At 52.4% G+C, this 136,307-nt stretch overlaps 9 protein-coding genes and 1 pseudogene across 17 annotated transcripts in view; 5 read left to right on the plus strand and 5 right to left on the minus strand.

Annotated features, from left to right (window-relative positions):
* Nucleotides 1-1,789: 1,789 nt before the first annotated feature.
* Nucleotides 1,790-1,883, plus strand: LOC124529501 (uncharacterized; annotated as a pseudogene).
* Nucleotides 1,884-8,233: 6,350 nt separating this feature from the next.
* On the plus strand, nucleotides 8,234-21,079 carry AARS2 (alanyl-tRNA synthetase 2, mitochondrial). 3 transcript variants are annotated; one of them, XM_047102635.1, is made up of 22 exons: nucleotides 8,234-8,476; nucleotides 9,733-9,924; nucleotides 10,460-10,605; nucleotides 10,831-10,998; nucleotides 11,558-11,702; nucleotides 13,962-14,107; nucleotides 14,314-14,422; nucleotides 14,763-14,801; nucleotides 14,905-15,016; nucleotides 15,511-15,644; nucleotides 16,078-16,222; nucleotides 16,508-16,680; nucleotides 16,834-16,947; nucleotides 17,037-17,177; nucleotides 17,789-17,926; nucleotides 18,005-18,114; nucleotides 18,265-18,373; nucleotides 18,667-18,789; nucleotides 19,010-19,120; nucleotides 19,695-19,778; nucleotides 19,892-20,002; nucleotides 20,373-21,079. In XM_047102635.1, exons 1-22 carry the CDS (start codon nucleotides 8,234-8,236, stop codon nucleotides 20,535-20,537), a joined length of 2,958 nt encoding a protein of 985 aa, XP_046958591.1. In that variant the 3' UTR covers nucleotides 20,538-21,079. The 3 variants fall into 3 exon arrangements, with proteins under 3 accessions (XP_046958591.1, XP_046958592.1, XP_046958593.1); XM_047102636.1 differs by lacking the exon at nucleotides 19,892-20,002 and having other exon boundaries at nucleotides 8,241-8,476; XM_047102637.1 differs by lacking the exons at nucleotides 19,892-20,002; nucleotides 20,373-21,079 and adding an exon at nucleotides 19,397-19,524 and having other exon boundaries at nucleotides 8,241-8,476; nucleotides 19,695-19,769.
* Nucleotides 21,080-22,576: 1,497 nt separating this feature from the next.
* TCTE1 (t-complex-associated-testis-expressed 1) lies at nucleotides 22,577-38,916 on the plus strand. Its single transcript, XM_047103031.1, has 6 exons — nucleotides 22,577-22,692; nucleotides 22,862-22,874; nucleotides 31,752-32,073; nucleotides 32,917-33,485; nucleotides 36,357-36,806; nucleotides 38,707-38,916. Exons 1-6 carry the CDS (start codon nucleotides 22,577-22,579, stop codon nucleotides 38,914-38,916), a joined length of 1,680 nt encoding a protein of 559 aa, XP_046958987.1.
* A 767-nt stretch (nucleotides 38,917-39,683) lies between these two features.
* Nucleotides 39,684-53,296, minus strand: TMEM151B (transmembrane protein 151B). Its single transcript, XM_047103032.1, has 5 exons — nucleotides 53,069-53,296; nucleotides 48,087-48,211; nucleotides 47,504-47,699; nucleotides 44,900-45,430; nucleotides 39,684-43,717 (listed from the first exon to the last, which is right to left on the minus strand). Exons 1-5 carry the CDS (start codon nucleotides 53,294-53,296, stop codon nucleotides 42,590-42,592), a joined length of 2,208 nt encoding a protein of 735 aa, XP_046958988.1. The 3' UTR covers nucleotides 39,684-42,589.
* Nucleotides 53,094-60,651, plus strand: NFKBIE (NFKB inhibitor epsilon). Its single transcript, XM_047102490.1, has 6 exons — nucleotides 53,094-53,662; nucleotides 56,102-56,204; nucleotides 56,881-57,103; nucleotides 58,176-58,264; nucleotides 58,432-58,671; nucleotides 59,567-60,651. Exons 1-6 carry the CDS (start codon nucleotides 53,295-53,297, stop codon nucleotides 59,630-59,632), a joined length of 1,089 nt encoding a protein of 362 aa, XP_046958446.1. The 5' UTR covers nucleotides 53,094-53,294; the 3' UTR covers nucleotides 59,633-60,651.
* A 647-nt stretch (nucleotides 60,652-61,298) lies between these two features.
* On the plus strand, nucleotides 61,299-64,752 carry SLC35B2 (solute carrier family 35 member B2). Of its 2 annotated transcripts, XM_047102171.1 has the most exons (4): nucleotides 61,299-61,408; nucleotides 61,946-62,139; nucleotides 62,334-62,488; nucleotides 63,199-64,752. In XM_047102171.1, exons 1-4 carry the CDS (start codon nucleotides 61,398-61,400, stop codon nucleotides 64,135-64,137), a joined length of 1,299 nt encoding a protein of 432 aa, XP_046958127.1. In that variant the 5' UTR covers nucleotides 61,299-61,397; the 3' UTR covers nucleotides 64,138-64,752. The 2 variants fall into 2 exon arrangements, with proteins under 2 accessions (XP_046958127.1, XP_046958128.1); XM_047102172.1 differs by lacking the exons at nucleotides 61,299-61,408; nucleotides 62,334-62,488 and having other exon boundaries at nucleotides 62,059-62,139.
* A 251-nt stretch (nucleotides 64,753-65,003) lies between these two features.
* On the minus strand, nucleotides 65,004-70,992 carry HSP90AB1 (heat shock protein 90 alpha family class B member 1). Its single transcript, XM_047102169.1, has 12 exons — nucleotides 70,885-70,992; nucleotides 69,296-69,442; nucleotides 68,650-68,856; nucleotides 68,396-68,555; nucleotides 68,120-68,253; nucleotides 67,703-68,011; nucleotides 67,128-67,293; nucleotides 66,754-66,944; nucleotides 66,502-66,649; nucleotides 66,114-66,382; nucleotides 65,498-65,831; nucleotides 65,004-65,377 (listed from the first exon to the last, which is right to left on the minus strand). The coding sequence occupies exons 2-12, from the start codon at nucleotides 69,440-69,442 to the stop codon at nucleotides 65,268-65,270; spliced, it is 2,175 nt and encodes a 724-aa protein (XP_046958125.1). The 5' UTR covers nucleotides 70,885-70,992; the 3' UTR covers nucleotides 65,004-65,267.
* Nucleotides 70,993-82,838: 11,846 nt separating this feature from the next.
* SLC29A1 (solute carrier family 29 member 1 (Augustine blood group)) lies at nucleotides 82,839-92,816 on the minus strand. 6 transcript variants are annotated; one of them, XM_047102890.1, is made up of 14 exons: nucleotides 92,755-92,805; nucleotides 90,497-90,606; nucleotides 89,223-89,302; nucleotides 87,169-87,250; nucleotides 86,849-87,051; nucleotides 86,597-86,736; nucleotides 86,159-86,293; nucleotides 85,967-86,064; nucleotides 85,738-85,816; nucleotides 85,205-85,302; nucleotides 84,847-84,955; nucleotides 84,514-84,599; nucleotides 83,938-84,137; nucleotides 82,839-83,579 (listed from the first exon to the last, which is right to left on the minus strand). In XM_047102890.1, exons 3-14 carry the CDS (start codon nucleotides 89,249-89,251, stop codon nucleotides 83,468-83,470), a joined length of 1,371 nt encoding a protein of 456 aa, XP_046958846.1. In that variant the 5' UTR covers nucleotides 89,252-89,302; nucleotides 90,497-90,606; nucleotides 92,755-92,805; the 3' UTR covers nucleotides 82,839-83,467. The 6 variants fall into 6 exon arrangements, with proteins under 6 accessions (XP_046958846.1, XP_046958847.1, XP_046958848.1 ...); XM_047102891.1 differs by having other exon boundaries at nucleotides 89,223-89,305; XM_047102892.1 differs by lacking the exon at nucleotides 90,497-90,606 and having other exon boundaries at nucleotides 92,755-92,816.
* A 4,702-nt stretch (nucleotides 92,817-97,518) lies between these two features.
* On the minus strand, nucleotides 97,519-97,773 carry MYMX (myomixer, myoblast fusion factor). Its single transcript, XM_047101775.1, has one exon. The coding sequence runs from the start codon at nucleotides 97,771-97,773 to the stop codon at nucleotides 97,519-97,521; it is 255 nt and encodes an 84-aa protein (XP_046957731.1).
* A 33,514-nt stretch (nucleotides 97,774-131,287) lies between these two features.
* The window catches only part of CAPN11 (calpain 11), an 11,552-nt gene continuing 6,532 nt past the window's right edge, over nucleotides 131,288-136,307 (minus strand). The window contains exons 11-21 of the mRNA XM_047103134.1: nucleotides 134,651-134,662; nucleotides 134,103-134,314; nucleotides 133,774-133,813; nucleotides 133,607-133,675; nucleotides 133,467-133,524; nucleotides 133,265-133,329; nucleotides 132,923-132,991; nucleotides 132,147-132,225; nucleotides 131,934-132,050; nucleotides 131,405-131,463; nucleotides 131,288-131,314 (exon numbers count right to left, since the gene is read on the minus strand). Of these exons, the coding sequence (XP_046959090.1) occupies nucleotides 131,288-131,314; nucleotides 131,405-131,463; nucleotides 131,934-132,050; nucleotides 132,147-132,225; nucleotides 132,923-132,991; nucleotides 133,265-133,329; nucleotides 133,467-133,524; nucleotides 133,607-133,675; nucleotides 133,774-133,813; nucleotides 134,103-134,314; nucleotides 134,651-134,662 (807 nt within the window). The remainder of the gene's footprint in view (nucleotides 131,315-131,404; nucleotides 131,464-131,933; nucleotides 132,051-132,146; nucleotides 132,226-132,922; nucleotides 132,992-133,264; nucleotides 133,330-133,466; nucleotides 133,525-133,606; nucleotides 133,676-133,773; nucleotides 133,814-134,102; nucleotides 134,315-134,650; nucleotides 134,663-136,307) is intronic.

Here is a 136,307-nt window from a genome sequence, read left to right on the forward strand (position 1 = left end):
TTTTCTGCTTGTCGCTGTCCAGTTTTCCCAACACAATTTGCTGAAGAGACTGTCTTTATTCCATTGGATATCCTTTCCTGCTTTGTCGAAGATTAGTTGGCCATACGTTTGTGGGTCATTTCTGGGTTCTCTGTTCTGTTCCACTGATCTATGTGTCTGTTTTCGTGACAGTACCATACTGTCTTATTATTTACAACTTTGCAACACAGCTTGAAGTCTGGCATTGTGATGCCTCCACCTTTGGTTTTCTCCTTCTACATTACTTTGGCTATTCAGGGCCTTTTCTGGTTCCATACAAATTTTAGAATTGTTTGTTCTAGCTCTGTGAAGAATGCTGGTGTTGTTTTGATAGGGATTGAATTGAACGTATAAATTGCTTTGGGTAGTATAGACCTTTTAAAAATATTTGTTCTTCCAATCTATGAGCATGGGATGTTTTTCCATTTCTTTGTATCTTCTTCAATTTCTTTCACAAGCGTTCTATAGTTTTCAGTGTACAGATATTTTACCCCTTTGGTTAGGTTTATTCCTAGGTATTCTATGGTTTTTTGGTGCAATTGTAAGTGGTATCAATTCCTTGATTTCTCTTTCTGTTGCTTCTTTATTGGTACATAGAAATGCAACTGATTTCTGTATGTTGATTTTATATCCTGCGGCTTTGCTGAATTCATGTATCAGTCCTAGCAGTTTTTGGTGGAGTCTTTCGGGTTTTCCACGTCAAGTATGATGCCATCTGCGAAGAGTGAAAGTTTGACTTCTTCCTTGACGATTTAGATGCCTTTTATTTCTTTTTGTTATCTGATTGCTGAGGCTAATGGTGGTAAGAGTGGACATCCTTGTCGTGTTCCTGACCATAGGGGGAAGCTCTCAGTTTTTCCGCATTGAGAATGATAATAGCTGTGGGCCTTTCATATATGGCTTCTATGATCTTGAGGTATGTTCTTTCTATCGCTATTTTCTTAAGGGTTTTTATCAAGAAAGGATGCTGTATTTTGTCAAATGCTTTTCTGCATCTATTAAGAGGGTCATGTGGTTCTTATCCTTTATTTTATTAATGTGATGTATCATGTTGATCGATTTGCAGATATTGGACCACCCCTGCAGCCCAGGAATAAGTCCCACTTGATCATGGTGAATAATTCTTTTAATGCATTGTTGGATTTGATTTGCGAGTATCTTGTTGAGAATTTTTGCATCCATGTTCATCAGGGAAAATCATTCCTGGTCCCTCTGACCCTTTTACTCTTTCCTGTCCCACCCCAGCACAAATGTGCCTCCAGCGTCCTAATTCCAGGCCAGTTAGCCCTCCACAGTTTCCCCCTGAGGCCTCTAAATTGCTGGAAGGGTCCTCTCAGCCTTTCAGGTCCCCATCTGCTAAAGGACCCTCACTCCTTCCCAGCAAACCTTGCACAATACAAATAAAAATTTCCCCCCCAAAAAGATTGTGAAAATTTCAAATACAAAGAACAATTGAATGAATTATACAGTAAGCACTCATATACTCACCACTTAGATTCTACAATTGTTAACATTTGTCTATATTTGCCCTATCCCCTTATCACACATCTATCCCCTCCATCAATGAATCCATTCTATTTTTGGTGAAATTCAGAGTAAGTTGCAAATAGCAGGACAATCCATTCCTTGACACTCTGGCGTGCTTATGATCAACTACACTCTATTTGTTTAGCTCTTTTAAAAATCACTTTCCACCCTCTTTACTCTTGTTATCAAAAATAGTTCAACTTTTCTTGCATACTCAGTGTTGTGTTTTTTAATCATACACTGTGTGCTCACTTCAGTAGCATATGTACTAAAACTAAAGCATAGCATGGCCTCTGCACAAGGATCACATGCAAATTTGAGAAGTGTTCCATAGGTTTTTTTTTTTATTATTATTACATACTGGGGCACCTGGGTGGCTCAGTCAGTTAAGTGTCCAACTTCGGCTCAGGTCATGATCTCACAGTTCACGAATCCAAGCCCCACGTTGGGCTCTGTGCTGACAGCTCAGAGCCTGGAGCCTGCTTCGGATTCTGTGCCTCTCTCTCTCTCTCTCTCTCTGCCCCTCTCCTGCTCCCACTCTGTCTCTCAAAAAATAAGTAAGTGTTAAAAAAATGTTTTTAAATAAAAATAAAAAATAAATGTTTAAAAAAAAGTAAAAAATAAAACATTTCTATCGTCCCAAAATAAAACTCCATATGCATAAAGTAGTAACTCCGTATTCTCCCCTTTCTCTTCGCCTGGTTGCCTTCAATCTAGCTGGCTGTATGGATTTGCCTACTGTGAACACTGCATATAAACAGAATCATACAATATGTGGCCTTTTGTGCTTGGCTTCTTTCAATTAGCATAATGTTTTCCCGGATAATCCACATGGTAGCATGTATCTGTACTTCCTTTTAAGGCAGTCATATTCCATTGTATGTATATCCCACACTTGGTCTCTCCATTTTTCCACTGATGAGCATTTGCATTGTTTTCACCTTTTGGCTCTTGTGAATAGCGTTGCCTGTCCCATTATTCTTGAGTGTTTGCTCTACAGCAGCAATTAACAAGCATTTTGGTTTCAGGATCCCTTTACATCCCTAAAAAGTATTGGAGATCCCCAAAGAGTTTTTATGGAGGAGATATAGAAGCATGCAGATTTATGAAATTAAACTGAAAAATTTTTAAAGATTTAAATATTTTTATGTTAACATAAACAACATGTTTTTATGAAAAATGTATTTTAAAAAATCAGTGAGAAGAGAGGCATTGTTTTCTGTTTTTGCAAATCTCTTTAATGCCTGTCTTAATAAAAGACAGATGGATACTCATACTGACTTTGACATTCAATCTGTTGTGATAGGCTGTTTGGGTTGGCGTATATGAAGAAAATGCAACCTTACTGACATATGTTGTTGGAAAAACGAGGACCTCGCAGGCCTCCTGAATGGTTTTGGGGATTCCCCCGAAGTCTTTCCATCACCCACTTTAAGGACGGCTGCTCTAAGGATTTCAATATATATCCTTAACTATTCAGAGTCCACCTAGAGTGAATATTATTCTACTTCATAAAAACTTTACAACCATATAGGTCCACTACCACGCTCCCTCCTTTATGTTATAACCATATGTGTGACATACATACACAACAAAAAGGACAGGAGCAAGGGGCACTTGGGTGGTTCTGTTGGTTAAACGTCTGACTTTGGCTCAGGTCATGATCTCACAGATTTGTGGGTTCGAGTCCCGTGTCGGGCTCTGTGCTGACAGCTCGGGGCCTGAAGCCTGCTTCAGATTCTGTGTCTCCCTCTCTCTCTCTCTCTCTCTCTCTCTCTGCCCCTCCCCCACTTGCATTCTGTCTCCCTCTCAAAAAGAAATAAACATTTAAAAAAAAAAAAAAAAGGAGGGGCGCCTGGGTGGCTCAGTCGGTTGAGCGTCCGACTTCGGCTCAGGTCACGATCTCACTGTCCGTGGGTTCGAGCCCCGCGTCGGGCTCTGTGCTGACTGCTCAGAGCCTGGAGCCTGTTTCAGATTCTGTGTCTCCCTCTCTCTCTGCCCCTCCCCTGTTCACGCTCTGTCTCTGTCTCAAGAATAAATAAACATTAGAAAACATTTAAAAAAAAAAAAAAAGGAAAGGAGCAATAAACAGAATGATACAATTACAAAATTATTTTGCTTTAGACAGATGTTTTTTAAATAAATTGAGGAAAAAAGATAGCCTTTTATAGAGAATAAATGAAAAAGAGATGATAGAATGTGAATGTCACCATGTTGCACTCTCCAATGAATTAACGGGTAGAGACAGTATGTATATGTGGCTGCTAAGATCATAGAAAGATAACCAGACATCAACATGCCCTCTGGTGAAAGAGCACCCTCTACCATGTAGACTCTCGCCAAAGGGATTCGAACCTGTATCTGATTAAGTTTCTAGATCCAGGTGCTAATTTGATTGAAATAAGAGAGGGCAGAAGAACGTGTTGAATGTGAGTTGAACATTGAATATGAAGTCAGCAAAAACAGACTGTGAAAAAGTCCACACACTGTAAGGAAAAGAAGGAAATTAAGAGGGAATCCACAGATAAAAAGACTTAAAATGCATTTTCAGTAAGGTTTTTAGAATACATCTAAAGGGACACCTGGATGGCTCAGTTGGCTAAGCCTACGACTCTTGTTTTCGCTTCAGTTCATGATCTCAGTCATGATCCCATGGTTCCTGAGCTCAAGGGCTCTGCACTGACAGTGCACTGACAAGGGATTCTGTCTCTCTCCCCCTCTCCCCAGCTAGCTTGCTCACTCTCTGTCTCTCTCTCTGTCTCGATAAAATACATCTAAGGATGTATATTTGGGTGATAAAACTATAAAGACACCCAAAATTGTGATAACTATTAAAGTCAGGGTAGTGGCCAGCTTTGGAAGGAGGAAGATGGCTGGGTAGGTCCAGGTTAGAGTGCCTGGGATCTATTTTGCAAAGTTCTATTTTGCAATCGGGGTGGTGGATACAAAGATGTCTGCCTTCTAATAATAATTAAGCTATTCATTTGGTTTGGTTGACTTTTCTAAGTCTGTGTTTTATTATGTGATTTAGAAAGAAAAAAAAAGATTAAAAACAAAACAAACCTCTTACACAGGAGTTGGCCATTTTTTTTCCCAAAGGGCCAGATAGAAAGTATTTCAGATTTTCCTGGCCAAGAGGCAACTCGAGAATATTACGTTCGTACTTATAACCATTTAAAATGGGACAATTAAAAAAAAAATGCCTAAAGACAAACCCAGGCATTGCAACACTGAGGGTCCACTAAATCGCTGAATTCTGGATCCCAGGAGGCTCCCATCCCTGGAGTCCCAGATCCTGCGTCCCCATGCCCTTTCCCGGCTCCCGTGGGCGCCACCCCCCTCCCATCCCCCCACCGCTGGTCCCCTCAACCTCCTCGTCTCTTAGCAACAGGCAGACGCAGCAGTCACTCTCAGGTGGACGCAGGCTGAAGAGCATGAGAGCGAGCACGCATGCGCAGAGGGAGCTCCGGGCTCCACCAAGCTGCTCCGGGAGAAAGGGGAGAGCCTAGAAGCACCCAAGCCCTAGGACCCCGCCCCAAGCAAAAGTCTGCGTCCCAACTCTTCCCACAAGTCCTCTCCCACACTCTTGTCGCTCAAAGTATGGTCTGGTAGGCAAGGGGCAGCAACAGCATCACCTAGGAGCCTGCTAGAAAGACAGAATTGCAAGCTTACCCAGACCTACTAAGTCTGTGTCTGCAGTTTTAACAAGATCCCGGTAAATCCCTATGCATATAGACATTTGACAAGCGTTGCTTTCACAATCCAGACAGGGCAAAGCCGTAAACAAATACATCAAACTGGGAATACCTCTTACAGGTTGAACTTTTAACCTCGACACTAAAAGATGGCTTTTAGGATGAGGAAGTTCCCAAAGCTGACTTCCCTATGCTCAGTAAGGGTAAAAATTCCCTTGTGTCTCCTCTGACCATCAGTCCAGGACAGAATGCATCACTGACCTCAGGTTCCTGCTCTCAAAGCCAAGGGGGAAATCAGGAGGAACAATTTCCATTCCCAGAGTAAGGGCAGGCGTTGCTTCTCATGAACAAGGTGAAAAGAGAACGCTCAAAGAATGGGTGCCTTGGGCCTGCCAAGATAAGTAAGTCAAACAACACAAGGGCAATCCCAAACCCAGGGAAGGCAGCACCCAAACCCAGCTGAACAGCTCCTAGTAAACAGACTCAGTTTACATTTTATTTTTTATTTATTGACTTATTTATTGTTAAACTTGTTAATGTTTAGAGACAGAGCGTGAGCCGGGGAAGGGCAGAGAGGGAGGGAGACACAGAATCCAAAGCAGGCTCCAGGCTCTGAACTGTCAGCACAGAGCCTGACGCGGGTTCGAACCCACGAGCTGTGAGATCATGACTTGAACCAAAGTCATACACTTAATCGACTGAGCCACCCAGGCGCCCCTCAGTTTGCATTTTAAACCCCAAAATGAAATTCTTACAAATATTAAGATGGATGATGAGTACTCCTGAGAGAAGTTCCCAGGTCAGTAACTTCTCAGTCTGGTGAGTTCTCCCCAGATATATCTGTCTTGGGAAACTGCAGACCTTAAGTTTCACTTCCTCATCAGAGGACTGTGGCAAATCAGAACAGACACATCACAATCCTAAAAGAACCACTTTGCTTCATGCGGGGGGGGGGGGGGGGGGACAGATTTACCAGAGAATACCACACTTAAACAAAAGAAAATGACCATTTTTTAATGGCAGGGACAAAACAGCAAGATAGAGGAAAAACCCTTCCTCCAACAGAAAACAACTCAAAAAAATGCATTTCTAAAACTCCATGATACATGCTATAACATAGATGAACCTTGTCAACATTATGCTAAGTGAAGTTACAAAAGATCATGTATTGTGTGATTCCATTTACATGAAATGTTCAGAATCGGCAAATCTACAGACAGAAAACAGATTAGTAGTTGCCTACCGCTGATGGGGGTGGTTAATAGCTAAAGGGCATGAGGTTTCTTTTGGAGGTGATGAAAATGTTCTGAAAGTAATTATGATTCACAGACGATGATTCTGTGAATGTACTGAAAGCCACTGACTTGTACACTTTAAATGGGTGAACTGTAGGGTATATGAATTATATTTCAATAAAGCTGTTTGAAAACCATAATCCATGGCTCCACACTAGATCCACATTAGTCTAAAAACATGGAGTTCCTACTATAATACAAAAACTTTCTGAGAAAAATCTGAAAATGAAAGAAAGTTGTTGACGTCAGTACTGGTTAGAGGCCCCAGCTAGATTTCTCTAGCAAAACACTCCCATCTCAGTTTGGGGAAGAATTTCACAGTCTTGTCTCAAGATCATCAATCTCACAGAAATCCCCATCTGGCTTTGGGTTCCTGTTCCAAAAACGCTGGAAAAACCAAAACAGGCAAAACACACTTTCAAAACAACACTTTTAATTTACGTGGGCAAGGGGAGAAACAGAGGATCATGGGATAGATGCTATGCTCTGTCAAAATACAAAGTTGAGAATTCACCATTGCTATGGAAACTCGAGTCCAAAAAGACTACACGTTTCCCAAGGAAACCATTTTTCAAAAGTCCCTAAATAACATAACTCATAAAGAATGACCAAAAGAGCCCATGTGGATGGCTGAGGCCTACTAGGGGGCCACACTGATTTCAGCTCTGCTGCTCCACTTTAACCTTCATGAGTTCTCTTCTTCACCTGTTTAATTTCCCAGGCCAAGAGCAGAGGTTATCATGAGAAGCCCCATAAGGGCCCTGGCTGTACCCACAAGGGCCTGTGTTGGCATCATGGTCACAGCTGTCACCATGGAGAAAAAGACAGAAGCGGGAGGTGGAACAGGTACCTCTCTTACCCTAATGCAAAGCACACAAAACCCTAGGGCTTTGGGAAACTTAGAGAGAGAGAAATCTCTGCAGCTATTGGTCAACAGCTTCATCCTGCCCTGACAACCTGGATTCCCTCTAATCCCCAGGCAAATTAAAAGACCAAATGTTATTTAGCAATTAATAAGGAAGCAGATGCTATTTGCTCCTGTTCCAAGGGGCCTGCTTCAATCCCTAAGAACAAAACAGTCATTTCCAATGCCAAGGGCAAAGGGCATTGGCAAGTGCCTAGAACAGTGCCTGGCACATAGTTAATATTCAATATGTTTATTGAATGCTTCTTGAATGGATGCTGATATTACCTCCCTTGGCACTCTGCCTTCTTCCCTCAGCCTGGAAACACACACACACACACACACACACACACACACACGTGTGCACGCGCACACACACGACGTTGAATCCAAGCCTGTTCACTGCAACTCCAGTTGTAACCTTGCAAAATTAATTAATAAACATGACAATTACTACTATGATTTAGATTTCTGGAGAGCACGGATTTTTATTAAAGGATTTTGTTGTGACTAATATACCTTAAGAGCCTAAAACAATGCCTGGCACTAGTAGCTTCTAAATGAATATTTGTGTAATGACGAATGAATTAAGGGCCTACTATGTGCCAGGCAGCTGTGCTAGCTAAGCCTACTGCTGACGTCCCCTTCCCAATCACTTCTACCCGAGCGGCAGAGGCTGCCTTGAGTCCTCCTACCGCCAGGGGCCGCTGTACAAAGAGCGAGGCTTCCTTTCCACGCCACCTTCTATCCCCGCGGTGCCCCTTGACCCCGTGAAGTTACTGCCCCGAGTTAAGATGGCGGCGTCGATGGCAGCTGCAGCTGGGCGACTGCGGCGGGCCTTTCGAAGGTCGCCTCTGTGGGGGGGCCTCAGCCGTAGGCCGTTCTCATCCGAGCCCCCTCCAGCCTCGGCCACGGCCGTTCGGGACGCTTTCCTGAGCTTCTTTCGGGACCGCCACGGCCACCGACTGGTGCCGTCCGCCTCCGTGCGGCCCCGCGGCGACCCCAGTTTGCTTTTCGTCAACGCGGGCATGAACCAGGTGGGGGCTGAGCCACCCTGAGCGGGGGCGGAGTTTGTGATTTTTTTCCGGGGAGAAAGGCGCTGCGGGATTGGGCAAAAGAGGCGAGGGGCGGAGCTCTTGGCTTTGGAGGAAAGGGCCGTTTGTTGTTAGGCTAAGTCGTTGGGGGCACAAGTTAGGGCTTGGGGAGGGCCCGACCTCGGAGCTTGGGTTGGGATTTAGTTTTAGGTCCGAGAATGGAGAGTGTGGAGTTCTCTGGGGGCAGACTGGTGGGGACAGTCTGGCTTCATTTATTCATGCTGTAAATAAAGGTAACTAATTCGTTAAATAAACGTTTGTTGAGCACATTTTATGTGCTAGACTGTATTCTCTAAGCTTTTGACTTTGAGCACCACTTACCCTCTCTAGATTTGTCTTCACCTGTAAAATGAGCAAGGAGGGGGGAATCGGTTAACCGTAGAGACTTTTTTTTTAAGGTTATTTTTATTTTGAGAGAGATAGAGCAAGTGGGGAGGGGCAGAGAGAGAGGGAGACAGAATCCCAAGCAGGCTTGGGGCGCCTGGGTGGCTCAGTCGGTTAAGTGGCCGACTTCGGCTCAGGTCATGATCTCGCAGCCCCGCGTCGGGCTCTGTGCTGACAGCTCAGAGCCTGGAGCCTGCTTCACATTCTGTGTCTCCTTCTCTCTCTGCCCCTTCCCTGCTCATGCTGTGTCTCTCTGTCTCAAAAATAAATAAACATTAAAAAAAATTAAAAAAAAAAAAAAGAATCCCAAGCAGGCTCCATGCTGTCAGCGCAGAGGCTGATGCAGGGCTTGAAGTCACAAACCGTGAGATCATGACCTGAGCTAAAATCAAGAGTCAGAAGCTTAGCCGACTGAGCCACCCAAGCACCCCAAACGTAGAGGCTATTAAATGCTGAGTTTGTGAGGCATGCCCAGTGCCCTGTGGTCTTGGTTTTATACTGAAGTTATTGGGTGTGGTTTAAAGAAGCTGACATGAAGAATGAAGCCATTCAGTGCCCTGTTTCCCGCCACCAACATGGTCCTCCTTCTTTTATGTTGCCTAATTTACTAGCAGCGTATCTCTGTTTCCTGATTTATTTACCTCTTGTCTGCTCCACACACATCAGAGATGGGTGCCTCCAGGCTTCCAGATTGCCCCTTAGCCAAGACCACACTGCACTCTCGGGGGCACAGTCAGCCTTCACTCTGAACACCCCACTCCCCACTTCTCCCGTCTACGGAGGGAGTGAGAACTGGGACCTTCGTGTGTTTCCAGTTCAAGCCAATCTTCCTGGGCACCGTGGATCCACGAAGCGAAATGGCAGGCTTCCGACGTGTGGCCAACAGCCAGAAATGTGTGAGGGCTGGAGGACGCCACAACGACCTGGAGGATGTGGGCCGAGACCTTTCCCATCACACCTTCTTTGAGATGCTTGGCAATTGGGCTTTTGGGGGTGAATATTTTAAGGTGAGTCTCCAGGAAGCCCTAGAGTTAGAAAAAAGGTCAGTGGTCAACCAAGAAGGGGCTCAAGAGGAGTCCTGTCTCCACTCCTAAGCCCTGCTTGGACAGGGCTCATACTACACAGGAAGGCAAAGTGCTAGATGAACAAGTATGATGAGACTGTGTCTTACTTCCCTAATTGGATTGTAAGTGTGAGTGCCAGGACTGTGCCTCCTGCCTAATGGCTGGTTGGTAATTGTTGAATGAATAAATGATCAGACAAATACTAAAATGCAGGAGTTAGAAATCATCCCAGGTTAGGGTGGAAAGACAACTTCATGGAGAGAGTGGGACTTGAAGGAAAGGATCTAAAGGAGGGGTGAAGTTTTCTGGACAGGAAAAAAACTCAAGCAGAAATGGTCATGGTTTGTTCTGGAAACAAGGAGGGCAGTGGAATTTTGTGTTAAGCTGAGGGCTGAACTCATGTGGCTTGATTGGTGCTTCAGCGGGGCCCTCTTCTCACCATTTTCCTCCTCCCACCCCATGTGGGTTTCCCCTGCAGGAGGAGGCTTGCCGCATGGCCTGGGAACTGCTGACTCAGGTCTACGGGATCCCTGAAGACAGGCTCTGGGTCTCCTACTTCGGTGGTGACCCCAAGGCAGGGCTGGACCCAGACCTGGAGAGCAGGGACATCTGGCTCAGCTTAGGGTAAGTCTGCCTCTGCCCCTTGTGTCCACTTCCAGAGGGCAAGAGGACTGGCAAATGGAGAGTACCAGCATCAGTCATCAGAGTCTTAGCATCTGCTCCCAGAACAGATTGGGGTCAGCCCTGTTTCTCCTCTTGCTGAGCTTGGTGGAGAGGCTCTCATGGCAGAGAGGGTTCTGGCTTCCAGGTTTGTCTGTCTCCCTACCACCCGCCTGGCTTTCTTGTCAGGGTGTGTGCCAGTCATGTGCTTTCCTTTGGACCACAAGAGAACTTCTGGGAAATGGGGAACACTGGCCCCTGTGGGCCCTGCACGGAGATCCACTATGACCTGGCTGGGAGAGGGGGAGCCCCCCAGCTGGTGGAGCTGTGGAATCTGGTCTTCATTCAACACAACAGGTAATGGGGTGCTGAAGCAGAAGGAAAATCCCTGGCCAGAAGTGGGCAAGGTGGCATTCAGGAGACTTTGATCCATTTCTTATAAAAAAAAAAAAAAAAAAAAAACACCTAAATGGTGTTTACTGTGTGCCAGGTACATTTCTAAACACTTTTCAGGTAATAACTGATTTAACCCCAGTCTTTGCTCGTGACACTTTCAACTAGTCACTGCTGTCCGCCGGCTTCTGTTCTCTCATCACTGGATGGCACGGAGCCTGGTGGTCTCTAAGATTTTCTCCCAGCCTTGACATGTCTCTTTCTCAGGGCAAAGCATTCTGTCCCAGAAAGGGGATGTGTGGGTCCAGGCAAGGGCCCAAGCAGGGGTGAGGGTGGAGATCACCCTTTATGAGAAAGTACAGGACCCAAGGCCATCACTGTCTGCCTTTGTGGGAGAGGGGTGGATACCGCCTTCCGGTTCCTCCCACTGTCAGCCCCTCCTCGTTCCTCCGCTGCACTTGGGCATCTGCCTCACCCCAGTAATCCCATGTGGGGCCTCACCTTGCACACCTTCCCTGGCCAGAGAGGCAGATGGAAGCCTGCAGCCCCTGCCCCAGCGGCACGTGGACACGGGAATGGGCCTGGAAAGGCTGGTGGCCGTGCTGCAAGGCACGCGCTCCACTTACGACACTGATCTCTTCTCCCCGCTGCTTGACGCCATTCAGCAGGTGAGCCGGCCTCTTCCCTTCCAGAAGCTGGCGCTTTGTTGAGAACTCCGAGTATTCCTGCATGTGGAAACCTTGCCCAGCCAAGGATAGCAGGGTCAAACATGAGGCTGGGATTTGTATTTATTGCCTGATACTGCTCCCAAATCCTTCCTTCCTTCGCATCTTCAAAAAATAGGTGTTTAGTGCCTACTTTGTGTGTAGTCCCTTGTGCTTAGTAGAAAAGATTACATTGTAGCCCAAGAGATAAATAAGTAAGTGTATTAAAGAACAAGACGGCAGATTTGAACCAGATTGCAGATTGTGACCCGGTAGTAAACATGGATGATAGTAACTGTGGTGGGGGTAGGGGGGGCGGTGGAGAGGAATCTTCGATGAAGTGTTTGGGGAAGGCTCACCAAGGAGGTGATCTCTGAGCTGGAACCTGAAAGAGGAGGAGTCAGCCACAAGAAGCTCATTCCAGGCTGAGGGGATGGCAGGTACCAAGGCCCTGAGGCAGGAAAGGAACACAAAGGTGGCCTAGAGCTAGCCAGAGTAGAATCACCTGGGATGTAGCTGGAGAATGTGTGACTGCGCTTTTGTTGTGTAACAAAGCACCTAATACTTTGTAGTTTAAAATAACAACCATTCATTTAGCATATGAGTCTGTGAGCTAGCAATGCTGGCTGGGCTCTGTTGGGTCAACCTTTTGGTCTTCTGTGAGTTCATTCATAACACCTATAGATAGCTGCTAGGCAGCTGTAGTTCGAGGACTGGCTGGCTGGCTGTTTGGGGCAATGGGGGTGACCAGGCTGTGTGTCTGTCAAGCAGCAGGCTAGCTTAGGGTTGTTCCCATCCCAAGGCAGCACAGTTCCAAGAAGGAGAACAGAAGCACACCAGGTCTCTTGAGGCTTAGACTCAGGACAGTGTCCTTTCCACCTCATTCTGTTGGCCAAAGCAAGTCGCAAGGCTAGCCTAGGTTCAAGGGATAGAGAAATAGATTCTATCCTTGGATGGGAAGCAGCTGTGGTCTCGTTGTAAAGTGGCAAGCACACTGAAGAGGGAAGGATTGTGGCCATTTTTGCAAACAATCTACCATAGAAAGGAAGGCAGAAGTCCAACCTTCTGGGCCCTTGAAGTCCAAAGTGGGGCTCCTATTATGCTAAGTGTAGTGAAAAGGGTTCTGCGTGGGGGAGGGGCATGATCTGATTGACACTTTTAAAGGCCCCTCTTGTTGCCGCGTGAAGGATGAGCTGGAGGGAGACCTAGAAGAAGCTAAGAAGCCAATTGGGAGGCTGTTTTGTAGTAAAGGGAGGAGACAGGAGGGCATGGTTGAGGCTGGTAGCTGTGGAAGTGGAGAAAAGTCATTGATTTGAAAGATCTCACAAAGGCAGGACAGGAGCAAAAGTCCCCAGTGACAGACTGGATGAGGAAGGGAAATAAAAATCAAGGCTCGCTCTCTAGTTTTTGACTTGAGCAGTGTGGTGAATGGCAGGACTGTTAACTGAGAGGAGGAAGCTCAGGGAAGAGACAGGTTTAGAGCTGGATGAATCAGCCATCTGCTTTGGAGCACTTACACATAGGCACAGCTTACACCTCCCTCCCTGCCCCCCATAAAGTCTGGAGAAGTGGATGTGGGCAGTGGAGTCAGGCCGGTGCAAATCTCAGATCTGCTCCTGATGCGTTGTGTGGCCTTGTGCCACTCAGCTCCTCAGAGCCTCAGTTTCCTCTTTCTTTTTTTTAATTTTTTTTAATGTTTATTCATTTTTGAGACAGAGAGAGACAGAGCATGAATGGGGGAGGGGCAGAGAGAGAGGGAGACACAGAACCGGAAGCAGGCTCCAGGCTCTGAGCCATCAGCCCAGAGCCTGACGCGGGGCTCGAACTCACGAACCGCGAGATTGTGACCTGAGGTGAAGTCGGACGCTCAACCAACTGAGCCACCCAGGCGCCCTATCAGTTTCCTCATTAAAGCGAGACTAGTAATACCTCCCAGAGCAGGATGTTTTGGATATTAGGCAACGCTTCGTTCAAGCACCCTCCCCGTTCTGATGGTAGAAATTCAGTAAATGATCACAGCTGTGATTGTTGTGAGTGCTGAATGTGGCCCTGGGAGGGCAGGGACTGACTCCCTTTTATGTCTGAAGCTTCTCCAACCAGGTCATTCCAGATGTGATCAGCTTTAGGGGTGAGGGCAGATGCTCTAGAGATGATGAAGGGCACCCCACCTGGACCACATCAGGCAGGACCAGCAGCCATGTCTCCTTGTCTCTCGCTCTCCAGGGTTGCGGGGTGCCCCCTTACTTGGGTCGGGTAGGAGCAGCAGACGAGGGGCGCACAGACATGGCATACCGCGTGGTGGCTGATCACATCCGCACACTCAGCGTCTGCATCGCCGACGGTGTCTGCCCCGGAATGTCGGGTGCCCCGTGAGTCTGGCAGGGGCTACACAGAGAGGCAGGGCTGCGAGGGCAGGGGGTGGGGGGTGTTGCAGGGGAGAGGTGGGTCAGGAGGGGTGGGGGAAGGGAGAGGGCTCTGAGATGAGAGCACCCGCTCTGAACCTCGTCCTCCCCACTGTCCATACTGCTGACCAAGGGTTGCAGGCGGTTCTTATCTGGCTTCTGAACCCCTCTAGGTTGGTGCTTCGTCGGATCCTTCGTCGAGCTGTGCGGTTCTCTACAGAGGTGTTGCGGGCACCACCTGGCTTCCTAGGCAGCCTGGTGCCTGTAGTGGTGGAGACCCTGGTGAGGGCAGAACTTATTCTTCTGGGCTTCCCCGGGTGCTCAAGAAGCTTGCCACTGAGCCTAGACGGTGCCCTCAGCCTAGGCTCCCCACCCTAAATGGCCAGCCCCAGGTCTTGTCAGGCTGAGAAAGCTAAGACTGAATCCAAAAAGCAGGGAGCCTTCAGGAGGCCTCCCTGCCCTGGCTTCTGAGCCTCTGAGTTTGGGACCCCCTTCTGTCCGTATTCCCTGTTTGAGTCTGTCATCCATCAGCCAGAGCTGAGCTTCCAAGGCAGGTGTCCTCAGGGAGGTCCAGGGTGGGGAGGTTGCCTTTCACACCTTCTCAGCCCTCTGCCTCCCCCAGGGAGATGCTTATCCAGAACTGCGGAAGCACTCAGCCCAGGTACTGGCTTTGGATGGGGAGGGAGGGGCCGACAAGAGAGGGGTGGAGAGCGGCTCTCCCTTCCAGGAGGCCCAGCTCCAGTCCCGCCCTGCCCCCTGTTCAGATAGTCAACCTGGTGTCAGAAGACGAGGCAGCCTTCCTGGCCTCCCTGCAGCGGGGTCGGCACATCATCGATCAGACCCTGAGGCGCCTGGGGCCTTCTGATTTGTTCCCTGGTGAGTGAGCGGCCTGGCCAAGGTGTGGGGGGCTCACTCAGGTGAACCAAGGCAGGAAGAGGACAGAGCTCTGAGGCAGGCGTGTGCCTAGCATGCAGACCCTCCTCCCCATGTCCCTCTCCCTGCACTGTCTCCAACACCCACATCTCTCTGTGGCGGGACACCACCCTCCTTCTCCCCACTTCCCTTCTGTCCAGCTGGCCCTGCCATCAGTCTGCTTCCCAAGGCCAGCTTCATCCCGAGAATGAGCTTCCCTTCTCCTCTGAGATGACAGATGACAAGGGAGTCTCCTGGGCTACCCTTGGCTCTGGCCTTTGAGCCTAAAGCCTGACCCTCTCCTGGACCTACCGGGTGTAGGGAGAGGACACTTGTGCTTGGTACCTGGTGGCTGCTGCGTGGTTGGAAAAGCCCTGGCCCTTATTTCTCCCTCACTTCTTCCCCTTCAGTCTATCCTGCCCTCCCCTCTGAACACCCTTTGTCTTCCTTCTTCAAAGCTGAAGTGGCCTGGTCCTTATCGCTGTCCGGGAACCTGGGGCTCCCCCTGGACCTGGTAGAGCTGATGCTGGAGGAGAAGGGGGTGCGGCTGGACTCTGCTGGGCTGGCGCGGCTGGCCCAGGAGGAGGCCCAGGTACACGCTGGGGCACCCCTGTGCAGGCTTCTGTTGGGACAGTCCCTTCCCCAGCCCTGAGTTCCTGGGGGAGGAGCTGCAGCTATTGAGGGAAACAGGAGACAGGGTCTGTCCCCTCACCTCAGGCCCCACCCACAGCCTGTAGAGGAGAACTCTAATACAGTGGACTGAACACAACCAGGAATGGGGAGAGGCCAGCACAGCATCCTAGAGAGGGGAGCGGTGGGTGAAGGGGGCCTCATCCTGAGACCCTGCATGATGGGTGGTTCACCAGCCAGCCCAGGGTCTCTAGCAGCCAGCCAAGCCCCGAGGGTTTATTCCAGAGGGGCTGCAGAGTCTACACAGCTGTGTGGCAGGGGCAGGGCTCTGTGGAGGCTCAGGTCCCACTGCACTGTCCGTGTATCCCTTCCCTATGCATGCGCCCATCCTGCAGCACCGGTCACGGCAGGCCGAGCCAGCTCAGGAGCGGGGACTGCAGCTGAATGTCCACGCACTGGGGGAGCTGCAGCGCCAAGGGGTGCCCCCAACTGACGACAGTCCCAAGTACAACTACTCTCTTCGACCCAGCGGGGGTTATGGTGAGAGGCTGGACTGAGGCTGGTGGCCACAAGCGTCCCTGGCGGTTTCTGGGAGGGACAGAGGGACATCTGTGAGGGTTGCTACCAGCCCTATACATTTCATGGGGGGCGGGGGTGGGGGGGGTGGGGAGGGCGGCGAGGGGGTTATAGCCACCAGGGGTCGCTGTGGCCCCTGAAAGTGCCCCTCCACCAGCTACATGCCCATTGGCTTCAAGTAAGGTACACACCAACGGCCCAGGGCCCACACCCCTGCCCAGCACTGATAACCATTCTTCTTCCTGGCAGAGTTTGGCACCTGCGAGGCGCAGGTGCTCCAGCTATATACAGAGGACGGGACAGCTGTGGCCTCTGTGGGGAAAGGCCAGCGTTGTGGCCTTCTCTTGGACAAAACCAACTTCTACGCTGAACAGGGGGGTCAGGCTTCAGACCGAGGCTACCTGGTGCGGGTGGGGCAGGAGGTGAGCCCCCATGCACAGACACACACACACACACACACACACACACAGACAAGTTAATTTCTGCAGAAGGCAGACCCGACCTGGGAAGGGAGCCAAGGGGAGGGAAAAGCTACAAGCAGTTGCTCCAGTGCCTTGGCCCCTGCCCTTCCCCAGGATGTACTGTTCCCAGTGCCCCGGGCCCAGGTCTGTGGAGGCTTCATCCTGCACGAGGCTGTGGCCCCTGAGGGCCTGAAGGTTGGGGACCAGGTGCAGCTACATGTAGATGAGGTAAGGCCCCAAGCCCTGATATTTAGAATATCCTGCAGCCTCTTGACTCTCCCTACCCCCCAGGATTCTGGGTGACAAAAGTGTTTCAGGCCTGGCGTCTAGGCTGCATGGAGAAGCACACGGCCACCCACCTGTTGAACTGGGCACTCCGGCAGACCCTGGGCCCCGGCACGGAGCAGCGAGGTTCCCATCTCAACCCCGAGCGGCTGCGCTTCGATGTGGCCACCCAGGTGAGGAAGACAGAAAGGCTTAAAAAGAGGTAGTTTGGTGGCTTGCGGGGGGAGGGGGGCGGTGGGAGGGGGAGTTTGGCCAGTCCAAGGACCTAGGCTCCCTGTCGCTCAGTCACTGTGAGGCCGTGAGGGACGTCTTCATCTCGGCATCCTGCACCAGTGAGGGGTCAGGTTAGATAGCCTCTGAAACCTCCGGCCGCCCAGCTTCCTTGTTCCCGCTGTCACCCAAGACATTCTTGCTCAAGCAGAGCTGCCCTCCCTTCTCTGTCACCCTTCCTTCCTCACACATCTAGCTCTGTCCTTGCACCTGCGTCTACCCCATCCTGTGTTTCTCTTCCATTAGGCTGGCCCTTGTGGTGAGCTCCCTCGGTACAGAACAGCATTTTCTGTTACATCAATTTTTAGTGTCTGATGAGAGGCCTGCAATTCCCAACAGCTTTCTAAGGAAAAGAACTGTCTACTCCACAAAGGTTGATTGAGCACCTGCTCGGTGCTAGCCACTGTTTGAGAACCTGAGGAGAGTCAGTGAACACGGACTGCTTCTTACTGCTTTGGTTACAGGCACGCAGCTAACTGCCTGTCGGTCTATCCATTTCCCCCTACCCCACCAGGCTCCACTGACCCCAGAGCAGCTCCGGGCAGTGGAGGGCACGGTGCAGGAGGCCGTGGGGCAGGATGAGGCCGTGTACATGGAGGAGGTGGCCCTGGCACGCACCGCCCACGTCCCTGGCCTGCGCTTTCTGGATGAGGTGAGTTGGGGAGGCCCCTTGGTGAGACTGCCTGCCCCTCACGGGCTGGTGAACAGACTGGTCCCCTCTCCTCCTCAGGTATACCCAGACCCTGTGCGGGTGGTGTCAGTGGGGGTGCCCGTGGCCGAGGCGCTGGACCTCGGCTCCCAGGCTGCGCTGCATACCTCTGTGGAGCTGTGCTGTGGGACGTGAGTCACTCCTTTCGGCCTGCCCCAGCCCGGGGCCTGAGATCCTCACCCTTTGGTCTTTGGAGCCACCAGCCCCCGGGTTGGAGCTTAGGTTGCTCCTTTCCGTCCCACCATGCCCCTTGACTTCCTTCTCCCTCCCTCTGCCTACAGGCACCTGCTGCGCACAGGGGCTGTAGGGGACCTGGTCATCGTTGGGGAGCGCCAGCTCTCCAGGGGCACCACCCGCCTGCTGGCTGTCACCGGGGAGCAGGCCCAGCAGGTTGGCATGCCGGCAGGGTCCAGGAGGCCACCGGATTTGGACGGGGGGTGGGGGGTGGAGGGAGCACACATGGCCGAAACTCTCAGGCCGGGGAATGCCCAGCAGCAGAACCAGTGTTGGTACATGTGCGCTGCCAACAGCTGGCATCTGTTGTGATTATTTGGTGCCTTGACTGGGCCTCATTGTTCAGTATTTCTGTCTTGGCCCTGACTAGCAGTGGGTCGAGAGCCCCCCTGTCCTGGGGAGGTGACAGCAAGCCGAGCAGCTCTGAGCATCCCGTTCCCTCCTGGCAGGCCCGAGAGGTGGGCCAGGCTCTGGCCCAGGAGGTAGGAGCCGCGGCAGAACGGCTGAGTCGGGGCAGCCAGGATGTGGTGGAGGCTCAGCGACTATCCAAGGACATGGGACGACTCACTGATGTGAGGGTCACTGCTGCCGCGGAGCTGTTCCCCACTCTCTCCTGGCCCTCTTCCCCATGCCTCGGTCTCTCCCCCAATTCCTCTGGAACTCCTGCTGGCCTAGATATTTGTTGTTTGTCTGCAGGGTGGGATGTGGTGGGTGTGATCTCTTCCCTTGCTCTGCTGGCTCCTGGCTCCGAGACTGGGAGGGGCGTGGCTGATGTACTGTTTGTGGCCTTAGGCTGTGGACACTGCGGTGATGCCCCAGTGGCAGCGGCGGGAGCTGCAGGCCACGCTGAAGGTGCTGCAGCGACGTGCCAACACTGCCATCCGGAAGCTAGAAACGGGGCAGGTGAGAGGAGGTTCGGCTGTACCCACGGGGGCAGGTACCCAGCACACTTGGCGAGGGGCAGAGGCACTCCAGCATGCACACGGAGAAGCTTCGCGACCTGGCACGGGGCCTGACGCAGGGGGTGGGGTGCAGCTCCTGTCTCTCCTGCCAGCTGGGTGCCACCACCAGGCCATTTCCCCCACTTCTTTCTCTGCCAAACCGTGTCTGTCCTTCAACTCCCAAGTCTGGCTCAGACTCGCCCTCTAGGAAGCTGACTGACTTGATTACGCCTTTCAGCGCCCAGTGCCACTTGACCGTGGATCTGCCTTCCTCCCACCCCCTTTCGTCCATCTGTGCTCCAGCCTTAGTCCTTCACCTTCAGTGGCCTATTTGTAGGGGCCTGGAGCTGTGGTGAAAGGGACGAGGTGAGGGACAAGAGGAAGGACACAGGCCATTTGAGGCAGAGCCCCTGGCACCTCTCCTCCAAGCCAAAGACCTTTGCTGGCGGAGGGGATTTCTGGACGGGGGCTCGGTTCGGAAGTGGGGCCCGGCTGCCTTCCACCCTGATCCCCGTGCCGTCCTTCCTGCCCTGCAGGCTGCACAGAAAACCCAGGAGCTGCTGCGGCGGCATTCAGAGGGGCCCCTGATTGTGGACACAGTCTCCACTGAGTCCCTCTCCGTGAGTGTGGGGGCTGGGGGTGGCCCCAGGGTCTGGGGAGGGGAAGGTCCTGGCTGGGAGGTAGCTGGGAGTCCAGAGAGCTGTGGGCTCACTGTCTGCCCTTCCCTGCCCAGGTGCTGGTGAAGGTGGTACGGCAGCTGTGTGAGCGGGCGCCTCGCACGTCTGTGCTACTGCTCAGCCCCCAGCCGCTGGGGCACGTGCTGTGTGCCTGTCAGGTGGCCCAGGTGAGGGAAGGAGGAGAGCAGCCCCACCCACCCATCCTGGTCCAGCTCTCCAGTTGCACACCTTTGATTCCTCCAAGGCTGGGTAGAGGTGATCTAGGAGGACACCCCAGGACGGGGACAGGGCCGTCTCCTCCCTAACCACAGCCCCCCACCAGAGAAGGCACCGTGGTGGTCCCTAATTATGACCATCCAGGCCACACATCCCTTGCAAACAAGTAGCAGACATTCAGTAACCTCCACACACTTTCCCAGCCCCATGCTCTCCTATCTCCTGACTAATCACTGTGATGCCACTCTCAAGGGGTAGATGGAGTGGGCGCTGGTGGGGAGGGCTGCTCTGCATCACTGCCCCTTCTCTCTTGGTTCCCAGGGTACCACACCAGCCTTCACAGCAGAGGCCTGGGCACTGGCGGTATGCAGCCACATGGGGGGCAAGGCCTGGGGCTCTCAAGTGGTGGCTCAGGGCACCGGAACAACGGCTGACCTGGAAGCTGCCCTCAGGACAGCCCGAGCCTACGCCCTCAACCAGCTCTGAGCCGGGCTCGCCAGGGACTCACATAGACTGGACAGACTGCCGACGGGCCAGTGCCAGGAACCCTTGAAGGAGCCAGCAGAACCTCCCCGGAGGCTGAAGCAAAGGACTAAAGACTGGAGGCCAAGCAGCTGAGCCCTAGGGGGCTGCCTTGGGCCAGGCCCCGTGAGGACACGAGGAGTTGGGGTTCTGGAAGGCAGAAGTGGGCCCAGAGACACACCCCCACTGGATAAATGTGAAGCCATGGACTGTCTTGGCTGTGAGTGCTCATCAACAAGTATTTCACTGCAGCCAGGAAGTTCCAGAAGTTCTTCTGCTTAAAAAAGAACAGCTTTCCCCTCCCAGCAACCTGGTAAGGGTGCTCTATCACCCGGCTGATCCCTCACACTGGATCGAACAGTCACCCATCATCCAAATCAGAACCATCCTCCTCGCCACGGGTGTTTAACAGGTTTTCCGTGCCAGCCTGGGCACCCACAAAGGCCTCGCTGGCCACCAAGATCCAGAACTGTCTTATGAAAGTCATTACAGCAGGGCACACCCTCTCTGGTGTCACTTGTGTCATTAACAGTGACTTCACATTTTAGCGAAGGCCCTGGTGATTTGTTGAGAAAATGCGCAGCAGGCCCTGGTCGGTTGCTGAGAATGTGGTGAGAGCCAAAGGGACAACTTCCTGCACTTGGCGGAGCTTCTGTCTAGTAGCAAGATACGTGATAAAGAGAAGGAAGAGGATGTAAGGCAGTGATGAGGTCTGCAGAGAAAGCAGGACAGGGATCAGGAGGGTGGGGGTGACTGCTGTTTCCCCCAGAGGTGGCATCTGAGAGGAGGGTATGAGCCACGAGGGTCTCTGAGGGAAGAGCGCTCCAGGCTGAGGACTTCAGCCAGTTCAGGGGCCCTGAGGGGGAGCTGAGCAGGCACCATGAGCTGGGAGAGTGGCAGGTGATGGGGTCTGTAGAGAGCAGGGGCCAGAGCACCTGCCCCTGAGCCTGAGCTGAAGCTGAGAACCGGCCGCTCAGAACAGGAGGAAGCCCTGCTTCCCTAACAGAATGAATCCACTCAGGGCCAAGCCAGAGTTCTACCTCTGTTCCCAAATCTCTGCTGCTGGATGAAGGAAAGGACCTCAGGGGGCCCATCTTCAAGTCAAAGGCTCCCTGGTGACTGAGTTCTAGGGCCATTTAGTTAAAATTATTAGCGCAGAGCGCTGCTTCCTGCATGATCTCTCATTCTAATTGCGGCCCTGGTGAGAGGGCTTGCAAAGGACCGGTTCCCGCCCGGGATTCCGGGATTCCGCTGAGCCCTGACCGCTTTCAGCCCTGCGGAGTGGCAAAGCTTTACCTCCGCATCTCGTAGCCACCGTTCGGCGGTGCTCACTGAAGGCCCGGCTGTCTATGCGTGCACATCAGGGTGAGGGAGTCATGGCACGGTTTTATGATGGATTAACTGAGCTTGTAAGATATTAACTTACCCATGGTAACACACTAGGAATCGCGACACCTGAAAGTCAAAGCTAAGCCACCTCCGTGTGAAACTTCCCACCATCCTGGTTGCCTCTCCCCTCCTGAAGGACAGTTTTTCTTACTAGCCAGTCCCCTGAAGTTGGTCATTCCTGCCTATCAGAAGCACCACATCCTGTCACCCAGGGCTGGGGGGGCGGGGAGAGGGGGCGGGTGGCGATATAAAGTTTAGGGCTGCGTGAAGGAGTGCTGTGGAGACCTGGAACCTTACTGTCTGGTGCCCTCCAGTAACCCCTGCTGGCGCCCTTCCACCTCCACATCTTCCAGAAGAGACTGCTGATGCGTTTCCCGAACTGTCTTTCCACTCGCCACCCCGCGCCCCTATTTCCACACAAAAGGTACCAAGAAGGAACAGCACTACGGTTCAGGAGCCCTGCCCCGGCCCCCACGCCTCATCTTCCCCCCAAGAAAAGCCCACCTATTCCTAAACATGTCCCCCAGATCCACAGAGCACGCCCCACTGCCAGAGCGCCCACTACCCACTGTGCACCGCCGAGACTCGGCGCGCGGGCGGGTGTTCTCGCGCACATGCGCACCAGCCCTCGGACCCGCCCCCTGGCGACGCGGGGCGTCCCTAACGACCGGCGCCGGCCGCGCGGGGGGCCGGCAGGGAAGCGAGCACCCGGGCACCGAGAGTGGGTGAGGTGAGCCCCAGAAGAGAGGACGCTCAACCCCGGGTCTCCCTTATGGGGCTGAACTCTCAAGCCAACCCCCACTCCCACCCAGCTGAGGTTGGCTTGACTCCGGGCGGGTCTGTACCCGCAGGAAGCTCCCCACCCATTTGAAGCCTGACCCTTGCCCTCTCCGCTACAGTCACGGTCTGCGAGTAAGGGGGTGCGGGGGTGGGGGTGGGGCACCGCGAGAAGGAGGAAGGGGAAAGTGGGGCATCGGGCAGGCGGTGGAGGAGAGCAGTCCTGAGCTCCAGGCTGCAGTCGTCTCAGAAAGGTTGACCCCCATCCCAGCTCCTGCTGATTGCAGTCCCTCCTGCAGGTCCAGAAACTTCGGCACCTCCCTCCCTCCCTCCCTCCCACAGCATGGCTGGTTTCCCTTGGTTACCAAGGAGCTACCAGGGCCTCTGCACCCCAGGCAGGTTGGGGGAGGGACTCGCTGGCCTTTGGAGCTAAGCTTCCCTGCTGGGGTGTCTGAGCCCCAGGCAAGAGTGAGGGGTGGGGAGCGAATACTCTGGAGTCCTTTTTAAGACCACAGACCCACTGGTCAGGAGTTGGGAGGAGGGCCAGGCCCGGGGATGTGAACAGTGTGCTGTCTCACTGGGGCCAACATCAAGCATGCCGGGCTGGGCTCTGTCAGAGAGACTGTTGTCCCTCTTTCGTGGTTTCACAGACTGGGAATTCCCAAGTGGGAATTTGGGAGTGACCAAACGGGGACAAAAGACATCAGGGGGAGTAAGACAAAGGGCCCATTCAGGGCCTGAGGATAGGTGCCAGGGGAGGGTTCTCCCTGGGGATCCTAAGGTGAAGGAGAAGCTAGCCGAGAAGGTCGGTCGAAGCACGGTGGGGGAGGCGGCTGGAGGGGGCGGGGTGTAGCCCATCAGGCCAAGCCAGCCCAGAGGGTTGTGTCCCTGGGCATAGAGGTGCTTGGCACCTCAGTCGAGAGGAAAGTAGGTGAGAACAAGGACCGGGGATGTGATGAGCAGGAAGGGGTGAGAGCTCCCCCCCAACCTCTTCAACTTTCCCATTTGGGCAATGGGAAGAAGCCTCTGCCCACGGTGATTATATTTAACTGGGGACTTGAGAAGAATGGAGAAGGTCTGAGACCTCTGAGGAGGAAACATGCCAGAGGCTCAGAGTCTGAATCCTACCTAGGTCTGTGACAAGGGCCCTGCACTAGCCATGGGGCAGGAGAGCAGAGCTCCGCGGGATCTTCTGGGGTCCCCAGAAGGCCTCGTGCTGAAGGCCACAGGAGATGCCCCAGGTCTTTGGAAGGGCCCCGTGTCTGGCAATGATTTAGGAGGTGAGGGAGCCTGGGCTGTTTAGGCCAGCATCCAAAGGGTGACCCCGGGCTTCACGCTGGTGACATGACAAGAGATCATGAACTGGAGAAAGCGGGAGGCCCGCTGGAAAAGCGCTGTGAACAACCAAGTTTGGGCGACTTAGGAAGGAACCTAAGTCCTTAGGAAGGACCATTGTTGGTCTGTGCTTTTGTGCCTGGAAGTGACCGACAGCTTTGGACGGAGAGCAGCTCAAACCTTAGCGTCTCCACTTACTAGCTCCGTGACGCTTCGCAGGTTACTTACACTTTGCAAGCCTGTGTCCACATTTGTGCAAGGAGATAATAGTGTAGTAATAACAATAATAATCCTCAATAGTAAGTTTGAAGATTTGCTTTTTACGTTCATTTATTTTGAGAGAGAGAGGGAGAGAGAGATAATCGGGGCTGCACTGTCAGCACAGAGCCCGACGTGGGGCTCCGTCTCGCGAACCGTGAGATCATGACCTGAGCCTAAACCAAAAGTCGAACGTTTAACCAACTGAGCCACCCAGGCACCCCTAAATTTAAAGACCTAATAAACATATGTAGGCAAGGCATGTAACATCTTCATCACAATATCTAACACATATTTTGAATGCTGCCTCTGGGCCCAGCATGACATGCAATGTCTCACCCACATCAGCTCCTTTAATCTTCTGGATAATCCTGTAAGGGGATCCCATTAATTACCACCCCATTTTACAGATAAAGAAATAGGGGGCTTAGTGGGGTGAAATGACTTGCCCAAGGTCTCACAGATGCTAGGGGCCAGAGTGGAGATTGGCCCTAAGGTAACGTAATGCCCGAGTCCTTAGCCAGTTGCTTCCTGCTGGGAGAGCTTTGAGAGGCCCAAACTCAATAAATCATAGCTGTGTGTAGGCAAGGATATAGTTCCCAGAACATTGACCACCAGGCGCAAGCCATCAAAAATGAGGATAAGCTGGCCAAGCTGGAGCATGTTGTCCCTTTATGTTGCTTGTGCCTGGGCGCATAGAGGGTGGGCCCTAACACCTAGCCCTCTGATTCTGGCCTGAATGGGATTTCAGGACCCTGGACCCTGATAGTAAGGACACAGGGTGGGGACGTGGTTGGAAGAGGATTGGCCTTTCTGCAGGGACTGTGGTTCTGTGTTGGGTTAGGGTGATGCTGGCAAAACAGCCCAACAGGCCTGTAAGACAGGTGCCAGGAGATGAAAGGTCGCTGGACATGTTCCCACTTTCCCCAGTCGAGCATAAGGTGTGCCTTAGATAGGGACACCAGGTGGTGGCACAAGAGGTGATCACCCCCTCGCCCCAACCTTCTCTCTGGAATGTCAGAAAAGATTCTTGCCCTGGAGAAGGATCAGACTCTTAAACATGCTTCCAGTCTTCAAACTCTGGGATTCTCTGTTTGCCCTGAAGCTTCCCTAGGGGGACAAAGCTCCAGAAAGGAAAGTGACTGCCACTTCTGGGGCTGCCCTTCTTGGGCCCTTGGGAGCTGTCAGGATACCCCTGGGCCCCTAGCTAATGGGTGTCTATCCACCCCCCGGGCTTCCAGGAAAGATACCCGCAGCTGCAGACTGGTGATGCCTAGGCCAGACTAAGGTCACCCAGTGAGGTAGGTAGACTTGCCTCAGGTCCCCTGACTTACTCTCCTGTGGGCCCCTCCCCACCTTCCCCCCACTCAGTGGTGTGCCCTCCTTGCCCACCTTCCTAACTTGGCATTTTGGATCTGAAACTCGTTCACACTGAGATGTGGGGGATTGATAAGTAGGTCAAGTTGCTGATGCCTGGAGAGATGAGAGGTGAGGCTGGAGGCCAGGGGTGGTCAGGATAGGAAGAGGCCCCAGAAGTTAGATGCCGAGCCCTGTGTATAATAAACCTGGGGCCTCTGGCCCTGATTCTCAGACACCCCATCGAACCATTTCATCTCCTGATTTAGGATTTCTTTCCATTTCATTCACCAAATCGTGGGCCGACCCAAATGGTTGGGACCCTTTGGTCACAAAGGGGCAGAAACCGAACTCAGCTTTAGCAAAAGGGACCTGTTAAAAAGGCTGCCAAAGAGGTCTCAGAACCAGAGGAAGTGCAGTTCTGGGAGCCTCGGGGCCTCAGATTGGGGACTGAAGGTACCGGGTGCTCTGTCCACCTCTCATTCCTGCTGGTCTCTCCCAGGCTTCATCCCCTCCTGCAGCAGGCGGGTTTCCACGTGAAGGCGAATAGCCTCCAGCAGCGGGGGATCAGTAGCCTTCAAGGACATGCGTCCTTGGTCTACCTCCGCTGCTCCAACAAATCCCAAGGACTCTGATTGGCTTGCATCAGGTGGCCACCCCTGAGCCAATCACCCTGGCCAATATGGGGCACTCCTATTGGCCAGGATCTGTTCTCAGAAGGGGGTGGGGCAGCTCAGAACACCAGCTACCTCCTGTAGAGCAGACCCACCACGGGCCAGGGATTAGGAAGAAAAAGGAGTCCAGAACAGTCCCTGCACCTCAAGGAGCTCACAGTCTAGCGTGGGTGTGGGGAGAGGGTGATCAGTCAGGCCACTGAAATGACACCAGCACAAGGTCTGATAGAGGGAGAGGGTACTTGGGGGGTGGGGACCAGAAAGGATGGAAAGCTTCAGAAAGGAAGTGGTAGGGAAAGTCAGGCTCGGAAGATCAAGGACGCTCCGTTCCCCAGGCTGAGACAGTGGGAAAGGCGTTCCAGGCAGAGAGAGAACCGCTGGAGCAAAGGCTGGGCAGCGTGAACTAGCCTGCAGAGCTCCAGATGCAAAGCGAGCTTATTTCCAACAACAAATCTGGTCACGGAGGGCCTTCTCCACTGAGCTGAGGAAGCCGGGCTGTGGCCAGTGGGCAGTGGCCAGCGAGTGGCGGTGGCAGCTGTGGGAAGGCTAGTGGTGAGGCCCGCGCTGGCTGCCATCCCCAGGTGCTGGGCAGTTACCACCGGGATCCAGGCCGGCAGGGAGGCCCCGAGCTAAAGCAACAGCATTCAGGGAGGGGAGGGCCGCGGGGGTGGGAGGTAGAACTGGAGGGCGCCAACGGTAACCAGACATGGAGGGGCGGCGCCCCTGGCCAGGCAGGGAGCCAGGGGAAGGAGAGGCTTGGGGGAGGCTCTGAGTTCTCTGGGTGCAGACTCAGTTGGAGGGAGGTGAGAGGCAGCTGGTAGGCCTGAGTCTGGAACTCAGAGGAAAGGTAAGAGTTGCAACCATCCATAGGAGCCACGCAGGGTCGCAGGGTCGCAGGGAGGTGGGTAAGAGTGAGGGGAGTCTGCAATGGAGACCTCGAGAATGATCGGAGAGGCGGGAGGGGAGCCGAGAGAGTGGCGGCCTCGCAGTGGGGGAGAAGGGCAGGCAGGGGTCAGGTGTACCGCCTGCCAGGGAGGATCCCTGCTTTGTATCATCTTTTTTTTTTTTTTTTTAAGTTTGTATCTAAATTCCAGTTCGCTAATATAGGATGGTTACCAGAGGGGAGGTGGATGGTTTACACAGGCGATGGGGAGCCAGGCGTGCACTGGCTGTGACGAGCACAGGGTGTGGTATGGAAGTGTCCCATCGCCACAGCGGGTACCTGAAGCTAATATTACACTGCGTGTTAATTAACCAGAATTGAAACGAAAACTTCTTCAATAAGAAAAGGGGCGCCTGGGTGGCTCAGTGAGTAGAGCATCTGACTCTTATTTTGGCTCAGGTCATGATCCCAGGGTCGTAGGATTGAGCCTCATGCTAAGCATGGAGCTCAAGATTCTCTCTCTCCCTCTCTCTCTCCCTCTGCCCCTCTCCCCAGCTTGTGCACTTCCTCTCTAAAAAAGAAGAAGAAGAAGAAGAAGAAAGAATCCTCTGTGTCTAGTCATCATTTGCTTCCCCCAAATATTTTTGTAATATCTACCTTTTCAAAAATCAGTTAAGTGAATACGATCAACTCCTACCTTATTGTATGAGGTTAATGGCTTCAACATTTGCCTTACAAATGACACCAGCCCTGGTGGTTTGGAGGTTTCTATGAAGCATCACAGGACAAAAGGGGGTCTTTTTGATACCAGCCCTGTACCTGGGGCACATGGAAGGATGCTTTGCCTCTTCCTTCTGAAGAGGTGGCTCAGGGCGCTGGAACCCACCCTGGGGTGGGTCCTACGGTGTCACGCCCAGAGGTGGCTGCAGGCTCGAAACAGCAGCAAGAAAGATGAGGACCAGACTCAGGAAGAAATGTCAGGGCCTCAGACAGTGAGGCACCAGGCAGTGAAACCAGCGCCAGCCTGGCCCCAGGTGGGGTTTCCCCACATGTGGCCTCCCAGGAGGAAGGAGAGGGAACAGCCTACCTGGATTGTGAGGCCGGCAGTGTCGTGAGAAATACCTAGAGAGTCGGCGCCGGGGCAACACCGGCCAGAAACCCGGGCTCCCCCTGCCCAGGTGGATGCTGCTTTCTTGGGCCTGACCCGCAGGGTGTCTTGGGATTGCATCTGGGACCAAAGGGAATACGGAATGTTTTAGGCCAGAACTCCGGAGGGAACTTTTGGAGGGAGCCCCAGGAACCCAGACGTGGAGCTGGCAGGAGCAGGGCTGGCCTGTTGTCTCTTTTCTCCTTGTCTGCCAGGCCCCTCCATCCTTTCCAGCCCCAAACACCACCACTGCCACCTTGCCCTCCGCCTCTCCCCTGGAGATAGGGAAGGACCTTATCCAAGGATACCGTCTCAGGTCGGCGCTCGAGAGGCAGGGTTCCCCTGTGTCCCCTGCCTAAGACCCTCCCCCTCCATAGTGTCTTCATCCTCCACACGCCAACCCCCCCAAGTACTCTTTTCAAATATTATCTCAGAGGAATCTCCACAACCGCCTGCATAAGGAAAATATCATTATCCTGTTTTACAGATAAGGAAACGGAAACTCAGGTTAAGTATGTTGGCCAAGGTCACACAGCAAGTCACTGGCAAAGCCAGAAATGCAAAGTCATCTGGCACCTCTAAGCAGCATCCCCTCCCAGCCACACCCTCTGAGGGGCTATTAGTCAAATGCACCAGCTGGTTATTCCGCAGATCTGGACACAATCTGTTTGTGAACTTGCATTTGATTTGCATAAGGATTTCACAAATACAAAGATACCTTTCCTATGCTGCCCCTTGCCTCCTTCTCTGTCTCTGTCTCTGTCTGTCTCTCTCTGTCTTTCTCTCTCTCTCTCTCTCTCTCACACACACACACACACACACCCAGGCTCTTCCTCCTCCTTGAGATGCCTGGTGGACTGGGGAGTACCATCTGGTCCCCTCCATCTGTCAAGGACACCTTTGCTGGTTCAGAGTGTTCCTTCCCACTGGCCACGACACAGTACACCCGAGTCAGGGAGCAAATCTGAAGGGAAACAGCCCGGAGGAGGAGCTAGGTGCGAGCAGCCCCATTTCCGCCTGCAGTCTCAGGGCGAGGCCACCTGCAGCAAGGAGGCAGGAATGGACAAACGCGGAGGAGGGTCCCCAGCCCCAGATCCATCCTCTGTCTTCTGTCTTCAGCCCCAGATTTAGCTGCCTTTTCGCCTCCCACGCCTTCCCCGCTGCCGTCTGGAAAGCCGGGAGGCTGGGAGAACTAGGAAGACTGGATCAGGAGGTTGGGGGTGGGGTGTGGAGCCAGAGTCCTCGCAGAAGAAGCAGGGAAGGTACTGGCACCCTGGACAGAGCACGGGTCTGGTTCCCCCTTCCTTCCTCTCAGCCTACACTATCCAAGACAGTAGCCAGTAGCCAGTGTGGCTCTTGAGCCATCAGATTTTGAAGGCTTAGTATGAAAAACACGTGTATAAAATATCTCATTAATAATTGTCATATTGATTACATATTCAGTGATAATATTTCGGACATATTGCGTTAAACATAAAATTAATTTCACCCATTTCTCTTTTTTTTTACAAGTTTATTTATTTATTTTTGAGAGAGAGAGAGAGAGAGAGAGAACAGAGAGGGGCAGAGAGACAGGGAGAGTGAGAACCCCAAGCAGGCTCTGCACTGCCAGAATGAAGCCTGACTCCAGGCTCGAACTCACGACCGTGAGATCATGCCCTGAGCGGAAATCGAGAGTCAGATGCTTAACCGACTGAGCCACCCAGGTGCCGCTCTTTACTTTTTTAACGAGGATGCTAGAAAATTGCAAATAGTGTACGTGAATTTTGACCTGCGTTATATTTCTATCTGCCAGTACTGTTCCCAACCCCATCCCCCTGATCAGGCAGTTGCTTTTCTGTGAAATACTTAACCCCAGGAGCTGTGGGGGTTTTTTTTCAATTTTTTTTCTTAGCGTTTATTTATTTTTGAGAGACAGAGACAGAGAATGAGCAGGGGAGGAACAGAGAGAAAGGGAGACACAGAATCCGAAGCAGGCTCCAGGCTCTGAGCTGTCAGCACAAAGCCTGACACGGGGCTCGAACCCACGCACCGTGAGATCATGACCTGAGCCGAAGTCAGTTGCTTAACTGACTGAGCCACCCAGGCGCCCCAGAGCTGTTTTGAACTAAATGGCTCTTTATTATACCTTGGTCTTTTGGCAATACACACCCCCACCCCCCACCCTCAGACGGACAGTACAATGTAGGGTTAAGAGTATGAACTTGGGGGTGCCTGGGTGGCTCAGTCGGTTGGGCGTCTGACTTCGGCTCAGGTCATGATCTCACGGTCCGTGAGTTCGAGCCCCGCGTCGGGCTCTGTGCTGACTGCTCAGAGCCTGGAGCCTATTTCAGATTCTGTGTCTCCCTCTCTCTGACCCTCCCCCGTTCATGCTCTGTCTCTCTCTGTCTCAAAAATAAATAAAGGTTAAAAAAAAAATTTAAAAAAAAAGAGTATGAACTTGAGGGGTGCTCGGTTGGCTCCATTGGTAGAACATGCAACTCTTGATCTCGGGGTTATGAGTTTGAGCCCCACGTTGGGTGTAGAGATTACTTAAAATAAAATCTTGGGGGGAAAAAAGGGTAGGGGGGCCCCTGGGTGGCTCAGTCAGTTGAGCTTCTGACTTTGGTTCAGGTCATGATTTCATGGTTTGTGAGTTCGAGCCCCACATCAGGCTTGCTGCTCTCGGTGCAGAGCCCTCTTCAGATCCTCTGTCTCCCTCTCTCTGCGCACCCCCCCCCCTCCGCTTGCACTCTCTCAAAAATAAATTAAAACAAATTTTTTTTAAGTATGAACTTGATAGACTGAGTTGAAATCCACCCTTGTTATTTATAAGCTGTGTGACATGGGGCAAGTCAATGAACCTCTCTGTTTCAGGTTCACAGCAGAAAACACAGGAAAAATATGAATGCCTATCCCCAAAAGGCTTTTGTGAGGATCAAATGAGTTAAGATGCCTAAAGAACTTTTTAAAAAAAAGTGTCCAACATATATCAATTGCTTACAATTGTTGTGTAGGTATTATTATCCACAATGAGGGCCTGCTCCTTGCTGCAGAGCTACAGGATACTATGCCTCTTTGGATGCATTATTTTATTCACTTCTCCCCCTCCTCTTCCCGGTGACTGTTATCCTCACTTCATAGAGGAGCCACATGAGACTAAGAGATTCAGTCACTCGCCCAGGGCCACATAGCTAGTCGGCGGGATTTGTGCCTGGTTCTGCTCTACTCCAGAGATGGACCCTTAAGAACCACTCTGTGCTGCCCTCTTGCGAAATGCCCACCGAGGTCCTCCAGAGCTAACACCTCTACCCCTCCCCTCCCTCCAGGTTCCCATGGGCATCGAGGGCCTGCCGGTCTGAGAGCCTCCCCGCCACAAGGCCATCACCAAGGGGCCACCTGCGCCCACGCTGCCAATGCAGAGCATGCAGGCAACTCTAGGCACACCGACCTCGTCGGCCCTCAGCCGGTTCTCCACCTCCACCCAGGACAAGTCCTCCACTGCAGGTCAGACCTCCAGCACAGGCCCACAGCCCTCAAGGCCCTCCATCATCCCACCCCCTAGCAAGTCCAAGGGCTGGGGTACTGGGGCCAGTGGAGGTCGCATGCGAAGGATCATCGCTGAGGATCCTGAGTGGTCGCTGGCCATCGTGCCCCTCCTCACAGAGCTCTGCATTCAGCACATTGTCGAGAACTTCCAGAGTGAGTCTGTCCCTGCAGTTGCGCGGGGAGGGAAAGGCTCCGAGCGGGGAGGGGTGGGTGGGGACCTCCTGGAGGCGAGGCCTGAGCGGCTGGGGCCTGGGGCAGCCCCTGCCCTCCCACACCATGTCCTCATCCCCCACTCAACACTGCCCTTCCTTCCCAGGGCCAGAGCGACCAGATTCCCACCCGCACCATGCCCTCCGTGTCTATGCCGTCCCCTCACCTTTCCCACTCTCTCCAGCAAAACCCAGCCCGAACCATATCTACTGAACTCCTCCTCCAGAAAGCCCTCCCTGGTTGACTATCCTCCACACTCTCCTTCCACAGCGTGTATAGGTTCTTAGTTTGTTCTGTACTCGATGCTCTGTAAATGTTCATCCTTTTTAAAGATGAGTTGCCAGCCTCCCCTACTGGATGGGGAGCCCTCCGAGGACAGGGCCGTCATTCTATCTACAGCACCTATCGCCACCTGACCTACAATATTTTCGCTGGACTCTTTTACTGTCTGCCTCCTCTCCTAAGAGGGGGTGGCTTCCTCTGTTCTGTTCACTCTTGTATCCTCAGCACTTAGAACAGCGTCTGGTGCACAAGACATGCTCAAAAAGTTTTTTGTTTTGAAATGAACGAATCAAATCATTTTGGAGTCTCTGAACTCAGGATTATCTCCTCCGTCAGACTGGGCATCCCTGACAGTAGAGGCTGTCTCCCTTCTCAGACTGGGTCTCCCCGAGGGCCGGGGAGGGTCTTCCGTTTCTTCAGGGCCCCCAGGTAGGCCCAGCCCCAGGGCACCGTGCGGTGGCGTCCCCCACACGGTGACTCCTGCTTTCCTTCCTGTCCCCAAAGACAACCCTATCCTGAAGCAGCTGCTTCCGGAGCACAAGCAGAAGGTCCTGGACCACTTGTCACCCGACCTGCCGCTGGCTGTGACCGCCAACCTGATCGACGACGAGAGCTACTGGCGCCGCTGCTGCACGCAGCGCTGGCCCGTGTGCCACGTGGCCAAGCACGGCGGCAGCTGGAAGCGCATGTTCTTCGAGCGGCACCTGGAGAACCTGCTAAAGCACTTCATCCCCAGCACCACGGACCCCGCGCTGATCCTTGACCTGCTGCCGCTCTGCAGGAACTATGTGCGCAGGCTCCGTGTGGATCAGTTCCTTCCGCCCATGAAGCTCCCGCCCCGACCCCGGAGCGGGGAACTGTCCGAGTCCGGCAGCGAGGCAGAGGTGGAGGAGCCCGCCACTGACCACTACCAACTGGGAGACCTGGTGGCCGGCCTGAGCCATCTGGAGGAGCTGGACCTGGTGTACGGGGTCAAGGACTGCGGCATGAACTTCGAGTGGAACCTCTTCCTCTTCACCTATCGCGACTGCCACTCCCTGGCGGCCACCATCAAGGCATGCCACACCCTCAAGGTACCTCCGGGCCTTCCCCCACCTCCCATTCTCTGCGCCTCTTGGATTCCCTCTCCTCTCCCCGTGTTCCTCCTCCTCCCCCATTGCCATCTTCCCCCTCCCATTTCCTTCTCATTCGCCGACCAAGGGTCCTTTTACGCACCTGCACCAAGCTGCGTTCTGCGGATGCAGAGATGAGCAAGGCACAGTCCTCCCAGCTCACTGGCCATTTATTCATCCGGGGAACAGCTGCACCCCAGGCCCTGTCCTAGGTCCTAAAGATTCGACAGTGAGCAAAATTATGCATCTGTGCCCTCTGGAGCTAACAGTCTGGTGGGATAAAGGGCTCTAATCAGCAATCACGTAAACATACAATTACAACCAGGAGAGGATCGCTAGGTTTAGCAAATAAAAATACAGGACACCTAGTTAAATTTGAAATTCAAATACACAACGAATACTTTTTTAGTAAAGTAGGTCCCAAATATTCTGGTTGCAAGAGGGAAAGCCTGCCAAAAAGTCAGAGAAAGAGGGAAAGGGGGACGTGGCCTTGAGTCGCAGAGACAAGGGAGGGGTGTGTGTCAAGAAAAGGGGCAGGCAGCAATGGGGGGCGGGGATGACGATGAGGACCAGATTTAGCAAACTCGGAGGTCACAGAGCTGGAACTGTCAGTGGAGTGCTAGGAACAGGGGCCAGATCGGAGTGACTTACAGAGAGAGTGGGAAGTGAGGAAACCGGATGGCTGTGATCAGCTTTTTCAAGAACTTGGCTGTGAAGGGGGTGAAGGGGAAATTGGTAATAGATGAAAGGTTTGAGTTTTCCTAAAAAGAAACTTGCTTGCATTTAAAACCAATGTGGGGGGGGGGGTTGGCGCCTGGGTGGCTCAGTCGGTTGGGCGTCTGACTTCAGCTCAGGTCATGATCTCACACTCCGTGAGTTCAAGTCCCACCCACATCGGACGCTGTGCTGACAGCTCAGAGCCTGGAGCCTGCTTCGGATTCTGCGTCTTCCTCTCTCTCTGCCCCTCCCCTGCGCTCGCTCTCTCTCAAAAATAATGAATAAACATTTTTAAAAAATTTAAAAACAAAGAATTTCTAAAATAAAATAAAATAAAATAAAATAGAATAAAATAAAATAAAATAAAATAAAATAAAATAAAACCAATGTGGGGGCACCTGGGTGGCTCAGTCCGTTAAGTGTCTGACTGTTGATTTCAGCTTAGGTCATGATCTCACCATTTGTGAGATCGAGCCCCCCATCGGCTTCTGTGCTGAGCGTGGAGCCTAGTGGAGACTCTCTCTCTCTCTCTCTCTCTCTCTCTCTCTCTCTCTCCCTCTCTCTCTCTCTCTCTTTCTGCCCCTCCCCAACTCGTTGTCTCAAAATAAATAAATAAATAAATAAATAAATAAATAAATAAATAAATAAATAAATCCAACGTAAAGCTCCATCCAATAGCAAGAAAGCAGTTGAGAAAGCCACAGGTTCATTGACCAAGGAAGGTTCATTGACCAAGGAAGGTTCCTGAGAAGGCAAGACGAGTGGAGTCGAGGACCGAGTGGGACGGTTGGCTCTGGGCAGAGGAGAGAGTGGATATGGTGGGTAGCAGTGGATTTGTGTTTGGTATTAGGAAAGCGATGGATTCCCATTCAATGGCTAGGGAGGCAGGGGGAGACTTACCTGTAGAGTGGCCCCCTGAAGGGTGAGGAGGCTGGAGAAGGTTGACATCGTTTTTATAGAGTTCGAGAGAGTGTGTTGTCCGGAGAAACAGGGCTGAATTGGCACACGGCACGGAGGGTCGACTGGTGGCTCCAGCGCTACGAAATCAGTCCTGTCCTGTGACATTTCCACCTTGGCAGCTGCTCGGGCACAGGTACGCAGAAACTAGAGAGTGGGGTTGCTCCACGGTTGGAGCTTTGCCAGATAGGTGCAAGGAAGTGACGAGAGGGACGAGAGGCTCTAAGCTGGCTGAGAGGGATGTAGGGAACGCTGAGGACTGAAGGATGGGGAGAGCGTGAAGAGGGAGGGGCGGGAGGGACTGGTGAGAAGGGGAGGGTTAGGGCCCCCATCTCCAGAATTCCTCATGCTAGTCCAACCTTTTTCTTTCATCTTTTCCTTCCGTTCCCCCATTTCCCGTCTCTCACCCTGGTTCTTACCCTGGCACCTCCTTCCAAGAGTTCCTCTCCTTGCCATGGTAGATCTTAGCCAGCTGAAGCGAGCACGGCGAGGGGCTGGGACATCAAACAGACCTGGATTCAAACCTGCCTCTGGGGCTTGATCGCTGCATGGTTCTGGGCAAATGACGCATCCACCCTAAGCTATCATTTTTTTTAACTATTTTTTTAAATGTTTATTTTTGAGAGAGAGAGAGAGAGAGTGAGACACAGTGTGAGTGGGGGAGGGGCCGAGAGAGAGGGAGACACAGAATCCGAAGCAGGCTCAAGGCTCCGAGCTGTCCGCACAGAGCCCGACGCGGGGCTTGAACTCACGGACCGTGAGCTCGTGACCTGAGCTGAAGTCGGACGCTTAATCAGCGGAGCCACCCAGGCGCCCCTTTCGTTTTCTATCTGTAACGTGGAAAGAACTCATGCTACCAGACTGGGATGCTGAGGGTTAGAGGTGATGGTCATGATACGCTCTACCAGCGTGCACAGCACATGGTGATTTCTCCATAAATGGTCGGCTTTTTTGCTACTGACTGCCACCCATTCTGCATTGCTCTGCCATGCGGGGGAGGCCTGCCCTGCCCAAGAGCCAGTCAGGGGGCCAACATCAGGTGGGCGGAACTTCAGCCCTCCCTGTGCCCCCCCACCCACCCACAGAAGGTAGGTAAGCAGGCAGGAAGGCAGATTATCCCTAACTGCCAGCGGCTGCGTGCCCTCTACCTGCCCACAGATCTTCAGGCTGACCCGGAGCAAGGTGGATGACGACAAGGCACGCGTCCTCATTCGCAGCCTCCTGGATCACCCGGCCCTCGAGGAGCTGGACCTGTCACACAACCTCGTTGGGGACCGGGGCGCGCGTGCCGCGGCCAAGCTGCTGAGCCACAGCCGTTTGCGAGTGCTCAACCTGGCCAACAACCAGGTGCGCGCGCTTGGTGCCCAGTCGCTGGCTCACGCCCTGGCACACAACACCAACCTCATTTCCCTCAACCTGCGCCTCAACTGCATCGAGGATGAGGGCGGCCAGGCGCTCGCGCACGCCTTGCAGACCAACAGGTGCCTCACAACACTGCACCTCGGGGGCAATGAGCTGTCTGAGCCCACCGCCACCCTCCTCTCCCAGGTGCTCGCCGTCAACACCACGCTCACCAGCATCAACCTGTCCTGCAACCACATCGGGCTGGTAAGCTGCACCTTCTGGGGCAGGCGGGGCCCAGGAGAGGCCCTGGGGCCTTGGGGAGGGGGGCTGGGTGTGGCCTCCGACTGCCTCCAGATGCTTCCGGGATAGTTGCTAAGACCACAGACTTTTCCTTGCTTCTAATCCCGGCTCTGCCATTCACTGGGCTAAATTACTTCACCTTTTGGGGCCTCCGTGTCCTCATCTGTAAAATCGGGATAATAATTGTATCTACGAAGTGTTGTTGTTGGGAGGAGTAAATGAGTTATCCTTGTAAAGCAGGTAACATTGCAAAGCCCTGGCTAGGACATCAGTATCGCTAGCTGTTACTATTACTCAGGGTTTTATCCTATGCTAGGCACTGATGTCCTTCAGTGTCCTTTTTTTTTTTTTTTTAATTTTCTTTAACGTTTGTTTATTTTTGAGAGACGGGGTATGAGTGAGGGAGGGGCAGAGAGAGGGGGAGACACAGAATCCGAAGCAGGCTCCAGGCTCTGAGCTGTCAGCACCGAGCCTGACCCGGGGCTCGAACCCAAAAACCGTGAGATCATGACCTGGGTTGAAGTCGGACACTTAACCGGCTGAGCCACCCAGGTGCCCCTATTCTGCCTCATTTTCTAAAAATGCGTCTGTAACCCATTAAATTGACTTTGCAACACACTACTGGGTCACAACCATAGAAGTCTTTCACATAAAAGACCTCTACCAAACCTCTCCAGAAAAGCCTTGTTCACACACGCACTGTTTCCAGATGGGGTGCTTTTGGCTACACGTAATAGAAAGCTGAACCAGGAAGTGGCTTAAACAAGAGGACTGTTGGGGGCGCCTGGGTGGCTCAGTCGGTTAAGCGTCTGGCTCTTGGTTTCAGCTCAGGTCATGATCTCATGGTTTGTGAGTTCAAGCCCCACATCAGACTCTGGGCTGACAGTGTGGAGCCTGCTTGGGATACTCTCTCTCTCTCTCTCTCTCTCTCTCTCTCTCTCTCTCTCTCTCTCCCTCCCTTTCTCTCTGCCCCTCCCCTGCTTGCCCTCTCTCTCAAAATAAATAAATAAACTGAAAAACAAACAAACAAACAAAAGGAACTTTATGTCCCGTAATCAGAAGCCCCAGGGTAGGGGGTTCTGGAGTTGGTAAATTCACTGGCTTAGTGCCATTGTCTGCTCTGCCCATCCTGGCCACATGGCCATGTCCTGTCAGGTGCTTCTCTCATGGTCCCAGGATGGCTGCTGCACCTCACAAAGCGTCATGCTCAGAGACAGAAAAAGGGAGAGCACCCCTCTTGTTCCTTTTTCAGAGCGAGAAGAACCTTCCAGAAGCCACTCCCTCCAAACTTCCTCCTCACATGTCATCAGCCAGATCTGTCTCACATACCCATGGCTGGACCAGAGGAATGGAATTACCATCATTGCCACAGAGCAATGTTTTTCAAACCATTAGGGTTGAAAAATCAATTTACTATGTCTTGAGCACCATTTTTTTTATGGAAGAGAATGGAATAGGTTAGGATAACCTAGGACCGAACACAGTAATGTGGTGCACAAATAGGTTAACCATTGTTTTGTGAAACTCTTATCCTAGTCACATCTTTTTTTGTTTTTTTAATTTTTTTTTTTGAGTTTATTTATTTATTTTGAGAGAAAGAGAGCACAAGCAGGGGAGGGGCAGCAAGAGGGAGAGACAGAATCCCAAGCAGGCTCGGCACCATCAGCACAGAGCCTGATGCGGGGCTCGAACTCATGCACTGTGAGATCGTGACCTGGGCCGAGATCAAGAGTCGGACGCTTACCCGACTGCACCACCCAGGCACCACTCGTCACACCTTTATAGAGAGCGTGTAGGTGTGTGTGCGTGTGCGTGATCCTGGGTAGTAACATGAAATGACCCTTTCCCTGTACTCCTCTCTCAGGATGGCGGGAAGCAGCTCCTGGAAGGCATGTCAGACAACAGGACCCTCCTGGAGTTTGACTTGCGCCTGTCAGATGTAGCCCAGGAGAGCGAGTACCTCATTGGCCAGGCTCTCTGTGCCAACCGGGAAGCAGCCCGCCAGCGGGCCCCGAATCCCAGCTGCTTCCTGTCACCAATCACGGCCAAGGGCCCTGAGAACCCTGCAGGATAAGATGGGGGACAGGGCTGGGGCAGTGGCTGGAGCTGGGTCACTGCCCCAGTCCCATCCTTCATTTCATGCCTCTGTCGTGCCTGCTGTAGAGTGCCACACTGGTCTAGAGGGAGGAGAAAGGGGGAGAGCACGGATATCCTTAGGGTGAGTGATCGAGGGTCATTTGGCTAAAGATGTGAGGAAGAGGAGGGGTCTGGGATAGGGGGAGCGAAGGGGTATGAAGTGGGACCCATCTCCTATACCCAGGGACAGGATACTACCAGATGCCCCGAAATGACCGACTTCTTCCAGGATTAGGGAAGGCAGAGAGGACTCTGAAGGCCTGTGCCAGCCCAGCCTGTCCCATGGAGGTCGCCCATCTCCCCGACCCTTCTCCCAACCATTTTCTTCTCTATTGAACAGATCCTTGACTTCTTGACCTTCAAACATGTCCAAGTGTGCACGCGCACAGTCTCTCTCTCTCTCTCTCTCTCACACACACACACACACACACACACACACACACATTATATTGTCTCTCTCCCCTGGCTACCACAGAGCTTTGCCTGGCTCTTCCACCCTCACCCCTGCAGATGCCGCCTCCCTATTACTCGACCTGCCAAAGTGATCCCATTCTACAGGCCAAGCCATCCACTAATACTACCCTCCCCACACACACACCTCAGAAGGGGGAAACAGAGGTGACAGAAGGGGCTCAGACTCCCTGCCTCCCCTGTGAGCTTCTGCTGGAGGTGCCACACTGGGGAGGGAAGTCGGTGAGTCATCTGCAACTTTATTATCCACCAGTTTGATTTGTACAATCTTTGCGCTTGGAAATCCACGACAGAAAGGCCACAGTGTGATGCACCCAATTGACAGAGACCCGTCTTCTCCCTAGCCAGGCCCAGCCCACCCCACAAGCCCTTGTCCCCGCGCACGTATGGAGCCTTCTGGGTGCCCTCCACGAGTCTGCGACACTCCATGGCTGCCCACAGGAGTCATGTCGACCCACGGGGCCACCAGAGAACCTGAGAGAGTCAGGCTGAGCCCCCATCTCCCATCCTCCTCCCGCCGAGGGGCCCAGAGCCTCCAGCCTCGTGGTCTTTTCCAAAGGGTGGGCCATGGGCTGCAGCCACAGCCTAGGGGTGCCTGCGCGCTCCAGGGACTCCTTCCACCAAGCAGGCGCCAAGCCGAGCACCACAGGGGGCTTGGGAGTGACTGCACTTGTGTGCCTGTCTGGGCAACCTAGAGTCTGTTTGTGCCTGACACCCTCTGACAGTTCTGGAGTGCACACGTGTAGATGTGAGGGTGTGTGTGAGTGTGAGCGTGTGTGTGTGTGTGTGTGTGTGTGTACATAGCCACAGCTGCTAGCAGAGGTTCTAATTAGAGAAACAAGAACATTCAGTGTAAAGTTTAATTTTAGAGATTAATTAATTTTCTGGTTTTCGTTTTCCCTGGCAATCAATAAAGCTACCAAGAAAATAGACCGAAGAATTGGCTTCTCTCTAAGTCTGTGCGTGTGTGGGAGGTGAGGCTGTCTGCGTAAGAAGACCTAGGCAGAAATGGTCAATACAGGCAAAAATAATAACAGTGCCCCCCGCCCCCCCCCAGCTCAGGCTCTGTCTCAGGAACAGGCCTGAGGGAGAAGGAGCTGAGTTCCTTCCGCCTTGGAGCCGAGAAGTGGCCAGGCTGCCCAAGGGTATGACATCCAGGTGCCAAGGACTGGGGCCTGCGGCCACAGCTCCCACCACCTGTACCTCACAGATGTCTGTTCAGAGTAAAGAGGGGTGTTCCAACCTCCAGGCCCCCGAGGAGCACAGACTCAGGGCCCAGGCAGGTTCAGTGCTGGCAGGCAGGTGGCCCCTGCTGCCCAGGGAAACCTAGTGGACAGCTGTTCCCTCCTGCCCAAGCCTCCCCATCTCCTGCCTCCTCTGTCTTCCCACTCAGCCGTCGCTACAGCAAAGTAAAGCTCAACCCCAGTGGGCCACGGGCCGTGGTGTCCCCACAATCTGTACCTCCCAAGTCCCCCAGGGAAAGGGACAGGGGGAGCCAGAGGAGATGTTGCATAGGTGGAGGCCATGTCCTTGGCAGGTGTAGGCCTGGCTAGGCTGGAGGAAGATGGCAGAGGCTGAAGGAGGCGACGGAGGAGCTCTGATGGCTCGGGCAAAGCAAGGAGCATCAGGGGTGAGTGATGGCGGCCGCCCAAGGGTTATCCTCTCCAGCCTGAAACGTGACCTCAATCCCTGGGCACTAAGTCTGCTGGGAAAACTTTGGCAGGAGAGTTGGGAGGGCAGGGGGTTGTACGCAGACATGCACACAGAAGCACATCAGGGAGGGAGTGGTGGCGGAGAGGAGGTGTCACAGCTTTCGGGGAACAGGACGTGGGGCCAGCGCCCTTGGGTGGTGGCAGGATGCCCCTCTGGGCCCCACTGCAGGGCTTCAGCTCATGGGATAGGGGAGGACAGAGGGGTTGGGCAAGATTTAGAGAATTCCTGCCTCTGACCCTGCCACTGGATTTGAGTTCATTTCTCCAGCTGGGGCTTGTGAGGACATCCTCAGTCCTACAGAGGTAATGTGTGGGGACAACCACCCTTTGCACCCCCCCCAAGTCTGGGGAAGCAAGAGTTGCCCCAGACACCCCTTTCAGTCTCCCTCCACTGCCCTCTCCTCTTTGAATCCCACATGCTTTGAGAGTTTGTCACCCAGGTCTGTCTCCCACTCTTCCCACCCACACACGTTGGCCAGCTTTAATGAACACGCCTAGGGGGAGGGTATCCCACCCCCCAACCCCTCCAACTGAAGGGAGAGCCCTCTCAGAACCCAGGTGAGGAGGCTGCTGCTGCCAGGGGGCTGCAGAGTTTAGAGAAAGGACTGAGGTACATGCCCTCCACATTATGCCTCCCTCCTCTCTGGGCAAGTGCTCTTTAGGGCCAGAGAGCCGGAGGGGGGCGGGGGGAGTGACGTGTGCAGTGTGAGCACAGTCCCTCCAGGATCCACACTCCAGGGGCCCAGCGAGATAAACAGCAGTGAAGGGAGTGGCAGAAAGGAAACCCCGATGGTTGGGGCCAGCGCCAAGAAGAGGATAGCAACATTTGCACGGTTTTGAGATGGAGCATCGGGGCTGACATCTGGCCCCGGCTTCAGACCCACTGAATTCATTAGCTGGTTGGAAGCCAGCCCCGCTGTTCGCCAAACCACGGCGACCTCAGTAGAGAGAGGCCCTTGTGGGGCCAGGCAGCGATGGAAGGAAAGCCCCAATTTCCCTTCCCCACGCCTCTAAACCTCCCCAGCTGCACAGCGAGGGGCCTCACACTGGAGACGGGCCCCACGCGGTGCCACAGCACGGCCTCCACTAACAGTCAGAAGATCCGTTGAAAGGCTGGACGGGAAATCTCGAGTGTGTGTAGGGCGGGGAGGTGTCCCCCTAGGACAGGGACGGGGCTGGAAGAGCCGACCGTGCCGGGATTCTCCGGAGCCCCCCACCCCCATCCCCTCCCACCCATCGGTCTCTTTATGTACAGGGAAGGCGGGGGATCCGGACCCCATGGGGTCTGTCCCGCGCACCGTCGCCTCCCCGCTCCCCGCGCCGTGCCCAGCACAGCCTCGGTCACCATCATGACCCCCCTGCTACACGCAAGAAGCTCAGTCCCGCGAGGGGCAGGAGGGAGGGCGACGGGCTGCCCGGGGCCGGAGGTCACAGTGAGGTCTCTACGCAGGAGCCGTGGCGGTGCAGCGGCCGGTGGCTGTGGCCCAGACACCCCTCCTGCCGGTGCACGATGAGGACCGGGAAGTAGAGGGCGTCGTGGTAGGGCGGCGGCGGCCCGGCCTCCTCCTCGTCGTCGTCCTCGTCGTCCCCCATGCTGGCCTGGCTCGACAGCCGCGTCTGCTCGGTGGGACAGCTCGCCTCGTTGACGCTGCCGCTCCGGCTGCGCCACAGGCAGCTGCGCCGGGAGCCGTAGAGGCGGCCGAGCGAGAAGCGGCTGCCCCCGCAGCCCGCCCCGCCTCCGGGCCCGGGCCCGGCCCGCGGGCTGGCGCAGATGCTGAGCGCGCTTCGCGAGAAGATGGACGAGCTGCTGACGGCGCGCTGGCAGTGCTCGCAGCTGCGCCGGTACGGGGCCACGCCCGCCGCGCCCGGGCCGCCCACCCCGCCGTAGCGGCACGTGGGCGCGTAGCCGCCGCCCGCCGCCCCCGCGCAGCGCGCCCCCAGCGCCGCCAGGTCCATGAGCACCGCCTCCGAGTAGCTGGGCACCAGCTGCTGGTTGGAGCGGATGTGCCACTCGAGCTCCGTGCTGTCCACCGTGTTGACCCGCGGCAGGCGGTGCGTGAGCGGCGGCAGCAGCTCGTCGCTGGGGCTCAGGCCGCCGCCCGCGCTGCTCGCCGAGCCGGGACCTTCCAGGCCGAAGAGCTTCTCCACGTGGTAGTGCGCGTAGGCCGTGCGGTACTCGGCCAGCACGCGCAGCGGCCACGACAGCGTGAGCAGCGCCGCGGCCCAGAAGGCGGACGAGCAGGCGTACCACGGCGGCCGGGCCGGGTCCGGGAAGGCCACCATGAACTCGCGGAAGTCCACGTTCTTGAGGTGCATGCCCTCGCGCGCCTCCATGTAGTCGTCCAGGCCCTCGTTCTCGGCGAAGAAGCGCGCGCGCTGGCACAGGTACGCGTTCTCGGCCTCCACGCTGGCGAAGCTGAAGCACTTGGTGAAGCGCAGGCGCGTGGCCGGCGCGCCCTCCAGCCCCACCAGCGCCTTGGACACGTCGCGGACGCCGCAGCGCGCGTAGTCGAACTCGGCCTCCGCCACGTGCGTGTTGACGCGCTCATGGTAGACCTGCGGCGCCGGGGAGGGCGGCGGGAGTCGCCTCTGTCGGCTCATCCTCGTCCGCCCCATCGCCGCTCTTGCTGCCTGCTCAAACCCTAAGCCTGCCCTGCCCTCGGGCCCGCTTGGAGCCGGGTAGGATCTTATCATCTGCTTTATGGAGCCGCGCAGGCCCTCAACGTACTCAACTAGAGAGGAAGACGGGCCGGAGCTCAGACCTGCGGGTGTATTCTAGTTTGACTTAAGCTCTGCTTCGTCATGGGGTCAGGCGCTGGCCACGAACTGCCCCTCGGGCTTGCCTAACCTTTTTGCCGTCTCCCATGTCCCCCGCTGCCCCCTCATGGCCCCAAATGGCCTGCCCTTCCTGTTTACAGATGTGGTCCCTAATGGCCGGAACCAGCTTGGTCTCGGGGCTCCCTGTTCCCACCTTAGCTGTCACCCAGCCCCCTTCCTGATTCTCACAGGCCCCGGGTTTCTGTTTACCCATCCCATAACTGAGACGGGGGTCACCGTTATCTGAGAAAACCTCTTCCTCCAGGGCTGGAATAATGCCTAATCCTGGAGGGTCCAGTAAGTGCTAATTGGCCCCCACTCCATCTCTCTACGAGGCCTCCCATGCCTACCTCCACCTTTTTTGCCAGCAGACTCCTACCTCTGGGAGCCTTGGACTTGGCAAAGGGCCCCTGGCTTAAATCTAGCACTACCACTAAGAAGCTGCAGACCTTGGGCAAGTCATTGAATTTAGGATTCCTTCCCTGTGAAAGAGGCCCTGGTAGCAGCCACCTCACTGAATGGGTGAGAGTATGCCGCGGGACAGTGCCTGTGAGGCCATCTCCAACCATTAAGCACTAAGCAGTATAGACCTTGGAGCCAGACTGCCTGGGTTCAGATCCCAGCTCCACCACGTATTGTTTGACTTTGGCAAGGTACTAACCTCTCCAAGCCTCACTCTCCTCATCTGTAAAAGGTGGATAGTAGTTACCTACCTCATAGGGTTGTTAGGAGGGTTAAATAAATCAATCTGGTATTTGTAATGTATGTAGGGCAGAGCCTTGCTGCTAGTGTTTGCCGTTATTATTATGGTTGCTCTTGCAGCTCACTGCTGCCTGTGCTCCTCCCCCTGGGGACAGTCAGTCAGGGTCCCAGCACCCCCCTCCCCTCTGGACTGGCCTGCGCTCCCCTCCAGCCCCTCACCTGGGTGGTGGTGTAGGCGTCTCCATTGCGGTATCGGGTGACCTGGCGGGTGCGGCGGACATAGTGGTAGCTGATGGCCTTCCACCAGATACAGGGCGTGGCCTGCTGCATGCGGCCCACACGCTCCCGCACGCTGCTCACATCAACACGGTGCTGCAGCTCATGGCGGGCTTGGCAATGCCAACACTCCACCAGGTAGACGGCGTACAGCATGAGCAGGAAGGCCAGGGGGATGTAGACATAGCCGTTGGAGCAGGGGCTGTCGTGGTACATGAGGCTGTTGCCCTGGTAGGCGCTGCTGAAGGTGAGGCGGGTCACCGTGGTTACGTGGCACCAGGCCACGGCCCCCAGACAGCCGTACATGAGCAGCGAGAGCAGCAGGCACTTCCAGTGGGACTCACGGCAGAGGGACTTGGTGAAAGAGGGCTGGATGGGACGCTGCTGCTCAGATGGGCAGGGGAAGGTCCAAGGTGAACAGGGAGTGAGACAGAGTGGCAGGACCCAGCACAGAGATGGATGGAGGGGTGGAAGCCAGCATCAGAGATGACAGGGACGTGGCAAGAAAAGGTAAGACCAAGATGGGAGCCGAGGACCAAAGATAAAAGCAGAAATGACCCAGAGTGAGCCATGGGGACGGGAAGTGAGAACAAAATGCCAATGCAGGGAAGTGTAGAGAGAGACACCCCAAAAGGCAGCGAGGGATCACAGCCAGAGATGGAGGGAGGAGGCCCAGGTGGCAGAGAAGACACAGATGGATAGGATGGTACCCAGAAAAACACAGTCCAAAGACAGACATAAAGATGGCAGTGAAACAGGAGAAGGCGTGGATGGGGAAGACAAGGGAGGACAGATAGGCATCAGGGAAGGCAGGTCCCCAGCCAGGACTCCTTCCAGGTGTTCCAGGAAAGTGGGGAGGGACCCACTGACATCACTTTCCCGCTTAACAGGTGAGGCCCTCGCTTCTTCCAGGTTCTTTGAGTCCTAGGTTCTGGAAGAGCCAGTCCTCTTTGACCCATCCACTTCCCTGTCCCTCACAGACAATTAGTCTCATACCTCCTTTGGGAGGGGGCAGGAAACCCTCAGTTCTGACTCCTTCCCCACGTTCTGAACCTTAGGCCCCCTGTGAGTCCCCTTCCTGGACCCTCACATCCTTTTCCTGTTCTCAGAGGGGAGGGAGAGGACTGGCATCTCTGAGTAGAAGGCAGTCCAGGAGGAGATATCCAGAAGGGCCGAGGCAAGTGGCTGGGGAAAGGGGATGTGGGACTGGGTGGGGAGTAGGGAGGAAGAGGTTTGCAGCCCAGCCATTTGTCAAAAGAAAATGATTCTTGGGGCTGGCTCTCTGGGGGCCTCTTGAAGCACTTGGCCCACTCTGTCCCATGGTTGCCCCAGTGAGTTGTTTACGTGTCTAGACTGAGTGCTCCTGAGGGCAGGGTCTCCGTCTCTGCATCCTGGGTGCCGACCGTGGCACCCAGCACACAGCAGCCACTTAACAGATGAGAATGGAGTTGGAATTCTGGTGGTGGGCTGTGCTTTCAACTCCTCCTCCCTGCTGTCTAGCTTTAGGAACCCCTCCCCCGACACACACCTCCTACTAGATCCTGATTTCCTCCAATTCCCCAGGCCTAACCTGGAGGCTAGCCACGGGAAGGGAGAAGAGGGTGGAAAGGAAGGGCACAGTAACAGGCAGCAGTCCCTGGGCCTGGTGTGAAATGAGAGGAAAGATCTGGAAGTGCAGATAGGTAGGTGGGCTAGGAAATAGCACACAGCGTATACAAACAAGATTAGGGTACAGGGTACCTTTCTGGGAGCCTTGTCCTTGGGGTGTGTACATATGTGCACCTTTGTGTGTCCACCTGAGTGTATCCCACTGAGCGCACATCTGAAAGGGTCTCTACCTGCAGGTCTGCCCCGTCCCATGTGCTTCTGCTCAAGTGCAGTGTGTATACATGTGTGTGCACGAGTGTGCCTGGGGGGGGGGGAGGGGAGCAGTGCTACTGGTACCTTCCTCAGTCTCTTTGTCTCCAGGTTCAGAGGACTGAAGAGTAGGGCTCCAACTAGGGAGATGCTTATTTCCAACACTCTGAAGGATTCCTGGACTCAGGGCCTCCCCCCACCCAGGAATGAGGGAGCTGCAGGGACGTTGGGAGAGAGGTGCACTCACTCCCAGTGACCCCGGGGGTAATCGCCTCTGTACACATTTGACCTTCTTAGGACCACAGCTCAGGTACCACCACCATTTCCTCTTCTGCCTCTGTAACCCCTACAAGTCGCCCTTCCTTGCGTTCAAGATTGCATCCCCTTCGCGAAACAGGAATCCTGCCACCGTCCCCACCCCATTCCGCCCGGGGTCCGCGAGGCTCCGCCCCTAGGCCCCTCCCCCTGCCCGGGACCCCCGAGCCCCGCCCCCGGCGCAGCCCCTTCCCCGCCACCGCGGACAGCTCCGGCCACCGGTGGGGGCATCGGCGCGGGACTGCGGCTGCGGCGGCCGGCTCGGGGTGCGGGGCGCCGGCCGCGCTGCGGCGGAACCGGCGGGGGCCGCGCGCGGCGGGGGATGGGGGACCAGGCTACGGCCGCGCCCGGGGAAGGGGTGCCGCCTGTTCTCACCTCCTCTCGGGCGGGGCCCTCGTCCGCCGCCGCCGCCGCCGTGGGCTCCTCCGGGACCCCGGGGCCGCCACCGCCGCCGCCGCCGCCGGCGCTCTCTCCCGCGGCCGAGCCAGGGGGGGACATGGCGTAGAGGGGGTGCGTCGAGCTCAGGGCTTCCCGGGGGGCTGTCGGGGGCCGAGGGCATCCTGCGCGGGCCCTGGGGAGGGGGCGGGAGGGGGCGGGGCCCTCGCTGCTCCCCACCCCCCGCCGGGGGGAGGGGGCCTGGAAAGGGCACCGGAGGGTAGGGGTCTAGGGGCTGGGGGTGGGGAGGCGGGCTGGGGGGCCGGGCCGGGGGGGCCGGGGCCGGGGGCGGGTGTCACCTTGAGGCCCTCGCGGCGCCGCTCCGCCTCCCGCCCGCTCCCGCCGCCGCCTTTTGTCTGAGCCGAGCTGGAGCCAGCGCGCCCCCCCTCTTCCTCCCAGCGCAGGAGCCCCGCCCCCGGCCCCCCAAACTCCGCCTTCCGCAAGCCTACCTAATAACCACCCCCCAAAGAGGAGAAGCAACAGGGGCTCCCTGCACCCCTTCCCCACTCCCAGCCCTGCTCACCGCACCCCCTCCTCCCGCCCCATCCTGGGAAGATCTGTGCAGCAACACTTCTCTGTCCCTTCATCGTGGAGGGGGCGCCAGCGGTTCAGCCAACATCCTTCCCCATCCTTGGTTCCCGCAAGTTCCTGGGGCAGAGGGTGGGGAGAGGAAATTGAGCCCTGGAACCCTAGGGAAGATCCTTACTCCCAGTTGGGTGGTAACGGGTTAAGGCAGGAGCCAGCCTGCAGACGCCTGACCCAACTGAACAGAGATGGAATAGGGTAAGAATTGAAGCTAGATCTGAGAAAGGACTAACAGAGGGCAGAGGGGAGGACATTGGAACCAGCCTTCCCAAAGCCATTTTCCTTCCTTAGAAGCACAGCCCCAAGGAAGAATGAAGTGTGTACATTACCCTAGGCTGGAGACCAGGAAACCTGAGTTCTAATTTTTAATCCTGGCTCTGCCATTGAGGGGTTGTGTGACCTTGTGCAAGTGCCTTCCGCTCGTCAAGCCACAGTTTCCTCATCTGTGCATCGAAAAAGTTAACTGGACAATCTCTACGGCTTTGACCTTCTTCTGTGGGTGTAGGAGGCATAATCATACCCCAAGCTGGGCTGTGAGTAACCTACCCTTTCCTGCCATCTACCCACACTGCTCTTCTGTACTGCTTAGGACAGGCAGAAAGAAAACTGACATTCATTCATTCCTGGATGCATCCATGCAATAAACAGATATTAGGTCTCTACTGAGTACCCTGTTCAGAAATGAAACATACAATATTCTACCCTCAAAGAATACAAAGTCTAATTGGGGATGGGGACCAACCATTATGATAAAATAGTATAATGGGGGGGGGCACCTGGGTGGCTCAGTCAGTTGAGCATCTGACTCTTGATTTCAGCTCAGGTCATGATCCTAGTGTTGTGGGATTAAGCCCCAAATCAGGCTCTATGCGGAGCATGGAGCCTGTTAAGATTTTGTCTCTCTGGGGCGCCTGGGTGGCTCAGTTGGTTGAGCATCCAACTCTTGATTTCGGCTCAGGTCATGATCTCATGGTTGGTGAGTTTTCCCCCCACATCAGGTTCTGTGCTGACAGCGTGGAGCCTGCTTGGAATTCTCTCTGCCCCTTCCCTGCTGTCTCAAAATAAATAAATAAACAAACATTTTTTTAAAAAGATTCTCTCTCTTCCTCCCTCTGCTCCTCCCCCCCCCACTTCCCCACACTCTCTAAAATAATTTTTTTTTAATCTTCAAAAAAAATAGAATAGGGGTGCCTGAGTGGCCCAGTCGGTTAAGTGTCTGACTCTGGATTTGGGCTCAGGTCATGATCTCCCTGTTTGTGGGTTCAAGCCCCCCATCAGGTTCTGTGCTGACAGCTCAGAGCCTGCTTGGGATTACCTCTCTCTCTCTCTCTCTCTCTCTCTCTCTCTCTCTCTCTCTGCCTCCCCGCCCTCCACTCACTGTCTCTCAAAAAGAATAAACATCAAAAAAGTAGTATAAAGGCTACGCATATTCAATCTGTGTGTGCACAGTCACTGTGGAATCCTACTGCTTGCCATGTGTTACATTAGAGTCTTTGACATATATATATTAACTGTTCCCCCATTTACCCACAAGAAACCAAGGTAGAGGGAGGGTAACTGACTCATTCAAGGTCACCTGCTGGTACTCACAGAGCTAATCCTAGAATCGAGATCTTTCTCATTCCAAAGGCCATGCAGATGTTTGTGAGTAGGAAGTTAGTTTAAGGCAAAGCTTGGGATAATCTGGTCTTTGGGGATAGGGGACAAGCATACTGCTCTGCTGGGATGGTCCTGCCCCTCATCTGAGGCAGGTTAGCCACTGCCTCCACCCCCACATACACCCCCACTCCTGGTCCTGCCTCCATTTTCCTACTCTTCTCTTTCCAGGCAAGGTGAAGGTGGATGGCCGGCTGTCTGCCTCTTGCTTCAGAACTATCCAGCCTGCACGATCCTCCAGCAGTCAGTGAGTCCTTCCTCCCTACCCACACAGAGGAAGGGTGTGGTCCTGAAGAGCCCTCTCACTTGGTGGCTCACTCCAGGGTCTCTCACTCATGCTTTGTGGGAAGTCCTGCCTCACATCTAACTCCAACCCCTCATCTTACCTCAGCCCATTCCACTTAGTTCAGTCCTCACTGCAGACAGAGTGCAGAGTTCCTAACCCTGCCCTTTCCCAACCCAGATGGGATCCTCACACTCTCCACTTAGTTGTTATAATCTTCCTCCTGTTCCCCACCCCTACTGCCTTCCCTTCTCCCCCTCAGGGGGCTTTGGAGGAGAGCTAGCCCAACTCCTTTTGGCCAACCCCAGAGCTCCCAAGTTAAAGCCCCCCAACAACTCCCCTTCTCCATTCACACACATAACCCTTCCTTGGAAGCTCGGGGGGGAAAGAGGGGTGAAGGGAGGGGGTGTGGAAGGAGCCAGCTGACCAGCTGGTCACCATGGCAACTGGGCCTGTTTTCTGAAGATGAGCTTGACTGGGGTGGGTGGAGGCTGGGAGTGGGGCACTACAAAGGGAACCAGAAAAAAACGGCAGAGAGAGAAGAGGACTGGAGGGGCTGAGGAAGCAAAGTCAGGGCCCTGGCCACGTTGAGGCCTGAGTCAGAGTCCTCATGTCATCTTTCCAAATGAAACTGTATGGTCCCTGTCCCCTTTCCTGAAGTGTCCCCCTAAGGGCTTCCTGTCAAAGTGCAGGCTAGGTGCTGGAAGCAGTGCGTGACTCAATGCTGCCCCCACGTGGCTAGAAAAGGGGCAGCTACACACCTGTTCTGGTTCAGAGCGAGACCCGGGACTGAATTGGGATAGGTTTTTCCTTAAATTCAGCCTCCGTATGAATGAAAGGAGCAGTCACTGCATCTTCCTGAGTTTCTGTGTCCTTGCCGAAGGTTCAGATGCCCCAATTCCTTAGACCTTCATAATAAAAGAAAGAAAGTTTCACTGAAAAATTTTTTCAAAGTTTTGGATTAGGGGCAGGAGAACCGTGCTCTGCCTTTTCTGACTGATTTTTGGCAGGTCAACTCACCCCTCTGGGTTTCAGCTTCCCAACTTTAAGATGGGGATGTGATCGTGCCAGATTTTGAGCCCAAGTCGTCTGGGTCTGGAGTTTATGACTGTATTTTTTGCTCCAGCCTTTGAGGAGGAGAGAGGAACATGTCAGGGGAGGAAGTTGAGAACATCTGAAATCACGCTGACCTCAAGGGAAGGAGATGCCTCAATTTCCTTGGGCTTTCCCCTCATGGCGTCTCAGTGCCTCATGCTCAGCACATCCTCTCCACTCTGGTCCTCCACAGGGAGGAAGAGCAGTGGGTCATCTCCTCCTGTCTGTCCATCCACTCTCTTCTGTTTACTCACTGCCCCCCCTCCAAGCACACACACTAGGTACTTCTCTTCTCCCCAGCCCTCTTCCCTTCCCATTTCCAGGTCAGATGAAACCCTCCCTTCCCCTCACCCCACTGTGTAGTTGACCCCACTCCATGGCCCCACAGCACCCTGTGCTCACTCCTGTCTTAGCACAATCAGTCTGTATTGTAATTGTCAGGGAGATTTGTGAAGGCTAGGGCCATGGGACATTTTGGGGTGAGGTGAGGTTAGTGGTTGTTGGTTATTACTGTTACTATTGATACTTGCTTTTGCTTCCAGCAGAAAAACCAATGTCAGGGGCGCCTGGATGGCTCAGTCGGTTAAGCATCTGACTCTTGATTTCAGCTCAGGGCATGATCATTCTCTAAATAAATAAATAAATAAATAAGCTTTAAAAATAAATTAAAAAAAAAAAAAGAAATACCAGTGTCAGGCATATAGGAGAAGCCCCATACATGTCTGTCAGATAGATGGTTAAAATGCTGTTGCACGGAGGAGGGCAGTAGGAGAGCTGGTTAGTAGCTGTCTACACTCACTCCAGCTTCCTTCCACCAATGCTAGAGATGGAATAGGGAGATGTTCCCTTGGGGATGATCTAAAGTCACTGCTGCCCTAGGTTTTGGCACTTGGGGTAGGGGATGAATCATGGGGCACTAGTTTGGGGCTCACTGTGTGGGTGGAGTATGCCTACAACCTCCCTAGGCCCTTTAGACCCAGGGAAAGCAGGGACAGGGAAGGAGGAAAGATGTGCTGGCATTAGGGCTGTGGCTGTGGTGGGGACCTCAGCAGAGCATGGCCCAGCATGTCTGGGGCCTCCCCATCCTGGCCCCACCAGGAGGAACTAAACTTCCCTGCCTGCTGGGGGTAACCAGATGTTGTAACTACCCGGAGCCAGTGTTTCATCCCTGTGAAGAATGACCACTCTGCTTTTTTAGACAACAAACAAAAAACATGACCACTCTGCCTTTTTTTTTTTTTTTTTTTTTTTTAGACAAGGGCCTGCCTGGGAAAACCTACTTTCAAAAAAGAACAAAAATTAAAAATCGGTCCTCATGCCCAGTTCTATGTGATCTGGAAGTTTGACACAGGAGACCCTCTATCCAGGACCCAAAGGGAAAACTGCTTCTTTACAGACAATAGGTATCTTACCTTTCCCTACCCAAACTCCTGGGCACTGATAGATGAGAAAAACAGAGAAATTGAGAGAAATGGGCAGGAGATAGGAAGCAATGGCTCCCCGTCCCATCACCTACGTGCTTTCCCTGCAAGACGCTCAGCTCAGCCTGTGCAGACGGTTAATAAATATTCCTTTAAAAACAAACGAATGAATGAATGAACGGAAAAAGTGAAGAAATGGAAGAAGGGAAGGAAGGAAAGAAAATGCATGGAATTAATGAATGGAAAAAAGAAGGACGGGGGGAAATGTGAATGGATGGAAGGATGGATGGGTGAATGAATGAATGAATGGGTGAATTAACGCACGAGTGACTCAGGACCGGGTAACCCCTGACTCGGAGCCAACGCAGAAGGCGGGGTAAGGGGGATTCCGGAGGGCGGGGCCTCGGTCCGGAAGCGTCTGTCGGGGGCGGGGCAGGAGGGGCGGGGCGAGAGAGCGCGTCCGACTGGGCAGTCCAGCTGCTCGGAGTAGCCGCTGCCTTGGAACCCGCCAGCGCTCCGAGCCTCGCCCGCGCTTCTCGCCGACCCCTCGGGCCCCCGCAGCCCGGGAAGAACGCCACTCCGGGCCGGGCGCCAGCTCCGCAAGGCGGACCTGCATCCCGGAAAGGCGGCGCGGCGGAGCCCGGAGCCGGATCCTGCTCGGACCTGGCCCCCGTGGGCCGGCACCGCGGGCATGTCGGAGGCGCGCAAGGGGCCGGACGAGACGGATGAGAGCCAGTACGACTCGGGCATCGAGTCTCTGCGTTCTCTGCGCTCCCTGCCCGAGCCCACCCCGGCCCCGGCCTCCGGACCTTCGGACAGTGGCGGCCCCCAGCCTTGGACCCATCCTCCGGGAACAGCCAAGGAGCCACAGGAGAAGGAAGATACAGATGGGGAGCGAGCTGACTCCACCTATGGCTCCTCGTCGCTCACTGAGCCCCTGCCCTTGTTGGGAGGCACGGAGACCGAGGACCCAGCCCCACGCTCTCCGCTCCCCGCAGCGGGAGCGCTGAGCCCTCAGCAGCTGGAAGCACTCACTTACATCTCGGAGGATGGAGACACGTGAGTCTGGGGACTAAGCTGAGACAGGGACCCCTTCCAATCGATGCCAACTCTGGGCCTGCCAGGAGCCTCAACAGGCCGGGAACCCACTCTGTGAGGATCCCTCAAGACACCCGCGCTGGAAGGGGCCGTCCCCACTCTTCCAAACTCCAGACTTCACTCTTAGCCCACTTTTTAGCTCTGGAGGGGCCCAGACCAGAGGCCCCAGCATCATTTCTCTGCACTCCCTTTGGGAGGTGGGCAGAGCTGGTAGGGCCCTTACCAGACACCTGGAACCCAGCTAGCAGCTCGGAAAGCTACCAATAACCCACCCCTTGGAAGAGAAAATTCCCCTGACCAGTCCAGATTTTTAGGTTTTTTTTTTTTTTCCTTGCTGGGGAAGAGGGTAGGTATCCTTGTTTGCTCAATATCTGGGATTCCCAGCCCCTGACCTCAGAATGCCCCGTCTCGGGGAACAAAAGATGCCAGTTACAGGTTGCCAGGAGGGGTCAGGAAGCTAAGGATGGAGGTGCTGGCAGGGTGCAGAGCTGAGGCTAGCCCTGAGGAAGAGGGGGTGAGCCAGGCTGGAGCACTCTTGCCCCATCAGACAGACAGGCGGCTGGCTGCCCAGCTTACTTCCTTCTCTGCTGTGAAAGGGGAAGTGAGGGCTGGAGTCAGCTTTACCGGCACCCTCTACCTCCTGAGCCCTCCAAGTCCCCCTCACTGTCCTGTCTGACCCCTTTACTTTACCCTTCCTGCCCCAGGCCCAGGTGGAGCTTGGTGGGGACTGGGCTGGGGGGGGGGGGCAGGCAGTTGAAGTAAGAAGTAGTTTGGGTGGGAGGGACTGGCCAGTTGAGGATTTGTCCCTTAGGAAGAAGAAACACTGTCAAGAGAGGGGGTGGCTGGGATTTGTGGATGAGGAGCAGAGTGGAGTGGGCTGGGGTCCCAGACTGGGTATGCTGGAATGAATGGGGGTGGGGAGGCTAGAGGAGGCAGCAGGTGTCTGTCTTGACCTGCTTTTTGGAGGAGATGGGAGGGTCCTAATCCTGGGTGGCCTTTGACAAAGATAGCGTTTGGACCCAGGGAGTGGGAGAGGAATGACCTCAGGCCTTTTTGTATCCCGCCCAGATCACCAACCCTCAGGCCCAGAATCAAGAATTTGGGGGTTCCATGTGGAATACCTCTGGCTGACCTTTGACCTAGGGAGTGGTGACTTCTGGCACTGCCGTCCTTTGTCAGCCTCTCAGCAGAAGCCTTTACCCGGCTCTAGTTAAAGACAGGTGTCGTGTCTAGACTGTGGGGTTAGGGGCGGTGGAGAAGCGGTGTCAGGACTCCCCAGGAGGTCCTTAGAGAGGAGGGGGCACTGTCTTCCCTCAGAGGTGTCTGGCTTATAGGACTTATGGAAGTGGGGAGAGGAAGTGGGAGGAGGGGAGACAGGGAGAGAGGGAGGTGGCTGCAGGAATGTGACCTAGAGAACAGGCCCTGGCCGAGGGGATTTCCAGAGCGGTTCCTCCCTCCCTCCCTCAGTCACTCTCTCCTGGGCCTCTCCTGCCGCCCCGCCACTGAGCCTGCCCCCCCTTCTGCCTGAGCAGCCCCCTCCCCAGCCCAGACAGGCCTTTACCCAAACTACCCCCCCAAGGCACTTCATGCCCCAAGGCAGCTGTCATGGCCTAGACCTTCCAGCTCTGGCTTTCATTTTCCCCACCTGATGTGGGGAAACCCCAGGACTGGAACTTCCCCTCCCAACTGCCCCCTCCCACCTGAGCAAGAGATTAAGGCTCTTTGGCCCCCAACAAACACACACTTTCTGCACTGCACAGACCTCCCCTTGGAAGTGTCCTCAGAGTGGAGGGCCTCTGGTCAGGCCCCACCCAGTCTGTGCTGTCTGAAGAGTGACCCTCTTGATCCCCCTGTGAAAGGGCAGCAGGACAGGATGCCGTGCTGTCTCCTCTTCCACGAGCTTCTGTGTTCTCTCCGTTGGAATGTGTACCACTGAGTTGCCCCGAGTGGGGGTGACCCCGCTCCTGCCCTCTCAGTCCTCCCTGTTGGGGTTGGCAGACGTGGGGAGCTCAGCCCCGGAAACCACCTCTGTGCTACCCCGGCAGCTTTCAGTTTGGCTTTGAGCTGCAGCCAGCCCCGGTGGGGCCCTGGGGCCAGAGGGGAGTGGGGTGTGGGCAGGCTGCACAGGAAGGACCTTGTCCCATCAGCACCCTGCCCACGCTTCCACTCAGCCAAGGCCCCCCTGAAGGCCAGAGATGGGAACTTGGAACTCCCACCCGCCAGATCCTGGCTTCCCTCACCAACCCTCACTTCCTGGCCCAAACTCTCACTTCCTACACCGACCCTATGTGTGTCTTCTTAGAGATTGATGTGTTCTTCCTTCTAACCCCAGGACCCTAGCTCACTGTCTCTGGCCTGAGCCCTAACACTTAAACCCTGTTCCTGGTCTCCCTCTCCCAGGCTGGTCCACTTGGCGGTGATTCACGAGGCCCCAGCCGTGCTGCTCTGTTGCCTGGCTTTGCTGCCCCAGGAGGTCCTGGACATTCAGAACAACCTTTACCAGGTGGGTGGGGGGAGAGGCTGGGCTATGCCCAGATACCTATATCTGCCCCGACAGCCATTCCCAGCAGCCACACGAGGGTACTTGGGCTGTGCACTCAGGAAACCATATCCCAGACCCTGGGACAGAAGCTGATGCTACACGCAAGTAAGACACGCCTCTGCCCACAAGGTGCTGGAGCCTGGGCTAGGGGACTCCTGTCAACCCCTGATTTCATAGCATGGTGACCAGAGTTGTGACCCCAGCTGCTGTGGGACGCAGCGTCTGTGGGGAGCATTAATACAGGAGGCAGCATCTGCATGGAGCCTTAAAAGAGGAGTATGCCAGGTTGAGACTGCCTGCCTGGTGCCTCTGTCTTTCCTCCCTCCAGCCCGTCCTTGTCACTTGGCCCCCAAGGATAACAGAGGTCTTCCCTGCCCCCAACTGTCCTTTCTCCAGGGGCTGAGGGGGACCTCTAAGAAGAGCAGGGCCCCACTTTCCTCACCCTGCCTCCAGAACTGGGGTGGTGGGCAGTGACAGAGGGAAGGGTTTGGTCGCGTTTCCTTGGAAGACCAGGGCCATAGCCTTTATAAGCTGCCCTCAAAAAAGGTGCTGGCGGCTGGTAATTCCTGTGTCCACCCTAGCACGTCCCCAGAGGTGGGAGTATGCTACAGTAGCCCTGGACCCTTTGTGCCTACAGACAGCACTCCATCTGGCTGTACATCTGGACCAGCCGGGTGCAGTTCGGGCCCTGGTGCTGAAGGGGGCCAGTCGGGTGCTACAGGATAGACACGGTGACACGGCCCTGCATGTGGCCTGCCAGCGCCAGCACTTGGCCTGTGCCCGCTGCCTGCTGGAGGGGCGGCCAGAGCCGGGCCGAGGACCACCTCACTCCCTGGACCTCCAGCTGCAAAACTGGCAAGGTATGGGCAGCCTCAGGGCCTGTGGGATGAGGAGGGGACAAGAGATGGACCCCACTGTCAGGAAAAGGAGGTTCATAGCTTGTCTGTCAATGCACCTCCGGTTTTAAGTCAGCAGGTACTCAGTACCTTTTTGCTGAAGGAACGAATGAACGAATGAATGAATGAACTTGATTTAGAATTTAATGAGAGCCTACTGTGAGCTAAACAGAGAGCTAAACCTTGCCCTCAAGATATTTAGTTTAACAGAGATTAGACGAACTCGTTAATTCATGCAACAAAAATGTACTGGGGGCCTTCTGTGTGCCAGACATTATTCCAGGAGCTGGAGAGCGATCGAGGCAGACACTAAATATAAGAAGTGAGTTCTCTAGTAGGTTACCAAGCTGTAAGTGCTGTGGGAAAAGTAGAGCAGAGTGAGAACTAGAATGTGAGGGATGGGGCGGGTGTGACTTTTAAAGAGAGTGACCAGGGAAACCCTCAAGGAGCAGCAGCCTTTGAGCAGAGACTTGAAGGAGGTGAGGGATGTCACTTTGAATCAAGTTCTGTAGGCGGGGGTGGGGGTGGGGGGAGTGGTTCCACGCCAGAAAGCCGGGTAGCAAGAAGGCTAGGGAAGCACAGGGCAGGACTGGGCCCCCCCCCCCCCCGGGGCGGGTGGGGGGGGAGGGGTGGCTGGGGCCTGAGGATCCTGGAGAGCTCTGAAGAAGGTGGCTTTTGGATGGGGCTTCAAGGCAGGTAGAGTTAGAGATGGGGGGGGGGGCGGGCGGGGAGAGGGGGAAGGGGGAGGGGAATGTGTGCTGGGGGAGGGCGCACCTATGTGGGGTGTCACTCAGCAACCTGACCCCTGAAGCATGAAAGTTTCAATAACATGACTCTGAAAAGGTGGAAACTTTGAGTTCCTTTCCCCTCAGACTTTTGAGGGGGTTTTTGGGTTTGTGTTTTAACACTCCTGTGATCAGAGGCATTGAGTGGGCAGTGAGTCCCTTGGGGCTGAGGGGTAGGGAGGTCCCTGAAGAGAGGGAGGGAGAGAGTTGGTGGATGCTGATTAGCAGCCCCCACCCTCACCCCATCCCAGGTCTGGCCTGTCTCCACATCGCCACCCTGCAGAGGAACCGACCACTCATGGAACTGCTGCTGCAGAACGGAGCTGACATTGACACACAGGTGAGAGGGCCAATCAGGGCCCGGTCCAGGGCCTGCCCCACCGCCTGATCCAGCCCCAAGTCCCCTGCCTAGCAGTCAGCAGTGGTGGCACTCACCTCCTTATCCAGGGCCCAGGCTCAGCACGATTCTTCTCGAGGGCCTTGGCTGACATCCTTCTTCTCCTCCAGGAGGGCACCAGTGGGAAAACAGCCCTGCACCTGGCTGTGGAGACCCAGGAGCGGGGTCTGGTGCAGTTCCTGCTCCAGGCTGGCGCACGGGTAGACGCCCGCATGCTCAACGGGTGCACACCCCTGCACCTTGCGGCAGGTCGGGGCCTCAGCAGCATCTCATCCACTCTGTGCGAGGCAGGTGCCGACTCCCTGCTGCGGAACGTGGAAGACGAGACTCCCCAGGACCTGGCTGAGGATGTAAGAGGCATAGGCTCAGCTCTGCTCTCCAGGACCTCCCGCACCTAGAGCAGAGACAGGCACCATAATGGCTGAAAGGGCCAAAGAGTCAGGATCCCCGGGAGTAATCCACGACTCTGCCACTCACCAGCTGTGGGACCTTGGGCAAGCCTCTGCCCCTCTGTTTTTTTAGTTGGTCAAGACCAGGGAGCCCAAACTTGGACTCTAACAGGAGCCCTGCAGCTACAGTGGATGGGTGAGACAGGATAGGTGTAAGGCAAGGTGACGGGGCCTGTGAGAGACCAGAGTCAATGCCCAAGGGTCACTCTACTCAGCTTCAGCAGATAGTTGCAGAGGAAGAATGTGGGCCCAGTGTTGCCAGGTCTTGGAATTTTTTGAAGAAAGATGGAACCTAGATTTCCTGTAGTGTCTTTCCCATTTTAAAATGTTCAAAGTAAAAACTACTCTGGGGCTCCTGGCTGGCTCAGTCCGTAGAGCATACAACTCTTGATCTCAGGGTTGTGGGTTCAAGCCCCACACTGGGCCTACAGCTTACTTAAAAAAATATTCAAAATGTTTTCTAAGTACCCCCCCCCCCCGCGCCCCTGCCCCCCACCCCCCGCCAAAAAATTTAAAAAAACAAACAAAACCAGACACATGGGCTAGATCACCTCCAGGGTGGGAGCTCTGATATTCTGATATCTTAGAGAGTCAGGGCTTGCCTAAGGCTTCAGGGCTCTGCCTAGCCCAGAGGGGCTGCTATGCTGGGGATTAGTGGGAAGATTTGTTCCCCAATGTCCTTGAGTTGTCATTTGGTGGAGGAGAAATGGTCCAATCTGTCTCCCCAGCTCCCTTCCTCCACTGCCGCTTTTTCCCCATGGGCCCTGATTTTGCTTCTCTCCATTCTCTTTCTCAGCCCTTGGCTCTTTTGCCCTTTGATGACCTGAAGATCTCTGGGAAGCCACTGCTGTGTGCCGACTGAAGCCAGGGCAGAGTCTGGGCCCCGGAGACTCCACCTCTTCACATCCGGAAGCCGGAGCTACAGCTGCTAAAGTCTGGGCCCTGACAATGTGCCCTTCTGGTGTCCTGGGGACTGCTGAGGCCACAGCCTGGGGCCAGTACGGTCCTGAGCGGAGAGGAGGGATCACAAGTGAGAGAAGGCAAGTCTGGAAGGAAGACTTTCCCAGGTGGATGGAGATTCTTGAAGACTCCCAAAGCCCCAGGTATCCTGGGCAAAGCCTGTTTGCCTCTAGAAGACGGCAGGGGCTCTTGTTTCTACCCACGTTGGGTCAGCCTGAAACTGCCAATCAGTAGGAAGACATGGACTCTCCTGAGTGAGGAGAGAAACTGAAATCAGCAAGCAGGACCCTGAGGGGTTCCATCTCACTGCTGTTGAGGACTCTTAAAAAGACTGTTGTTTAAAGACTTCACACAGAAGGCCCTGAACTGACCCTCTGGGGAAGGGGAAGTTTCAATAACATGACACTAAAACAGCAGAGACCTTTATAAAGATCCCCCCCTACAGTTGTTTTGCGCACGTGTATGTCTGCGTGCATTGGGGATTTTTAGATAGGCCTGCCTTGTGACCTTATGGTGGAGACAGAGAGAAGGAAATTGCCACTTGAGCAGGGTAGGACTCTGCTAGGTAGGGAGTGCGTGTTGGGGGGGGGGGGGGGAGGGGGGTACCATCCTCAGGCCTCTCTATCCAGCACAAACCCTTGCCCTGAATGAGAAGACCCCCCCCCCAGGTGGGAGGCATCACCACTGCCCTGGAGGTGGCCATCTGGAGGACCCTGGAGAGAAAGGCCAGCCTGTAGAGGGTGGCTTTGTGTGTTTTTCCTTTCATTCCACACACGTTTGAAGTCCCTGTGAGGTGAACATGGCCAATATGGATACAGGGGGATAAACCAATGACACAATCTCTGGCCACTTGGATCTTACAGTCTAGTGAGTGAGACAGCCATTAAAATCACAAACGCCCCAATAAATATGTAATTACAAGCTGCAGTGGATTCTGTGAGGGGGAAAAAAAGAGTGGGGTGGAGAACACGCGTTGGTGGAGGGCCACACTTTGGGCGGTCAGGGGAGGTCTGTGAGGACTGTCATCTCCACCTGGACACGAGGACGAGTAAGGGATGTGGGGGAGAGCGTTCAGGCGAAGGCCTTTGGTGAATTAGAGGAACGGAGAGCAGGCCAGTGGGACTCTGCAGAGGGTGGGTGAGTGGGCGAGGTAGACGGGCCAGGTCATGCCAAGCCTGAAGGTCTTGGGGAGTTGGGACAGAACTGCAGCCCATTGGGGAAAGGAAGGAGGTATCTTCCCGTCAGAAAACGGGGAAGGGGTGGCGCAAGAGGAAGTGCTTGGGACACACAACGTCAGTGTCCCTGTTCCAAGAGGGCAGGGGCACCACTACCTCCCGGGTTGGTTGTGTGGACTTAGGGCGATGACGAAGCGGGGTGCGGGTGTAGGGCCTGGGGGCTCCCCGCCCTGGGCGGCCCAGCTCCCGGATACCGGGCCGCGTCTCCCTCCGGGCCGCGCGGGGGCGCTGTGGCCCGCCGGCGGCCCGGGGCGCTGCCTGGTCGCGGCTGGGGGCGGAGGGGCGGCCGCGGGGAGGGAGGCGGGAAGAGCGCGGCACTTCCGCTAGCCGCTCGCTCGCCGGCCGCTCCTGGAGGCGGCAGCGGGAGCGGAGGGAGCGCGCGGCCCGGGGACCGCATTCCCCGGCCCCCCTCCGCCCCACGCGGCCCGGACCATGGACGCCAGGTGGGGGGGCTAGGGGAGCGGCGGGCCCACGTGACCGAGCCCCCGGGCCACGTGACTGCCGCTGCTGGGCACGGAGGGGCCGGGTGGGGTCCCAGCTGCCCGGCGGCAGGCCCGCATAGCGGAGCCCGGGGCCGGCGGGGGGGGGGGGGTGGGCGCGGCGTGGACTGGACTTGTCCTCCTTGCGAGGGTCCGGGAGTGTCGGGCGGAGGACTTGGGAACCCTGGCGCTCCGGGATCCTGGAGGGCGGGGTGGGAGGAGGGGGCGCCGCCTGTAGCCCGAACGGCCGGCCAGCGCTGGAGGGAACGGAGGGAACAGAGGGAACCTGTGTGGCCAGAGGGGCGGGTCCGCCCCCGAGGAGGGAGGGAGCCCCGCCTGGCCCGCGCCGGCCCCCCCAGGAGAGAGAGAGGCTCTTTGTCCGGGCTGGGCTGCAGCTGAGGGGGGCGGGGAGACTCCGGGCCCTTCTCCAGTGTAGTCCCCTCTGGAGGGCCGAGTGGATGAGGAACGGCACCCTAATCCTTACGTCCGCTGTCCCCGCAGGTGGTGGGCAGTGGTGGTGCTGGCTGCGCTCCCCTCCCTGGGGGCAGGTGGGGAGACCCCCGAAGCCCCTCCAGAGTCATGGACGCAGCTGTGGTTTTTCCGCTTTTTGGTGAATGCTGCTGGCTATGCCAGCTTTATGGTACCTGGCTACCTGCTGGTGCAGTACTTCAAGCGGAAGAACTACCTGGAGACAGGTGTGTGTGCCGAAAGGGTGGGGAAGCGTGCCAGGTCCCTGTTACGAGTGCTGACCAGCAGTCCAGATTGGGATGTGGCTTGGGAAGGGAGGGAGGGATGCCCGCAGGCCTGACAGCAGGGCCGCTGGCTGCTCTGGGCAAGAGGAGGTGCTGGGGAGAATACTGGCTCTTGACCTTGTGTGCCTGTTTTTTAGGCAGGGGTCTCTGCTTTCCCCTGGTGAAAACTTGTGTGTTTGGCCATGAGCCCAAGGCCTCTGACGAGGTTCCTCTGGCTTCCCGGACCGAGCCGGCAGAGACCACTCCCACTTGGCAGGCCCTGAAGCTGCTCTTCTGTGCTGCGGGGCTCCAGGTAGGTAGGCAGGCTCTGTCTCTCTTCCTGGGTTGGGCCCCAGGACAGGTACGGTGCGGAACCAAAGTTTTCACCCTGCCAGCCCCCCGCGGTTTGCTGGCTGTGTTAACATGGCCCCCTCTTCCAGGGGGCGCATGGTACCACCATCTTAGAGGTGGTCGGGATAACCACTGTCTTGTCTTTCCCCCTTCCTCTTGCCCTCTTGTGTGATTTCTCCTCTGCCGTTACTACCCTTCCCCCGGCGTATACTGCTAACCCACTGATCAAATTTTGGGGAAGCCACGCAGCCCTCCCCCCACTACTGCATGTGACAGGGAGTGAAGATACAGAGTTCTTGGCACTTTGGAGCGGGCACTACTAGTCCTACACGTGCCGCACAGGTGTCCAGTCTTACTCCCCGAATCCACTGAGGATAGACAGGAGGATACATGGGATGGAGTCTGCTTTAACGTACCCTCCTGTGGGGCAGACAGGGTCTGGGCATGCCTAAAGCCTCGGTCATCGTTTCACACACACTCGATCCTTCCAAGGTGAATCCAGGTTTTGGAGGAGAGAGGAAACTTCTGGTTATTACAGAGGGACCAACATACGTATGCTGTCCTTTGAATCACCTAGACCTTTTCTGAGGAAGAGGGAGGTCGAAATCTTTCGGGCCACCTTCTCCTCCTCTTACCTTCTCGGTCCTCGTTCCTCCCCGCCCCTCCCTCCAGGTGTCCTACCTGACATGGGGAGTGCTGCAGGAGAGAGTGATGACCCGCAGCTATGGGGCTACTGCCACCTCGCCAGGTGAGCGCTTCACAGACTCCCAGTTCCTGGTGCTGATGAACCGGGTGCTGGCCCTGCTGGTGGCTGGCCTCTGCTGCATCCTCTGTAAGCAGCCCCGGCACGGGGCACCCATGTACCGGTACTCCTTTGCCAGCCTGTCAAACGTGCTCAGCAGCTGGTGTCAGTATGAAGCTCTCAAGTTCGTCAGCTTTCCCACCCAGGTGCTGGCCAAGGCCTCTAAGGTGATCCCTGTCATGCTGATGGGAAAGTTGGTGTCTCGGCGCAGCTACGAACACTGGGAATACCTGACGGCCGGCCTCATCTCCATCGGGGTCAGCATGTTCCTGCTGTCCAGCGGACCGGAGCCCCGCAGCTCCCCGGCCACCACCCTGTCCGGCCTCATCCTGCTGGCAGGCTACATCGCCTTTGACAGCTTCACCTCAAACTGGCAGGATGCCCTGTTTGCCTATAAGATGTCTTCGGTGCAGATGATGTTTGGGGTCAATTTCTTCTCCTGCCTCTTCACGGTGGGCTCCCTGCTAGAGCAGGGGGCCCTCCTGGAGGGGACCCGCTTCATGGGGCGACACAGTGAATTTGCTGCGCATGCCCTTCTGCTCTCAGTCTGCTCTGCATGCGGCCAGCTCTTTATCTTCTACACCATCGGGCAGTTCGGGGCCGCCGTCTTCACCATCATCATGACCCTCCGCCAGGCCTTTGCCATCCTCCTCTCCTGCCTCCTCTACGGCCACACAGTCACTGTGGTGGGGGGTCTGGGGGTGGCTGTGGTCTTTGCTGCCCTCCTCCTCAGAGTCTATGCCCGGGGCCGACTAAAGCAACGGGGAAAGAAGGCTGTGCCTGTCGAGTCCCCTGTGCAGAAAGTTTGAGGGGCCTGAGAGATGAAGTCCAACAAGAACCTCACCATACCAGTTTTCCTCTCCTACTGTAACTTTTGAGGCGGCTGGCTCAAGGTCAGAATGCAGGCTTTTAGTATCACAAACCAGCTCTGCAGGTTGGGGTTGAGTCCAGGAGTCAGCCTTCCCCTTTGCCTTAAGTCACCCGTCCTCCAGTAGGGATTCTTCTGAGCCCCAAGGTAGAGGACCTTCCTCAATGGGTGGGAGGGGCTTGCTGAGAAGGCAGAAGCACCTTCTAAGGCCCCTCAAAATTCCCTGAAGTCTTGCCCTGTGGGCTCTGCCACCGACACACACCTGTGCTTGTCCCCTCCCTTGAATGGCCCACCCGTGCAGACTCCCTCCCAGAGACCCATGGAACTTACTCTGGTGAGAAAAGCACAAGTGTTGTAGGCTCCAAGTGCTGCTTTCCCGGGAGTCCCTGAAAGACGGTGCTGTGCTGGGGGAGGACAGGAGGGCCCTACCCAGCACCACCACCCTCTGCTCCTGGATCCCCAGGCTCTGCTCCAAGAGCCCATTGCAGGTTTTGGTACTTTGGAAATGTTAACTTTTTGCTCTAATTTTATTTTATTAAATTAAATTGCTGCAATGGTCTCGAGTCCCGTGTTTTCGTTGACTGAAGTATGTGCTTTAGGAAGGGGACAGAGTATTACATGCTGGTTTGTGGCCACCCTTTAGAGTCAATGTTGGGGGACTTCAGGACTGCTAGATGGTTACAAGTGACTTTAGCTTTCAATGTACCAGAGTAACCGATTACCAGGATGAAAGCAGGTACAACTTGGAATAGGAAAGCAAAGGAAACTCAAAAGGCACCAGATCCACTTTACAAGGGAAAGCAGAACTGTATAAAACTGTATTTTCTTTATTTTGCATACTTTAACTTCAGAACAAAATAAACAAAAAACCACAGTACACATCCAAACCCCTCGTCAAATATAGGAAGGGATAGGCCTGAGGCCCTTGTATCCTGCCTCAGACAAAGACAGGAGGGGGAAAAAAACAAAACACTAGACATCAGCAGAAGGAACCAGGTGAACTGAGGCCACTCAGGGCTGCTGGGAAGCCATGGGGACACTATACAGAGGGCACAGGTCTGCAGGTAGAAACTAATCTACTTCTTCCATGCGGGACGCATCCTCATCACCCTCAAGGGGAGGGATCTCATCAGGAACAGCAGCACTGGGTTCCTCTGCAGTTACTTCGTCTTCGTCAATACCTGTTAAGCAGGAAAGAACGCCACGTGAATGTCAATCCGAATACCATTAAGTCAAATTTGTCCCTCAGAGACTAGTTTACCCAACTCCTAGCCACACTCTGGTGTAACAAAGATACTCACCCAGGCCTAGCTTGATCATGCGGTAAATTCGGTTGGAGTGGGTCTGGGGATCCTCCAGTGAGAAGCCAGAGGAGAGCAGTGCAGTTTCAAACAGAAGCACCACCAGGTCCTTGACAGCCTTGTCATTCTTGTCCGCCTCTGCCTTCTGCCGTAGTGTCTCCACAATGGGGTGGTCAGGATTAATCTCCAGGTGCTTTTTGGCCATCATATAACCCATTGTAGAGTTGTCCCGAAGTGCCTGGGCTTTCATGATCCGCTCCATGTTGGCCGTCCAGCCGTAGGTGCTCGTCACAATGCAGCAGGGTGAAGACACTAGCCTGTTTGAGATGGTCACCTGTGGATAATGACAAAAACTTATGTTTACGTTAAATCTGATTACCATTTCCAAGCTAAGATGATGGTATGTTAAGTTCTACTCTCAGAACAAACACTTCATCGTTCCCAAATATTCATAAAAATACCAACCTTAAACCTGCCTGGTAAAAGCAGCGAAAGGGGAAAGAAGCTCTGCACAAATTAGGCGACCTAAAACTACTAATTGTGTAGCACCACAAGATTCTGAGGGAAACAGCTCTAAAGCATTTACAAACTACATCCTAGTCCCAGAACTGCTTACCTTCTCAACCTTCTTATCCAGTATTTCTTTCATAAGTTTGCAGAGGTTCTCAAACTTGGCCTTGCTCTCTTCCATTTTCTTTTTCTCCTCTTCATCCTCGGGTAGCTCCAGGCCCTCCTTGGTAACGGAGACGAGACTCTTCCCATCAAACTCCTTGAGCTGCTGCACGCAGTACTCATCGATAGGCTCAGTCATATACACTACCTCGAAGCCCCGCTTCCGCACCCGCTCCACAAAAGCGGAGTTGGCAACCTGCTCTTTGCTCTCGCCTGCAGGGTTGAGACAGACTCAGGGATCAGAATGCTGCCTCCCAGTTCCCAGGTATTCCCAAATGTCCTATTTCCTTATACCCCCATGAGGCTTTGATCAGACCCAGGCTCCAACATACCAGTGATGTAATAGATGGACTTCTGGGTCTCCTTCATGCGAGAGACATACTCCGAAAGAGAAGTCATCTCATCTCCAGACTGGGAGGTGTGATAACGCAGCAGCTCAGAAAGACGGCGCCGATTAGTGGAGTCCTCATGGATTCCAAGCTTCAAAGGTGGAAAGAAAACGATCTTACTTGTAAATAATCTGTTACTCTCTAGGTGAATGAAAAAACCCATCCATCTTAAGTAAGCATTTGCTGCTTCCGTACCTTCAGGTTTTTAGAGAATGCCTCATAGAATTTCTTATAGTTCTCCTTGTCTTCTGCCAGTTCAGAGAAGAGCTCAAGGCACTTCTTTACGATGTTTTTGCGAATGACCTTCAAGATTTTGCTCTGCTGGAGCATTTCTCGGGAGATGTTTAGGGGCAAGTCCTCAGAGTCCACCACACCACGGATGAAATCTGCAACCAGGGAGAAAATGGGAGTTAACGTAGACAGGGTCATCTAAGTTCAATGGGATCCACTTTCTCACTGAACCTGATTTCAAAAAAAAAAAAAAAAAAAAAAAAAGACAAAACCTCCGTTTCCTGAGAGCACTATAGGACTTTACCCAACCAACTACATTCGGCCAAAAGGACACTCACTGAGATACTCCGGTATCAACTCATCACAGCTGTCCATGATAAACACACGGCGGACATAGAGCTTAATGTTGTTCTTTTTCTTCTTGTTCTCAAAAAGGTCAAAAGGAGCCCGACGGGGGATGAACAGCAATGCCCTGAATTCCAGCTGACCTTCCACAGAGAAGTGCTGAAAGAAATTCAAAGTAAGCTAGTAGTGTATTTCAAGATACACCTTTAAGTCCCAACATCACATCATTCATTGAATTGTCTGGAACAGAGATCTTCCCTAAGCACTGATGACAGACATCATAGGACCTCTTTTGAAAAAATTAAACTCCTATGCCCCAAACTGATCCACAATGGTACTGCTATGTATAATCCTGGGATTAATGAGTTAACAGGAACCTGCCACAGAGACAAAGTGATGTCACGGAGATGTCCGTTCTTTACCCTAAAAGGGTCATCAACAAGTGAAAGGACATGGATCCATGGCATTCAGTTCCCACCACCAAACAGTTGGGCAAGTTCCATGGTCTACTACCAGCAACCCTGTTCTGCCTGCTCTTCCTATTCAATCAACATGCAAGGCTTCTCACCTTGACTGCCAAGTGGTCTTCCCAGTCATTCGTAAGGCTCTTGTAAAACTCTCCATATTCCTCCTGGGTGATGTCGTCAGGGTTTCTGGTCCAAATGGGCTTGGTCTTGTTCAGTTCTTCCTGATCAATGTACTTCTCCTTAATCTTCTTTGTTTTCTTCTTCTTGTCCTTCCCACTATCATCCTCCTCATCTGAGCCCACATCTTCAATCTTGGGCTTCTCCTCATCATCTTTATCTTCCTCTTCTTTCTCACCTTTCTCCTCCTCTGCCTCATCATCACTGATTTCTTTCTCTCGTTCCTTCTCCAGCTGAAAGTACAAAAGACAGTAGTTCCAGACTTCAGAAACCAAAACCGGGGACCTTGGAACTCTCCGAAAGAGCAGACATACACGTGAGGAGTACCAGTCCATACTCACATAAAGAGTGATGGGATAGCCTATGAACTGTGAGTGCTTCTTCACCACTTCTTTGACACGTCTCTCCTCTAAATATTCTGTCTGGTCTTCTTTAAGATGGAGGATCACTTTGGTGCCCCGGCCAATGGGCTCACCTAGGAGTTAATCACAGAGTATAAAAAATGAAGCTAAATGCAGACCTGTCATCAACGACTCCACAGGTAACACCCTCAAGATCTCCATTACAGGTTTCCCCAGAATTCTAACCCAGACAACCTAATAGGAAAGCCGTCTTACCATGGTCTGCACGTACAGTGAAGGAGCCCCCAGCAGAAGACTCCCAGGCATACTGCTCATCATCGTTGTGCTTTGTGATAACAACCACTTTCTCTGCCACCAGGTAAGCAGAATAAAAGCCAACACCAAATTGTCCAATCATGGAGATATCTGCACCAGCCTGCCAGAAAATTTTACAAACAAGTTTAAAACAAAACAGCAAACCAAACATCCACAAAAATGGATAGTGTGCACCTAGCTGAAATACCACATACCTGGAGAGCCTCCATGAATGCTTTAGTGCCCGACTTGGCAATGGTTCCCAAATTATTTATGAGATCGGCTTTGGTCATGCCAATGCCTGTGTCCACTAGAGTCAGAGTGCGTTCCTGGGGGTTGGGGATGATGTCAATTTTGAGCTCTTTACCACTGTCCAACTTGGAAGGGTCTGTCAGGCTCTCATACCGAATCTTGTCCAAGGCCTGAAAACACAAATCTCATTTTTACAATTCTGCTTCCTAAAAGCCCAGCTCTTCGTCCGAAAGAAAACTACTTTTTATTCCCAAATAGCATCAATTTTGATTACCCACTCCCAAACTTGGCGTGTTAAGAGCCACATACAGTTGGGGCACCTGACTCGATTTTGGCTCAGGTCATGATCTCAGTTTGTGGGTTCAAGCCCCGTGTGTTGGGCTCCATGCTGATCGCTCAGAGCCTGCTCGGGATTCTCCCTCTCTCTGCCCCTCCCTCACTCTCAAAATAAAACTTAGAACACAAAAAGAACCATTTACAGTTACAATAGCCCATCTATCCACATCAACGTTTTTAGAATAGCAGCCCCACAAAATACCAAACCGCCCTTCTCTCTTTTCCGGAGTGCTGAAAACAAAAACCACAAATAAAGCTGCCCACAGCACTCACATCAGAAGCGTTACTGATCAACTCCCGAAGGAAAATTTCCTTGTTGGAATAAAAGGTATTGATGATGAGGGACATGAGTTGGGCAATTTCTGCCTGGAAGGCAAATGTCTCCACCTCCTCCTCTCCATGGTGCACTTCCTCAGGCATCTAAAATGAGAACAATCGAGAATTAGAAAAGAACCGGATGGCTCCACATTTAACACTTCAAGTTCACCCCGTCACAGCTGAAGACTCAAAGAGACTTAGTCCAAGCTGTTTTAATCCAGGTAATGAACATATTCCTCAAAAACCGTAGCGCCTTTTCTTTAAAGACTTCTCTTAGTGGGAATCCAACTTAGAAAGAAAAATAAAAAGCTGCTTCAACACAATACACAAGGTCAAGCTTTTTGACAAGGTGTTTTGAAACCAAACTGCTCTTAACTGATCCGTGGGACCCAAAACCTCAGCATCACCTGGTAGGCTGTTCAAAATACAGATACTGGGCCCAACCCAGGAATAGGAATAACAACTCCAGGTAATCCAAACTCAGGTGAAGGAGAAAACCACCTACTACGTTTCCACCACCTTTTTTGTTACAAAATCCAGTAGCCCAAGATGAGCGGTTTTATGTTAAATGGCCAGTAATCCGGAATTGGCTCTCTTCAATTGAGAATCTCCCACATCAAAAGCTCACGTGGGATTGCTGCCTCACAGGATAGAAGATAACCCGAGAGACCGGTGAATACCCGCCCAAGAGGCTAAGACAAAGAACGGATAAAGCACCCCTCAACACATGTGGCTACAATATAGAACGAAACCAAACACAACTAAGATGGTGGCCGTAGACGGCTGGGCAGACCCTCGTCACTGCCGGACATGCGTTGGCCAGGGCCACGCGAGGAGGGGGCGCCACCGCGCAGCCTCCCTTCGCCCCAGCATCCGGGCACCAGGGCGGGGCGCTGGGCTCCAGAAGCTTCCAGAACAATCTCAGCTCTCTGGGAGGGGCGGGGGAGGAAAGGGCCCATGAATCTTCCAGAGCCTGCCCCCTCCTCTCCCCTCCCCCTCACCGGGACTGCAGATAAGCTCTGGAAAGAAAGAACGGCAGGCCAGAGCCGGCCGTAATCGTTCCTTGCAGAAGAACCTCACATAAAGGGATAGAAAGCCCTGGAAAAATGCGTCCCACGGAAGAGATGGCAAAGCCAGGCCAGCACCAGGCTGTGCTGAGTCACGTCCAGCGCGCACACCCACCACCCTTGGGGACCCTCCGGCGCCCCGTAGCCGCGTCCGGAAGTGGAGGGGCAAACATGGCAGCGTCCCGGGCCGGCGCGGACACCACGTGCAGCTGCCCACTACCCCAAGCCCACGCCGCGGCCCACCTCCCCCCACGGCTAGTTGCCGTCTGAGGCAAACCCCGCACCAAAGCACGGACGAAAAAACTAGCCCAACTCTCGAGAGCCCTGTCCCATCCACACCCCCAAAAATTCTGAGTTGACCTATCCCAAGACCGCTCCAACACGACAAAATCTAGGCTTTGAAAAGGAAACGATGGACGAAAGCAACACGTAAGGACAATCCAATCAGAAACACCTGAAAAAAACCAATGACCTTACCTTCAAGGAGAAGAGCTGTAAGCACGACAGACCACGGTGAGCAGGGACTAAGTCCGGCTCAAAATCCGCAACAAGGCTGCGCGGGGGTGACTCAAGAGAGCGGCTGTTCGCCCCCAGTGGCCCTATATACGGCGAAGCACAGACCAGCTGCCCGTCCCCGAATCCCTCCGCCTTAAAGGAAGATGCGGGTCAGCCCGGCACCTGCCGCTGCCCGCCCACCTTGACGTCATGGTCCAAAATAGGGGAGGGGGCGGGGAAGGGCGGAAGCAACCGGTCTGAGTCTCCGCCCTGAGAGCACGCGCAAGTACCGCTTTTCGTGGCCGCATCTCCGCACTGCCAAGGCTCGACCACCGTCCAAGAACTAGAGATTGAGAATGCTCACGTGACATAAACGAGGGATCTAGCGGCAAGGATCCCACTGACCTCCCTATAAACCTCTAATACAGGCGCCTCCACACATAAGTGTCCTGGCCAAGAGGAACACCAAAAAACGTGGATAGAAAGGCCAACCACTCCGACCTCGACTCCCAGGTTCGACTTCCTTGCTAGAATCTGCCCTACACATGCCTACAGCCCTATAAGGGAAAAGGGCTTTCCTTAGGGACAGTGCAGAATTCGAGATCTAACTTCACGCAGCCCCGGGAGCCCGGTCCTCCCTCGGGGAGGAGAAAGAGCCAGCGCTTTGCAGCGGGGCGTGGCTCCTGGTGGGGGGGAAGGGCGCCGGCTCGGGCTAGCAGTGGGACTCTTTGCCCGCGCCCGGCGGAAGGAGCGACGACGGCGGTACTGCGATTACTTCCAGCAGTTTCCAGACCCGCCTTGGCGGTACCGCCCCCACCCCGCCCCTTTCCTCCAGGCTCCGCCCCGCCCTCTGCGGCCTGGTCCTGTCTCTGCAGCTGCTTGTGTTACCCCCGAGGAATCGGCCGGGGTCCCCGGGGAGCAGGGGGTGGGCTGTCCCAATCCTATTTACCGTCTAAAGCCGCTGGCGGGACCCTATTATCCACCTGCCAGGCCCAGCTAGCTCGGCACTCCCTCGGGAGTGGGATGGAGCAAAAAGGGAGTGATTGACCTTCCGCCAATCCCTTCCCCATCAATCACATAGCACAGGGCTGTTGGGGCGGCTGTGCTGACGCGCCTTCAGCGAGCGGAGACTGGGGACGACTTGGCCACCGGGGGGACCCTCCCCAACTCCTGCAGTCGCCCACGTGTGTAGAACACAGAGACTTGCGTCTCCCCAGCGTGAGCATATCGAGCTGTTTTCTCAATCTGGTTTCGGTTTTGGCCCTCTTCGCTCCTGCAGCTGCCAGACCGGAGGAGCAGAGGGTCTCCAGGGACCCCTGCAGGGTGGCAGGGGCTCCTGGAGGGCGCTTGAAGACGCTTCCCAGAGAGCAGCCGGTTGAAGGCTGCCAGAAATTGTTCCTCTTCAGATGTGGCGCCGGAGCTCCCAAGCCGTTAGCCGGCCCAGGGAGCTGTGGGACGCCATGCTTCGCTTGGCTCTACCCCTTTTGTGTGCCCTTCAGATGGAAAGCTGTCCTTGTCTATCCAAGGCCTCATCTTGGAATCCTGTTGGGCCCACAGCCCCTCCGGAAGAGAATGGCCACTTCCTGCTCTGCGACACTGTAGGTGTCCATCAACTGCTTTTTTGGCCCACTGTGTCCGCCACTGGAATGCTGGGGAGGGGTTCCTCCCCTACCTCACCCCCACCCCCACAGCCCTCCCTCATCAGCCCTGGTGCCCCATCTTCCTTCCTTTGTATTTTCTTTATGTGTTGAATTCCGAAGAATAAAGGGTCCTTGCTTTCCTCATCCTTGCCCCAGGCTTAGCACCACCCCAATTGTATTTTTCCTCGCTCTTCTTTCCTTCCTTGTGGTGTGTGAGAAGCCGGTGGCTGGGAGAAGTTAATGGGTTTGGGAAGGGGTGTGGGTGCTGCTCCCAGAAATGCCCCAGGATTCTCTGTTCCTGATCTAAATCTCAAACCAAGAGTGTCCTCCCTCAATATACCTTCTTTTCCTCTGGGCAGAAGGGCTCTAGCTAATGAAACATCTCCCTAGTTGACAAAAAGCATTCACACCATTTCACCATCCTGTGAAGAGGTAAAAGCGAGTCTCCACATTCTATGAACTGGGGAAGCAAGGCTTCAATGAGGACAGTGAACTCAGAGCCTTTGTTGCACTAACCCTTGCTCCCTGCTCCAGGAATGGAGTGGGGATGCTGTCTCCCCTCCCAGGACCCAAGTCCAAAGCAGAGCAGAAATCACGTGCTGATCAGAATTAGGACCAGAGACTCCTCGCGGGTCTCCTAATGGGAAGATCTCAAATCTTGCACTAGCACAGAATTTCTGGAAGGCTTCTCTTCTGGAAGCCTTCTCCTACTCAGTGACACTAAAGCTCCCACAGCGAGTGCCTGGGGATGCAAAAATGCATAAACAAGATGGGGGTTTCAGTCCAAAGGGCTCTGTGGCAGGCACCTCAGCCTGGGGAAGGGACAGGCTTAGGGCCAAGGCTAGTCAGCCCATGACACAGGTCTATTCCCGGAAGAGGGAAAAGCATGGAAAGGCACAGCCCTGACAGAAGGACCATAGCCTAGGAGCCCCTGAAGGAGGCGGAAGAGCTAAAAGTAGCCCTGCAGGCAGGGTTCAGGTCACAGAGGGCCACGAATGCCATGTTAAGATGCTCTGACCTTGGGGCGCCTGGGTGGCGCAGTCGGTTAAGCGTCCGACTTCAGCCAGGTCACGATCTCGCGGTCCGTGAGTTCAAGCCCCGCGTCAGGCTCTGGGCTGATGGCTCAGAGCCTGGAGCCTGTTTCCGATTCTGTGTCTCCCTCTCTCTCTGCCCCTCCCCCGTTCATGCTCTGTCTCTCTCTGTCCCAAAATAAATAAAAAACGTTGAAAAAAAAATTAAAAAAAAAAAAAAAGATGCTCTGACCTTAACTTAGACTGGAGGAAGCCATGGAGGCTGTCAAAGCTTAAAATCCTCTAGATCTCCGGAGTCCTATTCCCAGGAGCACTTGCAATGCCTATTGCTTCCAAGATACCCTTTATTCCTGACCAGGCCTCAAAGACCCAGCCCAACCTTCTGTCGTTGGAGGGTAGCCAGTTGAAGCAAGAGTTGACCAACTGTAGCCTGCAGCTGGTGGGCCTGTTGCTTGCTTTTAGATGGCTTATGGGTGAGAATGGTTTTTACATTTTTTTAATTGTGGAAAAAACCAACAGAAAGATACTGTTTTGGCCCGTGAAAAGTACGTGAAATTCGGATGTGTGTTCATAAAGTTTTACTGAAACATAGCCACCCTTGTTTGCATGTTGTCTTTGGCTGCATTTATGCTGCAGTGGCAGAGTTGGTGTGGCAGAGACCATAGAGCATGCGAAGTCTAAAACATTTACTCTCTTACCTTTTACAGAGAAGACTTACAGACCCCTAATCTAGCTAAAGCGAAGTGGGGTCTTGGAGGATGCACAGAGACTTAGCTGCTGCTCAGACTAGGAATTCTCCCAATTAGGCTGTGCCACTGGCCTTTCAGGGGGATCAGGGAGGCCAGTGAGGGGAGCTAAGAGGCAGTAGATGAATCAAGCAACCAAAGGCATCGGGACATCAGAGGTTGTATACGAGTGAGGGGTAGCTCTGGATCCTTAACTCCCAGAACAAACTGGCTTCCCGAACTCAGTGGCTGCCAGATGTGTCCTGTCAGTTCTGGTTCTTCCCAGTTCCATGACGCTTATAATCTCTGAACTCTGGCGGGGGTGGGGGGGAGTGGGGAATACCCTAAACTGATATCCTCACAGGCCAATGGACCTGATGTTTAGAGATGTGGGACAATTGAGCCAGTCTGCATGACCAGCCTGGGCCCCACCTCTTTGCCTCAGTTTCCACATCCTGTTGGGACATGAGCAATCTCACAACTCTCACCCACTTGATTGTTGGTACTATGCTGTTTGTTTTTTTGTTTTTTGTTTTTGATGCAATGGCAATGGAAAATTTCCTTCATTTTGTTTCCTGAAGAGTTTGAAAAGCAATTGACTTTTGTTTATTGGTCCTACAACTTGGTAAACTACCTTATTAATTCTTAATTTGTCTGGGTTTTTTTTTTAATTTATTTATTCATTTTGAGAGGGGGGAGGGACAGAGAGAGAGAGAGAGAGAGAGAACACCAAGCAGGCTCTGCACTGTCAGCACAGAACCCGACATGGGGCTTGAACTCACAATCTGTGAGATCATGACCTGAGCAGAAACCAAGAGCCAGAATCTTAACCGACTGAGCCACCCAGGCGCCCCTGTTATTTGTTTTTTAAGTACAACCCTATCTATCATCTGAGAACAATGACAGTTTGGAATCTCCCTTTCTAATCCTTGTATCTCTTATTTCTTGTTATACTGCACCAGCTAAAACCTGCAAGACAATGATGAGTGGAAACAGTGATTCTGGGCATCCCTATCTCATTTCTGATCAGGAAAGGAATGCTTTTAATGTTTCACCATTGGCCACAATACTCTTTCTATTCCTAAGTTGTTACAACTTTTAATTGGAACAAGTATCTGAATTATTTTCCTGCATCTATTGAGACCATTGTTTTAAAAAATTCCCTTTGCACGGGGTGCCTGGGTGGCTCGGTTGGTTGGGTGTCTGATTCTTTTTTTTTTTTTTTTTTTAATTTTTTTTTTCAACGTTTATTTATTTTTTTGGGACAGAGAGAGACAGAGCATGAACGGGGGAGGGGCAGAGAGAGAGGGAGACACAGAATCGGAAACAGGCTCCAGGCTCTGAGCCATCAGCCCAGAGCCCGACGCGGGGCTCGAACTCACGGACCGTGAGATCGTGACCTGGCTGAAGTCGGACGCTTAACCGACTGCGCCACCCAGGCGCCCCATGGGTGTCTGATTCTTGATCTTAGCTCATGGTCTTACAGTTCGTGGGTTCAAGACCCACCCTGAGCACACACGCCGGCAGTGTGTATTCTCCTTGGGGTTCCAATCTCTCTCTGACTCTCCCCTGCTCTCTCTTTCAAAATAAATAAATAAACTTGAAGAAAATTCCCTATGGGGTGGTGCCTGGGTGGCTCAGTCGGTTAAGTGTCTGACTCTTGATATGGGCTCAGGTCATGATCTTACGGGTTTGTGGGACTGAGCCCCGCTCGGGCTCTGTGCTGACAGTATGGAGCCTGCTTGGGATTCTCTCTTCTCCTTCTCTGCCCTTCCCCTTGCTTGCATTCCCTTGCTCTCTCTCAAAATAAATAAACACTTAAACATTTTTTAAAAAATTAAAAATTCCCTGTATTTACATGTTTAATTAATTAACAGACTCAGTAATATTAAACAGAATTAGTCTATTTATTTAAAATTTTGATGAACTCACCTATAAAATAGCCTGAGTCTATTGTTTTCTGTATGGAAACATTTTTTTTTGTAATGGACAAACTATTTTTTTAATGTTTATTTTTGAGAGACAGAGAAACAGAGTAAGAGCAGGGGTAGGGCAGAGAGAGAGGGAGACACAGAATCTGAGGTGTCAGCACAAAGTCCGATGTGGGGCTGGAACTCACAAACCACAAGATCATGACCTGAGCTGAAGTCAGACACTTAACCAACTAAGCCACCCTGGTGCCCCTGTATGGAACCATTTTAACTAAGGACTCAACTTTTTTTTAAAAGATTTTACTTTATTATTGTTTCTCTAAGATTTCATTTTGATGTAATCCCTGCACCCAATGTGGGGCTGGAACTCACGACCCCGAGATCAAGAGTCATATGCTACATTGACTAAGCCAGTGGCACCCCTCAATTTAAATGATATAGGACTATTCAGGTTTTCTACCTCTCTTTGAGTCAATTTTTCTAGATGTTTCTTGAAAGCTTTATTATGGCATACTCTTTTCTTTGATGATCTTTTCGATCTCTATTCTATCTAAAGTATGTCTTCTTTTTTATCCCTAAAATTGTTTCTCATGTCTTATCCCTTTTTTCTCATGATGAGTTTCACTAGAGATTTGTCTATTTTATTTATATTAATGTTCATATATTTGTTTTCTGTTTCTTCAGTTTCTTTACTTTCTTTCTTAAATTTCCACTAAATTTTTTATTATTTCTTTCTTTGGTTTGGTTTTGTTCTTTTTGTATTAGCTTTAATATTTAGCACATTAAATTACAGACTTTCCTCTTTTTTGACATAAGAATTTAAGGCTACAGATTTATCTTCAAGTACCATTTTAGCTATATCCCATGTTTCCGTATATAGTATTTTTATTATAATTCAGTTTTAAGCATTTTCTGACTCCCCTTATGGTATCTTCATTGATCAGCTTAAAAGCATTTAACATACTCTTTTGTATTTGAGATTTCTTTTGAAATGTGGTTAATATGTGTAAAAGTCCCATGTATGCTTGAAAAAAATATATGTTATCTGGTTGTTGGATAAAAGTCTACATATGTTAAATCTATTAAGTCAAGCCAGTTAATTGTGCTGCTCAAAGCAAACAAACAAACAAACAAAAACACTTGGAGACTCCCCAGGACGTAGTTTGGAGAAGGCAGAAGTCAAAAGTGGGGAGATCATACAAGGGTAGGGAAAAGGCAAGGTGTTCGCATTTTCCGAGGTAGAATGATGGAATATGGGGGCTGAAGGCACAGGAGGAAGACCACTCTGGATAGAAGGGGGTCAAGAATCTGTTTTAGGCATGGTATGGGGCACCAATGAGAGAATGTCCAGGAGACAGAGGCTGATTGATGGTTGAAGTCATGGGCAAGAACAAAATTTCTCAGGGGAGTGTGGTGAAAAAGGCCAGAAGTTATGATCTAAGCCAGTCTGAAATAGTAAATAGGGCATTTTTGGTAACCTACCCTATTAATACACATATGCGTGTGTCTTGTCTCTCTGAGGGCCTAGTATTGGTGACCTGAGGGGTGTGACTGAGTCCTGCCTATCTTTGTTAACCCCGAATTGTCTGTAGTCCTCCTGATGCCCACCAGGTGTCCCTTTTTGTCTTGGGTGTTGTTCAGTGTTCCCAGGTCCCTTTGAATAAGAGGGTAAGACTTGGGGTGCCTCGGTGGCTCAGTCGGTTAAGCATCGGTTAATCATCTCAGTTTGTAAGATCGAGCCCCTCGTCCAGCTCCATGCTGACAGTGCAGAGCCTGCTTGGGATTCTCTGCTTCTCTCTCTCTCTCTCTCTCTCTGCCACTCCTGGCCTTCCCCTCCCCCGCCCGCTGCTCAAGCACGCGCGCGCGCGCGCACACACACACACACATTGTCTCTTTCTCTCAAAATAAATAAACATTAAAAAAAAATAAAAAAGTAAAACTTAACCCTGAATCAAGAGTAGATTTCAGGCCAGGGAAGGTGAGGGGGCGGGGTCCACCACAAACAACCCTGACCTACTTAACTGTTTTGCCTGCCACCTGTCCTGCCCCAGGCACAAGGCACTCTCCAAGAGGCAGTTCTCACCTGACTGGATTTCTGGGCCTGGTGCCTGCACCAGGTAAGGGATTGGCAGGGCTGTGGTAGTGCGACTGGGTGATGAAGAACTCATAAACAGGAGAGACTGAGAGGAGACACCAGGACTTTGCTGCTTTCACCTGCGGAGGGTTACATGGGAGTTCCAGATCCTAGGAGGCTTGGGATCCTTGGCGATGTGAAAAGAGAACTGTCTGGAAAATTTTTTTGAAGGCAGGGGAGAAAGGTATGCCAGGCCTGCATTTTAGTGCCACACTATCACTGGAGGCCTGGCATGTCACCTCCTTCAATGTCTGGAAATTCTTCCGTCTCTCCATTCTGTCTGCATATCTGATACGTGGACAGAGACAGAGATTTGCGTATACCCAGTGCTTTGGCGGTTTACAAAATATTTTTCCACCCTTTAACCATTTCAGCTTCGGAAACCATTCCAGCGTTTCTGGACTACAATGGGCACAGCAGTAGGCAGAACACGGGGTTATTGGGAGATGGTTAGGTGACTACACATCTAAGACGTGAGCGGAGTAGTGGGTGAAAGCAAGAGTTGTTACGATCTCCAAGTTTAATGGCCCAGAGAGAGGCAATGCCAAGTGTGACTACCTTTGCTTCACAGACGAGCAGCTTCGCAAAGAAAAATGCCTGGCTCAAGGTCACCCGGGCTTACCGGTCAGTGGAGCTGGCCTCAAGATGACCAATCTGGTCTCCCACCCGCCACGGTGCATGTGTGAAGGGCCGCAGGTCCAGGCAGCACGCGGAACGGGTGACATCACCGCGCCCCCTCCCCCGCCCCTGGGCGGGGCTGAGCTGACTCCCGCTTCTGCGTTCCGCCCCCTGCGTCCGGTCCCGGTCCCGCCCCGGCCCAGCAGTTCTTGGGCCTTGCTAGGCAGGGGCCCATGGGGCGTTTCTCCCTGGGAATACCTAGTGTGGGGGGAAATGAGGTTCGGCTCACAAGGCTCCGGGGGCTGAAGGTGAGGCGAGGAACAGCGAGCCGCTTAGATGGGGGCGGGGAGCGCACCATACTGAGGCTCGTCCTAATGTTTCTTGGTGCCACGTGTCTCACCACGTGTCTCCAGGGTCCTCATATCTTGCATCCAGGTTCTCTCACAGACTCCCTAAATCACCTTAGCGAGTCCATATATATATATATATATATACACACACACACACACACATATATATATATATATATATAGGTCACCCCGTCTTAGGAACAAAGATCTGGGCCCTGGGGGATGAGTGATTTGTCCTGGGTCACACAGGACAGGCAGGCCCTCTTTGGCAGGCCCAAAATGAATTCTAGGCTCTGAATCGGAACCAACCCCACTGAAAGCCACCCCCGGCCCTTTGTGGGGTCCTAGTGACTCATTTAGCATTTGCCCTGCAGTCTGGGGCCAGAATGCCAACCGGCTCATTGATGGAGCACCACGACTGCCAAGGCTATGGAGAGCTCTGGGCGAGCACCTCCTCTCTCAGAGGGGACCAGCGCAGGAAGCCTGGTCATTCGGAGATTAGCTAGAGGAGCCCAGCTAGGACACCTACCATTATGGGTTGGAGAGGGGGGACGTGGGTTGTGTTCACATGAGGTGTCCATCTCTACACTCACTGCCAACTTGCCCTAGAAACCAGATGGGCCTCACTGCCAGCCTGTCCTCCCTGGGGGACCACAATGGCTGGCTGACTTCCCTCAGGCTGACACTCTTCCTGCATGTCAAGACTCAGGTTTCAGGCAGGGCCTGCTGCCCAGAGAACAGGGCTCTTCGAAGTGATTCTGCATTTCTCTGCTCATATCCACTCTGAATCATAAGCGTCGTTTAACATTCTGATTATTTGTCTTCCCAATAGCTGGAATTTTCCCTTCAACCCCTCACCCATGATACTCCCTCACCACGCTCTTTCCAGATTAACCTCAAAGAATAGATACACAGATATATTCTAGTTTGTCAGCTATACCAGAGGCTTGACTTCTATTTTTTAAGGATCGCCGCCGATTTTACTGGGGTTCTTCGCTTTTCCAGAGTTTAGAGCCCCAATTCATCACAGGTTAAACAAAAGGGGAATTCCGATTTTGCAGTGGCAGCTACCCCAGGGTGGCCAGCAGCTAAATACAGACTGATACTTGAGGCAGAAAGGGCAGATGGAAGGAAGATGGTAACGAGCAAGTCCTGGGACAGCCAGGGACACCCGGCTGATTCTCATGGTCAGCCCTTCCCCATCTCACAGGAAGCAAGTGCTAGAGGGAAAGTGGTGAAGTCTCATAGCAGAGGCCTGCCTCTCGAGGCGGTGGTGCCTTCAGAGCGCCTACTGCGGCCAGGAGCCATCACTGCAGAGGGCTAGGCGAGAGACCTGGGAGTTGTATCTTCTAACCCTCACCTCTCCAGTCTTCAGGTGAGGTCAGGAGAACGGAAACAAGTGAGACTGCAAATTCCTGGCATTTGCATTAGAAAACATTTTTTGAAAAAAATACTCTAGTGATTTGCTTCAACATCAATCTGAGTACAGAAGGAAGGGAAGTGAGATGATCTGAACGTTTTTTTCCTCCTTCAAATCATGGACGGGGTTGAGAGAAAACCACTTCACGCCCATCTCTATCCCATGAGCACAGGCAATGAAGTGAGTGCCACCGCACAGCTGAAGACAGGCATGTGAAGACTGTGTGGCAAGGGACAAGCAGATGCAGTGAAGGAAACAGCTTTTTTTTTTTTTTTAGGAAACAGCTTTTGAGGACCTCTGGGAGCCAAGGAAAGCACTTGTAGCTTGAAGAGTGAAAACATAAATAGAATGTGACCCTAACTTGAAAAACATGAATTCGATCGCTTCTCAGCCTTTTGGCTAAGATCAAGTGAAAAACACGAATTCTGTCTAGTAGCTGGAGTAAGTGAGGTAAGAGCATGACAGAAGTCAAGTCACAAAAGTTCCCAAAGCTCTGAGGTACAGAAGGGGAAGGAACTGCATGAACTGGCTGTCACTGCTGGCGGCGGTGGAGGACCAGGAAATGCTCAGCATGTTCCAGGGAGAGAGACTAACGTAACATTAAGTCTGGTTTGGGATCATTCTGTGGCCATGCATGGGATGGTCTGAAGGACACCTGGGCTGGAGTCCGGAGACAGCAGGCAGAAGGTAGTGAAGAGACCCAAGGAAGAAACGCAGGGTTCTTGAGGGGCTGTTGGTGCCAGGGAAGGAGCGCAATAGGCCTCTCAGTCTGGGGTACAATGGGGCGGTCAAGGACTGAGAGATGGGGTGCCTTGGTGGCTCACTCGGTTGAGTATCCAATTCTTGATTTTGGCTCAGGTCATGATCCCGGGTCATGGGATCAAGTCCCACATCAGGCTCTACGCTGAGCGTGAAGCCTGCTTGGGATTCTTTTTCTCCCTCTCGAATTAAAAAAAAAAAAAAAAAAAAAAAGAACTGAGGGAGAAAAGAGGAAGAGTGCAGATTTATTTATTTATTTCAGCTTCTTTGCCAAAGGGCATTGCAAAGATGAGAGAATACTCAGGGAACCCCTGCTTTTGAATCGGATAGGGAAGGAATACCTTGTTTTCCACCAGCCTCAGATACATACTCTGGTTTGGCATGTACCCCTGGAATACATGGACTCTAGCTCTCCATGTAATGATATACTTAACTATCCTATTAGAACTTCAAAGCTCATCAAATAGTCTTAAAAATGTGCTAAGAGCCCTTAATGAGGCCTGAAGCCTTCAATTAAATTAAACTGAGAAACAGAAGCCCTGACAGAGGTGCCAATTTGTAACTATCTGCTGGTCAGGGATTAGTGAACAGTCTGGACTATAGCCAGGGTCGGTAGGTGTGTGTGTGTATGTGTGTCCACAGTAGCCAGAGCTCTGGCCCCACTTCCAGTCCAGAAGAGTAATTTTTAAGAAGGGGGACCCAGTGGTATGGCTCCCTCCACGGAGTGAGTCCCATACCATCCCACCCCTAGGTGAGTTTAAGAAAAGGGGAGGGCCCAGTTTTAATGCAAGGACACATAGGCCCCTTGTTCCCCAAGAAGACTTAGCTTTGATGTCAGGGCAGAGTGCCAGGTAGAGGAGAACCCTTGGGCTGCAGCCTCTTCTTGCCTGGAGGTGTGGGAGGGCAGCCAGGGGAGGGGATGTTACTCAAGGGAGGAGTGCTGACCAGTTTTGCAGGTTCATTCCTGAGGCTGGGTGGTGAGGACAGGTGGAAAAGGTGGCAGTGAAGACCAAAAAAAAAAGGTGAAGCACTGGCTCCGTCCCCAGTCCTACGAAAGAAGGAACTGAGCAGCAAAGATAAATGGCCTTTCTCAGTCTCAGCCGGCAGCCTGGACATCCCAGCTCCAGACTTGTCCCTTCTCCGTGGCCCCACCAGGGGGCACTGCAGCCTCTCTGAGGCTAAGAGGACCAACTGTTCCCCCCCACCTTTGGACCCACGCCCAGCCCAGCGCTGGCAAGGCTCAGCTGGGTCATGCTCATCCCCCAGATTCGGGCTGCCATCCTGCTGCCCTCTCTAGGGCATGAAGCTGTGGCTGGAGGACACAGGGAGCCATGGAGAAAAAAAAAAAGTTTTATTTTATCTGAGAGCCTCTGAAGGCACCTGGTTTCTGTTGAATATAAAAAAAGGCATAAAATGGCAACTGTACAAGGTGCATGATGGGTAACAACAAGGCAGGGGGAGGAGGGGAGGGACACGGAGATGTGAGGGGAGGAGGCACATAGGGAGAAGGGGGATGGAAATGTCAGACTGGACTTTAGAACAGACAGTCCTGCCCCCTAGCCACCCCTGGTATAGGCAGATGAACACACACACACACACACACACACACACACACACACACATATATATACTCTGAGCCCAGGAGTCTCTGCTTCCCCTGCTCAAGCAAGGATCAGTCAGAACCAAGGTGGGGGTGGGGGGGCAGCCCTTGAGCAGATGCAGAGACTCTAAAGACAGTATCCCTTCCTTTGATTCTGACCCTCAGGCTCACAATGTCCCCACTGTCCATCCACAGAGGTTCCCTCCTCAGGGCCTGGACACCCGGGCCCAGAACAGGCCGTGAGAAAGAAGAAGCTGGCTAGCTAGAAGAGAAAACCTCCAAACTCCTGCCCGTCCCTGAAGGAGAAGAAAGGGGGCAGGAGCAGGTGGCCACTGCAGTCCTTCTATCCATCCATGGTCACACAATTGACCGGAACAGGAAGGAGAAGACAGCCCCCAGTGCCAGGCCCAGAGACAGAAAGAAGGCCATGATGGCTCCAGCTGTCTCTGCCTCAGCCGGCTTCACTTTCCTAAAGGCGGGAGGGCAAGGCTTCCTTAGAATGGCCCCTACCCCAGCCCCACCCAGAGCCTCTGGGGTGGGGAGACTTGCCTGAGCACAGAATTCTGCTGCCAAGCATCTTACTTTCCCACCCCCAATGGCTTTTCCCTCTTGGGGGAATGTGTACTGGGGTCTGTCTCCCACCTACCCACGTCTCCACCTAGGTACCCTGGGTGTCCCACCGCCCACCACCCACCACTACCCCTTCACCTACGTGCCTTACATGCCCCTCCAGGATCAGGGAGTCTCCTGTTGCCCTCTCTCCCTTCACTGAGCATCCACTGCTGCAGCTCTAGACCCTGCCTGATGCCACCAAGGTCCCCACTCACTTGGGCCCGAAGCACATGCAGAGACTGGCGAGGTAGCCATTGGAGAAGGCGAAGGCAGCCATGAAGATGATGAACCAGGCGTCGTGCTCGAAGACCACAGCCAGGTACCGGCGGGGCTGGACATTGCACAGCAGCAGCAGGGGCACAAACAATATCCGGGCCAGCACCAGGCTTGGCAGCCAGTGGCTGTCCTTCCCAGGCTGCGGAGGAGCAGGTGGTACCTCAGCTGGGGCTGGCCCACAGCCTCCACTGGGGGCCCCTTAGGATCTGGATTGAATCTGGTTACCCTTAGGGCATAGTGATTGGGAGGGAGCATGGTTGAGCCTTCTGGAGTGCTGGCAATGTTCTACATTTGACCTGGGTGGTGATTATTCAGAGATGCATGCATGTTTACGTGTGTGTGTATTCATTAAGCTGTCCGCTTAAGACCTGTACAACTTACTATACATAATGTCTTGGTTTTAAAAAAAAAAAAAGCATGCTCCCCTTACCACCACACTATCTTGGTTCCCTTTCTGCATCTCAGGCTGGACTCTTCCCTCTCACAGAGGCTGGGTGCCACCTTCTACCACTTACCCATGTAAATATAGCTGTGAGGCTCCGGCCCAGCCAGTCGAAGACATTGAAAGTCAAGAAACAAGACACAGGAATGAAGTAGGCTCCTGGAAGAGGAAAAGTAGATTCAGGGATGGTTATTAGGTCCAGAGAGACAGATTTAGCCTCACTGGGGCTCAGTTTCCCCAGCTGCCCAGCTGTAAAACAGAGAAGATGCTTCCAGCCCAGGGAAGGGCAAATGGGCCAAGAAGAGTCTAGTTGGGGAGACAACAGCCTAGGATCCCCCACTCCCTCACCCCCAATCCTGCTCTAGCTCCTGTCTGTCCCCATCCTGGGAACCCATGGTGTCCTCACCCCAGGCACTGTTGCCCGCAATGCTGGATTGGACCTCAGCAGTCACAGCGGGAAACATCCCAATGGTGACGGTGAAGATGAAGCAGACGGAGAGAGCCGGGACTAAGATCTAGAGGAAAGGGACCGAGGCCCGTGTCTTCATGGCGTTGTGCATTCAAAGAACCCAGAATCCCCACCCCCTGACATACACACACACACACACACACACACACACACACACACACACACACAGGAGAATCCAGGAGAGTGGCCAGTATCGGGTGGGAAAGGGAGCGGATGGACAGTGTGCAGGTTGGGAGGGGCAAAAGGAGAGAATGAGGGTAAAGGGCAGAGGGCAGAACACCCATGCCCCACATACGTTTCTGAGGATGGCTCGGATAGAGTGGCCTTGGTTGGTGGACTCAGAGTTGGGGGCTGGAACTCTGGAGTCCTCTTTGTTTGCTTTTAGGTCCTCTCCTAGGGGGTGACAGGTTGTGGAAGCATCAAATTATAGGTAGGACAGGACAACAGGAGATGACACAAAAGGGGGTGGACACTCCTTACCAGTGCACAGCCACACCCTAACACCTAGCCCAGACCTCCTGTAAATCCCACAGCATGGGTCCAGCGGTCCTGACCTCTCCCAGGAGACTCAGGTCATGTTACAAGAAACTGAAATCGCTTCCCATTGCTCTCAGACATTCAAGGTCATCCGGAGTCTCCCCCCCCCCCCCCCACTTTATTTTTCCCAGTTTTTATTTCCCGTTGTTTTCCTCATCCCAGCCCTGGTCCATCTGGCCTCTGGCTTGTCACTGCCAGCAAAAACAGTATACTCATTCTTGCCCTCTGTGCCCATGCTGCTCCCTCCAGGGCAGGCCACCCTCCACCCCAGCTTCTGTGGGCTATTCTGACCTTTACTAATGAGATCCAACTTGGTCTCCTGCTCTCCAGGCCCTTCAAGCTTGAGCTGCTGGTAGTAGCGGTAGAATTCCTACCAAGAGAGGGAGACAGTGGAGGTGGATTCAGTGGTGGAAGCTCCAGAATTCCTGCCTCGCCCAGGTCTAGGTCTCAGAACACCATTGGTCTGAAGCCCTGGACCTCCCACCCCAGACCTCAAATCTGGCTTTCTCCATTTGCTTACCAGTCGGGGCAGGCCTAGGTAACAGATGATGGCCAAAACGATAACCCCACAGGCCGTGATAAAATAGCCAAAGGCACTTTCTGACAGCTCCGAGCCACCTGGGTGGAGGGTGTGCAGAAATCAAAGACCAGCCGCACCCCTGTCCCTTTCCCCCAGCAACTAGGCCAACGGGCAGATAGTAGGAAGACTTACTGGCGATGGCGCAGATCATGGCCACCGAGGCGAAGAAGCCTGCCAGGCCCTGGCCACTCATGATGGGGGCAGTGTAGCTGGTGGGCAGGAGGCCAGCCAGACCAAACAGGCTGCCCTGCAGGATGGCACCGAATGCTGGGGGCACAAGGTGGGCATCAGCAGGGGAGGGGAGAGCAAGGTGAGACCTGCTTCCGCTGGAGGTGGCTGGGGGCCCATAGGAACACAGGTCCCAGTGAGTCTTAACACCAAATGACCCTCTCTGCCCCTACTCCCAGCCCTGGTCCATGTCAGCTCTGGCCTCTTGAATCATTGACTACCCACGGCATCCATTTCCTCCAGCGGGAGGAATGGGCTCCTTCCTGGCTGACTGTGCTTCTGAAAGAAGGGTGGGGGATCCAGGAAGATCTCTGCCCTAGGCCTGCTCCCAGCCCTGCTTACAGTTAATGAGCATGATCTTGATCATGGTGATGACGAAGAAGGGCATGGCATCCAGATCCACCTTTACCAGGACAGCAGTGATCAAGAACACCAACAGGATGGCTATCAGGCTGCCCAGGATCCGAACAGACTGGGGGATCCTAGGCCGAGGCAGCAGAGGGACAAGAGGTGAGGCCGCGGGCTCAGCACAGGGAGAACAAGAGGCAGCAGGGGGTGGAGGGGGCTGGTCAGGCCAGGGGCCTGGACACTCACCTCTGATGCAGGAAAGAGTTAAGGCAGGTGAAAAACAGCAAGGGCAACATGGCACATAAGGTCATGACATTGTTGAAGAGGGCACTGAGATAATTCCGCTCTGGGGAGGGTACTGTGGGGGTGGCTGAGGGCTGGAAGCGCTTGCTGTTTTCAGCAGTGACCAAGGACATATTCTGGGTCTCGTCCAGGCGGTTTGTGAAATACTGTGTGGGTTGTAGAGAGAAGCGGTGAGACTTCTCTCCCAGGGCCCCCAAGAACAGATCCATGCCCTACATGCCCAGTGGACATGTGCCCCTGGAGCCCAGTCCCCCCAGTCTCACCCTAGTGGCTGTCATGAAAAAATTCCACGGGAGCAGCGTCCCCAGACCCAGCATGAAGAAGATAAGCCAGACGGCTTTGTACCTGAGGACAGGAGAGGAAAGAGGGGCCTAGTGACCCACTACTCCACCCTCCTTCGCAGATCAAACTTAAGAGCTCCTCCCTCCCCAACGTTCAGTCTCTCCAACTGTCCCAGGGCACAGGCATCTGTGCCCATGTGCACAAGTCCACCTATGGGTTTACGTAGAAGGGGAAGTGTCCAAGGGTAGGGAAAAGGGCACAGATATGTCCACAGGGAGAGTAGGGTCAGGGACACAGGACTGAAAGGCATGGCCAACAGGACCTTGGTTCTCAGCCCTGAAGACTCGGGGGACCCTGCAGGCTTGGGAAACAGTGTGACCCACACATCCGGAGGTGGTTTTGGAAATCTTGCTGAAGGCTGGGGGTAGGCGGGTGAGGGAGAAAGCAAACAGCAAGTGTCTCCCACCCCCACTGGGCAGGCTGGAAGTGATTATGCTGTCTGGGTAGGGACTGTGTGGTTCCCCAAAGAGGATTCTGAGGTCAAGAAACTCCCAGACCATTCTGGAACTAGTGGGACAGGAGGGCGGGGTGACTTGGGGTGGCTGGGAAGCGAGGGAGCTGTTTTTTCCCTGGCCCAGACAAAACCAGCTTTGTAGGTCACACCACATAGGGTAGGCCAGGAGGTATCAGGCCACTGGACGTCATCTGGGCCCCAAATAGTAAATAAGTGCCGCCCTAGCTTCGGCCAGGGCATTGCCCCAAGCCCTACACTTCAGGGCCTGTCTGGGATGGCCAGCCTTCCCCAGGGAGCCCTAAACCCTCCTACTGTGGTTTCCAGATGTGTCTGTCATATCTTCCCCACAGCTAATGCCCGCTTTCTTCACAGAGATGGCAGGGACAAAGTCCAAGGCAGGGAAGAAACAGGTCCAGTTAGAGTACAGGGCCCGGCCTCACACAGGAAAGGCCTGGGTGAGTGCCCCAAGTGGGGAGGTCTGAGCCACTGCAAATGCAGCCTCCCTCCGCCCCGACTCCCTTTTATCCTCCGGACCTTGAAGAACACAGCTAAAAGGCTCGACTCAGAGGTCCCGAATGAAGGGAGAAGCTCCCAGACATGGCTGTGCAGAATACATGGTCAGAGCGGGGCTGGGGGAGGGTGCCAATACATGGAGATGGGAGAGGGGTTCACAGAACTGCTACCAATGGTGAGACTCTGATAGGACAGGCAGCCTGGAAATGGAGGAGACAGGGACGGAACCAACCTGGGGCCTGTACTTACTATGTCTCCTTAAATCCCCTCCCATTCAAATAAACCCTACCTCAATTTTACAGGTGGGAACAGTCCCAGAGAGATTAAGCTAAGTACCTGAGGTCCCACAGCCAGAAGTGGCCTACTTCTGTGGCCTCTGGCACACGAGGGAGACCGGATTGGCAGCAGAGAGGGGATGAGGTTGGGGGGCCTGGGCTGAAGGAGTTTTGGACCACAGGCATGGCTTCATCGACTCTCTTGGGTCCTAGACTCCTTGGAGGGCTTAAACCGGGCTACAGCCTCTCCCCCCCGCAAATACGTATGCATGATCACCATTGTGGGTCTAACTGAAAGGAGCCTATAGGCTCCAGAGGCGGGGAAATGAGAGGAAGGTCAGTTCAAGGACCAGGGTGGGCCAGGGTCATCTGAGGCAGGGCCAGGCCTGAGGGAGAGGGCAGTTCTGCCAGATGTGCTCCGGAACTAGGGGTGCCGCCAATGATTTCCCCAGAGTGATGGGAGGAGGAGCTGGAAGCTGCTGGCTGGCTGGAGAGCAACAGTGGAAACACTGAGAGGCCAGGGAGGGGCTGCCGCCCACCCATCCTGGCCCTCCCCACAGGCCCCCCGGCTAAGACATGCATGGTCCCCACCCCTCACGCAGGCCTGACTCATAGCTACTTTGCTGGAAGACCAGGCAGCAGTGGAAACCCCAAATTCCAAAGGACACCACACCCAGCCCCCTGGAGACCCATTTCCACTCCCCTGGATCCCCTGGCCCAGGTCCCCCAGTACCTGTCCTGAGGCTCGTGACCGGTTGTCATGGTGACGGCGTTCTCAGTTTTGCCTGGCCGATAGCTCCCTCCTCCTGGCGTCTGCTGGGGGCAGAAGCAGTGTGAGGCCACGTCTTGGCCCTGCTTCCCCATAGGCCTCTTTAGACTCTTGTGGGGTAGGCGGCAGGCAGGGTTCACAGAGCAGGCAAGCCGGAGAGTCCACAAGGACCCCCTCCTGGCCCTGCCCCTGAGGACTGCTCAATCTGACCCCTCTGACCAGCCCCGTCGGGCCCCCTGCCTGCTCAGGCTCTACCTGGCTCCCGGCCTGGCCACCGCTATTTTTATCCAGCAGCTGAAGCAGTTTGTAAGCTGGGAAACGGGAGAGTGGCGGGCAGGAGAGGAGGAGGAGGAAGTATGAGGGAGAGGGAGGGAAAGACTGGCAAAGAAGGCAAGGAAGAGGATGAGAGCAGTCAGGGACAACGACAACAGACAACAAAGATAATGGAAGGAGCGACAGGAGGAGGGAAGCAGGAGTCAAAGCAAAGAGGGCAAGGGGAGGGAAGGGGAGGAGGGAGGGCACAAAACAAACCGATACGCAGCAGCAGCAGCAGCAGCAGCAGCAGCAGCAGCAAGAGCCACAGGGAAGAGGACAGAAGCCAGGCCAGAGATGCCTCCCCCGCACCAGGCCCGTCTCTGCAGGTCTGACCTTCACACCCTCTGGGGGAGCCCCTGCGCTCACAGCAGGAGTGGGCTCTGGAGGGCCTGCGCCCTGCTGGAGGCACCCCAGACTCCAGCCTCTCTGCTGGCAGCCCTTGAACCTTCCTTTCCAGTCACTGCCCAGGGGCTTCCTAGTTCCTGGCCAGTTTTCTAGGAAAATACTTCACCATGCATGTGGGGACACAGCCCTTCCCACAACCACCCTGGCCCCTCCCCGATGCCCAGTCCTGTCCCCAGGGTTACCCCATCCCCCCTCGGTTCCTCTTTGACTCACTCCCAGGTCCCTATCCTCTTCCCCTTTCAGAGAGCAAACTTGAAAGGAAGACTGGGGGAGCAGGGACACAGGCCCGACTGACCACATTGTCCCAAAGCTCCTAGCCCACCCCCTCACGATCCCCCTCCCGCTTCCCGCTCGTGCAGGGCAGGCGCCCTGGCACCAGATCAGACAGCTTTCCCTTTGGATGGCAAGGAAAGCCAGGCAGGCGTGTGCTGGCACATCCCCCACGTGCAGGCCCAGCTCTGGAGCCAGGTCTGCTGTTTGGGGTGAGGACCCGGGCCTGAGCTAGGGCGAGCACTCACCGGATGCCCAGGCTTGCCAGCAGAAGGGTCAGAGCAGAGGGGGCCTGGGCAGTCCCTGGGAAGTGGTCCTAGCTCAGGCTCTGGCGGCAGGCCTTGTCCATGGGCGCCCCCTGGGTAAGGGTCCAGAATGAAGAAAGTGGCACAGGGCATATGGGGAGAGAACCCCCCAGGCCTTGCCATGGGAGTTCTGGTACCCTGGGCCCCATTCTGAGAAGCCTCTCACACACACACAAAACCAGGAGATAAAAACTGCTCCTGTAGCTAGCTTGGGAGATAAGAAACCTAGCAGTCTAAGTAGGGGAGCTGGGGGTGGGGGGGCGGGGGGGAGAAATCCCAGGTACAGCCAGTTCCCAGCCTGAGACAGACAGATACCGACAAATAGTTACTTCCAGGGACCCTGAAATCTTCAACCAGCTTTTCTATCCCTCCTGTTACTGCTCTCAACCCCTCCGTGGGTGAACTCCAGACTCTCCCAAGGCCTTCCTTAGCGCCCGCACCCCTGTGTTGTAGAACAGGGACAGGAGGAGCAGACCCACACACCTCCCAGATGGGAGGCAGAGGTCTTCTTTTATTCATTTTCTGAACAAATATTTACTGAGGACCTCTGCATGCTCTCCAGGCACTGTTCTAGGCTCTGGGGACAGAGCGGTGAACAACACTGTTCATGTTTCCAAGAGGGATGGGGGCAAGAGGGCTCCACCCTGGAGGGTGGGGAGAGAAGGCTCAGGACTCAGATTTTCTATTAGGTAGCAAGGAGGGGAACCCCCAGCTTCACACCTCAGCACACCCCATGCTCCACCCCCCCACCCCCACAGGTAAGATTCCTGGCAGTAAAGAACTGGGAGGTGGGGTGGGGAGAATAGAGTATCTCCCCTTTCTTAGTAAAATCTGCCTTAGGCTCAGAGAAGTATTCATTTCTGTCCTCTCCCCCCCAGCTGTGCTCCCATCCTGCCCACATCGTAACAGTCAGCTGGCCAGCCCAGGTGTTTTGTTCTTGCCTGCCTTTGCCCAGCAGCAACCAGGGATTTGACACCAGCTCAGCATCTGGTGTCCCTCCAGCCACGCCCTGGCCTGCCGGGATGGAGTTCTGAAAGCAGTCACGAAACTGAGCACGTCCCCTCCTTTTATACCTATCTCCGCCCCCCTCCAGACCCCCAGTGCCTCTCATGCACCCCAGCTTCCAGACACATCTTTGCAGTAGCATCATATTCTCTACTCCCATGGAGTTGCATATGGGGCCAGCCACTACCTGCCCTCACAACCACCCCTAAGCTAGCACTAATCTCTCTCCATTGAACAGATGGGGGAGGCTGAGGTTCAGAGAGGTTGAGTCACTTGCCTAAGGTCACAGAGCTAGTGAACGGGTGAGCTGGAATTCAAAGTCAATGTGCAGCTCATCCTAGCCTCCTTCTGGGGCCGGGAGGTAGGTATAAAGGCTGCTTCTCAGCTAGCCCTTTAAACTGGGACATGCGGGGAGGGGGGGGGTAGGTGCGGGCGGCATCTCCAGCCTGACAGGAGCCTCAGGTGTAAGGCAACCCCCCTCCAATTACACACACATCCTGGCACCGAGAGCTCAACAGGCAGAAGGACAAGTGGGAGGTTACCGCGAGGAGTGGGCAAAGGGGCCGCCCCAAGAAGGCTGAAGGGCTGGGATCAGCCCTCACCCAGGCTGCTCTCCCCCCCGCGGACGGAAACCCGCGGTGTGTGTCCCTGTCCTTTCTAAGATAAGGAAGGGTCCTCTCAGGGAGTAAATAAGGACGTGCCCAGGAAGGGGAGGCCAGGAACATGAATTCGGCCAATAAAAGGCAGAGGTTAAAGAGACAGCTCCTTCACCTCCAAGGCACGCGCCCTGCCCTCATCCCCATTCCCATTCCCACCCCCACCCCTCCCAACACAGTTACCGGCGCGGCTCCTCTCCTGTACCAACTAGACTGATCGAGATTACCCATCTACTCGCCCGCCCCTTGCGGAGGTCAGTTCGGCGACAGCCGGTTTCAGGCCCAGGAACCAGGCCGCCCACGCTCCGCTCGGGTCGCGATCGCCTCAGAGTCCCCACGCGCCCTGGCCCTTGCGCGCCACGTGCAGCGCGGCTCCGCACGCTCCACGCCGGGGAAGCGGGGCCCCCACCCGGCGTCCCCTCCGCGCGCCGCGCAGCTGCCAGGCCCAGCCTCCCTGCCCCCGTGGCGGCGGGAAGAGACGCCTCCCGCCCCGGCGGTGCCCGGCTCCCCGCTATCCCGGGCCCCCGGCCCGAGAAGCACCTGCTAGCTAGGAAGGAGTCCTACCGCGCCGAGATCCGCGCGCCCTCTCAGTAGCTTCCCGCGCCCGCGGCAGCACATTGAAACCCGCCCTCCGCTGGGCCCGCCCCGGCCCACGTCCGCAGCCGCAGCCCGCCCCCCCTCCGCCCTCGCCGCCGCGGCCCCGCCCCAGCTCCCCCACCCCAGCAGCTTGGGACGTGAGCCTCGCCCCCCCCCCCCCTTTCTCGCCCAGCTACGCCCAGCCGGGGCTGCATGGCCCATACCTCGAGCTATTTCTGAAGATGGGACCTGTGGGCCCTGCTACACCAAACTCTGCCCCGTTATGAAGCACCCGGGGCCGGAGAATACAGCCCCACGCTGGGTACCCCTAGTCTCCTCCGCGCTGCCGCTCCAGAAACTCCTACAGAACCCGCGTCCGGACGCTCCTTGCAGCAGACCTTCGGCTCAGACCCGTCCGGACGCCTTCACGTCCATACTCCATCCCAGATGTTCCGGTATAACTCCCCGAACCCCTCCCACGCCACTTTCTCCTACACTGCACTTTTTTCCTTTTCTGCGCGGGCCTCTTCCCTTCTCAGTGCCACTTTCTTCCTTTCCTTTGCTCCCCCAACCCCCATGCCGGAGGGATCCCTCTGCATAATCAGTATATAATCAGTGACCTGAGTGGTGGGTTTTCCCACCTCTAACACACAGACCCGAACACCCCCACACAAACACTATACCACTGTGTGGTGATAAGGAGGGGGATGTGTGTCTCTGTGGGGGTTGCGGGGGAAAGGGTAGTGGCATAGGTCTGTAGGCCCCTCGAGGTTCACTTTTTCTAAATCCAGAACTTTGGAAACGCTGAGGAACAGTTGGAGATGGTAAGAGAAAAAGCCCAGAATAGCCTTACATCCTGCATGAATCCTATGGCCCCGATACTGAGAGGCGGAGGAAGGGGGTGGGCATGCTGGGTGGTCAGTCCTTCTTGTACCTCCAAGGGAGGCGGAATGATTCTCTCCCATTTTGCTGGTCAGTAAATTTGGGGGAAGGAGAATACGGCCCCTATAGCTGCCCTCAGTGCTCGAGAGGTGTGAAGACAGAAAATCCAGTCCAGCATACCCCACCCTCCTCAACTACCCAAGAGACTCATCCCCTGAAGAAGCTTTGGACACTAATTAACAATTAGCATACTACCATCATAAGAATAAGGTAGAGTCACCTTCTTGCCAGGGAACAGACTGGGCCCTGAGAGGAGGGGTAGCTTTTCTACTTAGGATCAGTGACCTGTCCCCAAGCTACTCCAGAAGGAGTGTTCTCAGCCTCCTGGCTCTGTGCCTCACAGAGACATAACACACCATCATCCCCCAGCCTTAACCAAACAGAGGGCAGGAAGATGGGTAGGGTGGTATTTTTTTAGGCACTGCCCCACGGCTTGAGGGCAGCTTCATGTCTGGGTCTACCCACCCCCATTCCCATCCTGTGTTTGTCCAGTCTCTCGCTCTTCCTCTCCCAGCCCTCCTCTCCCCTCTTCCTTGGCCCCTGTCTCTCTCCCACCTTCATTTCCCATCTTTGGGCCTGTGGGGGTGGCAGGCCTTAGTGGTCAGACAGATCCTCCAGGCATGGCCAGGCTGGTAGCCAGTGGCTGGAGTTGTGTGCAGAGGGGGCTGGAAGTGGAAAGAAACTGGAGGGAAGTGGTGAGGGTCCCAGGCCAGACAGTGGAAGGCTGTTTCCTCTCCCCACCCCCGCTGAGGCCTGGCCTGCTCACTAGATGGCAACAGCCAGGGCTGTTATTGCTGGAGAGAAGCCCATCTGGCAATCACCCTGCCTGGGCCCCCAGCCAGCATCCACGCCCCTTCGGAGCTACTTCCCTGGCCAGAGATGGTTGCTGGGTGCCAGGGCCCTCTGCTGGACATCCTCAGGGCCCCAACTCACACCGGTCAGTACTGGGAGTTTTTCTGGTCAGGCCCAGCCAGTCCTGTCGCCTTCTGCCCAGGCTTAGGGCTTTCTCCCTCCCTGAGTTCCCTCAGGTCACTGGCACAGAAGTAGGGTAGGAAGGGCTGAGTCAGCTGCACCCCCACCCCCACCCTATACTCCACTCTAGTTGAGACTGTCCGTAGCTCCAGACTCCATCCAGGCCTCCCATTCCAGGCCCCAAGCCTGCCCCACCATCTCACACACAGCCCTCTTTTCCCCAGCCCTGTGTCCATCTGTGTTTGCTGGAAGTGTGTTTGCTTGGCTTGGCTATTTGTCACCAGCACCTGTCTCATGACTGTGCGTTCTCAGTTGTTGTTTGTGACTCTCTGTCCCTGCCCTTGTGGCAGGGTTGGGACTAGAGAGAGGCCAATGAGGCACTTGACTGCAAATTTTAAGGGACTTGACTCCAAAAAATTCAGGAATCAAGATAAATAATATTTTACTGTAGTCTTTAAAAAAATCAAAGTTAATGCAAAAAAATCTATGATGAACCAAACATCAACATTTAAAATACAGGAGCTCCTGGGTGGCTCAGTGGGTTAAGTGTCTACCTTCAGCTCAGGTCATGATCTCCTGGTTGGTGGGTTTGAGCCCTACCACTGGCTCTCTGCTGTCCGCGGGGAGCCCTCTTCAGATCCTCTGTCCCCCTCTCTCTCTGCCCCTACCCCCCACAAAAAATAAAAACTTAAACAAACAAACAAACAAACATTTAAGATACAGAATCCAGCCCTCTCACTTCCCTCGCCTTCCTAGTGGGTGTGTGTACTCCAGGATGGGAACGAGGGTCAGGGTTTAAGATTTGAGGTTCACTAGGTCTGGGCTTGGTCGTCTCAGACTAATTTCTCGGGCCTCTCCCCCTACCCTTTGCTCTGGGCAGGTCTCTGACCTTGGGGGCATCTGTATACGGTTAGGGCGGCAGGGGTGGGGAGGAAGAGTCGTGGGGGGGGGGGAGGGTGGCCTTCCAAGTCTGATTAAAGGCTCCCCTGTACCGGAAACCGCAGATTCCTACACGGTTGATATCCCCCAACTAGGGCCGCACCAGCACCTGTCTCTGCCCTGGCGGCGTGGCGCGTGGGAACCTCGCAGACCCCGCCCCACTGCGCTGGAGGCCCGCCTCCGCTCCCCGCAGTCCTGCCGGTTGGGAGCGGGGGGGGGGGGGGGGGGGGACGGAAATCCCTCGGCCCGGGTCCCCCTCGTGGCCTCCTTACTTCGGGGCTGGGGCCGTGGCCGTAGCTCGCGGCCCGCGCCGGGTCACACCGGCCTCTTGCCGGGCGGGAGACGGGCTGCAACGGGCTACCCCGGCGGCTTACCGCCCCGCACTCCGCGGCCTGCTCCGTCCCTCCTCGCGCCGCGCCACTCCGCCACTCCGGGGCGAACGAGGCCGGCCGCAGGGAAGGCCGGGAGCAGGCGAGAGAAAAGGTGCCCGTGACCCCAGAGGGGAGCGAGGTTAGGGGACCACGGGCTGAAGCCCCCTTCCCCCAGGTCGCCTTCCCGAGAGGGGCGAGCACGTGCTCTGATTTTGAGGCCGCCAAGAGGAAGCAGATGGTGCCGAGAGGGGTGGGGAGGCGGGGGTCTGGCGGAAGGTCCCGCGGGGCTGGAGTGGGGGCGCACAGCTCTGGCGTCACTTCTTCCCAGGGGCCGAACTTCAGACTGGTGTGGGGACCGTATGGGGATCCTGAGAGGGGCCCGCATCCCTCACTATCTCCCCACCCCCCAACCTAGAGCCTAAGACTCGCGGAGGGAGGGAGGTGGGAGGGAGGACTGTTGCTTGGGAACAATAAGCAAATTACCCGGAGGCTGAAAGCAAATGAATCGGACACCTCTGATCTGACCCCTTAGGGGCTGCTCTTTGGGGAGGAGGAAATAATGAGGTGAATGCCCATGGTCACCTCCACCCCCAACCGCCCAGATCTCTTAAAAGGCACAGTGCCCCTCAGGGGAAGCATTTTTGCTCTGCTCCCCTGGGTGGCTGCCGGCAGGGCCCCTTAGCAAACAAATCTCCCTCTTCCCACGCCGCTAGGTGAGCAGTCTCGGACCTGGCCCGAGGAAGTTTTCCTTCTTACCTTGAGCTGGCCGGCCAGACCTCTAAATCGGACCCAGGACTGCTGGGTCACGGGGTGACATACTGAAGTTACGCAAGAGAAACGATCTCCAGGAGATGAGGACTGCAGGACAATGGAATAGGAAGCAAAAGGGAGCCGGGAGTGGTTTTCCCCCTTCCACCCCCTGGCCACGTTAGACTGTTTTTCAGTGTAGGAGCATGGGTGACACAATTTTCAATGGTATCCCACGAATTCAAATGAGCAGATATTTATTGAGCAACTGCTGCGTGCTGAGCTTTGGGGCAAGACTGACCAAATCAAGGTTCTATTATTTGAAGGAAAATCCTGAGTCTGAAGGACAGACTGTCTGGGTTAAAATCTCCCCTCTCAGATAAGTTGTCAGTTATCCATGGGTGAGGACTGTCCCTCACTGGAACTCAGGTTCCCATTTGCCCGGGATGGGGGTGGGGGAGCAGAGTCACTCCCCTCATCCCCCTCCCTTCCCTTCCCAGCCCGGATGCGATTAGGAAAGGTGTCTTGGAAGGAGGAGTGCAGGGTCGCGTAAGATCAGTTTTCTGCTAGATGCTGGGTATCCTTCCAGTCATTCCTGTTGGGAGTGGGGAGGCATTCCTGGTCAGCCCCTCTTTGTGCTCAGTCCCCCACCGCGTCTTCTGCACAGTGGGTAGGCTGTGCTCAGTGGTGGTGCCAGGACTGTCTTGCTCCAAAAGAATGGCTTTTGATGACACAGCCAATATCAGGGATCGCAGCCTCATTTTGGGGGAGCTAGCCTCTCCCTCCTCTCCTGGCCAGCCACTCTGGAGACCTCCTCAGCATCGGGCGGGCGGCTCTGGCTGAGGATGAACAACAGACAGCCCAGCAAAGCTTCTCGAACATCCTGCGAGCCCAGGCGGCGGGCCAGTCGGCGCAGGAGGGGCAGGAGGTGCCGGCGGGCCAGGCGGGTGGCAGGCAACAGCAAGCGGGACATCAGGGTTCGAAGCAGCAGTGGGAGCAGTGGAGCGGGCATGGCTGGGTCAGCGACTGCGAAAGCAATCCAGACTCTAAGCTTGCCCCTTTCCTGCTCCCTCCTCACCTGGCAAAAACTGGGGTGGGCAGGTGTCCCCCCACTCCAGTGTATACCCGCATGCTCCCCCCACTTCAATTCCTGGGCCATTTTTGCTTCCCAGAAGCCCTTTCTCTTGGCAAGGTAGCTGGGGCAGGAAGGTTCTTACCACAGTGCAGATGGAGACATTGAACCAAGGCAAGAGCAAAACTGAGGCTAGGACCCGCAATTTGCCCTTCCCAGTCTCCAGGGGCTCCTCTAGTTCCCTAGACACACACGCACACACACCCCCCCCCCCCAGTCAGTTCCACCCCTCCTCAAGCACATCCTCAGTCTCAACCCAGCAGGAGTTCTTCCCTAGGCAATTGTAAATTTTCCTCCGAGGCCCCTTGATCCACCCAGACCTGACACTTCCTACCTTCCCAATCCCCCCCAACCCCACCGGGCAGCAGCTCTCACCAGTCAGAACTGTTGCTCAGAATCAGTCTCTGGCTGAATTTGCCTGCAGGGGCACAGCCTCCCTGGACCCTACACGGCGGCCCCACCCAGTTCAGCCCCACCCTAGGACCGCTTGCCTGGGTGGGGGGATTAACGAAGAGACAGCTGTGTTCTGGCACCTGGTATGTTGAGGGCAGGGGGCAGCTGGCTCGGAAGAAGTAGAAGGAGCACATGCAGGAATTTTTCCTGCTGGGTGTAGACTTCAGAGTTGGAACCCAGACTGTGCTTTCTAAGGGTGTGACTGTCGGCGCATTGATTTTTCTGGTCTCTAGTCCCCTCCACTGTTGTCTCAGTAACTGGGAGTACCTGGAATGGAAAGATGTAAGAGACCCATTTGCCCAAACCTCAGAAGTGGGAAGGCTGCAGCCCAGACACGCCAGGCATGCTATAGCAGGGAGTGACCGAAACAGGGAGAACAGGATGGCAGGACGTGGGCAAGCACCGGGGGTAGAGGAGTGAGGTCACAGTCCATCTGACAGTTGGACACAGCTAGGTGGCACTCCCACCCACTTTAGGACCCTCTTCACTCACTTTTGCCCAAGATGAAATGAAGTTTCATGAGCTAGCGAAATACAGAGACAACGTGGGTTTGTTTTGTTTTTGAATACCACATCCTCCTACTTCATAAAATGGGTACACGTTTTGCCTTTCTGGACCCAGAAGAGATAATGGCCATGAAAGCATTTTGTAAACTTCACAGCTTTGGGAACAGTTATCGTCATTCCATCACCAGCCTCCATTAGCATCATCACCATCTCTAAAACCACCGAAGGCCTTGAAGAAAGAAAACCTCAATGTCAGAAAGGCCCTCCCACTTCTGCCCGGAGGAAGCAGGGAGAGGAGCTCGAGTTCAGATTTATGGTTCAGTCTTCCTCTCCTTCCAGTTGCTGCCTGAGGAGATGTGCTGGTCATGTGTCATCCTTGGGCCATGGGCCGACACATGTGCCAATCCTGTGAGCTCATGACCTCACTCACTTCTTACTGCCATTATCTGGAGGCTGCTTTTAGACAAACAGGCTTGAGCAATGGAATGCAGAAAAGGGCCACAGTGAGGGGCACCTGGGTGGCTCAGTCGGTCAAGCATCCAACTCCTGGTCAAGTCACGGTCTCATGGTTGGTGAGTTCGAGCCCCACGTGGGGCTCCACACTGAGCGTGCAGAGCCTGCTTGAGATTCTCTCCTTCTCTCTCTGCACCCCTCCCTGCCCCAAATAAATAAATAAACTTAAAACAAAAGGGCCACAGCGACCACTTGGCTGAATACAGACAGGTCTATCAGGCCACCCACCCTGAAATATCCATAGGCCCTAACTGACCCATAACAACTAGGCACAGGTACCAAAACAGGGAAAACTCCCTGTCACCATACCTCCTCACTTTCCCTCCCACTGCCTTGTTGTAGATAGCCCCTCCTCTGCTGTCCGGCCAGATGCTCCCTTGCGGTGTGTTCACTAAACTTCTCTCCCCTTCGTTCTGCCTCAGGTGAGTTATTTCACTGCCTGCACCACCGGCTTCCACCCAATCATCACTCCACATTTGGGGGCCTCCGTCTGATCAAGAGACACCCCATTTAGGCACCACACACTCTGCAGGAGAGCTATTATAACCATTGTACAGATGAAGAAACCGAGGTTCAGAGTGGTTCCCTTAGCCAGAGTCCTACCACAGATAAATGGCCTGATCTCCCCCCAAACCTGCCCCTCCTTCAGGCTTGCCCATCCCTGTAAGTGACAACTGCAACTTTCTAGTTCCTCTGGCCGAAATCTTGGACGTTATCTTGACTTCTCTCTTCCCGTCACAGTTCACTACCCATATTAGTAAATTCTGGCACCTCTACTTTCAAAATATCCAGAATCTCACCACCTCTCACTGATGTCACCATGACTACCCTTATCTGAGCATTCATCATTTCTCACCTGAATTACTGCAGTCGCCTCCTAACTGGTGGTTCCTGCTTCTCTTTTCCACACAGTGACCAGGAAGATTTTTATGAAATATGGCTCAGGGGTGCGTGGGTGGCCCAGTTGGTTAAGCATCCACCTCTTGATCTCAGCTTAGGTCTTGATCTCAGGGTCATGGGTTCAAGCCCCGCACGGGCTTTGCGCTGTTTTAAGTACATTTGTGCTTGAAACGAAACAAAAAAAACCCCATAAATCAGATCCTGTCTTCTTTCTGCACAAACGGTCCAGTGGCTCCCATCTCAGAGTTAAAGCCAAAGTCTTTAATCGCAACCTACAAAGCCTTGGGTGGTCTGACCTCACCTAACTTCCTGACTCAACTTCTATCCTTGTTTCTCTCATTCTGCTCCAGCCACACTGGCCTCCTTGCTGCTCCTTAACTGTGCCAGATATGGTTCTGCCTCAGGCCCTTTGCACCCACTCTTCTCCTTCCCACAAGGCTCTTTCTCCAGGTATCCACATGGGGCTCTAGCTCACTTCTTTCAAGTTTTTGCCCATATGGCACCTATCCATCCTGTTTAAAATTACACCCCTTTCATCCCATCTCCTCTGTCCCCTCTCTATCCAAATCTCTGTTTTACTTGTCTCCACAGCAAATCATTTTCTGACCTGCTATATATTTTATTTTACTTCCTTATCTTACTGATTATCTGCTGCCCCCCACCCCCACCCCAGAGAACGTAGGGACTTACATCTGTTTTGTCTGCTGGTGGTCCCCAGTGCTTGGCAATAAACTTTCAATGTAAAGAATGAATCAGTGAACGTTCTGTGATGGGTCCCAAACTCAGACCTGCTTGTCCAGAGCCTGTGCTGCTGAGCCCCAGAGCTCCTTCGATCTGCATACACTCTTAGGATGTGAGACCCTGTTTGCCACGGAAGCTGGAGAGAGCCTTTCAGAGAGGCGAACCAATCACATGAACCCAAGGGAAAGGAGTCAGACCTGATGGTTCCCTCTGGGAACCTTCGAAGTATGCAATTTTGAGGGAACCATGAGTCCCAACCAAGCACTGACCTGCATAAGCAGAAATTGATGACCTCAAGTAAGTCACACTTCCCCTCCAACCTCAGTTGCTACAGCTGTGAGATCCTTGGACCTTGGACCTGGAGTCAGATGTGTGTCCCATCCCTGTCCCATCCCTCATCCTTGTCCTCGTCCCTTACCCTATCTCCCCGCTCCCTTCTCCGCCCCCCCTCCCCCAGCATAGTGAGGGACTCTTGGACCTAGACCAGTGAGGCAAGTAAGGGAAACAGGATGTTGTCTCTGGTAACAATGGGGAACCTCAGAGGTGGGGGGGGGCGGTGAAAAGGGAGGTGGGGGAGGGGCAGCAGCTGCCAGGACCTGGGTCTAGTCTTAGTTTACTCTCTACTCCCTAACCCCCTGGGATTAACTCCCCTGTCCACCTCCTTCCCACCTTCACCTGGATTAATCCTTCCCTATGCCCATCAGCCTGCCCCAGACATTTTCTCCAAGGCAGAAAAGGAGGGGTGCTGCTAAGGATTTCCTCAGCCTTTCCTGGAAAGATAACCATCCTCTCTGGCAACGGAGCTACTACAGAGCAATTCCTCCCAGTTCCTGATTTAGCCTTGTGTAATGGATCCTGCCTGCACCACCCTCACCTCTGCCCCCCACCCTCTGCCGTTGGGAAGAGGCCAGAAACTTTGAGGAAACTGGCCAAACCTCCTGTTCCTTAAAGTCAATTAAAAAAAACAAAACAGGATCTGAGGGCCAACTTGTGAAGTTTGTGACCCCTGGAGTCCTCCTCCCTGGTCTTCTTCCCAGAGCCTCGGGGGTCTCTAGAATGCTTTTGGGTAATTGGGGCCATTCGTGTCAACCACAAGCACCGAAGTGCCAGTGACCGTGTGCGAGGCCTGTGTCAGTTGCCGCCGAGTACACGGGACAGATCCACGGAGAGTCAGCAGATAGTGTGAGACAAGCATCTGGGTAGACCGGGCGGGGGTGGGGGGGCAGTGAGAGTTGCAATATAGTTTTTTTTTTAAGTAATCTCTACACCCAACATGGGGCTTGAACTCACAACCCCGAGATCAAGAGTCTCACGCTTCACCGACTGAGCCAGCCAGGCACCCCATAATAGCTAATGGGTTCTTGGGAGACCAGGGACCGCGGGGCCTTCCGTTCTTCCCACCCCTTTCCGCTTGTCCCCATGCAGGGGTCCACAGCACTCCACTACATGACCTCGTCTGCCACGGCCTGCACAGAGAGGTGAAGAATGGATTTACATGCTGGCTCTGGGACCCTCTGTCAGGGCCTCTGGGGACGCCTGAGCGGACTGTGCACTGCACAAGTGGGGATGGGGATAACACCGTCTGGAGCTGTGCTGTGTGGTGGCCCCCTTCTCTAACACGGGAATTGTCACCACTCCTGCCTCTGACAGGATGGAGACATGGGAGAACATGGTCCAGAACTGGCTCTCATGGTCCGGTAAACAAGAGTTTCCTTCCTTTCATCATTTGGGTTTTACCTCCCAGTACACCCTATGTCTGAGGCCAGGGCAGCTGGCTGCTTCTTGAAGGTCTGCTAGGGGGCACCCTGATGTTCACGACCAGCCACTGAGAGTGGGTGCTGGGCCTCAGTTAAAGCTTGAAAAATCGATGGAGTTTTCAAGTCTCCTTCGGGCCCCGGCCCCTGGCTCTGTCATCTTTCACTGTCCTGTTGCCCCTCTGGGGGATCAGCACTGGCCTGGAGCCTCCCCATTTGTGGGAAGTTGAAGGCAGTGCCCACCCCCAAACAGGTGTTCTAAAGAGAAGCCAGGGGCGCCTCATCAAGGGCAGGGGTGCTGAGGGTGCAGGTGCTGAAGAGCAGGTGTGGAGGCCAGTCAGGGGTGGGGAGTGTCGGGGTTGGTGGGGGGGAAGGGCAGAGCACCAGCCTGGCACTGGGAGTTCGGCCCTGTTACTTAGCACAGCTCCTCTTGGCTTGTGACAATAGTCACTCAGCTGTCTGAGTGGGGCCGTTGTGAGGATCTGAGGCCTGGGAGAAAGTTTCGGGTACTTGCAGCACCACTGAGGTAAGAGATTATGCACTTGGGAGGGGACAGTCCCACGACCCATGACCCATGACCACCGTCCGTTCTTCTGCCCACCAATTCCAGGCCAGGATAGGCTCATGACCAGGCAGCCAGGTAGGAGGACACATACTAGACATGCTTCTCAGGCATGGAGAAATGGGTCAGGGAGTTGAGCGTTGCCGGAAAGAGTAGAGCTGACAGGTGGGACCCTACCCTATCCGCAAGAACAGTTGCTGTGGCCAGGGGGAAGGCGGCCCAGAGAGGAGCCTGTACAGAATGCGGCCCATTGTCCCCACTGAAACAACTGTCACTCTCCCCAGACTCAGCTGACAGGACCTAAGGTGGGGGGTGTGAGCTGCACCCCTCTGGTAACGCCTCACAGGGAAGTCAGCTGTTGGCACAGGACAGCTGCTCCCTGGGCAGCAGGAAGGAGGGGTGGGCACCAAGAGGCAGGAGTAGGAGGTAGGGAAGGACATGCCTGACATATTTGATGGGTGGAGGGACAGCAGCAAAACCCACAAACCCCAGGCATAAGTCTAACAAAGACTGAGTGAGACCCTAACGGTGAAAGCAAGCACCATTTTTACAGAGGGACCAAAAAAAGAAGACCTGAACATACGGATTAACGTGCCCGGTAACAATGGTCAGGAGAGCATCAGGTTACACAAATGTTAGTTCTCCCCCAAATTAATCTGGAAATTCAGTGTGATTCCAATTAAGATCCCAACAGTGTTGGTTGCTTCCCTTTCTGGAATTGAGTAAGCTGATCAAAAAATGTATATGGAAGGGGTGCCTGGGGGGCTCAGTCTCTGAAGCATCTGACTTCAGCTCAGGTCATGATCTCACAGTTTATGGGCTTGAGCCCCACGTCGGGCTTTGTGCTGACAGCTCGGAGCCTGGAGCCTGCTTCGGATTCTGTGTCTCCCCCTCTCGCTGCTCCTCCCCCTGCTTGCACTCTGTCTCAGTCTCTCAAAAATGAATAAAAGTTAAAAAAATTTTCTTAAATGCATGTGGAAGAAAAAAGGACCAAGGAGAAAAAGAAGAAAGGATACCAATCTGGCCCTACACATACTACTCTGGCCAATCTAATAATATGGGAATTAAAACAGTGTGGCAAAATGCAAACATAGACACAGTGGCTAAGGAACAGAATAGAGAATTTAGAAACAGACCCCAGAGTATATGGGGCAGAGGGGGAGTTTCTGCTCAGAGGAGAAGGGACAGGGTTGGGGCCCAGGGTCGGAAATGGGGCTGGGACAGTTGGCCCTCTGTGAGGGAAAGATAAGTGTTGACCTGTCGGTGTACCAACTACAGAAATATATCCCAGTAGCATCAGAGATCTGAATGTGGAAAGTACAACTATATAATATAGGAGCTGATCTTTAGGAATTTGGGATAGTAGACGCTTATTTGTGTCATAGATTTTTATAAACTTTTTGTGTTGTCTTCACAATTATACAAAAGTAGAGATAATAGTATGACGAACTCCCACGTATCAGTCACCCAGCTTCAATAATAATTCAAAAACTTTCAATTAACACAAGACACTCACAACAAAATGACAAGACCGTCCCTCCCAGACTGGGAGAAGACATTTGCAACCCACATACCTGGAAACGATTTGGTGTCCATCATAAACAAAATACTTCTATAATCAATAAGAAAACAGCACCAACAACAAGGAAACAGCAATAACAACAAGGAAAATGAACAAAGGTCATGAGCAGGTCATTTCCTGGAAAGGAGACACAAGTGACCCATACGTGTGAAAAGTTACTTATCTACACCAGCATAGGGGGAACTGCAAACGGTATCTGAAAGGGTTACCGTTCTGCATCTCTGAGAAGTAGATGAAGAGAGAGCTAATAGGCACATTTTATTTTATTTATTTTTTATTAAAATTTTTTTTTAATTTTTTTTTAACATTTATTTATTTTTGAGACAGAGAGAGACAGAGCATGAACGGGGGAGGGGCAGAGAGAGAGTGAGGCACAGAATTGGAAGCAGGCTCCAGGCTCTGAGCCATCAGCCCAGAGCCTGACGCGGGGCTTGAACCCACGGAGCGTGAGATCGTGACCTGAGCTGAAGTCGGATGCTCAACCGACTGAGCCACCCAGGCGCCCCTAAAATTTTTTTTTAAATGTTTATTTTTGAGAAAGAAAGAGAGAGACAGAGACAGAGAGTGAGTCGGGAAGGGCAGAGGGAGAGGGAGACACAGAATCCGAAGCAGAATCCAGGCTCCGAGCTGTCATCACAGAGCCCGACGAGGGGCTCGGACCCACGAACTGCGAGATCATGACCCGAACTGAAGTCGGACGCTCAACCGACTGAGCCACGCAGGCGCCCTGGCACCATCATTTTAGAAGGCACTTTGGCAATATCTGGTGAAGCTGGAAACGCACATTTCCCTGGAATCCAGCAGTCCTACTTCCAGGTGAAACTCTAGAGAAATGTCCAGAAATGTGCACAGGGAGATGTGTGCAAGGATATCCGTTGATGCTTTTTGCAACAACAACAACAACAAAACACACAGAAACAACCAATGTCCACCAATAGGAGAACAGAAAAGTCAACTTTGGAGCACCTGGCTGGCTGGCTGGCCCAGTCAGTGGAACATGGGACCCTTGATCTTGGGGTTATGAGTTCGTGCCCCACATCGGGTGTAGAGATTACCTGAAATCTTTCAGGGGCCCTGGGGCGGCTCAAGAGCTGGATGCTCTTGCTTTCCTCTCGGGTCACGATCTCACAGTTTGTGAGATTGAGCCCCATGTCTGGCTCTGCACACGTGGCGTGGAGCCTATTTGGGATTCTCTCTCTCCCTCTCTCTCTGCCCCTACGCCCCTCTCTCTTTCTCTCTCTAAAAAAAAAAAAAAAAAAGTAAAAAAATCTCTTTTTTAATATTTATTTTATTTTGGGGGGAGGGGAGGGGCAGAGAGAGAGGGAGACACAGAATCCAAAGCAGGCTCCAGGCTCTGAGTTGTCAACACAGAGCCTGATGCGGGGCTCGAACCCATGAACCTTGAGATCGTGACCTGAGCTGAAGTCTGACGCTTAACCAACTGAGCCACCCAGGTGCCCGAAATCTTTGTTTTTTTTTTAAAAAAAGAAAAGAAAAATCACCTTCATCATAAAATGGAATACCATACAACAGATACAATGAGTGCACTAACTCTCATGTATCAACAGGGATAAGTGTCAAAACATGATGTTGAATAAGATAAAGCCAAGTGGAAAAATGTTATGAGCCAAATTATATAATTTATGTAAATATTTTATTTTATTTTATTTTATTTTATTTTAAATGTTTATGTATTTTGAGAGAGAGAAATAGAGCAGGGGAGGGGGCAGAGAGAGAGGGACACACATACACAATCCCAAGCAGGCTCCACGATGTCAGTGCGGAACCTGATGTGGGGCTCGATCCCATGAACCGTGAGATCATGACCTGAGCTGAAGTTGGACACTTAACTGACTGAGCCACCCAGGTGCCCTGAAGTTTGGAAGGATTTGATTCCAACCCTCGTGGAAGGGGTTCGAGACTTTGGAGAGAAGGAAGTAGCTGTGGATGTGGTGGAAAGAACAAGAGAACTAGAATCAGAAGTGGAGCCTGAACACGGGACCGAATTGCTACAAGCTCATGTCAGAACATGAACAAACGAGGAGCTGCTTCTGATGGATGAGCACAGAAAGTGTTGTTGTTTTTTTTTTAAGTTTATTTATATTTGAGAGAGAGAGAGAGAGTGTGTGGGGGAGGAGCAGAGAGAGAGGGAGAGAGAGAATCCAAAGCAGGCTCCACATTGTCAGCACAGAGCCCGACGTGGGGCTTGAACTCAGGAACCATGAGATCATGACCTGAGCCAAAGCCAGACATTTAACCAACTCAGCCACCCGGGCGCCCCTGAAGAAAGTGGTTTCTTGAGACAGAAGCTGCTCCTGGTGGAGAGGCTGTGAAGACTGATGAACTGACAACAGAAGTTTTAGAATTTTATGTAAATATAATTGATAAAGCCACGGCAGGATGTGAGAGGACCGACTCCAGTTTTGAAAGAAGCTCTACCGCGGGGAAAATGCTATCACACAGCAGCACATGCTGCAATCATTCGTGAAAGGAAGAGTCAATGGATGTGGCAAACTTGACCGTTGTCTTATTTTAAGAAACTGCCACAGCCACCATAACCCTCAAGCCTCCAGCACCCTGATCAGTCAGCAGCCGTCAGCAAGGAAGCAGGACCCTCCACCGGCAGAAAGATTGATTTGCTGAAAGCTCAGATGAAGGTTAGCATTCCTTTTTAGCGATAAATTAGGGTTTTTTTTTAAATTTTTTAAACATTTATTCATTTTTGAGAGACAAAGAGAGACAGAGCATGAGTGGGGAAGGGGCAGAGGGAGGGAGACACAGAATCCGAAGCAGGCTCCGGGCTCTGAGCTGTCAGCACAGAGCCTGACGTGGGGCTTGAACTCACAGACCGCTAGATCGTGACCTGAGCCAAAGTTAGATGCTCAACCGACTGAGCCATCCAGGCGCCCCAGCAATAAATTAGTTTTTAATTAAGATATGCACATTGTAGGGTGCCTGGGTGGCTATGTCGGTTTAGCGTCCGACTCTTGGTTTTGGCTCAGGTCCTGATCTCACCGTTTGTGTGTTTGAGCCCCACGTCGGGCTCTGCGATGACAGTGCAGAGCCTGCTTGGGATTCTCTCTCTCTCTCTCTCTCTCTCTCTCTCTCTCTCTCTCTCTCTCAATAAATAAATAAATAAACTTCATTTTTTAAATTAAAAAGATTTATTTTAGACATAATGCTATTGCACACTTATGAGACTACAGTATAGTGCAAACCTAACTTTTATACGCACTGGGAAACCAAAAAATTCATTTCACTCACTTTATTGCAATACTTGCTTTGTTGTAGTGTTTGGAACTGAACCCACACTATCTCTAAGGTACGCCTGAGTTGGTCTCTCCAACCTCTTAGGCTTTTTCTCTGGATTTCCCTAACTCTCTTCACCTTTCTCTCCCTCTTTTTTTAAGTTTATTTATTTATTTTGAGAGAGACAGATAGAGTGTGAGCAGGGGAGAGGCAGAAAGAGAGGGAGAGAGGGAGAATCCCAAGCAGGGTCTGTCGGCAGAGGCCGACATGGGGTTCGAACCCATGAACCTGTGAGATCATGACCTGAGATTAAATCAAGAGTCGGAAGTTTAACCAAAGGAACCACCCAGGCCCCCAGCATTTTTTTCCCTCTCTTTCTCTCCCTGCCTCCCCACAAGTTTCTGGACGCCAAGAAGTAAAGGCAGTGTGGGCTGGCGGCAGGGAGCATGGTGCTGGGAGTGCCTCTTGCTTCTGGCTGTTCTCCGGGGGTGTCCTTCTTTCTACACTCAGTCTCTCCTTGGGTGTCCAGAAATGGCCCCTTCTGCCCTCCCTTCCTTCTCTGGCTCCCTTAGACAGGAATTGGTGCTTTGTGCCAGGGATGAGGCTGGCATCAGGGACGCAGCAATAGGACAGGCACAGGAGACAGGTCAGGGGAACCCAACAACGTGGAGGTGACCTTGCCACGCCCCCCCATGGCATTCCAGGGGAGCAAAGCCTGTGCCCTGAGCCACAGACCCAGAGGGCCACCAGACCTCTCTTTATCTCCTCCTGTCCTCTGTGAATCCAAGAGGAGAGCCCCACCCACTTCCTTCCTCTCCCTTGCACCCACCTCTCTCAGTGAGGGAATTCTGAAAATATGAGGGAAGGCACTGGAAACCCAGCCTAAAGGTTCTTGGAAGACCTGGAAGGCTGGGTTTGGGGAATGCACATCTCCAATACCACTGAAGGTAAATCCACGTGAGTTATGGCAAAATAGATGTAGTGAAACTCTGTGTCATTCAACCGAAGGGTTGATTCTGTTTGAATCTGATAACACAAATGTCAAAGAACAGAAAATATGGGCATGGTTCTTTTGTAAAGAGCTACATTTTAAACACGTTTCCATCCTTGAGATAGATAAATAGATATCTACACAAAAATCCACCTACAGAATTCCCATTAGAGTTAGAATCATTTCAGGAGAGGATGGTTGTGTGATTGGGTCAGTTTTATTCGAAGAGGGGAGCTTTGAGACCGAGTGATACTAATATATATTATTTAATAGGGACACAATATGGGGTGGTGGTTAAGCAAATAGGCTCCACTCAGGGTTCGAATCCCAGCCCTTCTGCCTCCATTGTGGAATCTTAGGCAAATAAGTCATTAACGGCTCCGGGCCTCAGTTTACCTTTCTGTGAAATGGAGCCAATTTAGAATGAAAAGGCTTTTACTACTGGTTAGATATTAGAACAGCGCCTGGTATAGAGAACATGCTCAGTGAATGGTAGCACTCTTGTTTTTTTAATAATGTACCCACATCTCATATTCATTGGTCCTTATAATTTTCCCTGGAGTGTTCTCTTCCCTAGACAGATGAAAAAAACTGAGGTTCAGCGAGGACCTCGGTGACAGTCGGAAGAGGGTGCGGGGAAGACAGTCGAGGTAGAGAAGTTTGCACCTCAGACCCAGGAGGGTTCTAATTCCCCGCACGGCCAGGTTGGCCCCACAGGAGGCGTCCTTGGTGGAGAGCTTTGGACGTTCGAAATAGGGAGTGAGCACGTTAGCTAGGACACCCATTCATTTCCCTCCTCAACAAACAAAGTTAGTGTTCCTGCGAAGGCACTTGAAATACCTTGAAATAAGTCAGTGAAAGACAGCCCTGCCACCGGCTGTCAGTAAGGCACCCAGAGGAGTAAACAGGAAATTACAACAAGGAGAGACGATTGTGCTGCCAGGGAAAAGCGCCTGGCGCCTGAGGAGTCCAGGGCGCCTGGCCAGCGTGGCCTGGGGAGCAGGCGTGGAAGCTCTCTTAGAAGGCCTCCCACAAGACTGGCCGAGCTTGAAGCCAGCTGAGGTCTAGGCGAGGGCGGGGGTTCGGAGAGGAAACAGGAAGAGAAGGCAGAGGCCGAAGGTGCGCTGGGGGCAGAGGGCGACCCTGCTGCAGGGAGGAGGAACAGAATCCAGATGAGGAAGAGCCTGAGCCAAGATGGAGGTCAAACAGCGGGGTGAATTCAGGAAATGTCCGGTGCGCGCGAGGCGGGGGCTGGAAACAGTGCTTGGGCGAGTCTGGGTGGTTCTGACTAGCTGGTGCCACTAAGGGAAAGAGGGACAGCAGACTCACTCTGGGGGACGGGTTGAGGAAGCCAAGTTTCCAACAAGGCGAAGGTGCCTCTGCAAGACCCACGGGACCTGGAGGCTCACGTCTCTGGCAGGAGCGTGTGCAGCGGTTAACCTCGGGCAGCGTGGGAGAAATGTGGCGCATTGGGCGAGAGAATGAGGCTGCAGAGGCGACGGGCAGGAGGGGCACCTCCGGCGGACCTGCCTGTGGAGACAGAATAAACGCAAGGAGAAATGCGAGGGGTGTGAAAGTGCAGCGATAGACTCCCAAAAGGGAGATTTAACAAATTGCAAAAAAAAAAAAAAAAAAAAAAAAATTTATTTTGTAAATAAATGCACCCACAGATACAAACACACAAAGGCATTGAGAAACAGGAAGTGGTTATCCTGGGAAGTAGGCTGAAAGGTGAATTTTGGTTTTCTTCTGTGTGCTTTTCTCTATTTTCCATGTTCTAATGAGAATATGTAATCCTGGGGGGCGTCTGGATGGCTCAGTCGGTTAAGCATCCACCTTCTGCTCAGGTACCAATCTCTTGGTTGGAGCCCCAACCCTGGCTTCGCACTGATAGCTCAGAGCTTGTTGGGATTCTCTCTCTCTCTCTCTCTCTCTCTCTCTCTCAATGTCTCTCCTAAACACGCATGCTCTTTCTCTCAAAAATAAACAAACATTAAAAAAAAAAAAGAATATGTAATCCCAGAAGTCAAAGGACACAATAAATGTTATTTACAATAAGAAAAGTCTTTATGGGGCGCCTGGGTGGCGCAGTCGGCTAAGCGTCCGACTTCAGCCAGGTCACGATCTCGCGGTCCGGGAGTTCGAGCCCCGCGTCGGGCTCTGGGCTGATGGCTCAGAGCCTGGAGCCTGTTTCCGATTCTGTGTCTCCCTCTCTCTCTGCCCCTCCCCCGTTCATGCTCTGTCTCTCTCTGTCCCAAAAATAAATAAACGTTGAAGAAAAAAAAAAAAAAGAAGAGTCTTTATAGAGCCAGATGTCACCAAGAGGTCAAATGTCACCAGGACGAATGAGGAACTAGAGGGGTTTGGGGACGTGGCTCTGAGAGGGGACAGGTGGCCTGAGGAAAGCAGTTCTGCTGGAGTGAAAGGGAGGAGTGGGGTCCGTGTGGCAGGCATTAAAACCCAGTGGAGGGGTGCCTGGGTGGCTCAGTCAGTTAAGCGTCCGAATTCAGCTCAGGTTATGATCTTGTGGTTCACAAATTCAAGCTCTGGGTCGGGCTCTGTACTGACAGCTCAGAGCCTGGAGTTGCTTTCGATTCTGTGTCTCTGGCTCTCTCTGCCCCTCTGCCTCTCACACTCTGTCTCTCTGTCTGTCTGTCTGTCTCTCTCTCTCAAAGGTAAATAAATAAACATTAGGGGAAAAAAAAACAGTGGAAAGACAAATGACAAACAAAGGGAAATATTCGCAGCCCCTATGGCAGAACAAAGACAAATCTTCCTAAAATAGAAATAGCTCCTAGACTTGTATAAGGAAAAACACAAAAGCCTAGTATAAAAATGGACAAAGAATATACAGAGGTAACTCACAGAAAATGAAATGCTAGCAAAACGGGAGTCTTAGCTCAGTTTCAACTTGCAATAAGAAAAATGCAAATTATGAGGACACTGAGAAACAATTTTGTTTCTACCAGATTAGAGATATGTAAAAGTTTTACCACATACCGTGTTGATGTGGGGAGATACACACTCTCTTATATTGCTGGTGGCAGTATAAATTCCCCCGATATGGAGGGAGCTTAATATATATAATGAATTACTGATGTATATGCTTTTTTTAAATTTTGCTTTTAAGATTTATTCATTTTTCAGAGACAGACAAAGCATGAATGGGGAAGGGGTAGAGAGAGAGGGAGACACAGAATCCAAAGCAGGCTCCAGGGTCTGAGCCATCAGCACAGAGCCCGAAGCGGGGCTCGAAATCACGGACCTCCAGATCATGACCTGAGCTGAAGTCGAATGCTTAACCAACTGAGCCACCCAGGCGCCCCTGATGTATATACTTTTTAACTTAATATCCCACTTTTAGAAACGTATCTTCTAGAAATATCTGCCTTATATGAAACGCCATGTGTGGTGTCATTCATTGTAGCATTGGTTATAATAGTTGAAGATTGGGAACAACTGTCAGGAAAGAACAGACAAGTCAATGTCAAGACTTCACTACATAGTGAGATCCTATGCCACTTTAAAAAAGTCATACGGAAGCTCTCTGTGCACCAATAGAAAAATACCTCCAAGGTATCTATTTTAATTACTTTAAAAAATAAACTATTTTTTAAAGTTTATTTTAGGGGCGCCTGGGTGGCGCAGTCGGTTAAGCGGCCGACTTCAGCCAGGTCACGATCTCGCGGTCCGTGAGTTCGAGCCCCGCGTCGGGCTCTGGGCTGATGGCTCAGAGCCTGGAGCCTGTTTCCGATTCTGTGTCTCCCTCTCTCTCTGCCCCTCTCCCGTTCATGCTCTGTCTCTCTCTGTCCCCAAAATAAATAAACGTTGAAAAAAAAAAATTTAAAAAAAAAAAAAAAATAAAGTTTATTTTATTATTTATCTCTAAGGGGGAGGGGCAGAGAGAGAGGGAGACAGAGGATCTGGGCTCTGCGTTGACAGCAGCGAGCTTGATGTGGGGCTTGATTCACGAACAGTGAGATCATGACTTGAGCCGAAGTCGGACACTTAACTGACTGAGCCACTCAGGCGCCCCACCTATTTATTTGAGAATAGTTTTACATTTACAGAGAAATTGTGAAGATACTACAGACTATTTCTGTATCCCCCACACTCAATTCCCCCTATAATTAGCATCTGACCTTAGGATAGTACGTTCGGTACAATTAAGGAACTGATATTGATACATTAGTATTAACTGAAACCCATACTTTATTCAGATTTCCCTAGCTTTTACCCAGTGTCCCTTTTCTGTGCCAGGGTCCCATCCAGGAGACCACATGACACTTAGTTGTCTTTTTCTCCTTAGGTTCCTCCTGGCTCTGTGTCTCAGACTTTCCTTGTTTTGGTGACCTTGACAGTTTTGAGGAATCCCGGGCAGGTGTTTTGCAAAATGTCCCTCAGGTGAGATTTGTCTGTTTTTCTCATGATTAGACTGGGGTTTTGGGGTTAGGGGGAAAGAAACCAAAGAAGTAAAAAGCCATTCCTGTTGACACTGACCTTGACCAGCTGCCTGAAGTTGTGTTTGTCAGGTTTCTCTACCATAAAGTTACTCTTTCCTCCCACTTTTCATACTGCCCTCCTTGGAAGGAAGTCACTAGGTGCTGCCCACACTTAAGGGCTGGGCAATCACACTCCACCTTTGACGTACTCTCATCGTTGTGTTCTTTGTTTTTGCTATTATTTTGAGCATTTCCTTACTTTCTGGCACAAGACGCGTTGGGCTCATCTTATACCTTTCCTGCACCAGCCCTAGAATCAGACATTTCTCCCACAAGCCCCAGTTCTGTTTATTGGTGAATGGTATTAGAAACCAAGTACTGGGCACTTGGTGTGCTCATTGCTACTGGAGTGTTGTTGCTTTGGGCCCTCTCAGCCTGCAGAGGAAGGAAATGCGTGTGTGTATACTGACCCCAGTATACACACGTATCTATAAATATATTGTATGTAATCATCTGTATCTATGTTAAGCTAAACATGAATTCATATTGATATCTCCAAGTCTGATCTATGACCACATGGATCATCTAGCCTCTTTTCCTGGCTTATCTGTAATATTCCCAGGACAATAATTTTTTTTTTTTTTAAGAAAAAAAGGAGGGTGCAGGGGCACTTGGGTGACTCAGTCAGTTGAGCGTCCGACTTCAGCTCAGGTCATGATCTCGAGGTCTCTGAGTTTGGGCTCCGCGTCGGGCTCCGTGCTGACAGCTCAGAGCCTGGAGCCTGCTTTGGATTCTGGGTCTCCCTCGTTCTCTGCCCCTCCCCCACTCATGCTCTGTCTCTCTGTCAAAAATAAATAAACATTAAAAAAAATTTTAAGAAAAAAAGGAGGGTGCAGACTGATGAGTATACCAGGCTACCTTTTGTGCAAAGAGGGTAGAAAAATAAAATATGTTTGGGGGCACCTGGGTGGCTCAGTCAGTTAAACATCCGACTCTTGGTTTCCGCTCAGGTCATGATCTCAACGGTTTGTGAGTTCGAGCCCCACATCTGGCTCCGTGCTTACGGCTCAGAGTCTGGAGCCTGCTTCGGATCCTATGTCTCCCTCTCTCTCTGTCCCACCCCTGCTCGTGTTCTGTCTCTCTTCGTCTTTCAAAATTGAATACGTGTTTAAAAAAAAAATTTTTTTTTTAATGGTTAAGACGGGAAAGTTTATATTCTGTTGAAACCATCATTTAAAAAATGTACAAAAAAGTTACCGTGTTCATTTTGCTTTACTGTTTTCCACTCAGCATATTTTCAGAATCTTATAGCCGTGGCTGTGTGGTGTCCAGTCCACTGCTCCTGTTATGTGGTAGTGCATAGTTTTTCTAGCACATTCTATTTTTTAAATTCAGAAATAATTGACATGTGACATTATATTATATTAGTTTATATACATTATAAACATGATATTAGTTTACATACAAATATGATTCCATTTTTTTTTTCTTGTGTTGAGAACTTTTAAGAACTCTTTGGGCAGGGCACCTGGATGGTTCAGCAAATGCAACATCTGACTTTTGATCTTAGTGTTGTGACTTCACCCCACGTTGGGTGTAGAGAGTACTTAAAAATGAAATCTTAAAAAAAAAAAAAAAAGAACTATTCTCCTAACAACTTTCAAACATACAACCGTATTATTAACTATAGTCACAAAGCTGTACATAACTGGAAATTTATACCTTTTGACCCTCTTCACCCATTTTGCACACACCCCCATCCCCACCAATCTGTTCTTTATATGTATGAGTTAGATTTTTTGCTTTTGGCTTTGTTTTTGTTGTTTTTTTTTTTTTAAGATTCTACACATAAGTGAGATCATACATATTTGTCTGTCTTTGTCTGACTTATTTTACTCAGTATAATGCCCTCAAAGCCCATCCATGTTGTTGCAAACGGCAAGATTTCTGGCCCACTTTAGACTCCGCTTTCTCAGAAACCAGAAGACAAAGCTATGGTGCTATTCTGAGGGACTGGAGAAGTCGGGCTGAGGGGGTTCCTCTGATGTGGCCTCATCCTTGCAGAAAAACTGGAAGCCGTGGAGGGGTGCCTGAAGGAAATGAGGGCAGCAGCTGCAGAGAATGGCAGTTAGTCATCAAGATGTGAAATCTAGATTGCCACATGGCCTCGATCAAGGTCACCCAGCCTGAGCTGTGCAGGTTGCAGGCAGCACGGGCCAGGGCCCTTCCCCAGCCAAACCCTACCACCCCGTTCCGTGCACAGAGGAAGCTAGCCACACTGAAGGCCAGGGGAGAAGAACAGAAAGTGTAGTTACAGATCCTTGAGAGACAGCAAGGACAAAGTGGGAATGACCTTCCAGGGCATTAGGCTGAGAGAGCAGGCAAATGAAGTTGAGCTGGGATCAAGTCCAAAGGGACTGGAGAAACAGGGGGCGGGATGCAGATTTGGCAGGGGGCAGGCCAGACAGGCCTGGCTGTAGCTGGGGGGGGGCACTTCTGTTTCAGAGTCTGGATGTGGGAGAATGTGATGCATGCACGCTTGCGTATGTGTTAGATGCGTGTGTTCATTAGATGCATTTATCACATGTATGCTAATTCATTTCACTTCTCGAATGCTAGGCAGCCGCCATGTGGTGCAACTCTGGGCGTGCATCACACCATCTAGGTGAATGACACTCCCTCTGATTGGTCGGCACACAAACTACATGTGGGGCTCCTTCATCTAAAAGTGATGATGATGATGAGTTTACCACCCGGGGAGCGCTCACTGCTCACCAAGCACTGAGCACACTTTGATCTCTGTTGTCCACCCGACACCCCCTGAGAGGTAGCCAGGGGCACCCCTGTTAAAAAGGAAACCACGGGCCCCTCATGGAGTCACTTATGTTAAGGCCCCACATCAGCAAACCAAGACTAATACCTGACTTAACTGCAGTTTCAACCCCTCCCAGGAATGTGACCTTTAATCAGTCAACCTGGAATTTCTTGGGCAGCGCTAGGAAATGTACAGACTGCTTCCGTTCCCTTTGCCTGAAACAATACACTGCTAATAATTTCCCTTTCCCGCTTCCTCTCTGCCTTTGCAAACCTTTCTTTTTCTACAGCTGGACGGAGCTTTTTTCTGTTTGCTGGGTGGGACGCTGCCTGATTCATGAATTATTCAATAAAGCCAGTTCGATCTTTCCAACCACTCAGTTGAATTTTGGTTGTTTAACAGATTTGGCGGCCGCGGCAGACCCCGAAGAAGACTGTGGATAGGCGCGGTAGCTGTGAACCCCTTTTTGAGTTCACTGTCTTTCTCACCGTTTCCCAGGGCTGTGGGTAAGTCCCTCTCAGTTGGGAACCGGGCTTTCTTTGCGATGAGTTCCTGATCTAACTGGCTTCCCGGTCCAGGGCTTAGTGGGTCAGTTTGAGTTGGCAAGCTGAGGCTGTAGCCCTTGGTTCAGTCTTCAGTTCCCCAGTGGTTTGGAACTGCTCGCCCCAGATGGAGACTGAGGTCTGCCTGTGGAGTCCACACTGGAATTGCTGGCAGTGTGCAGAGTCTTCTATGGGCTGGTCCGCAGTGACTTCTAAACCCTTGTTCTTGGTTCTGTCCTCAGATTCCACGCGGGGAGCTGCTGGTGGCAGCTGTGTTTCTCCATTTGTATGGAATCAGTCTGCAGTCCCCATTCTTTGAGGTCGGGTTGTCCTTTCCCCGCCCCCTAGTTCTTTGGGTACTGCTGCGGCCATGGTCGGTTTCCTTGGTTTCTGTGGCTTTCTGTTAGTGTACCCACAAGGTAAGGTGTAATTGCTGATGGGGATCTTGGAAGCCAAAAAGCCACAAAAATTGGTGGGCATGGGTCAAGCATTTAAGAGTTGTTAGAGTGCGAAGAGTGCCACCTGACCCAAAGACGCCCGTGTTAGGATAAGTTGGCCACAGAATGGGTTAGATTGACACTAAGTCATCTACCAACCTCAAGAAAATTTTCGCGCGGGGCATCTGGGTGGCTCCGTCTGTTAAGTGTCCGACTTTGGCTCAGGTCACAATCTCAGGGTTCGTGAGTTTGAGTCCCGCGTCAGCCTCTCTGCTGTCAGCACAGAGCCTGCTTCAGATCCTCTCCCGCCCCCACTCCCCCCCCCCATCTCTCTCTCAAAAATAAATAAACATTTAGGGCGCCTGAGTGGCTCAGTCAGTTAAGCATCCAGCTCTTGATTTTGTCTCCAGTCATGATCTCATGGTTTGTGGGTTCGAGTCCCGCAGTGGGCTCCGTGCTGATGCGTGGCGTCGGCTGGAGATTCTCTCTCTCTCCTCTCTCTCTCTGCCCCTCCCCAACTCTCTATCTCAAAATAAATAATAAATAAACAAGTAAATAAACGTTTAAAAAAAGAGACAATTTCTGTGCAATGAGGTGAAACACTGAAACACCACACAAACCCAATTCCATGTGCATCTTTCTTAGGTATTAATCTGGCTTCGAGAAACCCAGAAGCTTAATGAAAAAAGCAAACAAACAATAAAAATAAGTAAATAAATAATAAAGATGGGATCCTTAATTTTTACAGAGTCAGGTGTACCACCTTCCAGCGCACCTGCTTATTTTATGTCTAAGAACTTAGGTTCTGGAAGCTATAGATATTTTCACAAATGGCAAAATCTTACTAAGCTTGATTTGCGTTCTGAGGAACTTGGCTTCATAACCCTCAGGTGGCGATCCCCAAAATAAGGCCAAAGTGAGTTGTATTTCATTTACAGCTAGATTTGGCTGGACAGAAATGTAGGTTAAACTCCTTTACCAGCCCTCAGGGGAATTACAGTGGCCATTAGGAAGAATGTTCCAATCAGATAAGATCATTTAAGAAGTACACGTAAAAACAAAGGCTTCAAAATTGCAAAACCAGCTTTATTGAAACTTTCGGTGCAAAAAAGCTGATAAAAAATTACGAAGACACAGAAGTAATACAAATGACAGTAAGACTGTCCTAATTCTTACTGCCTCCCCCTCCCTCTATCCTTTACTCAAAGATTCCTTCTAGTTATCCTCTGTCTGAATTGCCTTTACACTACATGACTGGAGACAAAAGTCCACCGGTTTAATCACTTTACAGATACCACCATATCTGTTCTCAAAGGAGCCCCCCCCTACTGCCCCTTGAGCCTCTCCCAGAGCTGATGCGACTCTGTGGAAATCTTCTGGTAAACTGTTACATTGTTCCCTGAGACAGCCAAAGGAAAACTAAAATTAAAAGCCAAACAAAGCCTTGCCAAATTCTAGTAAATATCAGAGCTATACTCTCTCCACTTTAAGCCCCACTCAGAACCTTAGGATGGGATCCTGGAAAAACTGATGGAAGCTGGCTAGAAGGCTGTTTCCTGTCAGTGAAATGTACCCACGAAGAAAGAAACTAACAAACATTTCACCGTAGGTGGGTGGATATGTCAGTCCTCCACATTCAGGCTACAGCCCGGTTCTTCAGAAGAGGGATTAAAGGCAACTGTCCTTATCTTACAAATCTTTACAAAACTAGACTTGCAGCTCTAAAGGCAATTCAAAGTTCACCTATTTCTTTACTAATTCCCAAACCTCCCCTATCTCAAGCGGCTTGCAAATGATTGACTTTACAAAGCCAAAGTCCTTCTTGGAGGAATTTGCATTCTCTTCCTGGGACTTTGAGATAAAAATATTAAAAGTACAAACCTCAGGGAAGCCATTCTTTCCCCCTCTTTAAAAAAAATGTTTAGGGGCGCCTGGGTGGCGCAGTCGGTTAAGCGTCCGACTTCAGCCAGGTCACGATCTCGCGGTCCGTGAGTTCGAGCCCCGCGTCAGGCTCTGGGCTGATGGCTCAGAGCCTGGAGCCTGTTTCCGATTCTGTGTCTCCCTCTGTCTCTGCCCCTCCCCCGTTCATGCTCTGTCTCTCTCTGTCCCAAAAATAAATAAACGTTGAAAAAAAAAATTAAAAAAAAAAGTTTAATAATGTCCTGGGGTGCCTAGGTGGCTCAGTCGGTTAAGCATCCGACTTCAGCTCAGGTCATGATCTCGCAGTTTGTGGGTTCGAGCCCCACGTTGGGCTCTGTGCTGACAGCTCAGAGCCTGGAGCCTGCTTCCAATTCTGTGTCTCCCTCTCTCTGTGTCCCTCCCCTGCTCATATTCTGTCTCTGTCTCTCAATAATAAATAAACATTAAAAAAAATTTTTTTAGAAATTAATAATGTCTTAATTCTAGAAGTCTGTATGGCTTAATTCCCTTCACTTATTTTGCCCAAAGTAATTCTTACCAGAAGTAGAATGAAAGGGAGAAAGGCAATTAGAAGTTTTTTAGTTTAATTAAAAAAACTTTTTTATTTGAGAGACAGCCATCTGGAGAGAGAGAGAGAGAGAGAGAGAGAGGGAGAGAGAGAGAGAGAGAGAGAGAGAGAGAGAGAGAGAGAGAATCTTAAGCAGGTTCCATAGTCAGCTTGGAGCCTGATGAGGGGCTTGATCCCACAACCATAAGATCACGACCTGAGCCAAAATCAAGAGTCAGAAGCTCAACTGACTGAGCCACCCAGGCACCACAGGCCATTTGAAATTTACATGAATGGGGGCGCTTGGGTGGTTCAGTCAGTTAAATGTCTGACTTCGGCTCAGGTCATGATCTCGCAGTTTGTGGGTTCGAGCCCCGCATTGGGCTCTCTGCTGTCAGCACAGAGCCCGCTTCAGATCCTCTGTCTCCCTCTTTCTCTGCCCCTCCCCGTTGTTGCTCTGTCTCTCTCTCTCAAAAATAAATGTGAAAAAAAAAGAAACTTAGACGAATGAAAAGTCATGTGTTTTCTTCCACAAATATTAGTAGAAAAATCTTTAGCAATCTGAGCAAGCCACCTGAACTTATTTCATCTGCCAGAAAAAGTTTGGATCTAACTGTTCTTTTATAAACTAGTGGGTTTTGTATTTTCATGCCTGTCTCGTGGCTAAAAATTTTAAAACAATAATTGTAAAGTCTCTGTTTATATGTTTATTGTAGATAGGTGACATTTTCTACTTCTGTATGGAATTGCTAGAATTAATTTGCGAGGGCTTCTATTTAACTGGCTTAAAAATAAACACTTATAAATGAAATATTTCTAAATTTCAGAAGTATAATGGAAGCTAATCCAAGTGCTTTTCAGGTTCACATGCTCTGGGAAGATATTTTAGTATTAAAGCTAGTTTAAGGTTGTTAGTTTAATTAAAATAAACATGTCTTTGAAGTTATTAGCATTAAATATAATACTTTTATCCTACCCTGGTTTGCTAATCGAGTAAGGTCACGTTATCTCTGTTACAAAATTTGTCAACAAGAAAAATACCTTGGGACAATAGTTGATTTTATCTAATGTCTCATGAAGTTTTTGTGGGTAATCTAAACATAATTGTTAAGAAAAAATAAATTGAGTAGATATAAATAAGATAAAAAAATCTTAGGTAAACTTTTAAAATAATTTCCTCATGGGGCGCCTGGCTGGCTCTGTCGGAAGAGCATGTGACTCTTGATCTCAGGGTTGTGAGTTCGAGCCCCACATTGGGAGAAGAGATTACTTAAAAAAAAAAAAAAAATTCCTGAAATCTTTTAAACATCTTTTTTGTTTTGTTTTCAAAGTAGGCTCCACACCCAGCTTGGGGCTTGACTCTGAGAACAAGATTTGCATAGCCTACCGACTGAGCCAGGCAGACACCCCTTCCTCAAGTCTTTTTGGTAACCTGAAATCTTAAAGTTTTGCTAAGTGATGAGTTAAGTTAAATTCAAAGAATATCTAGATCATTTCCAAATAAGACAAAATGCTGAAACATTAATTACTGAACACAGGCTTCTCCTTTTTTTTTTTTTTTGCTTCCTTTTATAGACAAGCTAAAAATAATTGCCTCTATTAATAAACATGGTTTATGCCATGGTGAGAAATTTTCTATAAAAAAGCATATTCTGAGGCTCCCAGGTGGCTCGGTCGGTTAAGTGTTCAACTTCGGCTGAAGTCATGATCTTGCGGTCTGTGAGTTGGAGCCCTGCATCGGGCTCTGGGCTGACAGCTGGGAGCCTGGAGCCTCCTTCAGATTCTGTGTCTCCCTCTCTCTCTGCCCCTCCCCTGTTCATTCCCTGTCTCTCTCTCAAAAATAAAGATTAAAAAAAAAATTTTTTTTAAAGCATGTTCTTAGAAATCACATTAAGTATTTATAAGTCTGACAATTCGCAGTATGCTAATATAAAAGACAGTTCACAATTATTTACTTCTTAGCTAAGGTCCCTAAGGGTTAAGAATTCAAATTAATACGTGTGATTACAGCTACCAGAAGTAATGCAAGAACAGGATGTGTGCTTTCAGTAAAAGAAGTTAATGGAAATGCATTTTTGTAGACAGAAATATAGTAATTTTGTTCTAAAATAGGGGTACTTAAAGAGGAAAATAGAGGACAAATCTGAATGTAAAACAAAAAGAGTTGTAGAAGATTTGTGGAAAAGGAAATTTTCAAAAGGAATTTTAATATGTGATCAAGTTGGCTCAGATTAAAATGAACTTACTTAAAAATGAGATTTAGGGGTGCCTGGGTGGCTCAGGTGGTTAAGCACCTGACTTCAGCTCAGGTCATGATCTCACGGTTCGTGAGTTCAAGCCCCGAATCAGGCTTTCTGCTGTCAGCACAGAGCCCATTCTGGATCCTCTGTCTCCCTCTCTCTGACCCTCCCCCTGCTCTCTCTCTCTCTCTCTCTCTCTGAAAAATAAATAAACATTTAAAAAAATGAGCTTTAGTATCAAAAGTAAACAGCTGCAAAATTAGAAGTTAGCTTTTCTTGCTGTCAAAAGGACAAAGTTTTCTCAGGGCATCTGTTCAGCTCAGTGGGAAGAGCATGTGACTCTTGATCTTGGGGTCATGGGTTTAAGCCCCACATTGGATGTAGAGATTACTTAAATATATATATATATATATATATATACATATATATATACATATATATGTATATATATTTTTTTATATGTGTGTGTGTATATATATATATAAACTTAAAATATATATATATATATAAACTTAAAAAAAGAATATTTTTTCTAGATTATTGACCTGTTCTTAAGAAGACATTATAAACAAAGGTTTTTCTTCACCTTTAATGTAATCTGGCTAGAAACGCAAAGATTGTATGCTTGCCTTTATTGAGTCTCTGATTACTTAGGAAAAAAAAAAAACCTTGAATCTTTTTAATGCTAAAAGTTAAAATTTTTAATAACTGTTTTAACTTTCTGTATTTGCTTGCAAAGTCTTTACTTCTTGCTTTGGTTAAATGGATAACTAAGTATTGTGAAAGTGACCTATGATTCTATTTGCCCAAGTGTTTTAAAACCTTTTTGATTGATTGATTTTGAGAGAGAAAGTGGGTGAGCATGAGAGGAGGAGGGACAGAGGGAGGGAGAGAATCTGAAGCAGGCTCTACGCTCAGGACCGCGAGATCATGACCTGAGCCGCAATCAAGAGTCGGATGCCTAACTGACTGAGCCACCCAGGTGCCCCAACCTTTTTGATATTTTTGATGAGCTTCCCCCAAATCAAATCCTAAATAGTCTTTTTGACCTTGAACTACCTTTGAGTTATTCCAGATGTTTCCCGGAACATCTCAAAGGATTTGTTCTCTCTCCTTATAAAAAGGGAGATATCAAACTTAATTAGGCTTATCTGGTACATTAAATTACACAGGGAGCATTGTCAAATAAGAAATAATACTGATGTGGGAAACAAAAGCAAAAGGAAACGCAGATAAAATTCAGTTTCCTTATAACCAGCTGCCCAATGACAAATACTTGAGGCAGGCAGAGAATAACATTCTTCCAGGAACTCCCAACTATCTTATTGTTAATGCTTTGCCAGAGGGAAAAACAACCTTAGCTTGACAATAGCTAGGCCTCCAGGATCTTGTGGGTCTTCTTAGCACATGAAAGTCCTTTTGGAAACTTCCCCTTGCTTTTACCTCCCCAGCTCCCAACTATCGAATTAGTCACTCCTCACAATCCCAGTGCAACTCTTTCTGCCCAGAGGTCCTGTCCCTGTGCTTTAAGAAAGCCACCCTTTTGCACCAAAGACTTCTCAAGAATTCTTTCTTGGGGCGCCTGGGTGGCTCAGTAGGTTAAGTGTCCAACTTTGGCGCAGGTCACGATCTCATGGTTCACAAGCTCGAGCCCCGTACCGCTTTGGATCCTCTGTCCCTCTCTGTCCCTGCTCCTCTCCCCGCTTCTCCAAAGTAAATAAACATTTGGGCACAGAGGTTAAGTGTCCAACTCTAGATCTCGGCTCAGGTCATGATCTCATGTGTCATGAGTTCAAGCCCCACATCAGGCTCTACAAGGACAGTGCAGACCCTGCTTGGGATTCTCTCTCCCCTCTCTCTCTGCCCCTACTGGGCTCATACTCTCTCAATCTCTCTCTCCCTCTCAATAAATAAACGTTTAAAACAAACAAACAAACAAACAAACAAACAAACATTAACGAAAAGAATTCTTTCTTGGCCATTGGCTTCGAACCCCAACACGTCAAACTGCATTGGTACTAAGCCTTCTTTATATTATGCCTATATATGTTATGCCCAGAATTCGCGATCCCCAAAGACCACCAGGGAGCCGGGTCCGATGCAAAAGCAAAGAGCCTTTATTCGAGCTAGCTCCAGCTCAATCCCCAACCTGTACCGACGCAGCGGTGAGATGCCGGAGAGAGCCAGCGAGTTTCAAAAGCACAAAGGTTTTATAGGAGTCTAGGGGCAGTTGGTGAGGTAATGGTTGTGGCCTTAGCTGATTGGCTGGGGAAGGGTCGTGGCCTCAGCCAATTGGCTGGGAAAGGGTCGGAGTCCCATTAGACAGGTTGCTGGGCAGGTTTTGATCAGGAAGTTTGAATGGGTGAGCGGGAGATTACTCAAGGGGAGGAGGCGTGGTCTGAGGTTTCTGCGATTTTCCCAGAAAGGGGGCCATGTTGGGGACATAGTCACTGAAGGTGGAGGACACAGAACAAAATGGAGTCGGCCGGCGTAGGTCCGCTCTTTCATATACATGTTCTGGAAAACTTGTAAAATTCCTGGCAATCTGATGTGTCCTAATATAATGTCGGCACTTGTAATTCTAATTACTGTCTTAAAATGTATGTCGCAAGAATACCCAAGTTTCTTTGTCAATTGCATTACAATGAACTCTCATCAGATCTTTTTACCCAGGTCATGTTTAAGTCCTTTATCATTTACAGGCAGTTATTGTTTTACTCAGATACTTTTATAGAACCTTCCTGTAAGCGAGTTTCATCTTCAGAGAAATTCATGGATAGGAGTCTGCCAAGTACCATCGAACTCACGCATTGTGAGATCACGAGCTGAGCCGAAATCAAGAGTCACATGCTCAACCGTCTGAGCCACACTGGAGCCCGTAGAATACAGATTTCTGGTAACTTTCAGATCATACAACTGGACTGGTAAGAACAAAGCCTGCTCTTGAATCTCCTTGGAAGGGACTATAGCAGGCCCTCCTCACTAGTCAGATGGCAGCCAAACCACAGGGGCTTAAACCTTGGATGAGCACCTTGGAGCTGGAGAAGGCTCCCCCTGGCATCTGGTCCTGTGCAAGTGCTGGAGACATCCAAGAGGCCAGGTCGTGAGACTTCACACTTTAACTGATATGAAACCCTTTCTTTTTTCTTTCTTTCACAATGGCACTGGCCTGGAAAGATGACCCCCCTCATTGGTGTGAAGGGGGATAACCTTTGCCTTTCAGCCTGCTGGATTCGTCATCCCAAACTCCTATCTGTCCACATTCACAGCGCCACCTTAGTGGAAGTGGTTTGTGACCGGATGGGGTTTGTCCCTTGTCTTTGGTGGTCATCACTCTCCTTGGGTCTACAAATGTCTAGAGAGCTGGTGCAAGGTATGATTTGAAGTGGGGTTCGGGAACTAACGGTCAAGAAAGAATTCTTGAGATGGTTTTGATGCAAAAAAAAAAAAAAAAGTGGTTTTTATTAAAGCCCAGAGACAGGATCTGTGGGCAGAAAGAGCTGCACCAGGATTGTGAGGAGTGACTCACAATACATTTTAAGTGGGGTTAAGTGGGGTTAAGTGGGGAGGGGCAGAAGAAACAAAGGAAGTTTCCAGAAGGATTTTCTTTTTTCTTTTCTTTTCTTTTTTTTTTTTTAAATTAAATCTGCTCTTGCTTTATTTTATATATTTAGAGTATAACACAATGCCTGGTATATACTGTTGCATTTTTTTTTCAATATATGAAGTTTATTGTCAAATTGGTTTCCATACAACACCCAGGGCTCATCCCAAAAGGTGCCCTCCTCAATACCCATCACCCACCCTCCCCTCCCTCCCACCCCCCATCAACCCTCAGTTTGTTCTCAGTTTTTAAGAGTCTCTTATGCTTTGGCTCTCTTCCACTCTAACCTCTTTTTTTTTTTTTCCCTTCCCCTCCCCCATGGGTTTCTGTTAAATTTCTCAGGATCCACATAAGAGTGAAAATATATGGTATCTGTCTTTCTCTGTATGACTTATTTCACTTAGCATCACACTCTCCAGTTCCATCCACGTTGCTACAAAGGGCCATATTTCATTCTTTCTCATTGCCACGTAGTACTCCATTGTGTATATAAACCACAATTTCTTTATCCATTCATCAGTTGATGGACATTTAGGCTCTTTCCATAATTTGGCAATTGTTGAAAGTGCTGCTATAAACATTGGGGTACAAGTGCCCCTATGCATCAGCACTCCTGTATCCCTTGGGTAAATTCCTAGCAGTGCTACTGCTGGGTCATAGGGTAGATCTATTTTTAATTTTTTGAGGAACCTCCACATCCAGAAGGATTTTCTTATGTTAAAGAAGCCTCACAGGATCCTGGAGGCCTAGCTATTGTCGGCTAAGTCCGTTTTTCCCTCTAGCAAGGCATTAGCGTTAAGACAGTGGTGGGGGCGCCTGATTGGCTCAGTGGGTGGAGAGGTGTCATTCCACTCTCCATCTCGGGGTTGTGAGTTCAAACACCACATTGGATGTAGAGATTACTTCAAAATAAAATCTTTTTAAAAAATATAACAAGACATTCCTGGAGGAATGTCACACTCTGCCAGCCTCAAGTATTTGTCAATGGGCTGCAGGATATAAGGAAATTGAATTTTATCTTCATTTCCTTTGGTCTTTGTTCTCCCCATCAGTGCACAGCCGGGCAATGCTTCTTAGGTTATCTCACTGTGTCCCCAACTTGTCACAAGTGAAATCAGACATCTCACTGGTTGACTCCCCTGGATTTATATCATTGAGTTAGTTAGAAAAGACACCCTACCGGGGGTGCCTGGGTGGCTCAGTCAGTTGAGCGTCCAACTCTTTTTTTTTTTTTAATGTTTTTATTTATGTATTTATGTATTTTTTTCTTTTTTTTAAATTTTATTTTTTTCAAGTTTATTTATTTATCTTGAGAGCGAGACCATGGGAGAGGGGCAGAGAGAGGGAGAGAGAGAGAACCCCAAGCAGGCTCCGCACTGTCAGTGCAGAGCCTGATGCAGGGCTCAAACTCACGAACTGCGAGATCATGACCTGAATCGAAGTTGGACGCTCAACCGACTGAGCCACCCAGGTGCCCCTGTTTTTATTTATTTTTTGAGACAGAGATAGAGAAGAGCATGTGCAGGGGAAGGGCAGAGAGAGAGGGAGACACAGAATCTGAAGCAGGCTCCAGGTTCCGAGCTGTCAGCCCAGAGCCCGACGCAGGGCTCGAACTTGTGAACCACAAGATCATGACCTGGGCCGAAGTCAGACACCCAACTGACTGAGTCACGTAGGCATCCTGTGCATCTGACTCTTGATTTCAGCTCAGATCATGATCCCTGGATCGTGGGATGGAGCCCTGCATCAGGTTCTGTGCTGAGTGCTGAGCGTAGACCCTGCTTGAGATCGTCTCTCTCTCTCTCTCTCTCTCTTCCTCTGCCCCTTTCCCCCGCCCACTTTCTCTCTAAAATAAAAAAATTAAAAGAAAGAAAGAAAGAAAGAAGGAAAGAAAGAGAAGGAAAGAAAGAAAGAAAGAAGGAGAGAGAAGGAAAGAAAGAAAGAAAAGAAAGAGACAAAGAAAGAAAGAAAGAAAAAGGAAGAAAAGGAAGAAAGAATAGAAAGAAAGGAAGAAAAAAAAGACCTATCAGGAGGGATTCACAACTCAGGGTTTGCTTCCTTTAGCAGAGCCATACTTACCTGGTTAGGAGGAAATATAGATAAGAATATGATCAGAAACCTCTCCTTAACTCTTAAAGATATTGTAGAATCTGTCACTCAGACAATAGCTGCCCAACAAAGATCCTTAAACTCTGCAGTAAAGCTGTCCTCGATAACAGGATAGCCCCTGATTATCTTTTAGCTGAGCAAGGAGGTGTCTGTGCTGTGGCCAATGCCATCCGCTGTACCTGGATTAACACTTCTGGGGAGGCTGAAACTCAGTTGCACGAGCTCGCTGCCCTAGCCACAGGGCTTAAAACAGTGACTCCTTCGGCAGAGTCTTACTTTGACTTATTTGGTTTTGACTGGTTTGGGTCTTGGAGACCATGGCTCTGAAGTGCGAGGCAGACATTGGGGATTATCCCGTTTGTGCTCATCACGATAATCTCCGTGGTGCCTTGTACTCTCTCAAAAGCTTTAAATGCGTGTTCACAGCTGTACTTCACCAAGTGCACGATCTCCCGAAGACTGGACCGTCAGAAAAAGAGCAAAGAGGACGAACTGACTTAAAAATGGTGAACCTTGGGGCTCCTGGCAGGCGTGGTATCCATGCCATGGAACATGCAACTGTTGATGTCAGGGTTGTGAGTTTGAACCCCACGTTGGGTATCGAGATGACTTTATTTTTAAAAATTTTTTTCAATGTTTATTTATTTTTGAGAGACAGAGAGAGAGTGTGAGTAGGGAAGGGGCAGAGAGAGAGGGAGACACAGAATCCAAAGCAGGCTCCAGGCTCTGAGCTGTCAGCACAGAGCCCGACGTGGGGCATGAACCCCCCAACCGTGAGATCATGACCTGGGCTGAAGTCGGATGTCCAACCGACTGAGCCACCCAGGTGCCCCTGGAGATGGCTTTAAAAAAAAAACCCCGTGAACCTGAAGTTGTAACTTGTGACTACCTTAGTCACGGAATGTCTTAAATTTCGATCACGTCTCTCAGTTAAGCTTAGAATCGAATCAAAAGGGAGAAATGTCTAAAAAGAGGGGCACTGGGGTGGCTTAGTAGGTTGAGGATCTGACTCTTGATTTCAGCTCGGGTTATGATCCCAGGGTCGTGGGATCGAGCCCCAAGCTGGGCTCCACGCTCAGCATGGAACCTGCTTAAGATTCTCTCTGTCAGTCAATCCCTCTCTCTCTCTCTCTCTCCCTCTGCCCTTCTCCTCTGCTTGTGCACTCTTTCCCTTTCTTAAAAAAAAAAAAAAAAAAAAAAAGAAAGAAAAGAAAAAAAAAAAGAAATTGCTAAAAAGGAAAGAAAATCCCCAGGCCCCACATGGATCATGGAGTCACTTATGTCAAGGCCCCATATCAGGAAACCAAGACTTCATACCTAACCTAACTGTAGTTTTAACCCTCCCAGGGATGTGACCCTTAACCAGTCAACCTGGGATTACCTGCAACACTAGAACATTTACGGATAGACTCCTTCTGTTCCCCCTTAGGGAGGTGACCTTACCTAAAACAATACACTCTTTGCTAATAATTTCCTTCCGCTACCCCACCCCCTGCCCTTACAAACCTGTTTCTACAGCTGGACAGAGCTTTTTTCTGTTCGCTAAGTGGGATGCTGCCCGATTCATGAATTGTTCAGTCAAGCCAATTTGATATTTTCAGTTACTCAGATAAATTTTTGTTATTTCACATCCCTAACCCACAGGTGAGAAAAAGGGACTTCCAGAGAAGTAAAATAACTTTCCCTGAAGCCACCCAGACAGAAGTTGGCGGCATCTCGCGCCAGGGCAAGGAACAACAGGTGGGGTCAGCGTCTTGCCGGGCTTCCCAGAACCCAGTGGGACTGCCCAGGGCCTCTCAAAAGCTCAAAGGACCTGCTAGTTTTGGGGCTTCCCCGAATGATCCCTGCCCTGCCCCCCAGGAACCTTAGAGAGCAGCTCTGTGGAAAAAAGGAGGCAGAAAGTGGTGTGGAGGAACTACTGGTCTTTAAGAGGTTCTTCAAGAGAGTGTGACTTTCTCTTAGACAAGACTTGCAGAGGGCAGGAGGAGGAAGAGGGAGGTGGCTGGCGGAAATGATTCCTGGGAAGAGCGGGGGCGGCAGAGGAGGGAGAGGGCGGCTTACTTAGTTTAGTCTTTGAGGCCACAAAGGAGACAGGCGGCAGGGGAGATTGGAAATCCAGCCCCCCACTAAGCATAAGAGGGGTGGGTGGGTGTCGTGCAAATGGAAGGAAGCCACCACGGACCACTGCTGTAGGAGGGAACTTGAAATCAGCCACCAGCCGGGAAGACAGGACGAAAGGGCACACAGACACAAGAAGGATCTAGACGCATGTAAGGTGGACAGGTCCCTAAGCTAAAGGGATTTGGAGGCTGCCTCTGTCCAAGAGGTTAAAGAGCTCACATGCACAGGCCCGGGTGTCCAGCCCAGAGAGACCAGAGGGGAAGCCAGGGAAAGATCTGGAAGGATGGGCGATGTGCAGCTGAGGGGCTGCTGCAGATGGTCTGGACTTCTCGCTGCAGCAAGAGGCTGGAGACTGGGGGAGAGGGCACCTGGGGCAGAGACTCCAAGGTCAAGAACAGGTCAAGGGTCCCTTGATCCTTCCTGTGAGGGCAGTGGCTCAGCAGTAACAAGTGTCTAACGACACAAATGATTTGAATCAGAGCACGTTTCACGCAGGAAGGAGCTCATCTGTTGCCACAATCTTCAGCCCTCCCCGCCTCGCACCCAGGAGGGTCACTTCATTTCTATGACCGGCTGGCTCACGTGGGTGCCAGAGTTTTGGCCTTTGAGACACCTGCAATGCCACCTTTGGAGACCCCAGGTTGGGGGAGGGGACGAGAGAGGAGGCTGGCGTCCCAAGGGCCCCTAACTTTGCCCAATGCCCTCTCCTCAGATGCTGCTCCTTGGTACCACGTCTGTACGGGTCCTCGGGGAGGGACTGTTGTGCCTTTAGCGTCTCTGGTACTGCCCATAAATGTCAACAGCGCCCTCTAGTTTTTGTAACAGTCACACATGCCTCCCTGGAAGTAGGGGTGAGATCACTCTAACTGAGAGCTCCTGGAGCCCCTCTTTGGTGCTGGGGAAGTGACTTCCACCCCTGCCAGAATTTTCTCGGCATAGAAGCACGGAGACACAGAAGCCAGTGGCAATGGCTGTTTATTATAACAATGCCCCCAAGTGAGGGAGAGAAGGGAGGGTCCAAGCTTGGAGAGGTAGGCAGTAGGTACGTGTGAGCAGGAAAGTGTGGAGAGCCTCCACAGCCACTGGGGAAGTGGCACTTAATCTTCAGTAGAATATACTCAGAGAGGGAGAGAGACTGGGGGAAATCCAGCCACCAGAAGCTGGCTGGGGAAAAAGAGAAACACTTTGGGCTGGGGGGGGGGTGGGCAATGGACGGCCTGGTGCTGGAGTTAAGGGGCCCAGGTGCCACTACCTGGAGCCCGTTCCATTGGCAGGGAATGCAGAGCCGAGAGCAGTAAGGAGTGCCCTGCCCCTGAGCCCGGAGCCCCGCAGTGGTGGTGGTGGGAGCCGGGCTCTTGGGGCTCCCCTATCCCCACATGGTTGTCTGCAGCCACTGTGGGGAGGAGAGAAGCAGATCCAAGGACGGCAGGGAGGGTGGGGCAGGATGGCTGGGGGAGCAGAGGGCAGGGGGAGCCGTGAGTACCTGGTTCAGATTCAAGCGAATATAGCCAGTGTTCTTGGGGTCCATGGATAGAAAGTATGCTGTTTGGGAGAGGAGGCAAGGGAAGGGGCTTGAGAGCCGAGTCTGGGGTCTGCAAGACCCAATCCCAAAGAAGCAGGAGGTCAGAAAGGGCATCAGAAGCTGTCCCTTGCTGCTTCCAGGCTAACCCTCAGCCCAGGAAGGAATTAATGATAAGAACTCCAAGCCTCGCCATGAGCCACACACAGAGCGTCGCCATGCGTGAAACTCATATGTTCTGTGGCTCCGTCCTATGAGGGCAATACTGTTACTGCTCACATTTTATAGATGAGAACAGAGGACGGAGGCACAGAGAGATAAAGCGACTTGCTCAAGGCACACAGCCAACAAGTGGTGGGGCTGGGATTTGAACCCAGATCGTCTGTGCCCTAAAGAGGGGGATGGTTTGGGAGCAGGGCTCCTCATGTGGGCGTGTGGGAGGCGGCCAGTGGTCCCCGACCCACGGTGGGGAGTGGGCAGATGACTGACTCACTGAACATGGCCTTGAGCCTCAGGAAGCAGCTGATGAAGCTGTCAAAATCCACGATCATGTTATCGTTTGCATACCTGGCCACCAGCACCTGCATCACCTTGTTATTCAGCTTGATGCCTGGGAGAGAGAGGAGTGCGGAGGGGGAGTCCAGCCCCCTGGCCACCGCGTCCTCCCTCGCTGCCCCCAGACCCTCTCCCCTGACCCCCTGCTAACCTGCTTTCTCAATTGCCAAGCGCATCTCGTAGGAGTTCAAGCTGCCTGAGTTGTCCTCGTCACACTCTCGGAAGATGTCCTGAAGGGATAGGCAGAGGGGGTGTGCATAGCACGGTGGTGGAAATAATGAAATACTTCAGTATAGTTAACCTACAAGGACTACCCAAGACCCCAGCACTGCCTACCCTGGCCCCCGCCCTGAGCGCCCAATATTCCTGTCATCTAGTGACTGTAGGGGGCCTCTGGCAAGGGGAGGGGGCTAAGACGGGAGTCAGGGGTCTGAAAGACCCACTCCCAACTGGGCCCTCTGCACCAGTCCTTTATTTTTTTTTTTAATTTTTTTTCAACGTTTATTTATTTTTGGGACAGAGAGAGACAGAGCATGAATGGGCGAGGGGCAGAGAGAGGGAGACACAGAATCGGAAACAGGCTCCAGGCTCCGAGCCATCAGCCCAGAGCCCGACGCGGGGCTCGAACTCACGGACCGCGAGATCGTGACCTGGCTGAAGTCGGACGCTTAACCGACTGCGCCACCCAGGCGCCCCTGCACCAGTCCTTTAAACTGGTGATGCCTGGACTACACTGGTTGTTAATCTGACTAGCTAATGCACCAACACTCCAACAGATCCTGTCCTCTGTGTGTGTGTGTGTGTGTGTGTGTGTATGTGTGTGTCTAGTCAGGGGCTCCAGGTTCTAGCATCGTCCTTACTAATCCCCCTCACTCTTGAGGACCTCCCTTTCTCCCCGCCATAAACTGCCCCTTCAGTGTTCTTTACCGTCCATTTCTTGATTTTTTTCCACAGGATCTGGAACTCCAGAAGCCCCAGTTTGCCAGAGCCATCTTTCTGGGGAGGGGGTGGCCGTCAAGGATGCCAGAAGAGGGAGTGAAGAGGGCATCTTGGGGCCAGGGAAGCAGAGGGGCTCGCTGAGTGGGAGACATGAGACCCGGGGATCTTGTGTGGTCACTATGGTAACAGCCAGAAAAACTGGTGTCTTTTGCTACCTCAGAGCCTAATCCCCAGCAGGAAGGAGGGCATGACTGGCCAGAGCGATGGTCACCGGGGGGCCAGGCTTGGGGGTAGGGGTGAGGGGCGGGAGAGCACTGGACAAGAAGATACATCCATGAGGTTGACCATACAGCGGCACACATCCAGGCCGAAGCCCTGGGTCCTGAAGTTTCTGACTGTGAGGGAGAGAAGGGGCAGGAAGAGAGAAGGAGTGAGTGGGGCATCGCAGGGGATGCAGGGAGCGGCCCAGGGGGGGTGCAAGCTGTGGGAGAAGGGTTGTGAGTGGCAGGGTGGGGGGGGGTGGGAGACTCACGTTTGGTGACCACCTTGTTGAGCAGCTTCTGTAGCTCATACATGCCTATCTCCTTGTCCTAGGAAGGGCGACCATAAATCCCAGCTCTGGCACGTTCCCCCCATCCACCTGCTTTGGGTGCCCAGCCCTCGGCCTCACACCTCTCCTCCTGCCACTATCCCAAACAAATGTATGAAGTCCTGGTCTACGTCATTCTCACAGAACTTCTCCTGGAGGGAAAGGAGTGGGAAAGGGACCCAGTCAAGAAAGTTCCTTCACACTCCTCAGATGCTTCCTCTGGTCCCTCGACCCCACAGCCTCCCCTCACCTCCTGGAGTAGCTCAGCACAGTTGGCTTCATCCAGTTCCCTGCGCAAAAGTGAAGGAAGGTTCATGGTTATGCGGGATCAGGGAGACAGGGAATTTAGTGGGGTGCTTGTGGGGAGATCATGTCGTGTATCTGAAGCAGCGTGGAACAGGTTCCATGGGATCTGGGTTCTGACTCTGGCTTGCTACTGAGACTCCCCTTCCGTGTGCCTCAGTTTCCCTGATTTAAACTAGGGACAGAGTTGGGGAGGACCAGATGACGGCCCCCTGAGCTTGACATCCTACAGCTCTTGGGCAGGTGGTCTTGGAGCGGTGAGGTAGGGCTCCTCACCAGGACTCGCTGTGCTTTTCTGTGAAGACCCGTAGCAGGAAGTCGGCATCTCTGTGTGGCTCAAAGGTGGAGGGAATGATGACATATTCCCCCGGAGGCAGCCGGAGATGACTGCTCACCTCCCGCGAGTTAGTGAAGATCTCTGAGAAGCCATGGTCCTGATACTTCATGAAGAAGTCCTTCTTCAAGCGAGTATCCTGGATGTTCTGAAACTATATGTGCCTTGGAGGTGGGTACAGGGCTGGCATGTGAGTATAGGCAGAGAGAGGGACCCCAAAAGTGAAGCTTACTTGGGCAAGTCTCCGGGGGAGGCATTACCACAAACTGACCAGTCCTGGATACCACCCAGCCGGCAGGTAACCAAAGTATCCCCTGCCCGACTCCCTACTCCTTGATCTCCTGCCCTGACTCCCATCCGGGGCCCCAACGCAGTAGAATCCTAACCCAGTAGCCCTGAGAGCCCTTGGCTGAATTCTACCCCTTGCCCATCCACACGCAGCCAGAGGTGGGGCAGTGCCTGCCCAGAATCAAGCCCATGTCTTCTGTACCTCCTTTGGGACCTAGGAAGAGAAGAGAGAGGAAGGCCAAACTCCCAGGATGGTGAAAGGGCTCAGGCCTGTAGAAGTCAGGCAGTGTGTGTGTGTGTGTGTGTGTGTGCATGCGTGCACATGTGTGTGTGTTGGGGGTGTTACAGCGGGACACTGGTGGTGGTGGGGGGGCATGGGTTCTGACAGCCAAAAGTTCTAACGTTAACATTAATAATCCCTCAGTTTTGGACAACAAAGCATAGTTTACACAAAGTTTTGCCAGGGGGAGGTTTTTACCCCTGCAGGTTAAGGATAGGAAACCGAATCCCAAGAGGTGAGGTAACGTGCCCAATTTCACACTGCTAAAAAGTGAAAGAGCTAGGATGAAAGTAGAGGAGAGCGTTTTCCAGAACACGAGCGTTTTCCATGGAACACTTGTATCCTGCAGTAGTTAACAGGTGATTATTGAAACTGGCCATTGAACACAAATATGTTTGTAAAAAGGTGAGTTAAACCAAGATAAGTAGGTTGTAAGGGATCCTGGGTAGCTCAGTCAGTTGAATGCCCGGCTCCTGACTTCGGCTGAGGTCACGATCTCACGGTTCGTGAGTTCGAGCCCCACACTGGGCTCTGCACTGGCAGCATGGGGCTTGCTTGGGATTCTCTATCTCCTGTCTCTCTCTTTCTCTCTCTCTGTCTCTCCCCTGCTGTCTCTCTCTCTGTCTCAAAAATAAATAAAATAAACAAAAAAGATTAAGTGGGTTGTTGCCCTGTAGGGATGACGAAAACCCATAGCTGATGCCCTGTAGAGCCCCAGGTGGGAGGTAGAGTATATACCTTTCCTGAAGGACCACAGCTAACCTTGGAAATATATATATTTTTTAAATGTCTTGAGTGTTTCTTTATTCTTTAGAGAGAGAGAGAGAGAGAGTGAACGGGGAAGGGGCAGAGAGAGAAGGAGACACAGAATCTGAAGCAGGCTCCAGGCTCCGAGCCGTCAGCACAGAGCCCGATGCAGGGCTCAAACTCATGAACTACAAGATCATGACCTGAGCTCAATTCAGACGCTTAACCAACCGAGCCACCAGGCACCCCTAACCTTGGAAATATCTTCAGGCATGTCTGGTGTCTGTTAACCTGGTGGGCTCCCAGCCTAGGAGGAGGGCAAGGCTTGTGTCTCTCTCTCTTTTTTTTTTTTTTAAGATGAAGTATCTTACAATTTTTAAAATGTTTTTATTTATTTTTGAGACAGAGAGAGACAGAGCATAAGCAGGAGAGGGACACACAGAATCCAAAGGAGGCTCCAGGCTCTGAGCTGTCAGCACAGAGCCCAATGCGGGGCTCGAACTCGTGAACTGTGAGATCGTGACCTGAGCCAAAGTTGGACGCCCAACTGACTGAGCCACCCAGGCGCCCCTTGTGTCTCTTTTTGTTCACTATTGGACCAGTGGAGATTGGACTGGTGGCTGGCATACATAGGTGCTCCGTAACTATTCGAACAAATTGTCATTTATAGGATTTCACAAAGCACAATTTCAGAAATGTGGTCAGGGATATCTCTTGGCTGCTGGAGTCAACGCTCTGGGTGGTGTGTCTGGGCGGGTGTGTGTGGGGGGGACACCTGGGGACAATGTGAAGTCTCAGAACATCTGGGAATCAGGACATAATCTGCTTTTGA

This window comes from Lynx rufus, unplaced genomic scaffold (assembly GCF_022079265.1).
Source record: "Lynx rufus isolate CCGP_SWC_20201006 ecotype Redwood Valley unplaced genomic scaffold, mLynRuf1.p SCAF_6, whole genome shotgun sequence".
Classification (NCBI taxonomy): Eukaryota; Metazoa; Chordata; class Mammalia; order Carnivora; family Felidae; genus Lynx; species Lynx rufus.

Excerpts from the sequence above, each read along its gene's own strand:
- HSP90AB1 (XM_047102169.1), bottom strand. The coding sequence starts at position 69,442 with ATGCCTGAGGAAGTGCACCATGGAGAGGAGGAGGTGGAGACATTTGCC. Across the intron at positions 67,294-67,702 it reads AAGACCACTTGGCAGTCAAG|CACTTCTCTGTGGAAGGTCA; the intron begins GTGAGAAGCCTT and ends AATTTCTTTCAG. Across the intron at positions 66,383-66,501 it reads GTCCATCTATTACATCACTG|GCGAGAGCAAAGAGCAGGTT; the intron begins GTATGTTGGAGC and ends TCAACCCTGCAG.
- NFKBIE (XM_047102490.1), top strand. The coding sequence starts at position 53,295 with ATGTCGGAGGCGCGCAAGGGGCCGGACGAGACGGATGAGAGCCAGTAC. Across the intron at positions 58,265-58,431 it reads GAGCTGACATTGACACACAG|GAGGGCACCAGTGGGAAAAC; the intron begins GTGAGAGGGCCA and ends CTTCTCCTCCAG. Across the intron at positions 58,672-59,566 it reads CCCAGGACCTGGCTGAGGAT|CCCTTGGCTCTTTTGCCCTT; the intron begins GTAAGAGGCATA and ends TCTCTTTCTCAG.
- SLC35B2 (XM_047102171.1), top strand. Across the intron at positions 62,140-62,333 it reads GAAGAACTACCTGGAGACAG|GCAGGGGTCTCTGCTTTCCC; the intron begins GTGTGTGTGCCG and ends CCTGTTTTTTAG. Across the intron at positions 62,489-63,198 it reads TCTGTGCTGCGGGGCTCCAG|GTGTCCTACCTGACATGGGG; the intron begins GTAGGTAGGCAG and ends CCCTCCCTCCAG.
- SLC29A1 (XM_047102892.1), bottom strand. The coding sequence starts at position 89,251 with ATGACAACCGGTCACGAGCCTCAGGACAG. Across the intron at positions 87,251-89,222 it reads GGTCACGAGCCTCAGGACAG|GTACAAAGCCGTCTGGCTTA; the intron begins GTACTGGGGGAC and ends TCCTGTCCTCAG. Across the intron at positions 86,065-86,158 it reads CATGATCTGCGCCATCGCCA|GTGGCTCGGAGCTGTCAGAA; the intron begins GTAAGTCTTCCT and ends CCCTCCACCCAG.
- TMEM151B (XM_047103032.1), bottom strand. The coding sequence starts at position 53,296 with ATGCCCGCGGTGCCGGCCCACGGGGGCCAGGTCCGAGCAGGATCCGGC. Across the intron at positions 47,700-48,086 it reads GGGCGGGAGGAGGGGGTGCG|GGCCCGCGCAGGATGCCCTC; the intron begins GTGAGCAGGGCT and ends CCCCCTCCCCAG. Across the intron at positions 45,431-47,503 it reads AGGGCCCCGCCCGAGAGGAG|CTTCCACCCCTCCATCCATC; the intron begins GTGAGAACAGGC and ends CTCTGATGCTGG.
- MYMX (XM_047101775.1), bottom strand. The coding sequence starts at position 97,773 with ATGCCCGCTCCACTGCTCCCACTGCTGCTTCGAACCCTGATGTCCCGC.
- TCTE1 (XM_047103031.1), top strand. The coding sequence starts at position 22,577 with ATGCGCACCAGCCCTCGGACCCGCCCCCTGGCGACGCGGGGCGTCCCT. Across the intron at positions 32,074-32,916 it reads CATTGTCGAGAACTTCCAGA|ACAACCCTATCCTGAAGCAG; the intron begins GTGAGTCTGTCC and ends CTGTCCCCAAAG. Across the intron at positions 36,807-38,706 it reads CCTGCAACCACATCGGGCTG|GATGGCGGGAAGCAGCTCCT; the intron begins GTAAGCTGCACC and ends CTCCTCTCTCAG.
- AARS2 (XM_047102635.1), top strand. The coding sequence starts at position 8,234 with ATGGCGGCGTCGATGGCAGCTGCAGCTGGGCGACTGCGGCGGGCCTTT. Across the intron at positions 8,477-9,732 it reads TCAACGCGGGCATGAACCAG|TTCAAGCCAATCTTCCTGGG; the intron begins GTGGGGGCTGAG and ends GTGTGTTTCCAG. Across the intron at positions 18,790-19,009 it reads ACATGGGACGACTCACTGAT|GCTGTGGACACTGCGGTGAT; the intron begins GTGAGGGTCACT and ends TTGTGGCCTTAG.